This window comes from Malaya genurostris, chromosome 3, assembly GCF_030247185.1.
Source record: "Malaya genurostris strain Urasoe2022 chromosome 3, Malgen_1.1, whole genome shotgun sequence".
Classification (NCBI taxonomy): Eukaryota; Metazoa; Arthropoda; class Insecta; order Diptera; family Culicidae; genus Malaya; species Malaya genurostris.
Genome location: NC_080572.1, coordinates 29,347,875 through 29,459,586, shown reverse-complemented (window position 1 = coordinate 29,459,586; position 111,712 = coordinate 29,347,875). Strand labels below are relative to the sequence as shown.

The 111,712-nt window shown below is 37.8% G+C and overlaps 2 protein-coding genes across 9 annotated transcripts; both read left to right on the top strand.

Moving 5' to 3' along the window:
* The first annotated feature begins 620 nt into the window (after window positions 1-620).
* Window positions 621-52,526, top strand: LOC131435504 (sphingomyelin phosphodiesterase). Of its 8 annotated transcripts, none has more exons than XM_058603478.1 (8): window positions 621-661; window positions 742-1,182; window positions 48,930-49,086; window positions 49,140-50,669; window positions 50,738-50,847; window positions 50,905-51,089; window positions 51,154-51,336; window positions 51,610-52,526. In XM_058603478.1, the coding sequence occupies exons 3-8, from the start codon at window positions 49,023-49,025 to the stop codon at window positions 51,740-51,742; spliced, it is 2,205 nt and encodes a 734-aa protein (XP_058459461.1). In that variant the 5' UTR covers window positions 621-661; window positions 742-1,182; window positions 48,930-49,022; the 3' UTR covers window positions 51,743-52,526. The 8 variants fall into 8 exon arrangements, 7 of the variants coding, with proteins under 7 accessions (XP_058459461.1, XP_058459465.1, XP_058459460.1 ...); XR_009230506.1 differs by having other exon boundaries at window positions 626-1,182; window positions 51,610-51,903; window positions 51,967-52,526; XM_058603482.1 differs by adding an exon at window positions 51,464-51,508 and having other exon boundaries at window positions 626-1,182; window positions 51,560-51,745.
* Window positions 52,527-85,800: 33,274 nt separating this feature from the next.
* Window positions 85,801-99,058, top strand: LOC131435607 (lamin Dm0-like). The gene is made up of 6 exons (XM_058603670.1): window positions 85,801-86,698; window positions 96,399-96,846; window positions 96,909-97,364; window positions 97,441-97,662; window positions 97,722-97,826; window positions 97,896-99,058. The coding sequence occupies exons 1-6, from the start codon at window positions 86,301-86,303 to the stop codon at window positions 97,932-97,934; spliced, it is 1,668 nt and encodes a 555-aa protein (XP_058459653.1). The 5' UTR covers window positions 85,801-86,300; the 3' UTR covers window positions 97,935-99,058.
* The last annotated feature ends 12,654 nt before the right edge of the window (window positions 99,059-111,712 follow it).

Genomic DNA, 111,712 nt, shown 5'->3' with positions numbered 1-111,712 from the left:
TTGATAAAGATTATGAAACTGTTTTGCTTTTTGCTTTCCGTTGATTGGTTTCTAAGAAATAATGACACTCACCAACAAATCGAACGAGTATAAGCAGCTGTTTTCAGAGCCACCACATTGAAAAAATAAGAAGAAGAAAAAGTTTATGAACATTCACATTTGTACTTTTATCTGTAAAAAGTACATTTTAATTAATAATTAAGTGCAATTTAAAATAAATTTTGTAAAACAAGGCCATATTAAAACTCGTGTGTGTCTGGCGAAGACGTAAAATTTCACCATACTTTTATGTAAAAACAATTACCGAAATTGTAAAAGTGATGTCCAAATAAATTTAAATGCATTTAATCGTGTTTTGCGTAAGTAAATGCATCCTAACAATAAAAATAATGACTTGGTTCCCGAAATACATTTTTGACTTTATGTTTTCTGGATCGTTTCTTAGGCTTACGTCTAGAAAGGGTGCAGCAAACAGATTTCTGCTCGTGGGCAACAAAACTTGAACATACCCAGCAATGATTGGATGGAGCACTCTCCGCTCTTCACATTCAACTCTCATAGCTCCAGCCACGATGATCTCCATCTATTCTAGTGGTCTTGTTCGCAACGATCAGTTGAGTGTTGACCGCGGGACTCGGCGGACGACGACTCTCTTTGCGAGGTTTTCATTTGTGTTTTCTGAATTATCATCTGCGTGTTTGGCGTGTTCTATTTTTTATTTTGATTATTAATTATTTTTAGCGTTTCCGTGTTCGGTGATCGATCACAACGTGAAGCAAATCTTTTCAGTTAGTCCACAATGATCAGTAGTGATGTTACAATTGAGTGTCCATCCAAATATACAACCGTCGATAAGTAACAAAGCTTAGTAGTTAATTGAAGAAAGTAATGCAGTGAATTTGCATATCTAAGGCCGTGCATAGCTGAACAAAGTCAATGCTCTTTCTTTCGTTGTGTTGCTGGTTGCTGCTGATAATCGAATACTGCGACTCGAGGAATATTGAACATCAGCATCATTGCTCTGAATGTGATCAAGTGACCTAGGGAGATAATTTCAACGCAAAGTTCGGTTTCCGACTTCTCGTTAAGTCATGCGGAGTATTTAACCTACGACCAGTCTGGGCGAGAATTGCAACATTGCTAAACGTTTCAAGCCACTGGAGTCAACAACCATCAGGAGACGTAAGTGTTAACTATGTTGAATGTCATCGCATTCGTGAAGTAATCAGTGTGGTTATCTCTTTTGAATGCTGTTATGGTTGCAAGAAGTGCTAATGATATTTAAACTGTTTTCCTATTACTTCGAGTTCACTGTAGCAAATATGTTGGACCGTTGCGTTGCAAGTCTTCGGGGGAAGGTTGCAACAACAACAAAAGAAAGGATTGGCAATCTTCCCATAGCGAAATATATCGATTAGTTAAATGTGTGAATAGTCGAAGTTGTGCTAATAGAAGGAAGAAACGAAAATAGCAACTCCATCTAATTGCTTAGAAAAGGAAAAATAAAAAAACCAATGCCCAGCTACAATAACAACGGTTACAACCTGTGAAGGTACGGTTTGTAAGAAAGAAAGAGAAGAAGCATAAAAGTGAATAATGAAAACCGTTTCCACTGCCTCCTATATGTACGAAAAATTGTATTTTAAGTAAGTGAAGTGCGCAAAACGAAATCTTAAGTAGAGAGTTGAATAACTAAACGAGCTTATTGAAGATGAGAGTTTGGTGAAAGACAACTCAGTCGCTGCCAGGCACCAACCAATCTGAAGAAAAAGGAATTCCTCAACCATTTCTTCAACAAGTGGAGGGTAGATGAATCGTGTGCGAGTGTCGGTTGGATCACTTCGTGGTTTTGGTTGAGGATGGGAAATTATTCAAAAATACTCGTTTTAACAAAAAATTATCATAAACGGCACACTTTTTGCCAAGAAATAAATGAGAAACAGAAAAAGTGTTAAACTGTGCCGATTGACTCGTATGGGATGAAAATTTATCTATGTTGTTGAATGCTAACGTTATCTAATTAGGATTTGTTGGCATTGGTGTGTCGACTTAAACTTCAATAGAGCTAAGATTATCGTAGCATTATATCTTTGGTTTTAATCTATTTTTGTGTAAACTCGCATGATGGATTTGATTATCAGCGCTTCTGGAAAATTTAAAAAAAAAATTAAAAAACCGTTACTCGTTCTGGAGCTTGACAGCATTTCTTCGTTCAAAGATATCTGATTCCAAGAAATTTCAAAAATCTCATACAATTGCAGTGTGAAATCGGATGGATGCAATAATATAGTGTATTAAAATATTATATATATATATATATATATATATATATATATATATATATATATATATATATATATATATATATATATATATATATATATATATATATATATATATATATATATATATATGTGTGTGTGTGTGTTTGTGTGTGTTTGTGTTTGTGTATGTTAGAGATCCCCACAAGTATTCATGAACAGATTAGGGAAGTGTAATTTTGATCGCATACTTTTTTTACAGAATGGACTCTCATTAGTAAAGTCAGCTCTGATAGTTAGGCTATCTAAATGTATTCAATTCAACGTTGAACAGAACGAGAGAATGAAATTGTTCAAGTATTAATATTTGCGAAAATAAATCACTAGATGCTGAGCCTTCTCCTTACCGATAAGATACTCAACCAAATAAGGTACATGTCGGATTACGTTCCAGAATGTAAATTGATAAAGTTGCACGAAACAATGTACTTCATACTTCATCATTTCGTATCGCAAATCCTGATCTAACCACTTCAAACACCCGTCTCCATTACTTCTTCTGATTGTTCGCCAATTTTTTACCCTTGTTTTATTAGTTATTCGCCTGTTAATTCATACAATTGAAGACATTCAGAAGATTACTTCCAGGAACTTGTTGTGTGGTTTTTAATATATAGAAAAAGGTATAGAACTCGCTCAAACTTTGCAAAAATCTTCACAGGCTCGGAGAGCCGAGTTTCATATACAGATCGGTTCAGCTCGACGAACTGCAAATGCAAATGAAAGGTATTTTTGTCAGCTAGAACGCTATTGGTTTCGTTCTTTGATCCTTTGTTTACTTTTTAAATTATACAAAGTTTAATGTCAAAATTTACAGGAGAGAAGTTGGCATCACTAGGAGTACGATGCGGCATCTAAATGCTGCTCTCAAAAAAGTCTAATTTCAATATGTTGTTTGATACGTATAGTAAAAAAGATGGTCGAAACAGTTATTTTCAGTTTCTCTGGAATGTGTGAAAATTTACAAGCTGAAAATCTAACATCGGTCTGCAGCAAACCCATCCACGAGTGTTTATTATATTTTCAGTAGTCGTGCTTCATCTCGCGTTGTTGACAGCAATGTGAATAGGAGAAAAAGGATACTGGTGAGATCGTTCCTTAGAGATATTTTATATTTTTCTTACTTCTAATTCCTTATTATATTTCTCCTGAGTATCGAAAATCAGGTTTTGTTTAGATCATATTGTTTACCAAAACATATCCGGATCTCTTTCCCTCCCTATTAACACATCTCCTATTCCGTGATGCTCGTGGAGATACAGTGGTACCCGCGGTCTCTAAAAACAACGAGTATCGGACTAACATTCCTTCCTTTTCCTCAGTAGCACAGCCTTTGGTCGTAGCAGGCGTCTATTGATCATTTAATGGAAAGTTATGAGTGAGTGAGAATGTACAGTGAAAATGATTTGCTTCTTCCAAGCTTTATTTTCTTGGTTTATCGTACATTTCCACTCATTCGGTCAATCACGAAGTACAACTACGGGTGATCTACTTCAGCTCAGCTAGACAAAGTTTTATGTTAAAATTTACAGTTGTTGACAATATCTGTCTCAATTTTAAAAAACAAAACTAATTCCAAAATTTAGATACCCTTCAAACAAGCTATAGTTTGTTGAAATCCATCTGTTTTTAGCAGAGATATTGACTTTTTTGTTAAAGTGACTCTTCCTCTGTATCCTAGTAAAAGGTGTTCAATAATAATATAGTCACAACGATTTGAGTTTAATAAAACATATTCCTCTTATTTTTTTAAATATCATATTATTTGAACAAAACGATTAACTGCTATAAATTATAAATTAAGCTGAAATTTTTTAACAATTTGATGCTGATTTCATAACCTATTTCGAGTTTGTTTTTATCAGCACACCATTTATATTAAAAGTGGACGCAGTAGGAGTCAGAACTAAGACTCAAAAGGGTCAATTATTAAATTGAAACTTCAATTGTCTTTATGAAATGATAAAGAAGTTTCATGTTAGAAAGGTTACGACAAGCAAGAATGTCTCGAACAAATGGAGTTTTGATCAATTTATTATAATACGATTTTTGGAAGCGAATTGCAACACGAACACGAGAAAGTTGTATTTGAGCCAATTAGTTCTAAAAGACTGTGTACAGCATCCTTTTTCATGACATTTTGTATAGTGATATGAATCTCTGCTACCTTTCTTGTATATAAAGGTTATGCAATCACTGAGAAAATCAACTTTTGAATCGATCGACATATACGTGTGTATGTCACAAAAATGTGTAGTAGCAAGGAGAGAGTCGCTTAACACAAACTATATTCTGCTTCTATAAAAACACGTGATATACTGTGAGTCTAAGTGTGCCACTCTGTGACCCATGAAACAGCTACTTGTCAAAACCGAGTCTATTGTGTGCCCCAACTGTGCAACTGTCTGAAAACAAAAGTGTATTGATAAATGTACCAACGCATTGGGCCGTATGAATAAAACGTAGCATGCTTGAATTTCGGTAGTAAATGCTACGTGTGGATCACGTTCCTGTCAAAACATGCTACAAACTGTAGTATTTACTACTAGTTTTCGATAGGTAGCTCTAGAGGTTGCTACTCGTGTGTTTGCTGATAAAGTGAAGTACAGAAATTTAAAAAATGGCATTTTTACAGATGTAAGGACTTTTCTTGCTTTGTGCATGCTTATGCCAGCTTTTCCGGCTCTGTATCGATACGGTATGCAGCAAATGCTTAAATTCGGAAGTAGCATTAACTACATGTTCGAACTTGTTTTTTATTCATAGCAAACCGCGTTATACTCTGTGGATATTGTTTTTGAGAAGAAACTACAAACAACAGACTTTACTACATTTTATTCATACGACCCATTGTGTTAATGTGTGATTGGCACATTGTTCTAAGCGTCTTCCCGTAGTGTAGTAGCTTTTCTCGGAGTTGGCTGGACGAATTTTCACAAACATATATTGAAATGAAAGATCTCTTGGTCCTATAGCCTGCAATTGAATTTCACCTGCTTCGAACTTCTAAATTTTCTCAGAGATCGCTTAACCGATTAGATTCAAATGAAAGTCCCATATCCTGCTATTCAACGTGCCACTTGAGCCAACTAGTTCTGATACAATTGAACTCACTTCGACTTCTCATGAATTCCTTATTTGATTTTTACACGTTTATATTACAATAATTAATTTTATGGCTTCATATAATTTTTCGTTTCGATCCTACTTGCAATACCGAAAATACATGATAATTAGTGATTGAAATTTCAAACTGTCATTTGAAACGACGGTCATTAAAAAAATTTCATGAAACCTAAAAACACCGGAGAATATTCATGCAAAAAAACATGCGGATTGATAAAAAAAGGTAGCTTCTCACTTCTAGGTTAATTGTTATTTAACTAGGATTTCAAAATCTTTATCTCCTAAATTCTTTGAGGTCTCCGGAATGTTTAGAAGTTACCCAGTATAGTTCTCTATTTATTTATAGAGTCCGTGTTCTGATTTAATGAGTGTCATATAACATTCGACTCAGATCGTCGAGATCGCAAAATGTATGTATGTACATGCGTGTGTATGAAACAAATAATGTCACCTAATTTTTTTTAAATGATAACCAAATTTGAAAAACATAGATTCAAATGGAAGATTTCTATGATCATGTTTTTTCATTATTCGGAACAACTTCCGGCTCTGGAGTTGCATGATTAGGCGTTATAAAAAGGAAGTAATCTTACTCTTCAGGAGGGTTGAATGACTTTTTACACTTAAATTCAATTTTATTCGTATCCGCCTTTCGGTTTTGAAATTACAGAGTTAAAATTTATAAGTAACGATGTAAATTTTAGCTGATTCTTCTAGTTTACAAGCAGGAAATAACTTACTTTGATTACACCGGTCATCGGTTTCCGGTTTTGTAGGTTCCAACAGCGTTTAGAAAAAATCGGGTTAGAACTCACATCGATTTCGCAGAGCTATCTCTGAGCTGGTTTTCACAAACTTAAATTCAATCAGACAGATAATCACTGAAAATATTTAAACTTCTTTGTAGGCGACTGCAGATTACTCTTAGATATCTACCTGTGGCTAACAGACTTGTGTCGTCACAGAATAGTGATTTCTGACAACCAATGGGTAGATTTGGAAGATCAGAAGTGAAAATATTGTACAAAATTTGAGCTACGCTCGAACCCTGCGAAACACCGGCTCGTTCGGGTAGCAATTCAGATTTACAATTCTGATAGCTAACCTGAAGAGTACGATCAATTAAATAATTTTGAATCATTTGATCAAATAAATAGGAAACTTGAAATCATACATTCTTGCTATTAAACCTTTGTGCCAAACACTGTCGAATGCTTTTTCTATGTCTAGAAGAGCAACTCCAGTGGATAACCCAGAAGATTATTTGATTCTATCATGTTCTTAAGTTGATGAGTAGTTGAATGTTCATGACGAAATCCAAACTGCTCTGATAAAAAAATTAAATTCTCATTTATATGAGACATCATTCTCAACAAGATATTTTTTTTCAAAAAGTTTACTGATAGAAAAAAGTAAGCTAATTGGTCGATAACTTGATGTTTCTGCTGGATTTTTATCAGGTTTGATGATAGGAATTACTTTAGCGTTTTTCCATCTTTTTGGGAAGTAAGCTAATGAAAAACACTTGTTGAAAATTTTAACCAGGAGTCTCAAGGCAACATCGGGAAGATTTTTAATAAGAATATTTAAAATTTCATCATTACCAGGAGCCTTCATGTTTTTATGTTTCCCAATAACTGATTAAATTTCATCAAAATTCGTCTCAATAATGTCACCTTGTGATAACACTTGGGTTGAAATATGATCATATTTCAGTGAGACTTCATTTTCAATAGGACTCACAACGTTCAAATTAATGTCGTTTTCGCTTGATACCAAACCTAACCCAGTTTCCACCCTAACTGCTGCCAAACCGTTTGTTTGAAGCTAGTTTCGAACCTAGTTTTAACGTTGTTGAACTGAAAATCGAGTCAGTTTCGAACCTGGTTGTTATATCAGGTTTGCTCAAACCGCCGTTGCTAAGCGCGTAAACAACACAGTTTCGTGAAAAGCGTTTGTTTGATGAAACTACCCTGGGTCAGTTTCAGTTTTCTCAAGCAAAAACGACATAAAATTGTGGACACTCTAGCAAACTCTAGAACTGCTGAGCAAGTTTTTGAGCTTTTTCGCCATTTGTAAGAAGTGTTTGATTTCCTTCCTTGAGAGCAGGAATTGGTTTCTAAGGTTTCTTAAGAACCTTAGAAAATTTCCACAAAGGTTTAGAATATGGTTTAATTTGTTCAACTTCTTTAGCGAAATTTTCATCTATGTTTAATTTCTTTTTGTAAATCCTTAACTATGTTTTTCATAGCAGGATCACGAGAACGTTGATATTGTCGTCGACGAGCATTCTTCGACCAAATGAGCAGTTGAAGATTGATGATAGGAGAACTTAATTTAGTTTGAGCTTTGGGAACTGAAATATTTCTAGCCTCGATAATGTAATGATTCAAATTATCAATTGCTGTGTTGATGTCCGCAGAATTTTCTAAAATAGTTTCATGATCCACATGATTTTCAATGTGAGATCTGTAATCCAACCAATTTTTTTTTTTTCATAAATACGTTTATTTCTTAAGGCAGTTTACATAAGTTTTTCTTCGCCGTAGCATCACTTTTACATAACATTCTTATCCTAATTTAATTCTAACATAGTCACAACGTTTTGAATTTATTAAAACATATTCTCTTATAGCTTAAATATCATCTTAGGTAACTCGTCATTAATTATGAAATCTACTCGGAAATATTATTTGAACCAAACGATTAACTTCTATAAATTATAAAATAAGCTGTTATTTTCAGACATTTTGTTGATAATTTCATAAACTGTTCCGAGTTTGTTTGTATCATTACATAATTTTTATTCTAATTTAGCTATTGGTTGAACTCATGGACGCAGCTGGGATCAGAACTAAGTCTTAAAAGGGGCCTTTATTAAATTGAAACTCCAATTTTCTTTATGAAATGATAAATAAGTTTCATGTATGAAAGGTCACGACAAGCAAGAATGTCTCGAACTGGGATATTGGATAGTTTACCTTGGGTACGCAAAGAATTTATTAGTTGAGATCTGACATCACGATACTCCACGCATGTCCAAACGACATGATCAATATCCCGATAACCTTCTCCGCAAGCACAATGATTAGTCTCGGAGAGCCCAATTCGAAGGAGATGTGCATCTAACGTGTAGTGATTGGACATGAGTCTGGACATCACACGAATGAAATCCCTACTCACATCCAGTCCCCTGAACCATGCCTTTGTCGATATTTTCGGAATAATTGAGTGCATCCACCGACCCAGATCATCTCTATCCCAAGATGCTTGCCAGCTGGCAAGTGTTCTTTGGCGAGACGAACTATAGAATTCGTTGAAAGCAATCGGTCGCTCATAAATTTCACCCTCAATAGCACCATGTTTGGCTAAATTATCGGCTCTTTCATTGCCTGGAATGGAGCAATGAGCCGGGACCCAGACTATAGTGATTAGATAATTATTATTCAATATGTCGTTCAGACACTGTTTTATTTTACCCAAGAAAAACGGTTCATTTTTGCCAGCAGCGATTGAGCGAATGGCTTCAATTGCACTCAGACTATCTGTGAAGAGGAAATAATGGTTTGGAGATAATGTGACGATTACACTCAAACTATAATGAACTGCTGCTAGCTCTGCTATATAAACAGATGCAGGTTCTTGAAGCCTAAATGAGGCCGAAACATTATTGTTGAACATACCAAACCCTGTCGCTTCTTCAATTCGCGATCCGTCCGTGTAAAACATTTTCTCAGAGTCAATATGCCTGAACTTACTTGAAAATATTTTTGGGATTTCCGTCGAGCGTAGATGATCCGGGATTCCACGCACTTCACGCTGCATGGATGTATCGAAAAATAAAGTTGAGTCAGGGGCACATAGGATGCTGACACGGATAGGAATATATCTTGAAGGGTTGATTTCCTGTGACATATGGTTAAAATATACTGTCATAAATTTTGTTTGAGATCGAAGCTCGACTAGTCGTTCGAAATTATTAATTACCATGGGATTCAGCACCTCACATCTTATTAGCAGGCGTGATGAAAGCTCCCAAAATCGATCTTTTAATGGAAGAACTCCCGCCAGAACTTCAAGACTCATTGTATGTGTCGAGTGCATGCAGCCTAAGGCAATTCGCAAACAACGGTACTGAATTCGCTCAAGTTTGATAAAATGAGAGTTTGCAGCGGAACGAAAACAAACGCATCCATATTCCATCACTGAAAGTATCGTTGTTTGATACAATTTTATTAGATCTTGCGGATGAGAACCCCACCAAGATCCTGTTATTGTTCGAAGAAAATTTACTCTTTGTTGGCATTTCGTTATCAGATACCTAATGTGTCCTCCCCACGTGCATTTGGAATCGAACCACACCCCGAGGTATTTAAAAGTTAAAACCTGTTGGATCATTCTTCCCATCATATGGAGCTGAAGCTGCGCGGGATCATGCTTTCTTGAGAAGACGACTAACTCTGTTTTCTCCGCAGAGAATTCGATACCAAGATGAACAGCCCAAACGGACAAGTTATCTAAGGTATCTTGCAATGGTTTATGCAGATCAATAGCTTTGGGCCCAGTAACTGAAACCACGCCATCATCTGCCAATTGCCTTAGTGTACATGGGGTTACTAGACAGCTGTCAATGTCATTCACGTAAAAATTATAGAGGAGCGGACTGAGGCATGAGCCTTGCGGGAGACCCATGTAGCTAATTCTGAATGTTGCCAAATCGCCATGTGAAAAATACATGCACTTCTCTGACAAAAGGTTGTGCAAATAATTATTTATAACCGCTGGAAGTCCATGTTGGTGGAGCTTGTCTGAAAGAACATCAATGGAAACTGAATCAAATGCTCCTTTAATGTCTAAAAATACATATGCCATTTGTTGCTTTTGAGCGAAGGCAATTTGGATGTCAGACGAAATTAATGCAAGGCAATCATTCGTCCCTTTATTTCTACGGAAGCCAAACTGAGTATCTGACAACAAACCGTTCGTCTCGACCCAAGTGTCGAGACGTCGTAGAATAATTTTTTCGAACAATTTTCTGATGCAGGACAACATCGCAATGGGTCTATATGAGTTGTGATTGGAAGCTGGTTTCCCCGGCTTTTGAATGGCGATAACTTTCACTTGTCTCCAGTCAGGCGGAACAATATTTTGCTCAAGAAACTTGTTGAACAATTCCAACAAACGTCTTTTTGCGAGGTCGGGCAGATTCTTCACCAAGTTGAATTTAATTCTGTCCAACCCAGGGGCGTTATTGTTACAAGACAAGAGTGCTATAGAAAATTCTATCATTGAAAATGGGTTATTAATAAAACCATTATTTGGAGGAGATTCCCGTATAATGCTTTGCGTAGGAACAGAATCTGGGCAAACTTTCCGAGCAAAGTCAAATATCCATCGGTTGGAGTATTCATCACTCTCATTGCCCACGTTACGATTCCTCATTCGTCTGGCCGTATTCCAAAGAGTGCTCATTGAGGTTTCTCTTGACAAACCTTCGACAAAATGTCTCCAATAGCTACATTTCTTGGCCCGAAGTATGCTCTTGTACTTGGTTTCTAAAGTCAAGAAATTTTCAAAATTCTGAGGAGTTCCTCCTCCTCGTTTTAAAAACGTCTTGAAAGCATTTTGTTTCGCGTGCTTAGCATCTGAACACTCTTTGTCCCACCAAGGGTTTGGAGGCCTTCTGTTAGACGATGGACCAAGAAATCGTTTGGTTTGGGCTTGTTCTGCGGCCTCCAGAATCGAACAAACGAGGAAGTCATATTCTTCAAGTGGGGGGAGCTCTTCCATTGAAGTTAAGACACTTGAAATATTACTTTGGTATTTAATCCAGTCAATATTTTTTGTCAAATCATATGGAATATTAACTGAATTAGCAATGCCTTTGTTACTACTAATTGAGATGATGATTGGTAAATGATCGCTACCATGTAAATCAGGAAATACTTTCCAGGTGCAATCTAGTCGAATTGAAGTCGAACAAAGAGATAAATCTAATGCACTTGGACGTGCCGGAGGTCTTGGGATCCGTGTCATGCTACCCATATTTAGTACCGTCATGCTAAAATTGTCGCAAATATTATATATTAGAGATGATCTGCTATCATTGTAAACGGAACCCCACATCATTCCGTGCGAATTGAAATCTCCTAAAATCAAACGTGGAGCAGGAAGGGCTTCGACAATTTCATTAAGCTGTCGTTGTCCAACTTGAGCTCTTGGAGGAATATATACCGAAGCAATGCAAATGTCCTTTCCTTTCATGTTTATTTGACAAGCAACAACTTCTATACTAGAAGTCGAAGGAATGTTTAATCTATAAAAGGAATAGCATTTCTTAATTCCCAAAAGCACTCCACCATACGGAGAGTCTCTATCGAGACGTATAATGTTAAAATCATTAAAATTTAAAGCTATGTTTGAAGTAAGCCATGTTTCGCATAAAGCAAATACATCACATTTTTGACTATGCAATAAAATTTTAAATGAATCAAGTTTTGGCATGATGCTTCGACAATTCCACTGCAGGACAGTGATTGTATCATTTGCGGCGGGTGATAAATTATCCATCAAAAGATACAAAACCTGAGACAATTGGCCATTGAGCTGATAACTGCTTCAAAAAATTTCTAGCTATTGGAAGGAATGCCATTATGAGGGTCTTTAAATCCAACCAATTAGTTCTATGATAGTTGAATATAGAACTAATTGGATTAATTAAAGCTTCGTTGGAAAGTCTGAATGTTACAGGAAGATGTCAAAGTCAACATGTGTAATCGGTTCTCTACAAATGTGACTTTGATCCGTTAGAACCAGATCAATTGTAGACGGGTTTTTCACGGAAGAGAAACAAGTCGGATTACTGAATTGATTGAGGGTTTTCAGTGACATAGAACAGATCATTTGGCTTATTAACGCATCCATTTAACGAGAAATGCGTCTGACATGATGATTTTTCGACAAAAGTTGGTCTCAGCGTAAAGCTGAACAATTTTAGCGCGTTCTTTTGGTGTGTACTGTTCGATGGAAAAATTATCTTGGAATGACGCTTTCAACGCGTCATTAGTCATTAGTCGATCCGACAATCCTGTCAAAAGTTATTAGAATACCCGATGCTTCCACTTTAAATGGCCCACCCTATATTTGTACAAATACACACACTCGCATATGCGCATATGCCAGAAGATTTATCTCCGACCGATTCCGACTTTATGAAATGTATAGCTTGGCTATACTTCCGAATAATACTAAGAAAATTTGATTGCATTGTTTTTTCATGATTTGTGTAGTCATGATGTGCGTCATTTAAATTGATAAAAATTATGATTTCCATGCCGTGCGATTAAATTGGGAAGTCGAATAATTTTTATATTTGAGTTATATTCTAACGAATCCATTATGTGGTTGAAAAACGTGATTATTCCAGCTAGCAGTGAGATGATACCTTTTTTTATCAATCCGCATGTGTTTTTTGCATGGATATTCTTAGGTGTTTTAGTTCTCATGACATTATTTTAATTATCGTCATTTTAAACGGCAAATTGAGATTTTAATCACTCATTACTCTGTAATGCCGAAACTGCAAATCGTATCGAATTTCAATCTTAACGTGTGACAATCGATTGAACATTCCATGAGATGTCGAAGTAAGCTCAACTTTAGAGTTTCATCATTATGTATGGTACTTCTAGAGCCGGTACTCAGGAACTAGCATAACCCAAAATGATTCGAATGACCATAAATTATAACGCCAAACAATTTACATCTTCTATATCGGTATGAATTTTGAAAACTCATCATCTGTAATTCCAGAATAGGATAAAATTCACCAATTTTGTATGGGACCTTAAGTCCTTTAACTTGAATTTTTGTTTTTGAAGTTTGATTTGACCTGATTGAGCTTTAAGAAACGATTCGATACTGGAACCGGAATTCTAAAATCGGTGTAGCCGAAATCAGTTAAATTCACCTGAGGAGTGTGCAGAAATTTTTGAGAAATTGTAGTGCGAAAGTACCCCATTCGGAATCCAAAAACGAATACCGCTTAAACTGAGATAAATTTATTTGGTAATCGACTATCCAAATCTGCAAATCCGATAAACCTGATTAATTTATGTGAAATGGACATTTTTATACTAATCACCCTGTATCTCCTAAACCAGAAGTCGGATCTGACTAAAAAGTAAGATGTTTTATAGGATTAGGACCTCTCATTTGAACCATAGATGATTCTTAGATTTCATTTGAATCTTAGATCGGTTCAGTCATCTACGAGAAAAATGAATCGCACTATTTTAATTTCGTTTCACATATCATCATCCTGTGGTTCCGCAATCAGAAGTCGGATCCAAACGTAATTCAGGAACTTTGTTTGGGAGTATACTACTTTTCATATCAATCTGAGTCTGTAGAAAACGGTTTAGCCATCTCCGAGAAAATTGAGTGAAATTATTTGTCACACACGCATTTGCTTATCTCGACGAACTGAGTCGTATGGCATATAGAAGTTATGTTCTTCGAGCATTTATTGCTATAAGTAGTTTAAATCAATATAGTTATGGAATTACTTTCAACTCTAAAATGCTGATATCATTTGGTTTACATATGCCATATTCGAACGATTATGTTGCCAAAAACGAACTGTGCTAAAATCGGTCCGAGGTCAATTGTCATGAAAAAGGGTACACAGTCTTTTTGGTATTTAGAAACAATTGTATGTAACAGTATAAAAAATCGTGTTTCGCGTTGCTCCCAAGCATTGCTTTGTCATACAGCACTCAAAACTCCTGCTGCTGGAATAGGGAAAAAAGTCGCTTATACAAAAATGTCGATATCACCGTTGAAAATGGACGGATTTTAACAATCTATGGCTTGTTGGATAGCTATTACCGTGTGGAATCAAAGTATAGAAACATATTCTGTATTCAAGGTCGTGTGTGACAGATACTGACATAAAACTTTGTATAACTCAAAAAGTAAACATTTGTGTGTCAAGATATTATCTTGACACACAAATAAAATTTCACATTCGAATCACTTGAAAAATCACTTAAAAGCACGCTTGTAAAAACCTTACCTACCCAAAATTGAATACAACGGGAATTACGACATTTTGGGTAAATATGCTTATCGAAAAATTTGAGTAGATATTACTCCCTTTTGTTGACATTTGTAAATGAGTATAAAGTACCAAAGACATTGAAAATCTATTCCTGCTTCACAGTGTATTTATATGTTTAAATGTAAACAAGCATTATATATATATATATATATATATATATATATATATATATATATATATATATATATATATATATATATATATATATATATATATATATATATATATATATATATATATAAAGGCAAAAACGTATTTGTTTCACGCTCATTCTGTTTATAAATAATATTCAATGAGCCTATAAAAGAAAAAATTGAATATTACAATATTTTGGCTGCTGCCAGATGTAATGCATTAAATAACACTTCTGCAAAAACATTGTAATTGAACACTACTTTTTTCATTGGCTAATTGAAAAAGCCTGTGATGCCTAATTATGCAAGCTTCACGTTGCTTAATAAAAAATCTTATCGAACAAAAATTCATCTTGGCGCCAGAAGGTTAAATATGTCGATGCTGTAATGCCATTTTTTATTTACTTTCTTAACCGCCAGCTAACTAACAGGTATCGTCTACAAGATGACTGTATCATAACTAGTCCTCAATACAAAACCAGCCATTAACGAGTAAACTGTCTGGCGTGTCATGACACTTCGACAATCTGTCCCGAGATCTGTTGTTAGTGCCATGTTTCATCAAATGTACGGAAATAGCTAAAGTCCACAAGATGGCTTTCATTGACGCAATACAACAACTAAAACTCAATCGGGAAAGCGGGTTTTCGACGTCTCGGCATGCATTAAGAAAAAGATCTACGCTTAACAATTCCAATAAATGGACGAATCTCGCATATCGAACTGTGTATTACGATATGCAGAAATGTGTGTGCGCACTTGGGCCACTTTTGCCAATTTAACTTGAATATAACGAAAGAGAAATGGCCTGGACCCGATCAAATTGAATGGTTTGGACCAAGCCGGTGGAGGCGGTTCGTTGTTATACTAAATTTACTTTCACTTTACGCGCGTGCTTTGTACAAAAGGGAATGAACAGACCAACGGCGGCATCATCACGAATCGACGTTGTGAATACCGCACCCCGCAATATTTGAAACACGGCTGCTCGGAAGCGCGAATGCATGCTATTACCTGTGTATGCGCGTGGTTTTATCGGGCCTAAGATTTTTTATTTGAACATATTCCGTGCACTTCTACACCCTACAACAACTACTACTACTGTGAAGCTTTGTCGCTACTAAGGCTGTAAAACTTTGTCTCCGCGAGTTGCATGCGGCTCAGTAATTTGTATTGGTTTGTTCCGTTGGTAGGATGCACATTTCCACATAAGTTGCATCGATGCGTATACAACTGTGTTCAAAGCTACCCAGCGGGTGTAAGGGCCTCGGGTATCTTTTGTTATCATACGTTTTATCGCAATGTGTGATGTAATTTCAAACATGTTCGGTGAATAAATGCCTTTCTTTCGTGTTTTCTTTTCTACAGATTGTCTACTCACAGCAATACAGCTCTAGTTAAGGAAGTAGGATGAATCACGTAGTTGGCCCGATTGTATTGCGAATGTTTCAACACGGCCTTGAGTCGTTGAATGAAACCGGGGAGTAAAGTTGAGGCACAAAATTGAAAGCCTCTTATTGGCGCAGACTATGTTTAAATGAATTAATAGAAATTGGTCGATTTTATTTACTACTCATAAGTATTCTAATGTCAAAAATTCAAGATATACTAAAGTGTCGAATTACCAATTTTCAGTCTCTTGGTTGGCTTATTTACTCATATCTTTAAAATCACACTAGAAAGTTGACCTAGGTCAGCAGGCGTAGACAAATCGCTTACTTTCTCTCCGTCTATACAATCCATTTGTACATCTCAACACTCAACAGAGCTCAAATTAGGTCATCAATTACTGTGTATCCATGCATTTGCTACACTGACCTTGTCTTGATAAACTGAATATTTTCCACATTTTCGATTTCCTTGTTTGTGATGATTAGGTGTGGGTGGATTGAAGCTTCGACACTGATAAAAGCAACAAATATGTGATACATTTTTTATGGTAACCCATAGAATTGATTTTACTTCCGCTCGTCTGTGAGGTTAAGGAACTATGGGTTGTGGAACCGTCGCTGGCGTCGCGAGAACTCACACATAACGCCAAAGATAGACGAATGTAGTGATTTCACCCGAGAGCCAAACACATGTCGATTAAAGAACCCACAACTGCATACCGGAATCGATAAGCTGTAAATAGGAGAAAAAGTCATATAAATCATGAAAACGCGCCGACAGAGAAGATGAACTTTTATGAACCCGTAGTAGTTCTTCCGCCATATACTCGTGGACAATGAACTTTTATTCCCGGATAGCCTGTTTTGATCGCTATTTCGAGCTCGGAATTTTGAACACATTGATTCAAATAGCAGTGCTCCCGAACTGGCAACATTACGATGAATAAACATTTCCGCAAATTTCAACTAGGAAACGCTCAGTGTTTTACCTTTCTTTATAGAAAGGTAATAGAATTGCTGAAAATCCCTTCTTAATCCACCTAGTGGTGTGATAATGTCTTTCTCTTCTTTCATAACAGTCTCATGAAAATATGTTTCATACTTTTATTATATAATTTTGGATACTAATTTTGACACCAATTGATTCAGATTGATTCGAGTAGTTCACAAAAGCATGCTTCAGTGTTTATGTCACACAGTCAGCATCATTTTTCCAAACTAGTGCTTGATATTTGCGTTGCCTATTTGTATGAGAACAGTGATGCTAATCTAAAAAAAATTTTTTGAGAGGACACTAAATTTCGATATTTTATGCAGTTTTAAGAGTTTCGGCATCAAAAAAAAAATTCGATTTTGGAAATTTCATGTACTCCCCCCTATGGGGCTTTTTCAAGAGCGAAAATTGTCAAACTACCACCGGGCAGCACCCCTTACGCATGTCCGATTTAGGTCAAATTTTGCATGAAGGCTTTTTTCGAGGTACTTAAACTTTTGAGCACTAGAACTTAACGAAAATAGAGGTGATCCCAAAATTTTGGCACCCATATATATATATAAGAGCGGTAAAAATCAATGTGTTTTGTCGGTTACGTCACTTATACCATCATATATCTGGAACCAAAAGTCACAACCATTTGATCTTTGAACTAGATCAATGGCCCGAGAGTAGTTTTCAAACGAGCCCAAGTTTGTTAAAATCGGTTCAGTCATCTCTGAGAAAATTGAGCGCGTTCAAATACAACGCTTTTTGTCGGTTACGTCACTTATACAATCATATCTCCGGAACCAAAAGTCACAGCCATTTGATCTTCGAACTTGATCAATGGCCCGATAGTACCTTTCAAACGAACCCAAGTTTGTTAAAATCGGTTCAGCCATCTCTGAGAAAATTGAAACACAGAAAATTGACACACACACATATACACACAGACATTTTCCGATCTCGTCGAACTGAGTCGAATGGTATATAACACTATGGGTCTCCGAGGCTCCGTTCTGAAGTCGGTTTTTCCAACAATTCTAATACCTTTCTATAGAGAAAGGCAAAACGACTTTCGAACGGAGCATCGGAGACCCACAGTGTTATATACCATTCGATTCAGTTCCACGAGATTTGGAAGTATCTGTGTGTTTTTTTTTTTTTTTTTTTTTTTACAAGGTGAAATGCATTTACGCACGGAGTGTGGGACTCTCCACAGGACTACCCAACTGTTGATTGGAACTATCCACTAAAACACCTTGGATCTCCAACCCTACCTCCCCGGCACCACCGCTAGGTATTACTTCGGGGTGGAAGGCTATTGGTGCTCACAGCACCCTCCCCAGATTTATGCAGAATGGGGATCAGCATCCTGCTCTCAAGGGATCGACCAGTTGGATGACGAGGTCGGTCCAGTGATGCCGGCTGGAGGGTAACTTCCGGTTCACTGGCGCCTCGACGACCCAAAACTGATGCTACGTCGCGGAACTACTCGACTAGTCTCCGCCAAAAGATCTAGTCTACACCGACGGAGGGTTCCCCGACGAGGGAAGTCCTCCCGAACCGACGCTTACGGTACGCGTCTACGACCCGACCGAAAGGATGCCTAAGTCGATCCAATGATTCCGGTTGGAGCGTGACTTCCGGTTCACTGGCGCTATCGGTACCACGCGATGATCTACTCATCTAGTCCCCGACAAAGGATCTAGACTACTCCGACGGAGAGTTCCCCGGCGAAGGAGAATCTCCCGACACCGAGTCTCTTACACCACACGGGACACCCGATGGAGTGCCGAGGTCGGTCCCGCGATTCCGGTTGGAGCATGGCTTCCGGTTCGCTGGCGCCTCGACGACTCGAATCGGCGTTGTGGCGGCTACTCGACTAGCCCCCGCCGAAGGATCTAGCCTACACCGACGGAGAGTTCCCCGACGAAGGAGGCCCTCCCGAAACCGACGCTTTCGATTCCCGTCAACGCCCGACCGAGAGGATGCCTGGGTCGGTCCAGTGATTCCGGTTGGAGGAAAGCTTCCGGTTCACTGGCGCCCTGACGATCCTAGCGGTATTACACCACGATTTACTCGTCTAGTCCCCGACGAAGGATCTAGACTACTCCGACGGAGATTTCCCCGGCGAAGGAGAATCTCCCGACACCGAGTCTCTTACACCACACGGGACACCCGATGGAGTGCCGAGGTCGGTCCCGCGATTCCGGTTGGAGCATGGCTTCCGGTTCGCTGGCGCCTCGACGACTCGAATCGGTGTTGTGGCGGCTACTCGACTAGCCCCCGCCGAAGGATCTAGCCTACACCGACGGAGAGTTCCCCGACGAAGGAGGCCCTCCCGAAACCGACGCCTTCGATACCCGTCAACGCCCGACCGAGAGGATGCCTGGGTCGATCCAGTGATTCCGGTTGGAGGAAAGCTTCCGGTTCACTGGCGCCCCGACGATCCTAACAGTTTTACGTACTACTCGTCTAGTCCCCGACGATGGATCTAGACTACTCCGACGAAGAGCTTCCCGACGAAGAAGGTTCTCCCGGACCGACGTTTATTCGCTGATCCCTCTTGAGCCTGCTACGGTACGCGGCTGACCTGTTGTTGATCCGCACTCCATTTCCGCTGCAATATTCCCGCAATTTGGGATGCTGCGGTCGACACTGCGTTCCAGTTCTCTACGCAGTGGCACATTCTCTGGATCAGGTTTTCTGGTGTGGTGTCCCTGCCGCATGCCTCCAGTAGCTCACTCCTTTGAGCCGCGAAACGGGAACATGCGAACAAGACGTGTTCAGCCGTCTCGATCTCGTCTGGGCAGCCAGGACATACAGGGGATGTCGCGTGGCCGAACCTGTGGAGGTACCATCTGAAGCACCCGTGGCCTGTGAGGAATTGCGTCAGGCCGAATTTCACTTCTCCGTGAGGTCTATCTAACCAGCTCGAGACGCTAGGTATGAGCCGATGTGTCCACCTGCCCTTGGTTGAGCTGTCCCACTCTTGTTGCCATCTGCGTAGAGAAGCGGCTTTGGAGGCCCTACGGGCGTTCCTGTCTCCTCGCATGCTGTAGCGCTCCGCGTCTTCCTTCACTATCAGACCGATAGGCATCATGCTTGCAACCACGCAGGCCGCATCCCTCGATACAGTGCGGTATGCACTGATTACACGAAGACACATCAGTCTATGCGTACTCTCCAGCATCTGTGCGTTGCGTTCCACATTTAGTGCCGACGCCCATACCGGGCTGCCGTACCTGAGGATCGAAACTGCCACTCCTGCCAGTAACCTTCGTTTACTGGAGCGCACAGGCGAGCTGTTGGCCATCAAACGGGAGAGCGCCGCGATCGCTGTTTATGCGCGCTTGCAGGCGTATTCAACGTGCTTGCTGAAACTGAGTTTGTCGTCAAGCATCACACCCAATTGCTTCAGTGATCTCTTGGAGGGGATCACGCAATCTCCGGCATGTACCAGTGCCTCCTGTTCTGATTTGCGGTTGTTTACCACCATCACCTCTGTTTTGTGGTGCGCGAGTTGCAGTTTCCTGCTACGCAGCCAGTCCTCCACCAAGCAAATTGAGTGTGATGCACTCAGTTCGACCTCTTCGATGGATTCGCCGTAGACTGTCAGCGTGACGTCGTCCGCGAACCCGACTATCTTGACATCCGGAGGGAGCCTCAACCTCAGTACTCCATCGTACATTATATTCCACAGGATCGGGCCCAAGATAGATCCCTGTGGTACTCCAGCCGTGATTGGAGTGCTACGTGTGCCTTCGTCGGTCTCGTAGAGCAATACTCGGTTCTGGAAGTAGCTTTCCAGAATCTTGTACAGCCCTTCCGATACTCCTAGTCGAAGTAGGGAATCAGCAATGTCTGCCCAGCAAGCACTATTGAACGCGTTCTTGACGTCTAGCGTTACTACCGCACAGTAGCGGATCCCTCGTCGTTTGCGCTGTATAGCTACCTCCGCCGTGGTTACCACCGATGTTATGGCGTCCACCGTCGACCTGCCTCTGCGGAACCCGTACTGTTGACTGGACAGTCCTCCTACCTCCTCTATGAAGGGGGCTAGCCTGTTGAGGATGATTTTCTCAAGGAGCTTACCCACAGTGTCTATCAGACAGATTGGTCTATACGCCGAAGGATCCCCTGGGGGTTTCCCAGGTTTCGGTAGTAGTACCAATCTTTGTCTTTTCCAAATGTCTGGGAACATACGCTCGTCCAGACATCTCTGTATGACCTCCCTGAACATGTCCGGTTTTGTCATTATAGCCGCCTTTAGAGCCACGTTCGGGATACCGTCTGACCCCGGGGCTTTCTTTGTATCGAGTGATCTCGCCGCAGTGAGCAACTCCTCGTTCGTCACCTTTACGACTTCATTCGCTGGTAGCGGAGCTGGCTGCCAGGGGGACGTGTCGTGGTGGGGAAAGAGAACCGTTATGATTTCCTTCAACCTCGCCGGACTACGTTCAGGGGGTGCTAGCGCCCCTCTCGTTTTGGCCATCACCATCCTGTAGGCATCGCCCCATGGGTTGGAGTTGGCTCCCTCGCATAGCTTGTCGAAACAGGCTCTTTTGCTTGCGCTGATGGCCTTGTTTAGTGCTAGCTTCGCCGCTTTGAACGCCGTGTTCCTCTCCATCCTCATCTCCGCTGATCGAGCTCTTTGCATCCTTCTTCTAGCCCTGAGGCAGGATGCGCGAAGGCGTGCAATTTGCTCGTTCCACCAGTAGACCGGTGGTCTATTGGTCCTCGGTTGAGCTTTTCTAGGCATGGTCGCGTCACACGCCCGTGACAGGATAGCGACCAACTCGTCCCCTCTCAGGTTTGCGTTGTTCTCCTCTAATTCGAGGGCAGCGCAAAACGTTTCGCGGTCGAAGTTAGCCACCTTCCACGCTAGAGTTTTGGGAGTATTACTCCTCCTTGTGTTTCTCGCCAATTGGCCGATCGTGTAGCGAATGGCTAGATGGTCGCTATGGGTGTAGCCATCATCAACTCTCCAATTAAGATCTCCAGCTAGGCCGGGACTACAGAAAGTCAGGTCGATAAACGACTCGACTCCGTTCCGCTGGAAGGTACTTTTCAGTCCATCATTCGCTAACATGACGTCCAACTTGGCGAGGGCCTCCAGTAACGTCTGTCCTCTCCTATTGGTGAAGCGGCTGCCCCAAGCCGTTGCCCAGGCATTGAAGTCTCCGGCTATCACCACCGGCTTCCGACTCACCAGGTCTGCGGTCAACATGTCGACCATCCGAGTGAACTGGTATATTGACCATCTCGGTGGAGCGTAGCAGCTACAATAGTAAACTCCGTTTACCTTAGCTATGGCTACTCCCTCCGCTTGTGTTTTCACCACCTCTTGCACTGGGTATCGACCAGTCGTCAAGATCGCCACCGTCTTGGCTTCGTCAGACACCCAGTTCCCGTTATCTACCGGTGTGTGATATGGATCCGAAAGAATCGCGACATCAATGCCCCATTCCGTCACTGACTGGTGCAGCAATTGCTGGCCAGCTGCACAGTGATTTAGGTTCAGCTGTACTACTTGCATGCTGTTTTACTCCCTCCACTTGTTGAGCAAGTAGGTCCGCCCATGACGTGGTTTGTGGCCTTCTTCTTGCTCGCGCATAGCATGCAACGTGGCGTTCTTTCGCATGCATACGCCTTGTGCCCCTCGCCGCCGCAACGCTTGCAGAGGTTGCTCCGGTCTGGGCCTTTGCAATTCCACGACTTGTGGCCAGGTTCGAAACACCTGAAGCACATGTCGACCACCGGCGGTTGGTAAGCGGTCACTGGGCATACCGACCATCCGACCTTTAGCCTGCCCACTTTGAGGACCTTATTGGCATCCGTGGCCGATAGCTTAAATGTAGCTATCTGGGTGCCCTGTGGTCCTTTCCTCATGCGGATGGATTCCCGTGAGACATCCACACCTCCTTGCTCCTTGATGGCCATGGCAAGTTCTTCTGCGGTGGCGATTTCGTCCAACCGTTTGCACTGGAGTGCAACCTCGTTACGCAGGGCTCTAACTTCGGCCGTATCGCCCAGGACTTGTTGGGCAAGCGCAACAAGCTCCGTTCCGCCCTGAGCTCCCTTTTTAAGCTCGAGCAGCATCTCTCCCGTCTTCGTACGACGGATGCTGCGAACCTCTTTGCCAAGCTCGGCTAGCTTTGCCTCGCTCCGCATGGCCTTGAGCACATCGGCGTACTTTTCTTTGTCGGCCTTAACCAACAAAGCCTCTCCTTTGTCCCTAGCCTTCCTCGCGGGAATGGGCCCGGCCTCTTTTGGGACCTTTTTCTTCTTCGCGACCTTCACCCATGGATTCTCGCCAGGTTCGCTTACATGGCTCGGATCCGGGGTTCGAGTGCCGAGGTTTGGGTTGAGCCCCTCGCCACGTTTCTTTGCCCCATCATTTCCGCCATGGTCTTTGCTCCTTTTGGCCTTGGGAGTCAGGCGTTTACTGCCTGGAGAATCCCTGGCGCGTTTCCGGCGCTGTTTATTCCGCTCAATCGTGAGCCGGAGCGCATAGTCGACCGCCTCCTGTTTTTTGTCGGTATCGAAGGTGAAGGGCTCTGTTTGAGAACACTTCTCCGACTTTCCGCCACCCTCTAGCCGCACTATCAACGCCTCTTGGTCCCTTTTAGCTATGTTCACGGCCTTACGTAGCTTCAGCAAGTTCGCCTTCAGCTCCTTGCTGATGTTGGATTTCTCCTGCGCGAATTCAATAATCGCGTCGAGTTGTTCTATGACCGCTGTCATACTCGGCTTGATTATTTCCTTCCCTTGCTCCTGGGACTCAGGCTGGTTCACTGGTTTGACGTGGACATTGCTGTCACTCGTCTCCTCAGCTACTGCCTCGCTCTCCTCTCTCGCACCCGTTCTGGATGGAGACCTCCTCAAACCCCCTCTTGCGAAAGGGTTTACCTCCTTACTCGACGCCGATGTTGTTGATGAAAAGCTCATTTTATATGGGTCCCCCTTATGGCTACCGTCAAACCCAGCCGAAAGTAGTCGCTATCATGATCCCATGGTTACCTATGCGGTGCAGTGAGGCCATGCGAGGGTTGGCTTTACGCTCAGAGCCGGATCAGCGCAAATCAGGAAAAGGGCATCTGAACCTACTTCCACCCAGTCATCCCAACCAGGTGGCTGAAGGTGAGACGGCGTGCCATAAGGCCTGCCACGGTTTTATGGGACGGAAGGCAGCTGCGGCATTAGCCTACTCGCCATTTCAAGCCGGTTCCACCCTGCTTTACTGAAGGAGTAGAATACCGCAGCTGTCAGCCCTAGTTTCTCTATATATTCCGATCTACCGTATCGTATCCATGGATGGTGTGGTAGCCAGTATGCCATAGTTAGGACCTCACTGGCGTTAGTCCTAACGTGCCGAGTCGGCACTCCCGTTGGGCTTGTGCACTTTGAGCGGCACACGATCGCTTTGGTAGGACTTGCTTGCGAATACATGCAGCTTTTTGTAGAGGATTAGCAGAGCCCACTGCCAAACCCCACCGCATCCTAGGCAAGCCCTACAACTCGCAGTTGCCGGGGGAGGGGTCGTCAAGCCCTTAGACATAGTCCCTGCTGCCCCAAGTGTCTGTGTGTGTATGCGTGGAAGTGTGTATGTGTGTGCGAAGATGGCTGAACCGATTTCATCAAACTCGTTTGAAAGCTACGATTGAGCCATTGATCAAGTTCGATAATCAAATGCTGTCACTGCTGATTCCAGATATATAATGGTATATAAGCCTGTTCGCACTATACCGGGACGACCGGGACGGGACCATCCGGGACTATCCGGGAGGTTTCATTGAACAGGTTTGAAAATCAAATGCCTGTCACTTATGGTTCCGATAATACACGTGAAAACTCATTACTGCTCGAATTTCTTTTATATTGATAAAGCGATATCAATAATTTTAGGCTCGTTTCAGACTAAAATTGGGCTGTCAATCGATTTCGAAGATCATATGGCTGATATTTCAAGTTTCGGAGATACAATCGTATAAGTGACGGTACCTGGTGAACGACCAAAATGGTTAAAGCCGGGGTTAAACAAATGATATAAAAAACCAAAAGTTTCAGATTCATCGAAATGGAAGTTGAAAAAATTTGCGCCGTCACTAACACATTCAGTTACGACGGCAATTCGCAATTCGAAAATGAAAGTACACTGATAAAAATCGACACGTTTTACTAAACTGTTACTTGATTTTTCCGCATTTGCTTTGACACTTCAATTGCAAGTGTAAACTACTTCAAATCCTATTCAAGTGAAATCACATTGAAAACTATAAATAAAAGTAAGAGTGTGGAATGTCAGACACATAACCGGATGTCGTGAATACGAATAAAACTGACACTTTTTCTTTATACCTCCGAATATCAATCATTTGATCGATTGTATGAACTGTTTAAGCTTTCCCTTTTTTCACTACTAGAATTTAAAATGATATACCTAAACTAAATTAAAGATGAGTTACATTAAACATTCTGACACACAATTAAACATTGCAAAATAACAAATACAGTTCTTTAGGATAAAATAATGGTGATCCTGAAAAGAACCTTTTATGAAGGCGTTCGTGATAGAGAGTGACGAGTTGAGTTCGAATTCTGATGGATACAGTTTGCTTCCGATGGATACCGCTGACTTCCGTCTTCTATTTCCAGGCTGACCTGTTGTCCGTGGGAGCGATACTGATATGGTTGGTGTAGGTAATCGCATAATTCTTTGGTTTTAAATAGCAATATATCGTATTTTTAAGTCGATTATTTCTATTCGGGTTTGAATATTTCAATGGAAGAAACTATCAAAATTCTGTACAGGATAATTTTTTGGCATTCAGAAGGGCCAAATTGTGTAATTTTATACGATATTAAGCACTGTTGCGAAAATTGCACAAAGCTTATAAAATTATCCTAAATTTGCACTACACTGATGGTTTCAATTTCCGATTTGCAAAAAATCAATCTTTACAGTTCTTTATATAACATTTCACTATGGTCCGAAACGGGAAATTAGCGTGACAAAAATATTTTCACTATTAAATATTAGTTTGTTGTAGTTGATGTCTTCACAAAAGTTGTTTGTAATCAAATGGCGCTCCTTTTGATGAAAAAAGTTACTAGGGTTGTCCTTATTTAGATTGAAATCTGAAATCTATCTTTCTTAATTGAACTCAAAAATGATTTTGTTGTACAATAAAGTTGTAGGAAATTTTATTGCAAGCAACTTCGCACCTCTCTAGCTCTTCATTAGTAGTAGTAGTAGTTTTTGTGTGTCTCATTCCTCGAAAGAACAATGTATGGAACATTTGTAGAACTAATTTGATACTATTATTTTGCTGAGAAAAGTATGTTGATACGTTAAGGCGTTTAAGAGTTATGCAATGTTTTTGAGTTTTTTTAAGGTATTTTTAAAACTAATTTAAATAAGTTAAAAAAATAACACCCTTCCAATTTTCTCTTGAATTTTTACTTATATTATGACCTTCCAGGAACCGCATAGGATACATTTTTATCGATCTGGCATCTAATGAATATTGATATTTGAAGCATGACTAGTTTTTGATGAAAAAACAATCATAACTTTTTACTGGTAGCTCATATGAAAAAGCTTGGTTCAGCAAAATTGTGCGCAATGATTAGTTTAACAACTCTTCTAAACACAACTTTTCGGTGGAACGTTTCATAAAAAAGTTAGAACAAAAAAAGTGATTTTTCAGGAGCCACCCTACTTTTACTCGGGAAAATTGATGTAACTCGATCAAATGAAGAGCTAGAGAGGTGCTTTTTTCAGCAAAGTTGCTTGCAATAAAATTTCCTACAACTTTATTGTACAACAAAATCATTTTTGAGTTCAATTAAGAAAGATAGATTTCAGATTTCAATCTAAATAAGAACAACCCTAGTAACTTTTTTCATCAAAAGGAGCGCCATTTGATTACAAACAACTTTTGTGAAGACATCAACTACAAAAAACTAATATTTAATAGTGAAAACATTTTTGTCACGCTAATTTCCCGTTTCGGACCACTGTGCATTTGAAGCTTATAGAAGGGCTAATTTTGCATTATGTTCCCCATTGTTGTCCATTTTTCGTTGTATTTTGCTCTAATGCAAACAACCAGCAGCAGGATGACGCAATCGATTTTAATGAAGGGGAACTAGCTCTGCGACCTGAGCGTTTGAGGTTTTGTACCACACAAAAGGTCTGCTTTCATTGCCGACGACTGCTCCTCCTGACGACTGAAGTTCAGATGGGAGCACGACCTAATCGTTTCGCGCCTTATAGCTGGTTTGTTCTTACTGAAGTTGGTGGGAGAACCTCACCTCAAAATCCAGTTCCGTCTGAAGCACTAGAAGAAATGAACGATTTTCCATCTAAGATTAGCTTTTAGCGACAATAGACTTTCATTACACCTAAAAAACATTATTTTACGGCTGCTCGGCCATCCATGGAAGTTGTCCATCAATGTCAACTTTCCTTTCTGAGCAGCCTAGATAGGCGTGTAGTGTCGGTAGCGGTTTCCCAACTGGCTAAGAATAATGCTACGGTCCACCTGTACCGGTGGTATAAGTCCACCAAACAGGTAAGCCGTGTGGCATCCGGCGGAATTATTTTCTACCAAGAATTGATCCACTGGTTTCCTGTTCCATGTCGTAAAAGACCACAAATTAGAAACTCCTAAGTCAAGGTGTATTTCCGTGCCGAAGACTGAATGGCTGTAGGAGGTTAAACAATGCAGTCGTGAACGGAATATCTTGGAACCTAGTCGCTGATGGTTTGTTAAGGAAACTTAATATCCGTGGATTTCCGACTTATGGTTTTGCCGACGATTATCATATATTGATGACCGGTATAAGCATTATCACTCTCTTTGATTTAATGCAGCAAGCCCTGCGATCTGTTCAACAATGGTGTTATCAGGTTAGCTTATCTGTAAATCCGGCAAAACATCAATGGTGCTTTTCACTTATCGTAGGATAATCACAGGAGCTCGTCCGTTACAGTTCTTCGGTTCACCAGTCACTGTGATTGATCAAGTTAAATACGTCGGGGTTATTCTTGATTCAAAACTGAATTGGTCTGCTCACATTGACTGCAGGATTAAAAAAGCTTGCGAGGCTTTCGGCCAATGCAGACGAGCTTTTGGAAAGTCATGGAGTCTCAAACCCAGATACATTCATTGGATCTACACAACTATCGTTAGGCCAATTTTAGCATACGGATGTCTTGTATGGTGGCAGCAAGGAGAAGTTGCGACAGTTCGGTCAAAGCTAAATCATCTCCAAAGGATGGTCCTAATGGCGATGACAGGAGCATTCACGACAACTCCTACTGCTGCTCTAGAGGCGCTACTGTGCATTAAACCACTACATGTGATCCTAAACCAAGAAACATTATCTTGTGCATACCGTCTTAATTTTACAAGGCTTTGGAACAGTGACCCATTAGATTATGCTACCAGTCACACTCGCTTGTGGTCTCAAATGGTTACCTGGGATGAGTATTTACTCGCTCCTAGTGACCTAACTCTCACATGCAGTTTTCCTTTCAAAACAATCAATGTGAGCTATCCTCTTCGTGAGGAATGGTTGTCTGGTTATTTGGAACGACAACTTGATGAACACATAGTTTGTTATACGGACGGTTCTCTGTTGAATGGTCGTACTGGTGCTGGTGTCTACTTTCGTGAAATGAGGCTAGAGCAGTCTCATTCACTTAGTTAATACTGTACTGTGTTCGAAGCAGAAATCCACGCGATTCTGTGTGGAATACAATCGGCAATGATGAGTTGGCTAGAGCTGGTGCAACGAATGATTTCGTTGGTCCGGAACCAGCTTTACCACTTTTAACTAGTAGGATTAAGCACAAGATTCGTTCTTGGGCTGCATCCAAACATGCCAACAAAGGGAACAATGTTTCTCGTTTCTCACCCAATGTGATAAGGAGCTATAGTCAGAAGGATTCATTGTTCTTCTTGTAGTGAATAAATCCTTCCTGTATTCACCTTAAATAGGGTTTAGCAGATTGTTTGGCATCCTTTATGGGGTACCGAATTTACTTCTGATCGTACATACTGCGAATCGTTCTGCATTCTTCCGGGAGTGCAGAATGGTGTCGCTTTTGTAAAATCTCTAATTCCTCTCGGGGGTTGGAGGTTTTATTAACTGTGCATCGTTCATCAGAAAGAACGCACATAGTAACAAACCTAAATAGGTTTTACAGCAGACTGTTCGGAACCTCGTAGAGGTTCAGAATTTACTTCTGCTTCCACTAAATGTGATCCCCAGCAGATTGTTCAGCATCCCTTAGGGGTGCAGAATTTACTTCTGCTTTTTTATGTTTTTGTGTCGTCAATTTTCCCCATACTAGTCCAAACCTTACCATTTCCCTTCAATCCTTTCCTCTTATGTATCGGGAAAATGATGCTAAAAACAAATTGATGGCAAGGCACAAATCTCCAAATATCAAGGGGAACGTGCCATTTGAGCCAATTTGTTCTGATTCCTGATTCCTGATGATTCGCGCCTTATAGCTGGTTTGTTCTTACTGAAGTTGGTGGGAGAACCTCACCTCGACATCCAGTTCCGTCTGAAACACTAGAAGAAATGAACGATTTTCCATCAAAGATTAGCTTTTAGCAACAATAGACTTTCATTCCATCTAAAAAAACATTATAAATATATGACACTTTATATTCAAATGGCTTGACATTTAGAGTCGAATTAAGGGCTGGGGTCCACTAGGAGATTGATAGTACCTATTAGCTCTCCCCGGACTGTACCAGCCTAGATGCCGTGTGGAATTCGGCGGAAAAAATGAACCAAGAATAGATCCACTGGGTTCCTGCTTCCATGTCGTAAAAGGCGACAATTGCAGGAGTTTCTTTTTCCTTTCAGTTATCAGCTTTTTTCAATGTTTTACTTCTGATTACTCTATTTTACTAAATCATCTTTTTATTCAACCTATCAATTTCCGTCTAGCTTCGTAGAAAAGTTTTATTAGGAATGATTCTTCCATGTTATTGATTGTCTTTCAGGATTATAAAATGAATGATAAAAATCAACAATTGCGCAAATCCGTTTATATTACAAAGTTAATAACAGAGATGACATGTATCGGTATATTGAATACACAGTAAAAAACACTTGATATTAATATTTCAAACAGTAAATTAATATTTTTCTCGGTAGCCGGCTGCCCAGATCAACTTATATAACCAATTAATAATTTTAATAAATAATTAAAATAATAAAGTGGAAATAATAAAGAATCAAGACGCGTGTGAAATCTGTTGACCTTTGTTTGGTGATTAAAAATGATTTTATAATAACTGTTTAGAATATTTCAATGCAATGAATCAACTTTTTTGTCTAAATCCTATTCGCTCGTTTATTTTGTATCACGTAGTTTCATTTATAAAAACGTGCTTAATCCACCTAGCAGTGAGATGATACCTTTTTTTATCAATCCGAATATGTTTTTTTTTGCATGACTAAAAAAACGCGAAAGGTAGATGCATAAACGAGTGACTGCATACTCGACAGCCGGCTGTCCGGAGTTTTGTCAATTTCGGAGATTGACTGTTTCGTGCATTATATTGCCAGCACAAAGTAACACATAAAACGATAATACTTTAAAACATTCTTGGTAGCCGGCTACCTAGAGCAATAAACACATGATAACATTATTAAAACATTTACTAACAAAGTATCCTCTCCTGTGATGCATGTGGGAATGTAGAGGATTCCTCGGTTCTTAGTAGCAACATGCATCGAACTAACAATCCTTTCCCTCCAAAGTAGATCTGCATTCGGACGTGGCCGGCGTCGGTATTGATCAGCATGCATGGTTCAATACAGTTTGCACAGTGTGAAACAATGTGTTATTCCCAAACATGTTACTTCAAAAAATCATTTTGCAATCTCAATTGGTCCAGATCAATAACGGAGTAGCAACACACGGGCGGTCTCTAATGCTAATGCTAATGCTAAATGGCTTGACATTTAGAGTCGAATTGTCAGACAAGTACACATAATCTGAATAGAATACTTAAATTTTTACGGATTTTACATTCAATTCTCATTTAGAATATTTTTCATGTTAAATGCATGAAAACTTGTTATTGAAATGGCATAATTCTAAGAGCAAATTCAGCAGCTGCAAGATTCATATGAGTGGTCTATAATGTAAATGAAACTGAAACAAACGTATCCCCAGCAATCCGTTTTAGTTTTATTTATTCGACCAGTTCTACTGTCAAATTTAAAACTGGTATACACTGCCGTTCTATTTTTTCTATATTTGAAACACAGATAAAACGCTGCTGGGGCTGCCAGTTTATTTTGTTATAATTTCTAGATTTAAATTTTAAAACTGATATAAATTATGCATCTAGAACTAGAACACTCCTGAATATGCCCTAATAAATAGATTAAAATAATTTGCTAAACATAATTTATTTTACTAAAGTTTCATCAGACTTATTTTTATATTCTCTTTGTAAAATCTGATAAAAATAATCAATATTCTTCAGCGATCCACAATTCCATTACCTCAAAACACAAACATTTTATGATTTTCAAAATAAGAATAAAACAAACTCTAGTGATTTATTCACAAGGCTGCTTCACCAAGTGGCAGTTTTTCTTTTTTATTTTCTCTTCCGATTGCTGCGGTAGTATTATGATTCTCTCAACAATTTTACAATACTCTGTCGATAGCTTAAGTTTTCATACAGAGTTTGGATAGTAAAATATACAAAGAGAAGCTGTCACTTGCTAAAACGTTTTTCATAAAAATTCATTAGCAATTAAATGATTGTACTTACTGTATAAACGAATTCTAGGACAGGTAATGGAAAATTAGATTATATCAATTATTAATGTTTCTTTCTGTAATTTTGTTCAAGGCATTATAAATTTGACACCTAATATTGCCACAATTGTCTGCACAAATAAATACTATTAATGTTATGGCATTCACCAATGACATAAAGCTACACATTGTAGTTGCATGCTCAAATCATTCGATATCAACATTTCCACACTTAAGAATTAAATATGATGACACTTGCATATGTCATATGACGACATATAGCTAAGTTTTTAAATCTCAAATGAAGCGTACTTGATTTTTGGTGCTTCTAGATATATGACATGTATTTAGAGAAACACATTTCAAAAAAGTGTTAAATTTTAGTAGTGTATTGATGTCGAACACATCTTTAAACAAGTATGGGTGTCGTTTCGAAATAAACAGTGCGAAACACGGTTGCATATATACAGAATAATATGTATTTTATTTCTCCTGCAAAATACAGGTTTAAATTATGTGAAATGAAAGAATTTCTTAACTCCGCTAAAAATCTACATTTGTTTAAAAAGTGTTTTTCTAAATATATTTCATGTTTCTATGCGGATTAAGAAATCAATTTATTTTCTTATTTTGATATTTTCGTAAAAATACGCCGATGATAGTTGTGTGGATTTCAATATAGATAATATTAAATTTCATGAAATCTGCTCCTTCACAAGCAGCTACGCTTGGAGGTACATGTATTGATCTCGTATTTGCTAGAAATATCAATGAAGAAAGCCGTAGATATATTTCATACTTTGCATTTGGAAATAGCGGCATCCATCGGAATTCAAGTTTAATGCCTTCATAAAAGTTTGTTTTCAGAACCCACTTTATTTTATTATAAAGAACTATAAAAATTACTTCGTACTTTTTAATTGTGTCAGAATGTTTGATGTAACTTATCTGTATTTCAATGTAAGTGTATAGTTTCAAATTTTAGTGGTGAAGAAGCAGAATGCTTGTACAATTCACACAAACGATCAACTAACTGATATTTGGAAGTGTGAAGGAAGCGTGTCAATTTTATTCGTATTCACGACATCCAGTTATGTCTCTGACATTACCCACCCGCCTTTTTTATTCTAGATTCGCGTAAATGATTTTTGCGTTGATTTTATTAAAAGGCACATGCCCTTCCTTCAAGCTGTTGTAACCCGAAACAGTCAATTGTTTAACAATAGTATCCAGGTAGAATAAGGCAATCAAAAAAAGAAAGGCGCAGTAGATTCAGAAATCTATGCGTTAAGTGAAATTAATAGCTATGTATCTACTTTTCATATTTACTTTTTGATATCTTCTTATTTAATGTTTTAAATTTTTTAATTAATTTAATGTTTCAGTCGTCTTTTGCTTTTCTCTGTAGAAAGGTATTAGAATTGCTGGAAAAACCGACTTTCGAACGGAGCCTCGGAGACCCATAGTGTTATATACCATGCGACTCTGTTCGACGAGATCGGAAAATGTATGTGCGTGTGTGTGTGTGTATGTGTGAGTGCACTTTTAAAAGATATTTTACCGCTCAATTTTCTCAGAGATGATTGAACCGATTTTAACAAATTTGAAAGTTATTTTCGGCCATTGATCAAGTTCAAAGTTCAAGTGGCTGTGATTTCTGGTTCCGGAGATATGATGGTAGAAGTGACGTTACCGACAGAACGCGTTGTTTTTTACCGCACAAGTTTCTCGGAGATGGCTGGATCGATTCCAACAAGTTTAGGCTCGTTTGAAAGCTACTATTAGGCCATTGATCGAGTTCGAAGATCAAATGACTGAGACTTCTGGTTCCGGAGATATGATGGTATAAGTGACGTAACTGACAAAACAAGTTTTTTTTTACCGCTCTAATATGAAAGGGTGCGAATTTTTTGGGATCTTCTAATTTCGTAAGGCGGTAGTGCTCAAAAGTTTGAGCACCTCGAAAAAAGTCCTCATACAAAATTTGCCCGACGGTTAAGATTTGAAAATTTTTGAAAAATCACCATAGAAATTTTTTTATGCCAAATGTCTTAGAATTGAATGAAACGTCGAGATTTAGTGTCATCCCAAAAAAAATTGTTTTTTTTAAATCGACTTTCTGGGACTTTCCCCAGAATGTTGTTTTTTAACAAAAATTTCGAGATGAAATTAAATCTCGACGTTTCATGCAATTCTAAGACTTTTTTCAGATCTATGAAAATTCCGCTAAGTGGGCTAAGAAGAGTTTTTTAGATTAACATAACTTTTCTCATACAAATACACAACGCAAATGTCAAAATGGAAAAATGATGCCGACTATGTGACATAAACACCGAAACATGCTTTTGTGAACTACTCAAATCAATCTGAATCAATTTTTGTCAAAAATTAACCCAATTAGTGTCCGAAAAGATTTAATAAAAAGATATATTTTCTTGAGATTGTTAAGAAGAAAGAGATAGGCATTATCACACCATTAGGTGGATTATTAAAGGTTTTTTTGAATGTTTGATTTTATTTTCTAATCTTGAATTATGATACAAATTATCAAAACACCTCTCTTCTCTAACCCTAACTTTTGTGCTCATTTTTTTATACAATAATAGCAAAATCCTTTCCACGATCAATAGCTGGCTCGCCAAACAAAAAAATCGTTTTGGGCTCTTTGATCAAGCTAACAACATTTTTTTTGACATTTCGGCAATAATAATCTCAGCATTTTTCTCACCACTATTTTTAGGAAGAAATTGAAGTTTTGAGAATGAGTTGCCTATGAATTGTTTCAGCTGTAACTTTTTGCCTTTCTCAAATAGAAAGGTTATACAATCACTGTGAAACCCGACTTTTGAACCGAGGCCTGGAGGTCCGAGTGTCATATACCATTCGACTCAGTTCACCGAGTACGCAAAATGTGTGTGTGTATGTGTGTATGTAACGTTTTTTCGCACTAACTTTTCTCGGAGATGGCCGAACCGATTTTCACAAACTTAGATTCAAATGAAAGGTCTTATGGTCCCATACAAAATTCCTGAATATTATTTGGTTCCGCTTTCAAGTTACGGAGTTATGGGGTAAAATGTGGAAAAAATGAAAATATGTGTTCTAACTTTTCTTATAGATGGCGCGACCGATTTTCACAAACTTAGGTTCAAATGATAGGTCCTGTGGTCCCATACGTAATTCCAGAATTTCGTCCGGATCCGACTTCCGAATCCGAAAATGTAGGGTAAAGTGTGTTAAAAATTTTATACCATCACTGAAAAGGGCGAAAAACCGTAAAAAGTTTACTAAATCGACCTCAAATCTTCTCCAATTGATAGTTTATATCAGTAGGTGGTGAATCAAACCGATTTCGGGTATTCTTTTAAGAATCGAAGAAAATTATATTGAAGAATACCTTTATTCTTGAAAAGACAATAATCGCATCTGCGTCAAATTTTGGTTTTAACAAAAGGTTATAAATTAAAATAACAGCAGTATTAGAGTTGCGCCTTTTTGAAAAATGTTTTTAAGTAAGTTTATGAACTCACTCAATTTTGTTTTAGTATTTGTTTTGAAAAAAACACTAAATTGATGTCGTACAACTTTTAGTTGGGCATTAGTTTGTACAATTAACAGTTTTCGAGTTACGATTTGAAGAAAATACATTCGCCTCTTTTTAAAAACCGATCTTCTTGAGCCGAATTGGTCCCTCAAATCGTCATAATCAACGGTTTGCCATACTGAAAACATGAGTTTTATCTAAATTCGAGCAAGTTGATACTGATTTCGCTACCTCCATGTAGTTAGTTTCCAAGTTTGCTTAACTAAATTTTTTTATTAGATGTATTATCGTGTATTCTGTCGCTGAAAAAAATTAAACTAGTGCTCTCATCTCAAATGAGAATGCGATGTTCCTACTATTGTTCGGGAAAGTCTGGATGTAGTAGGTGACAATTGGCGAAATAAGATGGTATTGCATACTTAAGAATGTACCATGACACAAAATTTTAGCACGTTTAAGGGTTTATATTTTCACAGAATTCCATTATATTTAAGTTTCTGCAATCCATATCAAACAGCTATGAAATGAATCAACTGGACTCGTTCAGTTGAAATAATGTCAATCGCCCGTAAATACACTCGACGATCCATGTAATCGCATGGTAAATGTACATCTTGCAAATTGTTTAATTATTATTTGCAAATGAGTTCTTATGGCAATTGCCGTTCCAACACCAGCACGAACCTCTCATTAGCGACAATCAGTCAAACAGCATAACTCTCGCATTATATTTAGCCAAATGCAATTTGAACCGTGCAATGTTATGTTGTGTTGCCGGAACCAAGCATAAAATCGCGTGACTAGTTTGATATATCATCACGCCACGTTCACCCAACAGTATTTATTGTATTCACAACTGTCTCGTTAGTGAGAGTTATATTAGTCGAGCTGTGCTATGGAATTTAATTAACCTAAAAAAGTTATGCTTGCGTTTTTGTTAAACATTGTCCACAACGCATCGTCTCCATTCTGAACTTATGCCGATCTTTATGAATATTTTCATGGAACAAAATTACTCACTAAAACGTTTTATAAGTTACTCACAAAAGTAACTTACAAAGATTATTTTTTTACGGGTACCCATTATGTGAAGAAAAAAAATAGTACTATCTCCCTTCTGAAAATGTGGCCGGTGCATTCATATATTATATTATATTATATTATATTATATTATATTACATTATATTATATAATATTCTATTATATTATATTATATTATATTATATTATATTATATTATATTATATTATATTATATTATATTATATTATATTATATTATATTATATTATATTATATTATATTATATTATATTATATTATATTATATTATATTATATTATATTATATTATATTATATTATATTATATTATATTATATAATATTATATTATACAGCGTCCGCCATGTATTTTTGTTTTTAAACATGCAATAAAACACAAACGGTTCATTCGATTTCCTTATTTTTTCATTTTAAAGTACAATCCTTCCGGTTAGTTGTGGAATTTAATTTCATTCAAATGGCTGCCTCGGCTGGCCTTGCAGTTCGTCATACGTTCGGCCCAGTTTTTTAGTACATTTTCGATTGTATGCAGCTTTATTTCAGCTATGGCTGCACGAATGTTGTCCTTCAAGGCTTGAATTGTCTCTGGCTTGTCCACATAACACTTATCTTTGAGACATCCCCCCAAAGATAATAGTCTAACGGCGTCAAATAACAGCTCCGAGGCGGCTAAACGACATCCGAATTTCGACTAATAATTCGATCTTCGAAAACTGTGCGCAGAAGATCGATCGTAGCGTTGGCTGTGTGGCACGGAGCGCAGTCTTATTGGAACCAAATGGTGTCCAAGTCTTCCTCTTCAAGTAACGGGTAGAACCAATCGCTAATCATGGCGCGGTAGCGTTCGCCATTGACCGTGGCGGCGGCTCCTGCCTCATTTTCGAAGAAAAATGACCCAATGATGCCGCCAGACCAAAATCCGCACCAAACCGTCACTCTCTGAGGATGCATCGGCTTCTCCGTGATAACGTGCGGGTTTTCGTCCCCCAGATGCGACAATTTTGCTTATTAACATATTCGCCGATATGAAAATGTGCCTCATTCGAGAAGATGATTTTTTCGCACACAATTCGCAACATTTTTTCAAAGTAAAACTGCACTATTTCCACTCGTTCCTCAAGCGTATACACAACCATTCTCGTTCAGCGAAAGGATAAAACTGAGTTTCTGTCAAACCCGAAGTGATATTTAAGTTATCACTGTTGAAATAACCGCTAGTTAAAAAAAATGTCAGATGGCAGAGCTTGTATTATACAGGATGTCCCACGAAAAATTTCGATTTTAAAAATGCAATTATAGAAAAACAGTTTGATAGATTTCAATGAGTATACATTTATTAGAAAGGTTGATTCATTAAAGTTATTAATGAAAAAATGTTGGTTTCAACAGGTTGGCGCTACGTATCTTACAGCCAGAAACAATCGATGTTCTGCGAACAATCTTCGAAAATCCAATAATCAGCAGAAATGGTGATGTGAATTGGCCTCCGAGAAGCTGCAATTTGACGCCGCTGGATTATTTTCTTTGGGGAGCGGTTAAAAATAAGATTTTCTTTGGGGAGTGGTTGAAAAAATAATTGAAGACCTCAAGTATAAAATTCAAGTTGCTATTGATGACATAAGGCCAGAAACAATTGAAAATGTACTCAAAAATTGACTACTGCCAAGCCAACCGTGGGAAAAGTGGAAAGTCATTTGAACGAATTTATTTTTCATAAAAATTTCATGAACCCTTTTTGTTAACTTTTCAGTAACAGTTATAGTAAGAAGGTGAATGGATGAGTCATATCGGGGCTACTGTAAGTCTACCCGCATCCACTGGCAAGTCGTTGAGCTGATGGTGGCTTCACTTCACATCACATTATATATAATGAATGTCGAGTCTATCATTGAACAAACATGAATTTCATGTAGCTGTTCCATAAAATGCATATACCAAGCAATAAACCGCTCTCAACATATATAAACAAAAATAGAACAGTGGTTGATAGTGGATTACCCCGAATTTAGTGATATTTTGCAATCAGTAACCAGATCCCGTCCGACCGGTCGGGGTTTCTACTGATGAACGAACGATAATAGTAATAATAATGCAATCAGCCAACTGAAACTCGACGTGGTCCAGCTGACGCTGGTGGTCACGGAATTATGATAGCGGTGTATGATGTGCTTGAAGCTGTTGTGCACCTCCACATGCACAACAGCTTGAAAAGAGCGCATAGTGGGCCCGAAATGCTGAACCGAGCAATGAGAAGTAAAAGTATGAATAATTGATGTTGCAAGTAGTTTTTACTTTTTAGTATTGCGTCTACCTTGAAAAACTATTTCAAAAGGGGAAATACGTAGAGAAGCGCCTGTACCTGAGCCAATAAATTGCATGACAATTGCGATGACAGTTGAGAAATTTGTGTTAGTGTCTCGAGCGTTAGATAACTTGACACTCGTTCTGATCATACTTTTCAATGTTTTGTAGAATATGCATTATTTTTTTCATAAATACGTTTATTTCATTTCTTCGCCGTGGCATCCACTTTACATAGTACTTTAGGCCTAATACATCTCGAATACAGTCAAAACGGTAGCATCTAATAAACATAACAGGTTAACATAAAATAAAATTTAAATTGAAACTCCAATGGTCTTAACAAAATGATAAAGAAGTCTCATGTATAGAAGGTCACGACAAGCAAGAATGTCTCGAATTGGAACATCGAATAGTCTACCTTACACCCTCAAGAGCACCAAATTTGGCTAAATTGTGCCTGGGATGCAGCAAGGAGCCGAGACCCAGATTAAAAGGATTTGATTATTATTATTCAATAAGTCGTTCAGATACTGTCTCATTCTGCTCATGAAAAAAATAATACGTATTATGTTATTGCAACATTTTGAAAAGTTAGCCGTGGGTAAACGTAGACGAATAATTTATGTCATATAACAATGATGTCACAAAAACCAACGAACTCGGCACATCAATCGTTTTTTGATATTGTCATTTTAGCAATCAATTTACTTCCAAGGTCGGTTCGTATGACCAAAAAGTTAATTTATATATATATATATATATATATATATATATATATATATATATATATATATATATATATATATATATATATATATATATATATATATATATATATTTTTTTTTTTTTTTTGACACCGCACAAGTTTGAAATTTTGAACACGGCTCATCCAGTAATCTGCTGGAACGGCATTAAATTCAGAAATTTCCTTTCATTTGAGTTTATGACCACTATTTACGGTACTTCCGGAAGCCGGGTCGTCAAATGGTGAGATAACTAAGTCCTCCCAGGCAGTGTTGGTGATTGCCGAAAATTGGACAGAAGCTGCTATATTGCTATCTAACATATATTGTATACAGCATTTTCAATCCGGTAGAAGATGCTACAAGAACTCGAGTCTCTCAATGCATGAACCGTGAGAGAATTTTGCTACATTTCTTCGCTCCACTTCATACTCTGAGTATTTCACGCCCTTAAAAAAAATTCAGTCTGATAATGATCGCCGCTGTGTGGAATTTACCAAGAGAGAATCGCAAGTTGACAATTATCGCAAAAAATCGAATCGATGATTCAACTTGATGATTCTCATACTAGGTTGCAATATTTCAAAACTTTCGTGTGGATCATTCACAGACATTTTCATAGACACAACTTATACAAAGGTTATATGCACATAGTTAGAATAAGCGGCAATGGTAAAATGATTCTATCGCAATTATCAACTGTTTGTATAGAATCGGATCGCGAAACGAGAATAAGCGACCGTTTGTTGCTTCAGAGAGGATCCCCACAGCAGCGTGCTAACCTTTGATTCTCAGAAATGTCATCGAGAGAAATTCGTTCTCTCACTGGTGTCGATTCTATGTTAAATGAGCCATGCCGGGTTTTTGTTGTTGCTATGATATCCGTCTCTCTTTGATGGCACTGATTCAATCGTGTGAATCGTGTGAAGAGCAAACGTCATTCAATGGATACAATCATATCTCAGCAATCGACGTCTTACTATCAAAATTGATGATTGTTTTTCCGAAGAATTTGTTGCAACGTCTGGAATTCCACAGGGGAGTCATCTTGGACCTTTGATTTTCTTACTGTACTTCAATGATGTAAATCTTTGTCTGGATGGACCACGAGTCTCTTTCGCTGATGACCTCAAGATCTATAACACCATCCGCAGCTCAGAAGATGCGGCATTCCTTCAACGGCAATTGGAAATCTTTGCGAATTGGTGCAAAACCAATCATATGATAGTGAATCCCGAAAAGTGCTCAATCATTACGTTCACAAGGAAAAAGTTACCGTTTAAATTCGAATATTATCTTGAAGGATTCATGATTAGTAGATCGACATGCGTCAAAGATCTTGGTGTCTTTCTCGATGAGCAGTTATCATTCAAACAGCACATTAACTACATTGTTGCGAAAGCTTCACGCTGTTTAGGATTCATATTTAGAATGGCTAAGCACTTCAATGATATTTATTGCCTGAAGACTCTATACTGTACACTCGTTCGTTCTACTTTGGAATATTGCTCAGTAGTCTGGAACCCTCTTTACCTCAATGGAGCTCATAGAATAGAATCTATACAACGTAGATTCGTACGTTTTGTTCTTCGACGATTACCTTGGAATAATCCACACCAACTGCCGAGCTATGAAAGTCGCGGATTGCTGATTGGTCTTGACACACTACAAGTACGACGAGAGCTGTCGCGTGCTTTGATGATAGCTGATATTTTGAGTGATAGGATTGACTGCCCCGCTTTGCTCCGTGAGGTTAATATTAATGTTCGTCCCCGTGCTCTCCGTAACAACGGCTTTCTTCGACTACCTCTACGTCGCACCAACTATGGAACAAACGGTGCCGTTATAGGCTTGCAAAGATCGTTCAATCGTGTATCATCTGGATTTGACTTCAACCTTTCACGGAAAACAATTCAAGCAAATTTTTTACTTAGTATTAGAAACTATCATTAGGACTACAATGTGTCTGTTGATTTTTACAATAATAAAAAAAAAAAAGAGTTGCCAGTGAGCGTTCTTTGACACGGTAAAAGCCATCCTTGCTCACAGGTTCCTATCTCATGGCTATCCGTGTGTCTATGATGACATTTGGTCAATAGAACGGCGTTGACTAGATGCTATCGCCTTCTGCGTTAGTAGCAAAATGAGAGGGTGCGAAATGGCCTATAAAATAAAGCCCATCCTGAAGTGCAATATTTATCATAGTATATTGAATTAATGGATGCAGTAGGAGTCAGAACTAAGTCTTAAAAGGATCAATTATTATATTGAAACTTCAAATGTCTTTATGAAATGATAAAGAAGTTTCATGTAAAAAAGGTCACGACAAGCAAGAATGTCTCGAACTGGGACATTAGATGGTCTACCTTGGGTACGCAAAGAATGTTCAAACGGCATGATTAATATCACGATAACCTTCGCCACAAGCACAATGATTAGTCTCGGAAAGTAAAGTTCGAAGAAGGTGTGCATCTAACGTGTAATGATTGGACATGAGTCTGGACATCACACGAATGAAGTCCCTACTCACATCTAGCCCCCTGAACCATGCCTTTGTCGATATTTTAGGAATAAAAACGCCAAAACGTGTACTCTTCCTCCGGAGGAAGTTCTTGTGTTGTTTCCAGTTTCTCAGACATCGAATTTGCGTAATATTTCCAATCAATATTTCGTGTGAGGTCATATGAAACATTGATTGTCTCCGATGGTCTTAATCCGCTGGCGATTGAAATTACGATAGGTAGATGATCGCCACCGTGGTGATCGGGGATTACCTTCCACTTGAAATCCAACCGTACCGATGTCGAGCAAAGGGATAAATCCAGCGCAGCGAATTCAAGCCTTTTTTGCCTTTCATTGTTACCTGACATGCAACTACTTCAATGCCTGGTATCGAGAGGAGTTTAATTTTATATAAGAAATAGCACTTTTTGATTCCCAAAAATACTCTTCCATAGGGGGTTTCTCGATCCAAACGAATAATATTACAATTGTGGAAGTTGAGAGATATTTCAGAAGTTAAACAAGTTTCGCACAATGCAAATGCATCGCAATTAATGATATATAATAGATGTTTGAAGGAATCAATTTTTGGGATGATACTTCTGCAATTCCATTGTAATACAGAGAGCAAATCCGTGACTTCATTGGATAAATTAGCCATCAAAGGATACGATCGCTGAAAAAAGGGGCCATTTCAAAAACGTCAACTGTTTCAAAAACGTCTCAGCTACGGGTACAAAGGTCATCAAAAGACCTTTCAAGGAATCAGAGATATTGAAAGTTTTAAAAATCCAGTCCACTATATCAGAATGCCTATGCCTCACAGAGCGTCTATAATGACATTTGGTCAATAGAACGGTGTCGACTGGGTGCTATCGCCATATGCGTTAGTAGCAGAATGAGAGGGTGCCAAATGGATTGTAGTTTGAAGCCCATCCTAAAGTGTTTTATCATAGTATATTGCAACATGTTGTTTGTTGCATTATTTGTTATATATTGATTATTATTATTATTATTATTATTATTATTATTATTATTATTATTATTATTATTATTATTATTATTATTATTATTATTATTATTATTATTAAAAAAGAAATATTATATTTCCTGCAGTACTGCGACGAAAAAAGAGCATAAGTGACACTGCGAAATCAACTGTTATAGATTGTATCATAGCATATTATTTTATATATTATCTTATTATATTATATTTTGTTATGTTATATTTTGTTGTATGGTATTATACTGCATTGCATTATATCATATTATATTGTATTTTATAATACTATAATATTTTATATTATATTATATTATATTATATTATATTATATTATATTGTATTATGCTTAAGTATATCGACAACGGAGAGGGGCAGGGAGTGCATCAGGGTATCTTACAAGTGAATGACTGGATGATGGAGTGGATTGTCAACCTGAGTCACGCGGGGGAAGCTTTTTCACTTCACTTCAACGTTCGATCACATATATATATATATATATATATATATATATATATATATATATATATATATATATATATATATATATATATATATATATATATATATATATATATATATATATATATATATATATATATATATATATATATATATATATATATATATATATATATATATATATATATATATATATATATATATATATATATATATATATATATATATATATATATATATATATATATATATATATATATATATATATATATATATATATATATATATATATATATATATATATATATATATATATATATATATATATATATATATATATATATATATATATATATATATATATATATATATATATATATATATATATATATATACACTGAAGTCTTTTTTATGCGAATTTGAATTTTGATGACTATTTGATGACCTTAGTTGATATGTGGTAGCAGCAGTGACCATTGTGATCCCGAACACAATATATTGAAGAAAAAATCAAGCCTCCATTTTCTTTGAAGTGCTTCGAGCGCGAGCAATTTTTGTTGGATTTGGTTCTTCTTGGAACACCCATACAATCGACTGCTGTTTAGTTTCGGGCTCATATGAGTAAATCCACGTTTTGTTACCTGTGTAGATGTTATACACCAAATTTAAAGTACCACGGTTGAATTTTTCCATCATTTCTTTGTTCTTTTTTGAGCGTTTATCAAATTATATGAGATCCTATTTCTTTTCACGTCTAAATGTTCATGCTACATAACATTTCACGGCATATGACGATCCTCCATCATCAGACTTTTCATACATTGATGTTTTCTGGCAATACAACTGATTTTGGACGACCTTCTTTAAACTCATCGTCAAACGGACTACGACCACGAATGAATTCCATTCCATTCAATTCCATTTTTTTGCAGGGGTAAAATTTTCAACTCACTTAAAACAAAACAAATAGCGCTCAAATGACAGAATGTTCTTCTGGGTAAAAATGTTTAACTTAATTATGGAAACGTCAAATCCACCGGACAGTGGCTTACCGAGGAAATTTGGCGCCCGGGACAAAAAAAGAGCCGCCCCCATCGTTGGTTAAGTGAGCAGAAAAACTGAACTCTATCTCCGAAAGCAAAAAAAAGTTCTCAAGGATTGGTTTGCCGCCCCCTAAAAACGTTGCGCTAAGCCACCCCCCCCCCCCCCCTCCCCTTGATACGCCACTGCCAACGGGCTACACTTAGTATTGCCAATGCTAAATACATAAATAACATTAAAAAAAACACATTAACACGTAGATCATATCCCCTGAATTATAACCTCTGGCAGCAGCACCTGTTCCAACAACTTCATTCGCATTGGATAAGAAAAGAACGATGCCACTTTCACGTGTCTTCCAGCCGCTTCTTACCGGATACATGTTTACTTTAAGTGCCCTCTTTTTCTCATCTACTTTTTTCTGTCGATTACTGAGGGTCTGTATTTTTCTTGAATGTCCCACTTTTATGTATCTCTACTCAGTGAATATGTGGAACTGGTTTTCGCGCAGACATCCCGATCGGATTCATTGACCTATTTGTCTGTCTGTTTTGTTAATCAGGGGCCAATAATTAGCCTTGGACTGATACTGTAAAGTTCAACAGGTATATTTTCGTGTCTCTAGTTTCATTCTAAAATAAATCATTTATACGATTTCCTACCACGCACATAACCTCGAGCGTCATTGGGTGTAAATCCGGCAACAGACGATGTGCAAAACGATTGTGGTGCCTCAAACGAGTTTCGTACCGAAAAAATTGAGGCCATCGAGTAAACATTATGCAAGCACTACTGCTTCTTGAATTGGACAAGTAAAAGCGTGATTGACTTAGCGCAACAAAGTGGTGCTATCTAAAGGTGATATTATGTGTATGTGACTTTTCATACCTTTAGATATGCGGTTTAGTAATAAATAACGAGTGATCTTGTTTTGCTGAACTGTATGTGAATCATGTATGGGTTCATAAAGCCCTTCTCACTGATAGTGACATTTTGCTACTCATTGAAACTGCAGGGAAAATAAACAACGTATTCTTCTCTTAGTTTTATCATGTTCAACCTTTAGTGCTCCCTTATCTACAAAACACTCCGTTGGTAGTGCGTTCTTCTTCTTCACTTCTGGGTAGCGTCACCTCCCTTGAGATGACACCGATTGATGGGACAGCAACTTAGGCTAAATTGCCAATCAATATTCGTTTATAGTCCAACGGATTTTTTTTCACTGGACTACAAGTGAAAACCTCGCTGCGTGACACGTGGCGTCACCAAAGTACGGATGAAAATTCTTTCTTTCTCACGAAATACTCAAATTTTCACCGCACTAACACGATACAACGTGTTCACACTGTTAAGGGTTTCATCGGAAGTCGTTGGTAGTGCCCACTACACGAGAGAGTCCAGACGGGCCATTCTGAAAGCTGAAAACTGCAACACAATTGAAGAATCCAACCAACTCTTTTGCGATCGCTGCGCTGCTCGAGTGGCGAGCTTTGAACTAAGCGAAGGTGATAATTTTCAGATTTTGTTCAAAGATTCGAAACAAAAACTGCCGGGTTTTCATTTTTTCCCTTATGAATCGAATACTAACATACAAAACCGTGTGAAAATTTGGTAAATAATCGATCAGTAATGTTTCAGTAACTTTCCGTAGTATGTTTGATTGAGATTTATGGAGAAACAAATTCGAAGAAGTGAGGTTGGGTATTGTTTCCATATCTGGGAAATTCTTTATTTTTATGGTTGGATTTTGATATTAATTGATAAATTATTATCAAAAGTTATTTTTCTCGTCCATTTACTCATGTTTTATTTTCTAAATCAAATCTGCATGTGAATTGATAATTTCAAGTTTCATCCAAGGTTTTCAAGTGTATATGACAAATTTAAATCATATGTTTGATGAAAACACGTGAATAATCGTTTTTTTTTTACCCATATTTGTTAACTTTTGCCATCTTCATTCGTTCAAACTCAAGTCAATTGAAAACTTCGTCCAAATTTTTTCTAAATGCCATGGGTCCAATGTCAAATATGATTGGATTCTTCAATAGATACACTCTGAAAATATAAAAAATATAAAGCTTAAGTCATTTATATCTGAACACACTGTTATATTTTACTGCGGCCAGATAATAAAAACTACCTATATCATATATAAATTGTAAGAATCCAACCAACTCTTCTGCGATCGCTGCGCTGCTCGAGTGGCGAGCTAAGCGACGGTGATAATTTTTCGTGAAGATTCGAAAAAAGCCGGGTTTTTTTCTTATGAATCGAATACTAGCATACAAAAACCTGTTTTAATCCACCTATTGGTGTAATGATGCCTTTCTCATATCAATCATACTATCATATATAATACTGTGGTATCTTTAAAATAATTTTCTTTGATTCTCAAAAGAATAACCAAAATCGGTTTGTTTCATCGTCTACTGATAAAAACTATCAATTGGAAAAGATTCGAGGTCGATTTAGAAATGTTTAAGGTTTTTACCCATGTTCAGCGATGGTATACAATTTTTAACCCACTTTACCCTATATTTCCGGATCCGGAAGTCGGATCCGTATGAAATTCAGGAATTACACATTGGGACCACAGGACCTTGCTATTGAACCTAAGTTTGTGAAAATCGGTCGCGCCATCTATGAGAAAAAGTTAGAACACATACTTTCTTCTTTTTGCACATTTTACCCCATAACTCCTGAACCGGAAGTCGGATCCAAATAATTCAGGTATTTTTTATGGGACCTCAAGACCCTTTCATTTGAATCTAAGTTTGTGAAAAATTGGTTTAGCCATCTCTGAGAAAAGTTAGTGCACTTATTTTCACAATTTTTTGCACATTTTATCCCATAATTCCGGAACCGGAAGTCGGATCAAAATAATATTCAGGAATTTTGTATGGGACCACAAGACCTTTCATTTGAATCTAAGTTTGTGAAAATCGGTTCAGCCATCTTCGAGAAAAGTTAGTGCAAAAAAAACGTTACATACACATTTACGCACATACACACTCACATACACACACAGACATCTTGCGTACTCGACGAACTGAGTCGAATGGTATATGACACTCGGCCCTCCGGGCCTCGGTTCAAAAGTCGGTTTTCACAGTGATTGCATAACCTTTCTATATGAGAAAGGCAAAACGTGTGAAAATTTGGTAAAAAATCGATCATCAATGATTCAGTAACTTTCCGTGGTGTGTTTGGTTAATATTTATGGATAAATCGTAAGATGAAATATCAAATTCGAAGAAGTGAGGTTAGGTACTGTTTTCATATCTGGGACATTCTTTGTTTTATGGTTGGATTTAGCGATTAATTGATAAATTATGATCAAAAGTTGCAATACTACTCTATTTACTCATGTTTTATCATCTAAATCAAATCTGTATGTGATTTGAAGATTTCAAATTCTATCAGAGATTTTCAAGTGTATAAGATAATTTTAAATAATATGTTTGATGACAAAACGTGAATAATTATTTTTTCGCCCATATTTGTAAGGTTTTGCCATCTGCATTCGTTAAAACTCAAGAAAATTAAAAATTCGTCCAAAACTTTCATAATCACATGGATGTCAGATATTTCGAGTTACTCGAATATTCAATAATAGAGTAGAATTAGTCAAAATAATTTTAATCAATTATCAGGATTATTAATCGATTACTCAAGTAATTAATCGATTATTATTGCATTTTCCGAATTTTTCGATTAGTTTAACAATCAAATATTAGTTTCAAACTATTCGATTCAATATTATTCGATTTTCTGGGTTATTATTCGACTACTCGATTAATTAATCAACATTCCGACATCCCTATACACAATCGATCATGAATTGACAAATATTGTGGTGAACGAGTGCAGCTCACAGCGAAAAACGTGTTATTTAAATCTTAGAACTCGTGGAATCGATCAGACAAGTTTATATTAAGGTCAAACTTACAAACCAGGGCCGACACAATGCACGTTTCTTTTCTCTTGTGAAAAATTTTAATTATGGGGTTATTACACATAACATCAACCGAATAGAAACTTTCTCATAGTAATTATCTGCATATGACAACAAACATCTTCGTACGTTGATGAAAGCAAGGTTCAATTCCGTTTAATTTAGCTTGTAATTTTCGGAGTTGTTCCGTCATATGTCATAATTTCTAAGACCCGTTTTTGTAACAATGAACTGAGCTAAGCCAGATAGGGATGTCTTCCTTCCTGATAAACGGTCATCATCACCGTCTTCTCGCCTTGTTTGACAGGCTACACGAGATCAAGTTTTGTCAGACTCGCTTTCAACCACGTGTTTCCCGACAAAAACTTTTCTCGCAACTCTGTTACTCTCGAAGCATGCAGTAATTATACATTCCTGTTTTCTTTGTTTCAGACAGAATTTTGCTTTTGGCACTACTTCACGGGTCCGTCAATCTACAAGGATAACTTGTGTTTCACTCCTCATGGTATCAGTCAACCGCACAGAATGAGTCGATATCACTTTCCGATCGTCCTGATGTTTTTATTAGAGCTGCTACAGCTTGCTCAGAGTAAGTAATCCTACTCGAATCTATACCATATCTAATCGTAATGATTGTTCCAGCTCACCCGTTCATCTTTAGCTCATCAAACCCAAACCAACAACGATCCCAGATCGAATGGCAGCAACCTGAAGATACATGGGATATACAGTCAGTACCTCGGAGTGTATTTCCGCTTCTCCAAAACCAACACAACGAACACCGTTTACCACCAACTAGCTACCAAGTTATCGACTCGGACAATCATGATGAAAAGCTTCTCAAGCGGCTGATGGAAATCAGAGAGAATGCTACCGCTCGAACGCTTTTCTATCATAACAAAGAAGAATCTCACCTACCACCACTACTTACAAAAACTATAAAATATTTTAAGCTACAGCAAGTTGCATTTGAACTGGAAACAAGTGTCATGTCTCAGGTTTCTTGCACAGCGTGCAAAGCCGGTGCTGGTTTGCTTCAACACTACATAAAATCTGGCAAGAGTAAAGAAGAAATCATCAAAACTATCTACCAGTACTGTGTAAATCTAAAAATTCAATCTCCTCGAGTTTGCGAAGGTGTTAGTCACCTCTTTGGAGGAGAAGTCATATACGTTCTGAAACGAGTTACCATCGGTCCGGATGAAATCTGTAGCTTCATCATTGGTGACGCTTGTGGAGATATCTATAACCCATACCATGAATGGGAAGTGGACTTCCCACCTGTAGCCAAACCTGAGGTCCGTGAGTTGGCCCTCCCGAAAGAAGCCTCACCCGTGTTTAAGGTACTCCATCTTTCCGATACGCACTACGATCCCTACTATGCAGAAGGATCCAACGCTGACTGCAATGAACCACTGTGCTGTCGACTAACTAATGGACGACCTACAACTCCCAATGGTGCTGCTGGTAAATGGGGAGACTATCGAAAATGTGATACTCCACAGCGAACCGTAGATCACATGCTGAACCACATTGCTGAGACCCACTCAGATATTGATTTCATTATCTGGACTGGAGACCTTCCCCCTCACGACGTTTGGAATCAAACGAAGGAAGAAAATCTAAAAGTTCTAAAAGAAACTGTGAAGCAGATGTCGGAGAAGTTTCCCGGTATACCAATCTTTCCGGCGCTTGGAAACCATGAGAGCGCCCCTGTCAATAGCTTTCCTCCGCCATATGTACAACAGGTCGATAGTTCTATCGCCTGGTTATACGATGAGTTAGACATACAATGGCGACGTTGGTTACCAGCCAGCGTATCGCATACTGTTCGACGTGGAGCATTCTATTCAGTTCTAGTCAGACCAGGCTATCGCATTATTTCCCTCAATATGAACTACTGCAATAATAAAAATTGGTGGCTACTACTGAACTCTACCGATCCTGCCACGGAGCTGCAATGGTTTATTTATGAACTGCAGAGTGCAGAGTTTGCAAACGAGAAAGTACACGTGATAGGGCATATTCCGCCGGGACATTCTGATTGTTTAAAAGTTTGGAGTAGGAATTACTATAAAATTGTTTCTCGATACGAGAGTACCATTGTTTCACAGTTCTATGGTCATACACATTTTGACGAGTTTGAAGTTTTCTATGACCCACATGATTTGAGTGAGTGTGCTATAATCACAGTTAAATTTGGTGTGCTGTAATCACTGTTAAATGATATTCATTTTTAGGTAGAGCTACCAGTATCGCATACATTGGTCCTTCTGTTACACCATACAATGATTTAAATCCGGGATACCGGATTTATTATATCGATGGCGACCATGAAGATACCACGAGAGTCTGTACAAATTCTCAATGGATAGTATCATCGTAATATAATTTGATTATTTTTTAGCTGGTAGTTGATCACGAATCATGGATAATGAATCTGAAAGAAGCCAACTTGTATGATTATCCGATCTGGTATAAATTGTATTCTACCCGGGCAGCTTATGCAATGCGAGGACTTCGGCCTACTGATTGGGATACCTTAATTCGAAATATGACTGATAGCAAGGAACTGTTTGACTTGTACTATAAGTGAGTTAAGCTTTCCCAATTTTTGTTTGAACCTAACCTGAGAAATACACTGTTTTGCTTTCAGACACTACTGGAAAAATTCTCCTGTTCGTCCAGAGTGCGATTACGAATGTCGAAAACGGATATTATGCGATGCCAAAAGCGGCCGAAGCCACGACAGGAAATACTTCTGCGAAGACGTCGAGGCCAAAATCGACGAGAATAACAAAGGCTGGAAGGAGTGGATATTCAGTTCCATCACTTCTTCGTACGTAAACTACAAAAAAATATTCTAACTTAAGCACGCATCTGGTTATTACTAACGCAAAGCATTTTTTCCGTATAACCTATCAAACGAAAAATCAATGAACCCAATACAACTCACGACACCGCAGCTTACAACTGGTGACAGTTGGAGTTTTCGTCTAACCGCATTCCATGTATATAGTACGATATAAATCAATGCTTTTTCATAACGAATGAATTTTTAGTATAAGGTCACAACAAAACAAAATTTACGGTGATGGTTTGATATTTCCAGCACAGGGGAAAATCCTCTTGAAGGTGGTGACGGTCATACAGCAGAAGCTGATTCTGAACAGCTACAGAACATAGTAGCGATCGCTCAGTTGAATAATCGCAACGAACCAAGCGTGCAGCTGGTTAAAGGCTAAAGAGCTTCTCAGCTTTTTTAAATTTCATGACGATTGTGCTACCTTTTTATTGTAAATAATGATACTATCCTATGTGAATAAAGTTAAATGTGAATCAAGCCGAAATTCTGTCAGTCACAAGCTTACATCATTTCAAGATTTTGGAACAAAAAAGGGGCGTGGTGAATATTTGAAAACTAATCACCTAACAATTGGACTGTGTAATGATTCCATCGATTCCACAGGCTATCATATGCACTATCCGGCTTGACACGGATTTTTTGGCGCAAACGATGACACGACGCAACGACCTGTTGAACAGCACCTGATCAGATCCGAACAGATCACATCACCAACAGAAGGCCAGCATTACCTCCTAATTGATATTAGAATCTTGTCTTCATCAACAATGCATCACAGAAACTGTAGTGCCTGAGATAACTGATCTATTCCGAAATATAAAATTTTCAAGTGACAAACAAAACACAAATATGCCATTGATTAGAAGTGTTCATTCATACTCAATAACAAATCCGTGAGATGTTATTAGAACACCTTACATGAATTGTGATAGACGAGAGTAAAAAACTACTTGATTAGCATGAAGAGAGAAAGCTGAAATAGTTGTGAATGATATAAACCGTAGAACGAAACCGTAACACAATGTTTTATCAGTTACAGAAAAGTCAACTAGAAGCAATGAACGAATAAAAAATGTATATAAATCCGTTGAATTTTACCAAAATAAATAAATTATTGCTACACTGTAATATGTACTTTCACACGACGTAATGTGTGTAGAAAGGATTCTGTGTTTGTTTACTAGGTGAAAATTCCAAATTCTGATCAATCTAGATTTAAAAAATTACTTTATTTTGATTGTTATGTCGTAATGAGCTCAGTTCAGCATTTTGTCAACCAAACGAAAAACGGTTTAGACGTGACAGGTAAATGAAAGAAACTGCCAAAAAATCAGAACATTCAACAATCTGTCTCACAGCTCTGTCAAATAAACTACTCAACGATGTAATAACAGTTCGGCTGAAAAGTTCGTATCGTTTAATAGAAACACACATTTTTTTGCCAAAATTCGTTTTTATTATTCAACATAATTGCCATCAGAGGCGATACAGCGATTATAGCGATCTTCCAACTTTTCGATACCATTTTTGTAGTACGATTTGTCCTTTGCCTCAAAATAGGCCTCAGTTTCAGCGATTATCTCTTCATTGCTTCTAAATTTTTTACCAGCGAGCATTCTCTTGAGGTCTGAAAACAGGAAAAAGTCGCTGGGGGCCAAATCTGAAGAATACGGTGGATGAGGGAGCAATTCGAAGCCCAATTCGTTCAATTTCAGCATGGTTTTCATCGACTTGTGACACGGTGCATTGTCTTTATGAAACAAAACTTTTTTCTTCTTCAATTGAGGCCGTTTTTTTTTTAATTTCGTCCTTCAAACGCTCTAATAACGCTATATAATAGTCACTGTTGATGGTTTTTCCCTTTTCAAAGTAGTCGATGAAAATTATACCATGCGAATCCCAAAATACAGACGCCATAACCTTACCGGCCGATTGTTGAGTCTTTCCACGCTTTGGGCTCGGTTCATCGCGTGCAGTCCACTCAGCTGACTGTCGATTGGACTCCGGAGTGAAGTGATGGAGCCATGTTTCGTCCATTGTTATATATCGACGAAAAAATCGGTTTTATTTCGATATAACAGCTCCAAACACTGCTCAGAATCATCATTTCGTTGTTGTTTTTGATCGATTGTGAGCTCACGCGGCACCCATTTTGCACAAAGCTTCAACTTCACTTTACGGTCATTGAAAATCAGTTTGTGGATTTTTTTCACGTTTTCATCGGTAACTGCCTCTTTTGGACGTCCACTGCGTTCATCGTCTTCGGTGCTCATATGACCAGTACGAAATTTTGCAAACCACTTACGAATTGTGGCTTCGCCCGGTGCAGAGTCTGGATAACACTCATCAAGCCATTTTTTGGTATCGGTCGCACTTTTTTTCATCAAAAAGTAGTGTTTCATCAACACACGAAATTCCTTTTTTTCGATGACACATGCAACACTCATTTGTCGAAACTGTTGGAGACAGGCGCGGCAACTATTGGGGGGCAAAGCACCTTTTGTCCAAACACCCCCCCCCCCCCATTATTTTGGTAATTGAAAAAATATTACAAAATTTGCTAGAGATATCTTATGATATAACACTTTTTTTGTTATCCCCATAGTTCGTCTCTATAATCATTCATATTTCTTAACTAAGTTACTAAAATTTTTAAACTAATTTACAACAATGTGAAATGTGCTATACTCTACCACTTTCGAATATTGATTATTACTGGAATAGTGGGGAAAAGGTTTGTGATTTTTTACTTGGTTGCTTTTTGTTTGCTCTAACCACTCCGTTTTCTTTATTAAAGTGCTTTATATATTGCAAAGCTCAATAATTGTAGTAATAATTTATTTCATGAAAATTGCCACCCCGGGTTGGAGATATACTGGTTAATGCATATCGGTTCAAGTTGAACTACTGGTGCACAAATCGAAAAGTTTGACCTAACCTGAGAAATTAGAAACGTCTTTGGTATATTTGAACCTAACTAACTACTGAAGAGTTTTAGGTTTTATTGCTTCACAAAATATCTATTATCTTTTTGTTATATTCATCAAGGCTTCAACAAATCCAAATATTCATCGTGAACAAGTAAATATATTTTCTAAATTGAAATAATATTTGACCATCCATGTGCCATTGCCCTAACTTGTAATATTTGTATTGTTTATACAAATAAGAATATTTTTATTGTAACTCGAAATAATGAATGAAATCAAAATTATAGAATGCTAGTACTCAAGGAAGAGTCAGGATTTGAAGATATACAACAGTAAGGTGAGACGTGACAAGGTTTAATTTGAGCAAGCAGAAGTCGTTTAGTAACTTAACATTCACCGTCTGGTAGAGGAGTCAAGCTTAAGCGTCTCATCACCGTACTCAACAATTTTTAACTGATTTTCGATATCATCATACATACTGCTTGGAATTGCATTGATATTGATATTATATAAATATAGAAAGATATCAATTAATAACGAACCATGTCCAATTTTCTTTGTTCCCCTAACCATTGTCATGGTTTCCGCTAACAGATACGACAGATTCGTATACACAAGTTCACGACAGATTCGTATACACAAAATCACTCACACAAATCAAGATTCAGTATCGAATCGACTTGCACTCTGTGCGGTTCGATATTACCGTATTATTATTAAAAGTCCAGGAACTAACAAGGAACATCACAATTCATGTGCAATTTTTTTTATTATTAAACTTAATCACCTTTAAATGCAATGCAATCGTTCTAGTTTGTTCTAACTTTTAGATACCTTACTTATTGGATGAATTGTCCATGGTCTCAAAATAGGATTCAGTTGCAACGATGACTCTCTCATTCGAGCCAATGATTTTTCTCGGGAGTATCTTTTTCATATCAGAAAAGGACAAGTAGTTGCTGCAGATTCGGTTATTGAGAATATAGTGGGTGAGGAAACAGATCGGTGCCCAATTCGTTCAATTTGGCCATTGTTTTCATTGACTTGTGACACGGTGAATTGTCTTGGTTAAAGATATTTTTTTCTTTTTCATATGAGGCTGTTTGTTCGATTTTGCTCTTCAAATGCATCAGTAATTCATTATTATAATTACTTTTGATGGTACTTTCCTTTTTAAAATAGTCGATGTTAGTTATACTAGAGCATCGAAGAACTGACGCCATGATTGTCCCAGCTACCTGTTTCGTTTTCGGATGACTTTTTCCGGCTGAATGCGGATATGACCCCGCCGAAAAATGTTGGATCCATGTTTCGTTCATTGTTTCATGCCAACGCAAGAAATCTTTTCTATTGCTACTAAACAGTGCCGAATAGCTCTCTGGATCGTTGATGCGTTGTTGCTTTTGTTCTATTGTGAGCGAACATGGCACCATTTGGAAAAGACCTTTTTGATGCCCAGATTTTCGCGTAAGATCGAAAAAGCATATTCTGTTGATGTGCTAACCATTTTGCGTTCATTGCGATTATCAAAACTTGCCTAATTTTTTTCCGGATGACAGAAATCTGTGTTTTCAATGGATCCGAGTGTGAGTAACACTTCTCAACTCATTGCTGAGTTCTGGACTTTCCGTTATTTCCATGTTTTCGTAAATTGAAAAATAACGTAACTAACGTAAAATTAACTTATACACCCAAACCTCCATTTACGTAATAATCGGGACTACGTAAATCGAATTATGACGTAAAAAAAGTTTACGTTATTTGGAATTTTCGACGTAAAAAAAGTTTACGTTATTTGGAATTTTCGACGTAAAAAAAGTTTACGTTATTTGGAATTTTCGACGTAAAAAAAGTTTACGTTATTTGGAATTTTCAACGTAAAAAAAGTTTTCCTTATGTATATGTATTATTAGATATGTATAATATATTGGATAGTTATGGAACAAAAATTACGAGTATTTACAGGAAAAGGATGTTCTAAGCAGCATAAATTTCCAAGATGGCGACTTCCGGTTTATTGATGTTCCTTGAAAACTCTTACAATATGGAGATTTTCGGAACGGATTTGATGAATAGGTGTCGGAAAATGCTGTTTAAGGTGGTTCTGAATTCCAATATGGCGACTTCCGGTTTATTGGTATTCCTTGAAAATCCTTACAATATGGGTATTTTCGGAACGGGTTCGATGAATAGGTGTCGGAAAATGATGTTTGAGGTGGTTCTGAATTCCAAGATGGCGACTTCCGGTTCATTGATATTCCTTGAAAACCCTTACAATATGGGTATTTTCGGTACGGGTTTGATGAATAGGTGTCGGAAAATGATGTTTGAGGTGGTTTTGAATTCCAAGATGACGACTTCCGGTTCATTGATGTTCCTTGAAAACTTTTACAATATGGGGATTTTCGGAACGGATTTGATGAATAGGTGTCGGAAAATGCTGTTTAAGATGGTTCTGAATTCCAAGATGGCGACTTCCGGTTTATTGGTATTCCTTGAAAATCCTTACAATATGGGTATTTTCGGAACGGGTTTGATGAGTATATGTCGTAAAACGATGTTTGAGGTGGTTCTGAATTCCAAGATGGCGACTTCCGGTTCATTGATAGTCCTTGAAAACCCTTACAATATGGGTATTTTCGGAACGGGTATTATGAGTAGATGTCAGAAAATGATGTTTAAAGTCATTTCAAAATCCATGATGGTGTTTCTCGAAACCCGTAGAAAATCGAATGTTTTCGGAACAAGTTTCAATAACAGTTCTTATTAAACGTTGTTTGAGTAATTATGACGTACTGTCGAGTCTTTTATAATATTGTTACTTTTGGAATGGATTTTACGAGTCAATATTAGGAACAAAGTTGTTTAAACTAAACTTCAGGAATTTTATTCCAAATTCAATATAATATTGTTTTCGTTTTCGTTGACTGATTTCAATACCTGAACTGTTATTTTTTTTTTTGCACATTTAACTCATAACTCCGGAACCAGTAGTCAGATCCAAACAAAATTCAGGAATTTGTATCAGACCTGAAGAGTTTTTTTTTAACTGATCCAAGTGTGTTAAAATCGGTTTATTCAACTCCGGAAAAAGTTCCGGAGATAAGGTGTACTTATTTTCACATTTTGTATGAGACCTCAAGACCTTTCATTTGAATCTTAGAGTGTGAAAATCGGTGCAGCCATCTCCTATAAAATTCAGTGTAATAAAACGTTACATGCACATGCGCACATACACACAGACATTTTGCGTACTCGACGAACTCAGTCGAATGGCATATGACACTCGGCCCTCCGGGCCTCGGTTAGAAAGTCGGTTTGCATAACCTTTTTATACGAGAAAGGCAAAACACATTTAACAAAACTGTTCTCAATTCTAAAGTTTTTTATTTTTTAGCTGCATATTTTACTCAACCGGAAGGTTTTTTCAAATGTTTCAATATTCTTTACGGATTTAATAGTACACAAAAAGTGTACTTTTCAATATTTTTTTCTAAATTTTGACTCGAATTCCTGTTATAAAGGCGGTGAGGCATAAAACAATCTCACAAGTACATTTCCTACACTTAAACAATAAAGCTCCGGTTTAGACTGACCGATTTAAGAAAACGTACATCATATGGTTTAGCACTGTCAACCATATTCAACATCTATTTCGATTTTGATCACTGTTGAGTCGTGTACATTCCATTATTTTTGCATTTCTCTATAGAAAGAATATAGATTTGAATGAAAATAAAAATTTGTTTAAAGCTCGGTGACACTTATCGTTATATATCATTCAACTCAGCTCGATGAATGATGAACTAAGACATTTTAGTTCTATTTTTAAATAACCACAGTTTTCCATCCAAAAGCGTTCGGTATATGTTTGAAACGTTGACGACCATATTAGAGAGTAAACACAATAATCAAATTGATTTTGGCAAAAACTCATTGAGGATGATTTTCGGATCCACCTTCCTGTACAAATTTTGGCTATATGAAAGGTTTACTATCACCTCTTTTCGGGTGTAACACCTATTACCAGTCACCATGTATTACATATATAGATAGTGGAAGGTATCAATGGAGGACTATGACTTAAGCAATGAAAACCTTAGTTATTCAATAAATTGAGAATTAAATTAAGGGGTTTCAAGAATTAAATTAAATAACATTTGCAAAATATAGCCAATATAATTTTACATTACATTGGACAGATTACAATAAATTTTTTATTCATCAAGTGTGAAAGTACTGGAGTACAGAGTGAAACACTTGGACTCACAGTATATCACGTGATTTTTAGAGGCACAATATAGTTTGTTTTAAGCGACTCTTCCCATTTCGAAAATATTAATACAATATAGGATACGATCCGAAATCCACTAATATTCAAACATTATTTTCTACGTAATATGCACTAAACCAACTCCAAAAATACCCATATTGTAAGGGGTTTCAAGAAATATCAATAAACCGGAAGTCGCCATCTAAGGGGTTTTAAGAAATATCAATGAACCGGAAGTCGCCATATTGGTATCCAGAACCACCTCAAACATCGTTTTCCGACATCTACTCATCAAACCCGTTCCGAAAATACCCATAGTGTAAGGGTTTTCATGGAATATCAATGAACCGGAAGTCGCCATCTTGGAATTCAGAACCACCTCAAACATCGTTTTCCGACATCTACTGATCAAACCCGTTCCGAAAATACCCATATTGAAAGGGTTTTTGAGGAATATCAATAAACCGGAAGTCGCCATCTTGGTATCCAAAACCACCTCAAACATCGTTTTCCGACATCTACTCATCAAACCCGTTTCGAAAATACCTATATTGTACTGATTTCCATGGAATATAAATGAGCCGGAAACGATTTTCATTGTATGTAAAAACCTCTTTTTACGAAGTATTTTCAACGTAAAAAAAGATTACGTTATTTAGGATTTATGTCGTAAAAAGAGTTACGTAAAAAGAGGTAACGTAAAAAAAGTTTACGTAAACGGAGGTTTGGGTGTATATCGGTAGGCTTAGTATTTGTGTTGCTACTGAAGGTTGCTACTTCCGTAAAATAAGGTTTGTTTGACATCACAAATATCATCTTTGGGTCAGTCCCGGGACTCTTTGAACAATGTGTTATGTGATTTGTTTCGGGCGCCGCTCGATACGCACGAAACATATTTTGATCGAAAATCAGCTGTTTGTTCGTATTCAAGGAAATTCTCGATAGTTTTGATCATGGGTTGGCGGTTCAATGCATAGGGCGCTGGTCTTACAAGCCAGTTGTCGTATGCTCGAGTCCCGACCTGGAAGGATTCTCATGGCGTTTTGCATTGAAAAACACAGGTGGCCAGAGTTGCCAGTTCATTTTTCATAAATCTGTCTCTGATTCAAAAATTTATCTGGATTTGTCTGGATACTATATACAAGAAAATTTTGACCGGCTTTTCAGCGAGCAAAAAAAAAACGATTAGCTGCTTAAAAACTATTTATTTTTTGTTTATATATATGTTTATGTATATCAATTTTATTCAAAACAGGCTATTGGTTGAACACATGGAAGAGGAAGGAAGCGTCCTTAAAAAGAAATAGAAATTAACCTGAAATTAATGGTCTTAATGAAATGATAAGGAAGTATCATGTATGGAAGGTCACGACAAGCAAGATTGTCGCGAACTGGGGCATTGAATAGTAGGTTGTATGGGAAAATATGAAAAGGTTTATTTTCTCGTTCCCCCAAACTTTTCGTGGCGTCTTTCTTGGCGAAAGGCGCAATGTGTCACTATCAACTAGCAACTTTGCACAATGAAGATCGGAAAAAGTGTCTGAGAGCCGATCTGTCAGAACTTAAATTCTCTTGATATTACCACTCACCACCCTCTCAACATATTGCACGAAATATTCGTTCAATATTCTGGAACGGTTTGTTGTTGTTTTTCTCTTGCAAAAATAGTGTGAAAATTAAGTGTTACCTTTACATAGAAAGAAAATTTGTTGTTATGCTACGTGAAGTAGAAGTATTGTGCAGGTATGTATTGTTAGTTTAAACAAATAAGTGGAAAAAACTTCAGAAATTCTGCAGTAAAACTAGTCCAACGGTGCTTCTCATGTTAAAACCCACTTAGAAAAAAACGTTCAACGGTGGTCCTTCATTGGTCCAATACGTTGGATCATTGGTCCAATGAAAGTCCAATCGATCGTTCAACGGGAGGCCAACACGGGACCTTCGTTTGCCGATTTTGAAACAGACCGTTGAACCGAATGCCATTTTTTTCGTTCAACAAACGCGGCAGATAGAGGTCCATTGTTGAGCCATTTTTAACATGAGGAGTTGGAGCCCCGTTGGACTAGTTTTACTGAAGAATTTCTGAAGTTTTTTCCACTTATTTGTTTAAACTAACACTACATACCTGCACAATACTTCTACTTCTCGTAGAATAACAACAAATTTTCTTTCTATGTAAAGGTAACACTTAGTTTTCACACTATTTTTGTAAGAGAAAAAACAACAACAAACCGTTCCAGCAAATTTAACGAATGTTTCGTGCAATATGTCGTTCAACAAGCGCTCAAAAATCAACAAAATTGAACGGCCTGCTGAGAGGGAAATGGCTCAACAATGGACCTCTGTCTGCCGGGTTTATTGAACGAAAAAATGGCATTCGGTTCAACGGTCTGTTTCAAAATCGGCAAACGAAGGTCTCGTGTTGGTCTCCCGTTGAACGATTGATTGGACTTTCATTGGAACGCGAATATGCTTTTTCGATCTTACGCGAATGGGCATCAAAAAGGTCTTTTCCAAATGGTGCCATGTTCGCTCACAATAGAACAAAAGCAACAACGCATCAACGATCCAGAGAGCTGTTCGGCACTGTTTAGTAGCAATAGAAAAGATTTCTTGCGTTGGCATGAAACAATGAACGAAACATGGATCCAACATTTTTCGGCGGGGTCATATCCGCATTCAGCCGGAGAAAGTCATCCGAAAATGAAACAGGTAGCTGGGACAATCATGGCGTCAGTTCTTCGATGCTCTAGTATAACTAACATCGACTATTTTAAAAAGGAAAGTACCATCAAAAGTAATTATAATAATGAATTACTGATGCATTTGAAGAGCAAAATCGAACAAACAGCCTCATATGAAAAAGAAAAAAATATCTTTAACCAAGACAATTCACCGTGTCACAAGTCAATGAAAACAATGGCCAAATTGAACGAATTGGGCACCGATCTGTTTCCTCACCCACTATATTCTCAATAACCGAATCTGCAGCAACTACTTGTCCTTTTCTGATATGAAAAAGATACTCCCGAGAAAAATCATTGGCTCGAATGAGAGAGTCATCGTTGCAACTGAATCCTATTTTGAGACCATGGACAATTCATCCAATAAGTAAGGTATCTAAAAGTTAGAAAAAACTAGAACGATTGCATTGCATTTAAAGCATTGAAGACTTTTCTGAACCTAAGTTTTATCACTAACACTATCTTTTCGTAGGATCTTTCTGCTATGCAAGTTTGGTGGTTGTCGTTTGCAGGAAAGTATGAAAAAACTAAAAATTTCATTTGGCAGCCTTTCGATGTAAGGTTTTGCTTAGACTAAATAGATGTTTTATCAGCCATTTCTTTGACATACTGATTATCTCAAAACAGTAACTTTGTGGATATTTCAAGAAGCATAATGCATCATTGTTGTGAGATAAAATGTCTTTTGTTGTGTGTCATGCCACTGATTTGTTGTGAGACATATTTTACGGCTGGTGGGGCATTATGTCTGAGGCGAGCGAAAAAAAACTAAGAATGTGGCCGCTTTGGAAAATGTGTTTATATCAATCAATTCTCATCTTTTCTATTGGAGTCATTGAAAATTATGTTTCTCATCCGTATTGCAATGAAATACATACATTCTCGAGGAAAGTATATCAATACACTTGGAAATATCTCAATATTTTGTTAAGGGGGGCATATTATAACACTTTACCCTACTCAAATTTCCACGAAAAGGAGGATCATCGTCCCCTTTTGCGTCATCACTGCCTTTAACCTCACTCATTGAAGATTCACCCACCCCACTACTCGAATGCACTATAACCTACAGAATCTGGGATCTAACATGAGGTCTTTTAGTGATTACTTACCCTAGAGAAATGAAAAAACTGTGGAACATTTAAACTTCACTAATCGACTCAACGTAGTCGAGGCTAAATTTTACCACTTGCTGTAACAACGATTAGATCGGAAGTGGCCGGATTATTGTCACATTGAGTAACGAGAAGCTGTCAGACCGTTATGAAGTAAAAGAAACGTGGAAACTTCGTTGGATTGTACGAACAGATCGATTCCGTTAGTTTACTTGTGAGTTTTTAATCAACTGAATGGCACATACCCACATTATCAGATCCGAATCGATTCCGAATCAATTCCGAATCGGCGAGAAATTTTCATTCGGAATTCCATGTGGAAATCATGTGGAATTCCGAATCAATTCCAACTCCAGTGCAACAACCGATTCCGAATGAATTTCGCCTACAACCGGATGATTCGGAAATCTGTCGGAATTGAGTGAGAAGATGCGGACTGAATTGTCAATGTGTCTTCTTCTTTCGCAATTTTGCACGTTTTCGTGCTGATTTTCAGTTTATTTTTAAATGAAAACATTACATAACTGAATATACACATTTAAATCTTCATGTTTTTCGGATATACAGAACTAGTAAATAACCAGTTCTTTTTAGAATTCCAACATAAACTGTTGAAATTCGCTGGAAATTAATAATATGCATCATCCATTCCTCTAGCTGGAGTGTAGTGAAATGGCTTAAGTTGCCTAAATTTTAAACTAACACATTCATAAAATGAGCGAATATTCAATGACATTTATATATCATGTCAAGTGTCAGATTTCAAATAAAAGTTAAAATTTACCGCGAAATGGTTCACCACCTTAGCCAAAAACGACACAACAAAAACGTACTCAATTCACACTAGAAAAACCTGTTTTAATCCACCTAGTGGTGTAATGATGCCTTTCTCATATCAATCATACTATCATACCTATATAATACTGTGGTATTCTTCAAAATTATTTTTCTTCGATTCTTAAAAGAATAACCGAAATCGGTTTGTTTGACCGTCTACTGATAAAAACCATCAAATTGGAAAAGATTTGAGGTCGATTTAGAAATTTTTTTAAGGTTTTTCCCCATTTTCAGTGATGGTGTACAATTTTTAACACACTTTACCCTATATTTCCGAATCCGGAAGTCGGATCCGCATGAAATTCAGGAATAACGCATCGGACCACAGGACCTTTCATTTGAACCTAAGTTTGTGAAAATCGGTCGCGCCATCTATGAGAAAAGTTAAAACACATATTTTCTTTTTTTTGCACATTTTACCCCATAACTCTCGAACCGGAAGTCGGATCCAAATAATATTCAGGAATTTTGTATGGAACCTCAAGACCTTTCACTTGAATCTAAATTTGTGAAAATCGATTCAGCCATCTCTGAGAAAAGTTAGTGCACTTATTTTCACAATTTTTTGCACATTTTACCCCATAATTCCGGAACCGGAAGTCGGATCCAAATAATATTCAGGAATTTTGTATGGGACCACAAGACCTTTCATTTGAATCTAAGTTTGTGAAAATCGGTTCAGCCATCTCCGAGAAAAGTTAGTGCAAAAAAACGTTACATACACACATACGCACATACACACACACATACACACACACATACACACACACAGACATTTTGCGTACTCGACGAACTGAGTCGAATGGTATATGACACTCGGCCCTCCGGGCCTCAGTTCAAAAGTCGGTTTTCACAGTGATTGCATAACCTTTCTATATGAGAAAGGCAAAAACAGAGTAACATTTTGTCAAACTGTTACAACTGTTTTTGTCGTGAATACGACTTGCTTTACTATGGGGTGCCTTTTTAAAATTAGCCATAAGGAAGAATGGGCATAACTTAATCGGGAATATCTCGACTTGTATTAATGGCAGCAACATAATTTTTTCACTATTTCATCAAAAATATGATCAGGAATTTAGGATAAAATTTTGAACAGTGTGAGATAACCACAAACAACTCAAAAATTAGGTTTTCTCAAAATTTGAAAACAACACGGAAAACTCTTTACTTTCGTTTGAGTTTTTCGCGCATAGACGACAATTTTGAAGTAGTCAAGCACATATCTTCAACTGACTGCGTATAAAAGTAGAACCGTGGTCGATAATCGATCATTTCTTCTTGTGCGTTGGATGAAAGCGGACGTCGTGGGAATGATATAATCAACCAGCAACTTCGGAGAGTGCACCTTCTGCGTGGTTAAAAACCTCATACGCTCAGGTCATGCTTTCATTTGGACTTCAGTCGTCAGGTGGAGCATTTGGCAATTAAAGCCGACCTTTTGCGTGGTATAAGCCTCAAACGCTTAGTTCGTGCTATCATTTGGACTTCAATCGTCGCGAGCAGCAGTCGTCAATGCTTTCATTTCGACTTCGGTCGTCATGTGGAGCAGTCGCTAGTAATAAGAGCAGACCTTTAGCGTTGTACAAAACCTCAAACGCTCAATTCGCAGAGCCAGTTTCCCTTCGAAGAAGATCGATTACATCATCCTGTTGGTGGTCGTTTGCATTAGAGCAAAATACAAAGGAAAATGGACAATAATGTGGAACATTATGCTAAATCAACCCTTCTAATGGCTCTAAATAATACCTAAAGAACTATAAAGATTGCTTCTTTGTAAAACGAAAATAAAAATTATCAGTGTAGTGCAAATCTAAGATAATTTGATCAGTTTTTTGCAATTTTCACAGTTTTAAATTCGCAACAGTGTTCAAAATCGTTTATATCCAATCAGTGCTTAATATTCTAGAAAATTATACAATTTGGCTCTTCTGGGATGCCAGAAATTAATCCCATACAGCATTTTGGTAATATCTTATACTAAAATATTGAAATCCGAAATGAAATAATCGACATCAAAATTCTCAAAGGTGCCATTTAGAACCATAATTTTATACCCAAAGAGTTATGCGAAATTTTACTTCACTATACTGTATACGGCCAATTTTTCAACCAGTTGTAGTTTGTAGTAAACTTTCTGCAGATTTGCTATATAACATGCATCGCACCGACTCAGAAGCCATTTATTTTGAATTTGGCTGTCGTTGTCATCGTGTTGATTATGGTGCGATCGAGGAATCTCCAAGCGAAATACAAAGCATGTTACCGCACGCGGAAAAAGCAGGAGACTCCAACAGAACACATATCAGTTTCGCATTCACGGACAACAGGTAGGGTAACAGAGGTATTTTGGCCACTTCATATATTTTGGCCCACCTAACAAACTATATGGATTCAATCGATCTTAGGTAACCCATGTTGCATCAGTTTGAAGCTAATCACATTAAATTACCTATTGCGGAAGGATTTTTCAAAGATATTAAAACATTTGGTGGATATTTTTACAAAGTAGGCCAAAATAAAATCGATCCTAAAGCGGGCCAAAATACCTCTGTTACCCTAATCCTGGAAATAGAAGACGAAAGTCAGCGGTGTCCATCGGGAGTCAATGGTATCCATCGAAATTTGAACTCAACTCGTCACTCTCCATCACGAACGCCTTCATAAAAGGGTCTTTTCAGAACTACCATTATTTTATCATAAGGAACTATACTGGTTATTTCGTAATATTTGTGTGTCTGAATGTTTAATGTAACTTATCTGTACTGTAGTTTAGGCAAATACAAATAATAATACCCCTAAGTCCCATACAAACGAACCGCCAATGTTTGGTTCTTAGCCTGAACAAGTAAGCCTAGCAAATTACTCCCTTTCATTGCGATAGTTTGAAAATGTGGAAGGAGATCGTTTCTGGCAACGCTTTATGCTAGTTACTACGGTGCAAAACAAACTAGTTTGTTTATGTTTATCGTTGCTGTATTGAACTGCAACAGTCTAAATATCACCGGCACTAGCACAAAAGATGAAAAATGAACACAAACACCCACGATCTACAAATATCAATACAGCTAGTATAATATTCATGGTGGCCTAACCATTCTAGATTATTGTTTAACTTACATTTCGCCTGTGATCTTGATTATCAGATATAAACTGTTTGTTTATTTATTTTTCACTATAATAAACAGTAACTATGGTGAACTTGTTCTTACCCTTCAGTGTTGCTAGTTTTATAGAAAACTCGTTAAAGTACATTGTCACTCTGACAGTGTATCATGACAGTGAACCGCACGATGCAAAATGTGTCCTTTAAAATTTGTCGAAGTATTCCATATTATAATTTGTATTTGGTTTAGGTGTATCGTTTCAAATTCTAGTAGTGTAAAAGGGCAAAACTTGCACAATTCACACTATCGATCAACTGATTTATATTCGGAAGTATAAAGTAAGAGCGCCAGTTTTATTCGTACCCACTTAAAAAAAAACGTTCAACGGTGGTCCTTCATTGGTGTTGGATCATTGGTCCAATGAAAGTCCAATCAATCGTTCAACGAGAGGTCAACACGGGACCTTCGTTTGCCGATTTTGAAACAGACCGTTGAACCGAAGGCCATTTTTTTCGTTCAACAAACCCGGCAGACATAGGTCCATTGTTGAGACATTTTTAACATGAGGAGTTGGAGCCCCGTTGGAATAGTTTTACTGCAGAATTTTCAAAGTTTTTTCCACTTATTTGTTTAAACTAACAATACATACCTGCACAATACTTCTACTTCACGTAGAATAACAACAAATTTTCTTTCTATGTAAAGGTAACACTTAATTTTCACACTATTTTTGCAAGACAAAAACCAACAACAAACCGTTCCAGCAAATTGAACGAATATTTCGTGCAATATGTCGTTCAACAAGCGCTCAAAAACCAGCAAAATTGAACGGCCTGCTGAGAGGGTATTCACGACATCCAGTTATGTCTCCGACATTACACACCTGTACTTTTAATGTGGAACACATTTTTGTTTTCTATATAGCGGTGCAAACTAGAAACTCAAGAAAAATACACGTAGAAATGTGGTCAAATGTGAACAATTACAGCTCAGTAAATTTTGTATCAGTTATTAATATTATGTCACATTTGATTGGAAATATTTCTTCGTATTGATTTGAATGTTCATAGCCATGTATTTTTAATTTTATATCATTGAAATGTTGATTAATAGCTAGCAGTGTCCTATTTTGGCTGCAAAAAATCTCCGACATACCGGATTTTCTTGCCATAGACGACGGTTTTGAAGGAGTAAGCGATGTATCAAAGAGAGAGCATCGCTCTGATTGGTCAATCGATGCAAAAGCGAAGCTGTTGGAAGCACGCGAATCTATAAATAGAAGCGAAATTAAAGCTAACGTTCCAGTCCTATTCCTACCATGCTAGAGGTAGGTTGTTGCTAGACAGCAAGACAAAAACGTGCCATAAAACGATTTGAAGCTTTACGGGCTGATGCCAATTGTTAGCGTAAAACCGTGTCGCTCGCTGTGCGTATTACATTTCTCTCCATGCTCTCTCGTAAATGTGTAAAATGACTCTCGATGTGGCCGGGTGGCCAAGAAAGTTTTGATATTTTCGGTTACAAGTTTGACTATATCACATAAAATCCAATAAAGCTACCGCTTGTTTGGCTGCCTTGATGAGCCGATTTTATTTCTCTCTCATGTTTCGTTACGTTCCAGGATACAAGAGCAGTAAAAATGGTGCCGCCATAGAAACGTACTTACCATTACAAAAATAACATTCACTTAATTTTTATCGCGACAACATATATGTTTTATGCACTAATCGCATCTAAACTAAATTATCTAGACATTGTCAGGATAGATTTTTGATCCATGCTTTTGAAGGCGAGATATTCAATGAATAACTTGAAAGTTGCCGTTTTCAGTTATGCAACTCTTCCTTCAGAAAAAAGACTTTCCCGACCGCTAAAGTCAAACATTCATTGTGATATTTTCACAGAATAATCTAAACTAAATTTATAAGAGATTGTCTGTTGGGTTTTTTGATATTCGTCACCATTTCTAAGAAAATCAGATTCGAAGCGTGAAAATATTAAAGGGCTATTTTCACGCTTCACGCCCTAAAACACACTGGCCTCAGCCCTTAATTGGTATGCTCTGATCTTGTGTCATGCAAGCTCGGAATTCCATGTTAAGTCGTTTCCCCATGAGAAATTGACAACTACCCCTGGATAAATTTTGAATGCTGAAGATTAATTTCTAATTCTCGATTGAAAATGAGAAATAGTTTGTCGCTTCAACCGAAATCGCAGATTGGTAGAGAAACTTAACGCTAAAAAATCTGCTTGCATTAAAAACTTGAACACAAGCTTGGCGAAGAGAGCTTTATCGAAATCGCAAGTATGTACAGATATAATTGCATGCATTTGGGATAATGGTGTAATTTCGTCGGTTATAAAACAAATGCAAATCAAGACAAATGATGTTCGGTGTTGGTTCGGATTGATTGAACTTTTTGATTGTAGATCATTAGAAATTTTGGTTGCCTTGTTCCACATCGACGGCTCGAACAACTCCATGGGGCTGATCTTTGTAGTTTTTTATTTTCTACTTATATAGGATTAAAAACAGGTGGACAAATTCTATTTGCTTCTATAATATACTGAAAGCAGTAAATTTACCACATGGATTGAATACAGAAACTTGTAACAAATATAGCAACTGGCTACAGATTTCCTTTCCAAGAATACCCATAATAGCACCCTCGCATGTTCAAAATCTCGACAATTTGGTAATGGATTTTGTCAGTATGAAGAACAAATTTTCCCATGTGTAATGTACTCAAAGGAGTTACTAACTGGTAGTTACAGAAACAGACTTCATCCTCTACCTAGAATACTACAACCACTTCCCTCTCAGCAGGCGGTTCTATTTTGTAGGTCGTTGAGCGCTTTTTTTCATAAATACGTTTATTTCATAGGCAATATACATAAGTTTTCATTCGCCGTGGCATCCACAATATATAGTAGTTTAAACCTAATACATTTCGAATATCATATTAGTATGTTGGTACTCATTAGTTAATCTAAACACTGTTTTTATCAAGCGAGTTGCTATTTTAAATTACATTAAATAAAATACATTTATTTTGTACATGATCTTATAACTATTTCAGGATTGTTTGTATCAGTTCACCACTTATATTCAATATCCTATAGTTGGCTATTGGTTGAACTCATGGAAGAGAAAACAGTCTAACATGAAATAAAATTTAAATTGGAACTCCAATGGATTTAATGAAATGATAAAGAAGTTTCATGTATGGAAGGTCACGACAAGCAAGAATGTCGCGAACTGGGACATTGGATAGTCTACCTTGGGTACGCAAGGAATTTATTAGTTGAGGTCTGACATCACGAAACTCCACGCATGTCCAAACAACATGGACAATATCGCGGTAACCTTCGCCGCAAGCACAATGATTAGTCTCGGAAAGTCCAATTCAAAGGAGATGTGCATCTAACGTGTAGTGATTGGACATGAGTCTGGACATCACACGAATGAAATCTCTACTCACATCCAGTCCCCTGAACCAAGCCTTTGTCGATATTTCAGGAATAATTGAGTGCATCCACCGACCCAGATCATCTCTATCCCAAGAAGCTTGCCAGCTGGCAAGTGTTCTTTGGCGAGACGAGCTATAGAATTCGTTGAAAGCAATCGGTCGCTCATAAATTTCACCCTCAATAGCACCACGTTTGGCTAAAATATCGGCTCTTTCATTGCCTGGAATGGAGCAATGAGCCGGAACCCAAACTATTGTGATTTGATAATTATTATTCAATATGACGTTCAGGCACTGTTTTATTTTGCCCAAGAAAAAAGGTTCATTTTTGCAAGCAGCGTTTGAGCGAATAGCTTCAAGCTCAGTAAATTTTGTATCAGTTATTAATATTATGTCACATTTGATTGGAAATATTTCTTCGTATTGATTTGAATGTTCATAGCCATGTATTTTTAATTTTATATCATTGAAATGTTGATTAATAGCTAGCAGTGTCCTATTTTGGCTGCAAAAAAATCTCCGACATACCGGATTTTCTTGCCATAGACGACGGTTTTGAAGGAGTAAGCGATGTATCAAAGAGAGAGCATCGCTCTGATTGGTCAATCGATGCAAAAGCGAAGCTGTTGGAAGCACGCGAATCTATAAATAGAAGCGAAATTAAAGCTAACGTTCCAGTCCTATTCCTACCATGCTAGAGGTAGGTTGTTGCTAGACAGCAAGACAAAAACGTGCCATAAAACGATTTGAAGCTTTACGGGCTGATGCCAATTGTTAGCGTAAAACCGTGTCGCTCGCTGTGCGTATTACATTTCTCTCCATGCTCTCTCGTAAATGTGTAAAATGACTCTCGATGTGGCCGGGTGGCCAAGAAAGTTTTGATATTTTCGGTTACAAGTTTGACTATATCACATAAAATCCAATAAAGCTACCGCTTGTTTGGCTGCCTTGATGAGCCGATTTTATTTCTCTCTCATGTTTCGTTACGTTCCAGGATACAAGAGCAGTAAAAATGGTGCCGCCATAGAAACGTACTTACCATTACAAAAATAACATTCACTTAATTTTTATCGCGACAACATATATGTTTTATGCACTAATCGCATCTAAACTAAATTATCTAGACATTGTCAGGATAGATTTTTGATCCATGCTTTTGAAGGCGAGATATTCAATGAATAACTTGAAAGTTGCCGTTTTCAGTTATGCAACTCTTCCTTCAGAAAAAAGACTTTCCCGACCGCTAAAGTCAAACATTCATTGTGATATTTTCACAGAATAATCTAAACTAAATTTATAAGAGATTGTCTGTTGGGTTTTTTGATATTCGTCACCATTTCTAAGAAAATCAGATTCGAAGCGTGAAAATATTAAAGGGCTATTTTCACGCTTCACGCCCTAAAACACACTGGCCTCAGCCCTTAATTGGTATGCTCTGATCTTGTGTCATGCAAGCTCGGAATTCCATGTTAAGTCGTTTCCCCATGAGAAATTGACAACTACCCCTGGATAAATTTTGAATGCTGAAGATTAATTTCTAATTCTCGATTGAAAATGAGAAATAGTTTGTCGCTTCAACCGAAATCGCAGATTGGTAGAGAAACTTAACGCTAAAAAATCTGCTTGCATTAAAAACTTGAACACAAGCTTGGCGAAGAGAGCTTTATCGAAATCGCAAGTATGTACAGATATAATTGCATGCATTTGGGATAATGGTGTAATTTCGTCGGTTATAAAACAAATGCAAATCAAGACAAATGATGTTCGGTGTTGGTTCGGATTGATTGAACTTTTTGATTGTAGATCATTAGAAATTTTGGTTGCCTTGTTCCACATCGACGGCTCGAACAACTCCATGGGGCTGATCTTTGTAGTTTTTTATTTTCTACTTATATAGGATTAAAAACAGGTGGACAAATTCTATTTGCTTCTATAATATACTGAAAGCAGTAAATTTACCACATGGATTGAATACAGAAACTTGTAACAAATATAGCAACTGGCTACAGATTTCCTTTCCAAGAATACCCATAATAGCACCCTCGCATGTTCAAAATCTCGACAATTTGGTAATGGATTTTGTCAGTATGAAGAACAAATTTTCCCATGTGTAATGTACTCAAAGGAGTTACTAACTGGTAGTTACAGAAACAGACTTCATCCTCTACCTAGAATACTACAACCACTTCCCTCTCAGCAGGCGGTTCTATTTTGTAGGTCGTTGAGCGCTTTTTTTTCATAAATACGTTTATTTCATAGGCAATATACATAAGTTTTCATTCGCCGTGGCATCCACAATATATAGTAGTTTAAACCTAATACATTTCGAATATCATATTGGTATGTTGGTACTCATTAGTTAATCTAAACACTGTTTTTATCAAGCGAGTTGCTATTTTAAATTACATTAAATAAAATACATTTATTTTGTACATGATCTTATAACTATTTCAGGATTGTTTGTATCAGTTCACCACTTATATTCAATATCCTATAGTTGGCTATTGGTTGAACTCATGGAAGAGAAAACAGTCTAACATGAAATAAAATTTAAATTGGAACTCCAATGGATTTAATGAAATGATAAAGAAGTTTCATGTATGGAAGGTCACGACAAGCAAGAATGTCGCGAACTGGGACATTGGATAGTCTACCTTGGGTACGCAAGGAATTTATTAGTTGAGGTCTGACATCACGAAACTCCACGCATGTCCAAACAACATGGACAATATCGCGGTAACCTTCGCCGCAAGCACAATGATTAGTCTCGGAAAGTCCAATTCAAAGGAGATGTGCATCTAATGTGTAGTGATTGGACATGAGTCTGGACATCACACGAATGAAATCTCTACTCACATCCAGTCCCCTGAACCAAGCCTTTGTCGATATTTCAGGAATAATTGAGTGCATCCACCGACCCAGATCATCTCTATCCCAAGAAGCTTGCCAGCTGGCAAGTGTTCTTTGGCGAGACGAGCTATAGAATTCGTTGAAAGCAATCGGTCGCTCATAAATTTCACCCTCAATAGCACCACGTTTGGCTAAAATATCGGCTCTTTCATTGCCTGGAATGGAGCAATGAGCCGGAACCCAAACTATTGTGATTTGATAATTATTATTCAATATGACGTTCAGGCACTGTTTTATTTTGCCCAAGAAAAAAGGTTCATTTTTGCAAGCAGCGTTTGAGCGAATAGCTTCAATTGCACTCAGACTATCTGTGAAAAGAAAATAATGGTTTGGAGATAACGTGACGATTACACTCAAACTATAATGAACTGCTGCTAACTCTGCTATATAAACAGATGCAGGTTCTTGAAGCCAAAATGAGACCGAAACATTATTGTTGAATATACCAAACCCAGTAGCCTCTTCAATTCGTGATCCGTCCGTGTAAAATATTTTCTCAGAGTCAATATGCCTGAACTTACTTGTAAATATTTTTGGGATTTCCATCGAGCGTAGGTGTTCCGGGATTCCACGCACTTCGCGCTGCATGGATGTGTCGAAAAATAAAGTTGAGTCAGGGACATTTAGGAGGCTGACACGGATAGGAATATATCTTGAAGGGTTGATTTCCTGTGACATATGGTTAAATTATACTGTCATGAATCTTGTTTGAGATTGAAGCTCAACTAGCCTTTCGAAGTTATTAATAACCAGAGGATTCAGTACCTCACATCTTATTAGCAGTCGCGATGAAAGCTCCCAAAAACGATCTTTCAATGGAAGAACTCCCGCCAGAACTTCAAGACTCATTGTATGTGTCGAATGCATGCACCCTAAAGCAATTCGCAAACAACGATACTGAATTCGCTCCAGTTTGATAATATGAGAGTTTGCAGCGGAACGAAAGCAAACGCATCCATATTCCATCACTGAAAGTATCGTTGTCTGATACAATTTTATTAGATCTTCCGGATGAGCACCCCACCAAGATCCTGTTATTGTTCGAAGAAAATTTACTCTTTGTTGGCATTTTGTTATCAGAAACCTAATGTGTCCTCCCCACGTGCATTTGGAATCAAACCACACCCCAAGGTATTTGAAAGTCAAAACCTGTTGGATCATTCTTCCCATCATATGAAGCTGAAGCTGCGCGGGATCATGCTTTCTTGAAAAGACGACCAGCTCTGTTTTCTCCGCAGAGAATTCGATACCCAGATGAACAGCCCAAACGGACAAGTTATCTAAGTTATCTTGCAATGGTTTTTGCAGATCAATAGCTTTGGGTCCAGTAACTGAAACTACGCCATCATCTGCCAATTGTCTTAGAGTACATGGGGTTACTAGACAGCTGTCAATGTCATTCACGTAAAAATTATAAAGGAGCGGACTGAGGCATGAGCCTTGCGGTAGACCCATGTAGCTAATTCTGAATGTTGCCAAATCGCCATGTGAAAAATGCATGCGTTTCTCTGACAAAAGGTTGTGCAAATAATTATTTATAACCGGTGGAAGTCCATGTTGGTGAAGCTTGTCTGAAAGAACATCAATGGAAACTGAATCAAATGCTCCTTTAATGTCTAAAAATACAGATGCCATTTGTTGCTTTTGAGCGAAGGCAATTTGGATGTCAGACGAAAGTAATGCAAGGCAATCATTCGTCCCTTTATTTCTACGGAAGCCAAACTGAGTATCTGACAACAAACCGTTCGTCTCGACCCAAGTGTCGAGACGTCGTAGAATATTTTTTTCGAACAATTGTCTGATGCAGGACTACATCGCAATGGGTCTATATGAGTTGTGATTGGAAGCTGGTTTCCCCGGCTTTTGAATGGCGATAACTTTCACTTGTCTCCAGTCAGGTGGAACAATATTTTGCTCAAGAAACTTGTTAAACAATTCCAACAAACGTCTTTTTGCGAGGTCGGGCAGATTCTTCACCAAGTTGAATTTAATTCTGTCCAACCCAGGAGCGTTATTGTTACAAGACATGAGTGCTATGGAAAAATCCATCATTGAAAAGGGGCTATCAATGGACCCATTATTTGGAAAAGATTCTCTTATAATGCTATGCGTAGGAACAGAATCTGGACAAACTTTCCTCGCAAAATCAAATATCCATCGGTTCGAGTATTCCTCACTCTCATTTCCTACGTTACGATTCCTCATTCGTCTGGCCGTATTCCAAAGAGTGCTCATTGAGGTTTCTATTGACAAACCTTCGACAAAATGTCTCCAATAGCTACATTTCTTGGCCCGAAGTATGCTCTTGTACTTGGTTTCTAAAGTCAAGAAATTTTCATAATTCTGAGGAGTTCCTCCTCGTTTTTAAAACGTCCTGAAAGCATTTTGTTTCGCGTGCTTAGCATCTGAGCACTCTTTGTCCCACCAAGGGTTTGGAGGCCTTCTGTTAGACGATGGACCAAGAAATCGTTTGGTTTGGGCTTGTTCTGCGGCCTCCAGAATCGAACAAACGAGGAAGTCATATTCTTCAAGTGGGGGGAGCTCTTCCATTGAAGTTAAGACACTTGAAATATTACTTTGGTATTTAATCCAGTCAATATTTTTTGTCAAATCATATGGAATATTAACTGAATTAGCAATGCCTTTGTCACTGCTAATTGAGATGATGATTGGTAAATGATCGCTACCATGTAAATCAGGAAATACTCTCCAGGTGCAATCTAGTCGAATTGAAGTCGAACAAAGAGATAAATCTAATGCACTTGGACGTGCAGGAGGTCTTGGGATCCGTGTCATGCTACCCATATTTAGTACCGTCATGCTCAAATTGTCGCAAATATTATATATCAGAGATGATCTGCTATCATTGTAAACGGAACCCCACATCATTCCGTGCGAATTGAAATCTCCTAAAATCAAACGTGGAGCAGGAAGGGCTTCGACAATTTCATTAAGCTGTCGTTGTCCAACTTGAGCTCTTGGAGGAATATATACCGAAGCAATGCAAATGTCCTTTCCTTTAATGTTTATTTGACAAGCAACAACTTCTATACTAGAAGTCGAAGGAATGTTTAATCTATAAAAGGAATAACATTTCTTAATTCCTAAAAGCATTCCACCATACGGGGAGTCTCTATCGAGACGTATAATGTTAAAGTCATTAAAATTTAAGGCTATGTTTGATGTAAGCCATGTTTCGCACAAAGCAAATACATCACATTTTTGACTATGCAACAAAACTTTAAATGAATCAAGTTTTGGCATGATGCTTCGACAATTCCACTGCAGGACAGTGATTGAATCATTTGCGGCGGATGATAAATTATCCATCAAATGATACAAAACCTGAAAGAGCTGGCCATTGAGCTGATAACTGTTTCAAAAAAGTTCTAGCTATTGGGAGGAATGCTGTTATGATGGTCTTTAGAGGTTCAGAAATATTGAATGCAGCGAAAATCCATTCTACAATTTCCGAAAATTTCAGTAATCCTGTTGGTGAATGTGAAATGGAGCCCACTGGATTATTATCTTTTCTTGAGCTAGTTCCTGGATTGGTTTGTGAATTTGACAAACCAGGAGGCACAGTTTTTGGTTTTAAATTTGGCTTTTTAGCTTTAACACGGGGATCTTTTTTTGAAGGTGTAATTTTAGGTGTCTTTTTTGGTATTTTATGGTTTGGTAATCTCCTCTTAACAGACCCTTGAGGAGTGACAAACGAGGTATCTTCACTATTTCCGTCAGAGTCAGATTCCTCTGGCTCCGCAAGATTTGAAAAACCGTTTTCGTTTTCCAAAGGGGAGACATGTATGACCGTTTTGAGCATTTCTGCATATGTGCGCTTAGACCGTGCTTTTAAAGAAAGCTTCAATTTTGTCTTTACGCAGCTTAAATGCAGCGCACAATGAAAGATCATCATGAGGACTTTCTCCACAATAAACACATTTTTCAACATCTTTATCGCAAAGATTATCCTTATGAGGCCCTTGACATTTTATACATTTGGACTTATTACTACAGTAAGTAGCTGTATGTCCGAATTTTTTACAGTTCGTGCAATTCATAACATGCGGTACAAAAAGCCGAACAGGAAGACGAATTTTATCGATATAGACATGGCTAGGTAATGCAGATCCGGCAAATGTTACGCGAAACGAATCTGAGGGACGATAAGACTTTTTTCCATCGACAATAGATGCTGAATACAATTGTTTGCACTCGAGTATCTTAACTCCCTCAAGCATGGAGTTTTTAAAACGGCCAACTCCATTTTTGAGTAAATCATCTGCTGTCAGACTTGCTTCAGTCACAACACGTCAACGTCAACGTTAATTGCTACCTCTTCGATGGAATGTAAACTCGATATTCAATTGCAAATAATTTACAGGTTACAATATCGTTTGCCTGTTTCAAGTCGTTAACAACAACTCGAATTTTATCTCTATTAAGCTTACAGATTTCTTTAACTTCAGAGAAATGTGATGTCAAATCCTTTGTAATTTGCATCAAGTTTAAAATCTTTTCTTTTTTTCGAAGATAGACTATCCATGGCCCAGTGGTACCCTGTGGATAATGTTTAGCCCTCGGAGTATTTAAACTCTTACTAGTATCCGGAATCGGATTCGGATGATCTTCCATGAGATCATCCATTACATTAAATTTTTTTGTAAATTAATAATACCAAAATAAAAACTTATGTTTAGTAAAATTTCAGATATAAGAAATAAAAAATAAATTAAATTAAATCTACCTTGTAGCTGATGTCTCTGTTCCTTTATCGTGAAGAACGACGTGAAGCTCTTCCAACGATTTCCAATTGGCAGTCTTCTGCTGTTTCCAATTGGCAGTCTTCTGTCGTTTACTGCTATCTCAGTTGCTCTGCCGTCGTTGTGGACACCACTGCACTTGCTGTGCTGCCTGTACCTGGCCCCAGGTACAGTGCTTTTGCTCTTGGTGGCGATCAAATGCGATGCTTGCAGTGTAGCACCTCGCGATATATGCCGTCTCTTTTGATCCTACGCAGCGTACAAATTCTGGTACCTGGTAGATCAGCACTGGGTTGCTTTAGCACCTCTGTGCCTTTGCACCCCTTCGTCTTCGCACCTTTATGCGATGGCACCTCTGTGACTCGTCACTTCTATGCTCTCGCACCTCTGTGCGTATGAACAGGATGGCCTTCGTTACTAGCTTTCCAGTCGGGAAACGCCCCGAATATTGCGTTTGCTATGGGCAGTTTAACTACCTGAAGCTTAGAATTGTCTCGGTAGCAGCCGTTAACTCACGAGCCAGTACAATCGAAACACAACCTCTTCGCTTGAATGGTTTCTACTGAATGATGTCGTTGAGCGCTTGTTGAACAACATATTGCACGAAATATTCGTTCAGTTTGCTGGGACGGTTTGTTGTTGTTTTTCTCTTGCAAAAATAGTGTGAAAATTAGGTGTATAGAATATAGAACGAAGATTTGTTGTTATTCTACGTAAAGTAGAAGTATTGTACAGGTATGTAGTGTTAGTTTAAAAAAAATAAGTGGAAAAAACTTCGGATATTGTCCAGAAAAACTAGTCCAACGGGGCTCCAAATTCTCATATTAAGAATGGCTTAACAATGGACCTCTGTCTACCGGGTTTGTTGAACGAAAAAAACAAAACATTCGGTTCAACGGTCTGTTTCAAAATCGGCAAACGAAGGTCCCGTGTTGGCCTCCCGTTGAACGATTGATTGGATGTTCATTGGACCAATGATTCAACGTATTGGACCAACGAAGGACCACCGTTGAACGTTTTTTTCTAAGAGGGTTAAGAGAAACAAGAAGTATCTGCGATATTCAGGAATTATCGCTTCACGCCTAATTCGATAATTTTCGTCATAGACAACCGAGCCACATTCCACATTCCACATTCCACCTCACCCCTGTAACCAGAGATGGCATTTCACCAGAGAGATACACGCTAGAGTCAGATTTTTGCCACACCGAGGATGAAAAAAACGAAGCACCGCGCAAAGCGGAAAGCGCACTTCTTCTCAGTGTCGAATAGACAGCATTTGAGTGTGTGCTTGTGGTTAAAGCAGCTGGCGCGAGTGAAACACATTCTCTTCGCATGAATCGCTCACACGCGCTCTCGTCTAAATACACCCAAGTGATCACTGGCGCGCGATGTTGAGCGAACACTTCTGTGAACTTCAATTAATAGAGAGTAGATCTGGCCTTGCTATGAAAAATTTGCAAGGGAAACCGAAAATTTTACGATAAATTGTTTTATTTTGCTGATTTTGCGTGTCCACGCTTCTTCTACGCAAACCATACAGCAGAGTGCTCATCGGCGTGTACACCTCTGTGAAAGTATCTGCATCCACCTCAGAGAATTTATTAGCTAATGCTCTAGCACTTTGGTGCGATTCAGTGGAGGATGTAAAAGGAAATAAACAAACGCACTCATGATGCGTGCACACTTTATGCAACAGTGGTGTATAAATGTGAAAGAGAAGAGCTCTCGTTGAAGTTGTCAGTGCGAGGGGAGAAATTTTGCTTGCAGTTCGTCACACAGAGGAGATAGACATCTCTGCCTGTAACTAGAACATCCAACAACCGATTCGCAAGAACTCCCTCTCAGCAGGCCGTTCTATTTTGTTGGTCTTTGAGCGCTTGTTGAACGACATATTGCACGAAATGTTCGTTCAGTTTGCTGGAACGGTTTGTTGTTGTTTTTTCTCTTGCAAAAATAGTGTGAAAATTAAGTGTTACCTTTACATAGAAAGAAAATTTGTTGTTATTCTACGTGAAGTTGAAGTATTGCGCAGGTATGTAGTGTTAGTTTAAAAAAATAAGTGACGAATCTTCAGAAATTCATCAATAAAACTAGTCCAACGGGGCTCCAACTCCTCATATTAAAAATGGCTCAACAATGGACCTCTGTCTGCCGGGTTTGTTGTACGAAAAAAAATGGCATTCGGTTCAATGGTCTGTTTCAAAGTCGGCAAACGAAGGTCCCGTGAAATACTTCTTGAATCTCCTCTGAGACGAGAGTATTATCTGTACTGGTCTAGAAGTTCCGATTCTCGTAAAATTCGATCATGATATATTGAATGTGATGCCGTTGTTGAACTGAAGATTGATTTCGTTACAAGCTGACAGGGCCCTCTTAGAAAAAAAAACGTTCAACGGTGGTCCGTCATTGGCACAATACATTGGATCATTGGTCTAATGAAAGTCCAATCAATCGTTCAACGGGAGACCAACACGAGACCTTCGTTTGCCGATTTTGAAACAGACCGTTAAACCGAATGCCTTTTTTTTTCGTTCAATAAACCCGGCAGACAGAGGTCCATTGTTAAGCCATTTTTAACATAAGGAGTTGGAGTCCCATTGGACTAGTTTTACTGCAGAATTTTTCCCACTTATTTTTTTAAACTAACACTACATACTTGCACAACAAAAAATTTTCATTCTTTGATATCCTGAATTATGTGATATCCACATTTAGTATGATTGGGTTAGCGTGTAGCAGTGGGTGACAGTGCGGAATAACGGTGGCTTGTGTTGAGTCAAAGGCCGCGAACGAGTGTCGAGTATATAAGTGGATATCTGCGGAAATGAGAATATCACATTGGCGATCCTGCCATGATAAACTGAACTGGAGAATCTTAAATTTATTTTCATCGTAAGTATGATTAAGACGATTCTCAAACGACGAGAAAGCCAAAAAAACATAGAACGATGGTAAGCTTTTTTTCGAGTGTTGCCAGAAGTGCGCAATGAGTGAGCCAAGTTCAGCTCATAGCAAATAAAATTAAAAATAATCAGCAAAAAAACGGTAAGAGATGCGTTGGATTAAGCAAATAACCAACATGGAGTACATTGCACCGAGTAAAGCTCATGGTCAATGTTGAATAGTAAACAAAAAAAACAGATTGTTGCGTCGGGTTAAGCCCATGGCCAACATAAAGTTCATTGAACCGAGTTTAGCTCATGGTCATTATTGAAAGAAAAACTACAAAGATCAGCCCCATGGGGTTGTTCGAACCGTCGATGTGGAACAAGGCAACCAAAATTTCTAATGATCTACAATCAAAATCAATCAATCAATCCGAACCAACACCGAACATCATTTGTCTTGATTTGCATTTGTTTTATAACCGACGAAATTACACCATTATCCCAAATGCATACAATTATATATTTGTATATTATATTATATACAATTATATTATATATACTATAAATATACATACTTGCGATTTCGATAAAGCTCTCTTCGCCAAGCTTGTGTTCAAGTTTTTTATGCAAGCACCTTTTTTAGCTTTAATTTGCGATTTCAGTTGAAGCAATAAACTATTTCTCATTATCAATCGAGATCATCTAATATAAATTAGAAATTATTCTTCAGCATTCAAAATTTATCCAGGAGTATTTGTCAATTTCTCATGGGGAAACGACATAACATGGAATTCCGAGCTTGCATGACACAAGATCAGAGCATACCAATTAAGGGCTGAGGCCAGTGTGTTTTAGGACGTTTTAAAGGGCTATTTTCACGCTTCAAATCTGATTTTCTTAAAAATGGTGACGAATATCGAAAAACCCAACAGACAATCTCTTATAAATTTAGTTTAGATTATTCTGTGAAAATTTCACAATGATTGTTTGACTTTAGCGGTCGGGAAAGTCTTTTTTCTGAAGGAAGAGTTGCATAGCTGAAAACGGCAACTTTCAAGTTGTTCATTGAATATCTCGCCTTCAAAAGCATGGATCAAAAATCTATCCTGACAATGTCTAGATAATTCAGTTTAGATGCGATTAGTGCATAAAAACATATATGTTGTCGCGATAAAAATTAAGTGAATGTTATTTTTGTAATGGTAAGTACGTTTCTATGGCGGCACCATTTTTTCTGCTCTTGTATCCTGGAACGTAACGAAACATGAGAGAGAAATAAAATCGGCTCATCAAGGCAGCCAAACAAGCGGTAGCTTTATTGGATTTTATGTGATATAGTCAAACTTGTAACCGAAAATATCAAAACTTTCTTGGCCACCCGGCCACATCGAGATTCATTTTACACATTTACGAGAGAGCATGGAGAGAAATGTAATACGCACAGCGAGCGACACGGTTTTACGCTAACAATTGGCATCAGCCCGTAAAGCTTCAAATCGTTTTATGGCACGTTTTTGTCTTGCTGTCTAGCAACAACCTACCTCTAGCATGGTAGGAATAGGACTGGAACGTTAGCTTTAATTTCGCTTCTATTTATAGATTCGCGTGCTTCCAACAGCTTCGCTTTTGCATCGATTGACCAATCAAAGCGATGCTCTCTCTTTGATACATCGCTTACTCCTTCAAAACCGTCGTCTATGGCAGGGAAATCCGGTATGTCGGAGATTTTTTGCAGCCAAAATAGGACACTGCTAGCTATTAATCAACATTTCAATGATATAAAAATAAAAATACATGGCTATGAGCATTCAAATCAATACGTAGAAATATTTCCAATCAAATGGTGACATAATATTAATAATTGACTGAGCTGTAATTGTTCAAAACCTGACCACATTTCTACGTGTATTTTTCATGAGTTTCTAGTTTGCACCGTTATATAGAAAACAAAAATGTGTAAAACATCAAAAAAACGAATAATTGTCGCGTTGGGTTAAGCCCATGACCAACATGCAGTTCATTGCACCGAGTTAAACTCATGGTCAATATTGGAAAATTCAAATCACAAAGAATTGAGTTCAACTCAGAGTTCAGAAATGTGCGAAACAGGACAAAAGCAAAAAAAAATGTCAACACTGCTTTGTAAAACATATGGTTTATTCAAACGTGAACGAGATAGAGTAGCAGCTGATGTCCTTTGGATAACTTTCGGTACCAAAAACACACATGTTTATTCCGTATACAAAGAAAGTAGTATAAACTGCTTCCGTATACGTTACATACACGTAAAATTTATAAATTGATTAGAATATGGCAACAGAGGCATTTTGTTCGAGAGTGATTTGATTTTCAAAGCATGGCCGTGCTGGTGTTCAGTTATGTGAGTGTCTAGCGTTATGGAGAGCTTGAGGATTCAAGTAACGTGTGCGAACGAAGGAGTTTTACCCACCGCTATTCGCACTTGTTCTTATGTTTGGTGCAATTTATCGAGAGGAGCGCAGGACGGTTGCTGTTCTCATTCGGTGCTTCTAGAGCATGTACATTAGGGTGGGACAAAAATTTGATATCAGCTCCACCAAACATTTCGTGTTCCGTTTGGGTCCCATTAACATCAAGCAAAATTTTATCTAGATCGGAGAAACTATATTTTCGCGCCCGAGGTTTCAAGTTTGTGTGGGATTTAGTATGGAGGTATTCTCTTTTAACAAAAAAATCGGCTGGAGATCAATCTATGAACTCTAAAAATCAGTGCATGTGATATTTTCGTAGGAAATTTAACGAAGAAGAAAACTTTAGAAGACCGCAAATCAATCCAACATTTGTAGAAAAAGTTATTAATAGAAAACCGGCACAAGGTCCGAACAATGGTTCATTCCTTAATATATCTAGTACCACTGCTGCTAGTGGGCGTAATATGACTGTGCTTTCTTTTATTATGCTATAAGAGTTGATCCGAGTTGTTTGATGTCTTCACGATTGTTACTCAGCAGAGTAGAAAGATTATTCTTAAGTGACAAACCATGCTCCAAACCTTACTGTAAAAACTCAAAAAGTCATGTAAATTGTGTTTTTGTTCGCATCTATATCTTATAAACTATAAGAGATAGAGAGTTTATATCGATAGTCCCACGACAAAACGGCCTAACTGTATATAAGAGCCTCTCTTTGTTTACTTTCTCTTTTGATTATTACGGAGCCATTATTGCAAATTCTCTAATGTTTCCAATATAAATCAAAAACTTGTAGTTTTACCTTGAATGTTTTGCAAAGAGTAAAGCGTCAAATATGAAATCAGTACGGTAGATCGTGAAGGAAAAAGTAAACAAAGAGAAACTGCCATTTGCAGTTAGGCCCTTTTGTCGTGGGACGGTCGATATATTCGGCAAAGTTATTGGATTTGAGTTTGCTCGAGAGCATGGTTATTTTTGACAGATCGATAGTTATTTTCCAACACTGAAAAAAATCTCGCAATGAAAATTCTAATACTAATTCTTTAGTTGAAATTATTTCCAGTGGAAAATAAACCCAAATAACTTTCCGTCCGTCAAATTTTGAAATGGGCCACAGTTTTAGTCAAATTTAACTACTACTTAAAATTAATCGCGAAATGGTTCACAGCCTAAGTGATGTAGAAGCAAAAAAAATAATAACACCCCTGGGTCCCATACAAATGAATCGCTAATGCTTACTTCATCAAAAGATCAATTTAGCCTAGCCAGTTCCTCAGCTAGGTAGTGACAAGTTGATATGTTGAAAAAATAAATCAACTGACAACTCAACTCAACTCGATGTTTTCACAAAAGTTTCTCAGCAGAATATAAGGATTATTTTTAAGTGACAAGCCATGTTCCAAAACTCACTGTAAAGACACAAAAAAGTATAACTTTTTAATTTAAAGAAATAGGTTCTTGGAATCTTCTGCAATATTTAGATAAACTCAAATCCAATAACTTTGCCGAATATATCGACCGTCCCACGACAAAAGGGCCTAACTGCAAATGGCAGTTTCTCTTTGTTTACTTTTTCCTTAACGATCTATACGATCGTAAAATCGATACGACGTTATTCAAAAAAAGGGCGAATACCGCTAATTCACGTAGAATAACAACAAATTTTCTTTCTATGTAAAGGTAACACTTAATTTTCAGACTATTTTTGCAAGAGAAAAAACAACAACAAACCGTTCCATCAAATTAAACAAATATTTCGTTCAACAAGCGCTCAAAGACCAACAAAAACGGAACGGCCCCCTCTCAGCAGGCGAAAGGTTAGAGTGCCAACAGACCCCCTCTCAGCAGGCCGTTCTATTTTGTTGGTCTTTGAGCGCTTGTTGAACGACATATTACACGAAATATTCGTTCAATTTACTGGAACGGTTTGTTGTTTTTCCTCTTGCAAAAATAGTGTGAAAATTAAGTGTTACCTTTACATAGAAAGTGTGATATTCTCCTTTCCGCAGATATCCACTTATATACTCGACACTCGTTCGCGGTCTTTGACTCAACGCAACGCAAGCTACCGTTATTCCGCACTGTCACCCACTGCTACACGCTAACCCAATCATACTCAATGTGGATATCACATAATTCAGGATACAACATCCTCCCCATCAACAACAGTATTGATAAATATCAGTTATTAACAATTGTAATTACCGAGATATATTTGTAGTCTACCTACAGAGACCTAACCGTGGTTTTGATTGAGGCTAACCGCGGTTATCTGTCTTATAAGCTGTCAATGCCAGTCTTCAAAATCTGCCTCCACTTATACTTCAATCCTTCAACTTTTTTCTGCTTTACCAGAAAAAAAAAATCAAAAGTTTCTGCGGAAAACTCGACATTTCAGAACCCAAATTATATTTATTCTTGCGTACGCTCTCTGTAATAAGTTGCAAACTCTTCACATGAAAAAATATATGCGATCTGTCACACAAAATATGTGTAGCATTTTGGATTACAGAATCTGTGGTTGTCCATAATATATATTTGAAAACGGCACCGCGTACAAACAGCTTATGTACATTAGGGTGACTTAAAATTACAGCAAATTTTCTTTCTGTATGAAGGTAACACATAATTTTTACACTATTTTTGAAAGAGAAAAAAACAACAACAAACCGATCCAGCAAACTGAACATATATTTCGTGCAGTATGTCGTTTAACAAACACTCAACGACCAACACAATATAATCGCTTGCTGATTGGGGTAGTATAGCAGCCGTCAAAAAAAACACCGTTCCATTCTTTCCTGCAGTTCAACGGGTATAGTAGTGTGCGTAGTCGATTGCTTTTCGCCGGCCGCTTTTCTCATGTCATTATACCAACACTAACGGTAGGTAGTTAACTCTCTCGTGCTTTGGATTTTGATATAGAAAATCTCTCTGCACTCGCCAAATATAAGCGTGCATTCGTGAAAGTCAGACGTGTTTTTGAATTTTTCTACTGTTCTGACATACCAGAGAGCGCGACAACACTTTTGTATTATTATTCATTCATTGCCAGTGTGTGCATGCAGTAACGTACATCACACAATTGAAACGCAAGTGGACAGAAGAAGAGAGTGAATTATTCAAGTAGTTTCACAACTAGGCGTGGGTTTGTTCAGATCTGTTCAATTTAACAGCGGACGTGGTGCGTTCGAAAATTGGTTAATTTAAGTGCTAAACCAGTAGTATTTTACTGAATTTTATCTCTGTGATTGAGCTCTGAATAATTGTGGTGTTTTAAGTTGTTTGTGATTCGTAACATTGACGAAATAGTCAATTTTTGAGTTCCCACCAGGAAGCGCAGAGGCAACCGAAGTAGTAAATATCATCGGTAAAAAGAAGAAGGAATATTTTTGTGGTCTCTTAGGTGGCGTGTTTGTTAGTGTTTGTGTGGCAAAGTAGTACAAAATGTCTCAAAAATCCAAAAGATCCGGTGTTTCAACCCCTATTCCGGTAACCGCCAGTACACCAGTACAAGGAGGAACGCATAGTGGGCGACCGGCCAGTCCACTGAGTCCAACGCGATTCAGTCGGCTACAAGAGAAAGCCGATTTGCAGAACCTAAATGACCGCTTGGCTTGCTATATCGATCGGGTGCGCTATTTGGAGCAGGAGAATTCACGTCTCACGCTCGAAGTTCGCACCTCACAAGAAACCGTCACCCGGGAAGTTTCCAACATCAAGCAAATGTACGAACACGAACTGACCGATGCACGGAAGCTACTGGATGAGACGGCCCGTGAGAAAGCTAAGCTCGAGATTGACGCAAAGAGGATATGGGAGGAAAATGACGATCTTAAAAAAAGGTAAGCAGAATTAGATTTTATAATTACAGACAAAATGATTGGGTTTCACATTGATCTGTTGAGTCAATTAATTAATAATAAATTTATGTCTGTATACAGTGGCGTCCAGTAGTAACGGGATCAGTTTGAACAATTTTTCATGGAAAGAAAAATACTGATTTGGGAAGGATGACGTCATGTGGCATAAACAGACAGCTGTGGTTTTCGAAACCGATTAACAACACACAAATACGTTAAACATTTGTAAACTCAAATTCATCCTAAAATCTCAAACTGCTTGAACAAACGGTGATGTCATTCTCCGCCTTCGTCGGTGACGTTTACCTTGAAATGAAGTTGAACACGTCATGATCAATTGACCGCGTCGAAGAAATAAGTATGTGTGCGGTTTTAAATAACACCCTGTCGAAGAAGTAAATTTTTCTAAAGTTTTAGAATGAGCCATTCGAAATGATCCGAAACCGTGACGAGCAAATGTACTGAAGTTGAATGGATATTAAGGACATTCTGATCTATTTCAGTTTATTATTAGTTCATGGTCTGTGTATGTTAGCTGGGTCGAAATTCTTATAATTTATTTTAACCAGATGATATTGAGATGATGATCTCACTAGGCTCGACCTTCCCATATTGATAAACACTATCTAACTTTAAGATGATAAATACAAACTACCAAGTGCGAACACCTCTATAAACGGATTCGTAAACTAAAGTAAAACTAATGAAATTGTGCGTAAATAATGTCTCGATTTTTGAAGAAACAGCTCGACTTCGGTTATGTCTCTCGCAAGCTTACAAGCATGTTGTTGACAATTTAGTTTCAGATACGTTCATTTTTTTGGATAACAAAATTGGTCATTGCATTTTTTTTTCTAGAAGTCACTTGACGTATAATGATCATGATTATCATGATAATGATAATAATCATGATTTGCATATATTCATTTTACCAATAACTTCCGTCTAACCAATTTGACTACTTATCGATTTTTCGCCAGGGCTGTTCTAGCCGATGTTGCCTTGAAGTTATTTCAATCTAAATGTAAATACCGTAACCATGTCCACACGACGAACAAAACCTACGAAACCAGATTTTATCGAACATCCCACACCCGTCATGATTATAATGCATTTCTCTGCCGGATTACCAGCGTGAAAGGTTTTGTGAATAGAAAGCATGAGGGAACAGTTAAAAAAAACATTGAACGGGAGAGATATTCAAATATGGAATAGTTCGATAGTCCCACGACAAAAGGGCCTAACTGCAAATGAGAGCCTCTCTTTGTTTACTTTCTTTTTTGATTATTACGGAACCATTACTGCAATTTATCCAAAGTTTCCAATAGAAATCGAAAGTTTGTGGTTTTATCTTGAAAGTTTTGCGAAGAGTAAATCAGAGACGGTAAATCGTGAAAGAAAAAGTAAACAAAGATAAACTGTCATTTGCAGTTAGGCCCTTTTGTCGTGGAACTGTCGAATTACTATTCGATTGGGTTTTCCACTTATGTGGCTACAATCACACGATATTGGGAAAAGCGCTTCACGTATATTGGCTGATAACATAAATTGCAATCTTTCGTTTTATTTATTTATTAGCACTCCGAATACCAAGGGGGTAAAAAGTTACGCGCACTACCAAGGGTACCATGAAAAGTGGGAACGCTAATTTTGACTGAATACATATTAGCCATTTTTGGACCAATTTCAAAACTTTTTTTACTATTAGAAAGATAAATTCATTCGAAATAAAATCCATTTGAAACGAATATTCTATTCAAAGTTATTATAAAAAGTTCAAACTAAAGTCTGTTGAAAAAAGTGGGAACGCTCACTTTGGTTGGCCATATCTCAGCTGTTAGAAGTCCGATTTTGAAAATTTGTTTATCATTAGACAGATACGTCTATCACAACATAAATGGAACAAAAAAATTTTCAACTACACATTGTTAATGAAAGTTATGATCAAAAAAGTAACCAAAAGTCCAAGCATATTTTATCGAAAATTTCGTATTCTCGACATATTTTTAATTTCAAAGCATATGACATATGCATTTTAATATACCAATAGATTTCATATATATGTTATATGTTTTAGAAGAAATCAATTTCAACTTTACTGTCTTAATTTCAACTTAATGCTAATTGTAAAATATGGATTTTCTTGTTTTTTTTTTCACAAGAAAACGAAATTATTTCACTCTACATATTTTACCAGTTTCGGAGTTCAATCGAGTTCAATTTTAACATTTTCCAATACACAAAATTCAAAAACTTTCACGAAAATGTAGATTTTTTGAGATTTTGATGTAAATATAAGATTTTAATCCTCAAGTTTTACACGTTGTTAAGTTCATTGAGTTCCACGTAAGTGCCTAAAACTTCTTCAATTTCAAAAACTTCTGTGAAAATATCGATATTTTTGAGATTTTTGGTAAATATAAGTTTTTTGAAATTTTAACTGAAAGTAAATTTAGTAGGCTGGTACACAAACATTCTTAATTGCGTGCTTAGTTAAGTCACAGAAAACTCTAAGATTCAAAAACTTAAGTGTAATAGAAAATTTTTCTGTTCCATTTATGTTGCGATAGACGTATCTGTCTAATGATAAACGATTTTTCAAAATCGGACTTCTAACAGCTGAGATATGGCTAGCTAAAGTAAGCGTTCCCACGTTTTTTCAACAGACTTTAGTTGGAAACTCTTATAATAACTTTGAATATGATGTTTGGTTTTCCATCGTTTCAAATGGATTTTATTTCAAATGAATTTATTTTTCTAATGGTAGAAAAAGTTTTTAAATCGGTCCTGTCAAAATTAGCGCTCCCACTTCTTTACACACTTGGTATTCGGAATGTTAACTCGATTCAAAACGTGGGCACTCTAAGTCAACCTAGTATTGTTTTTTGCACTATGTAAATAATATCATTACCATTTTATAATCGAGTATAATTAAATATTTTTTCCTTGTATAAAAGACGTACTCATGAAGTTCCGATGACGGTTGAAAGACTGTTGGTTCACTATTCGCATTTTGCATACTTAGTTGGATCACCGATGAATGTTCGTTTTGAGTAATCAGGTTGTAATTGTTTATTTAGAAGTGCAGTTTTTTGTTGTTGCTGATTCTTACTTCATGTCTTTTTTTGTATCGTTTTTTAAATTGCATTGTTTGAGACTGATACACCAGTACTTTACATATTAGAAAGACAACATTGATATTTTTTCACATTTTACAATAATTAGTATTGCAATTTCTGAAATTATAAATAGGATAGACTTCATTCGGTACACTGACTCAAAAATGGAATAAATTCATTTGGGACTGATTTGCGAGTGTGGTTCTTCATCTATTATTAAGAATACTTCCATTCTAATTAAATCGAAGAAATATTTCCAAGCACTGTAGAGCATCGCACAACATGCGGACAGAGGGTGCATTCCGGAAACCATGTATCGTCTGTAATTAGCATAACTCAGTAGAAGACTAACTGTCCACAATATCAGGGCTCCTTGATACGAAAACATCCGAGATCCCTAAGGTATTATCCTAGTTCATTAGCCGTATTCACATTGTCAGGTATCTAAAAGATACTTATCAGACTGTTTTGAATCATTAGAAAATCCGTACGTGAAAACAGGGCATATGAATGTCACAATTTTTGAACAAGTTACTCAATTGAGTTTCCATTTCGGGGTACATGGCAAAACGTTCCAGAATCTAATAATTCTTTAAATCTCATTCATATTGACGAGGATTCGATTCGAACGGCAATCGCTTGCATGAAGTCGTCTACCTCCTCTGGCCCTGACGGCTTACCGGCAGTTATATTGAAAAATTGCTCGACTGGTGTAATTGCTCCCCTTTGTCGACTATTTCGGATGTCACTCTCTAAAGAAGTTTTTCCCAACTTATGGAAATCTTCTTTTATGTTCCCAGTGTATAAGAAAGGTGACAAAAAAGACGTGAACAATTACCGTGGCATCACATCGCTTAGTGTAGTTCCTAAACTGTTGGAAAAGGTTATTCTGGCACCGATTTTCAACCACTGCAAGCAATATATTGTTGACACTCAACATGGTTTTATGCTTAAGCGCTCCACAACCACCAACCTATTGTCATTCATGTGCTACGTGACTGATGGTATGTCAAAAGGTTTACAAACAGACGCTATTTACACCGATCTCTCTGCTGCTTTTGATATAATAAACCACAAAATAACAATTACTAAATTGGAAAGACTTGGATTCGGCTCTAACATCCTTCGGTGGCTGCAGTCATATCTTATAGATCGTCGTTTAGCAGTGAAAATCGGTGATCACGTTTCCAATGAGTTTATCGCTTCGTCCGGAATTCCGCAGGGTAGCCATCTCGGGCCTTTAATATTTTTACTGTATTTCAACGACGTCAACTTTACTCTAGAGGGCCCTCGTCTATCGTTTGCCGATGACGTTAAGATCTACTATTACATTCGAAGCCCAGAAGATGCAGGCTTTCTTCAACGACAGTTGTTGAGCTTCGCCGAGTGGTGTAAAGTAAACCGTATGAAATTGAATCCTGACAAATGCTCGACCATCACGTTCTCGAAGAAGAAAGACCCATTTCATTTTGATTACTTTCTGGAAGGATCCCCGATAGTCAGAACGACGTGTGTTAAAGACTTTGTTGTCTTTCTCGATGAGCAACTGACATTCAAGCAACACATCAGCTATATCGTTTCTAAAGCTTCTCGCAACCTAGGATTTGTAATGAGGATGGCTAAACATTTTACAGACGTGCACTGTTTAAAATCTCTGTTTTGCTCGCTTGTTCGTTCATCCTTGGAGTACTGTTCTGTCGTTTGGAACCCTCACTACATAAACGGAGCTCTTAGAATCGAATCGATACAACGCAGATTCATTCGCTTCGCTCTACGGCGCTTACCGTGGAACAATCCTCACCAACTACCAAGTTACGAAAGTCGCGGGTTATTAATCGGTCTTGATACACTACAAGTTCGTCGAGATGTTGCACGTGCTTTATTGATAGCAGATGTTCTGACCGATAGAATTGACCTGCTTTGCTCCGTGAAATTAATATCAACGTCCGACCCCGGGCTCTTCGCAACAGTGCATTTCTTCGACTTCCTTTATGACGAACTAACTACGGTGCTAACAATGCTATTATTGGCTTGCAGAGATCATTCAACCGCGTTTCATCAGGATTTGACTTCAATCTATCACGCAGTAGGATACTTGGAAATTTTTTATATATTACTAGAAATTATCATTAGGACCATATGGTGTCTGTTGATTATACCAAAATAAATAAATAAATAAATCAGATGAGTGAACATAAAACAACGCATTGAAAAATTTAAAGTCTGAGCATGTGCGGAGCAGGAAAATGTCTACTGTAGCCCGAATCATCCTCCAACCGACATAAATCTTTTTAATTATTGAAAAGATAAGGGATCACGAACTCGGTGGTTCACTCCTACGAGGAGAAATTGTGGAAATCGATGAAAACGATAATTGCGATAATGAATGTCGAAATTGATCATTCGTGGGATATCAGGACAGTCAATATGTGACTGTATTTAATCAGCGATACCAACAGCCTTGTAAAACTTTCTATGAACTGACAGTGATCCTTGTTATTTGGAAAGTTGCATGGATCTCTCCATGCTAGATTGCGATGTGCGAATATTATGAGGGTGTTGAACAGTAATAATAAGGGGTCCAACACATAAGCAAGCCCATATTCGAACGTTGATTGTACTAGTGCATAGTAAAGGATCTTCATGTATCTATGTATCTAACAGCTATAGTCCTGGGGTGTCCTTTGCTGTATTAAGCATACGTCTCCACATAACTCGGTCGATGGCTGCTCGACACCAGCCACTCAAGGCACGGATGCTTCGTCGATCGTCCTCCACTTGATCGATCCACCTTGCTCGGAGCGCTCCTCTTTTTCTTGTCCCAGTCGGATTAGACATGCCCAGCCCCTCGTAGACGTTCGATTTTAGCTGTCCGTACGATAAATGGTTCTCCTACGGCTGATGCAATTCGTGATTCATACCGGTGAATCTTCAAGCAGTGTTTATTAACGAAATTCTTAGTAATCCGAAATATGAAGCCCAAGAGCTTGGGATCCTTCAAAAAGACGTAGTTGATGTGATTTTTGGGATCAAGTTTGTGATCAATAATTGAAGCTGACTGTTTGACATAAACACTGAAGCATGCGTTTGTGAACTACTTGAATCTGAATCAATTGGTGTCGAAACTAGTATCTGAAATTATATAATAAAAGTATGGAATATATTTTCATGAGACTTATGAAAGAAGAGAAAGGCATTATCACACTACTAGGTGGATTAAGAAAGGTTTTTTTGCTCTAAATTTCATCGGAGATGGCTTTTCGCAAACTTAGATTCAAATGGAAGGTCTTGTGGTCCCATACAAAATTCTTGAATATTATTTGGATCTGACTTCCGGTTCCTATATTATGGGGTAAAATGTGCAAAAAATTGCGAAAATAAGTACACCAAGGTCTTTTTTATGCGACTTTCATATGCGAATTTTCAGAGTTATGCGGTTTCCTTTCTGCGGGTTTTTTATGCGAATTTTGCGGTACGTAAACTCGCATAAAAAGAAGACTTCAGTGCACATCAACTTTTTTCGGAGATGGCTGAAACTTAGATTCAAATGAAAGGTGGTGTGGTCCCATACGTAATTCCCGAATTTTATCCGGATCCGGAAATATATGGTAAAGTGTGTTAAAAATTGTATACCATTATTGAAAAGGGCGAAAAACCGTAAAAAGTTTTCTTAATTGACCACAAATTTTCTCCAATCGATAGTTTTTATCAATAGACAGTCAAGCAAACCGATTTCGGTTATTCTTTTAATAATCGAAGAAAATTATTTTGAAGAATGCCACAGTATTATATATGATAGTAAGTATTTAGAATCCCCCCCTGTTCCTCCTCGTTGACTTTTCCAATGCCCAATTCCAATGGAGATATTTTAGAATATTTTAAAACTTTCTGTTGAATCTAATTTCCATGGATTGGGAATTTGTCTTAAGATTTTTATGTCTAGTGAGTCATGATCTTCGAAAAAGGCATGCTCTGCTACTTTAAACTTGAAGTGATGTGTTAGTCCCTTTTCCAATTCCTTGGATGCTTTCGCTATTTCTAAGATATGTTACTTGTTTCTTTAAGTGCCGTATTTGTATTGGATCTCGTTGTCACCCTTTTTCTAGGGGAAGAGGAGCTTCCATTTCCCTCCTGCGAGGATTGTGGGGCACTTTGTTCGCGTCGTCAACCATTGACGAACGGTGATATTGTTGTTGATTTCCGTCTTCTTTTCGTTTCCCTTGTTATTCGCAGTCTTGAACTCGTTTCTAGTTGCTGTAGATGCGCCTTGTTGTACATTGTACATACCGGGGAAAAATTCCGCCATACTTCCCTTTCGATGGAAAGAACTTCACCGTACTGCGACATGTTTTCCCGAACGAACTGATCGCTGGTCTGATGTACACAGGGATTTTATATTTAACATTGTCATGATCAATATTGTGCACCTCGTTGTTAACCGAAGGGAATGCAATTGCATCTCTTTCACGTTTAAACATAATGTACACACAGTTAGACACCTTGTTGAATTGAATCTCACTTACATTATTAGCGTCTAGATGCATTCGTTATTTTAGGCTGTGAACCATTTCGCGGTTAATTTTAACTTTTGGTTAAAATCTGACACTCGAGCGGTTAATTTGATGTTGTCGAAAATAATCCTGCTCGAGAGCATATTTTGTAGCATCTTTTGTAGAACCTAGTAAAGTTTTCAATTGGTAGTTCATACTGCTGAATACTAAATCTTGTGTTTTGCAAATAGCATTAACTTTACGTCTGCTTAGCGGTTCAAATTGAACTGTTTAAGTTTGCATTAAGCAGTTCAATTTGAACCGCTCTGCACTGACGAGACTAAGACGAAACGTGAAGAAACGTTATTTAAATTTTGTACACCTATAACATAATATGGCACATGTCACTGGGTCTGCAAAGACAAAAAAGAGGTTAATATTTTTTATTCCATAAATTATAAATTTTGTACCGAAATATTCATTTTTTCGCAAATCTAATGAATCGAATACAAAACACGAATACAAGGGATTTTGACATGTTAAAATTAGAATCAGAATTTTGTTCGTAAAAATTAAACTCTTTTTAAAACGAGAGAATCAACGAAACTAAAAGTTACAGTCACATTCGACCCATCAAGAATGAGTAAATCAAACAACGAATGTGAGGGTGATAAATAAAACAAACAACACCGATACAGCTTCAAGTGTAATGTCACGGACTTTCGAGACCGATATGTATGATTTTATTATATATAAACGCGGGGAGTCGCAAGGCGCGCGCATTTCAATTTCGTTATATTCATCGGGTGAAGCTTTGAAATTAAGTTGAGTAAACAAAACATGTCCGCTTAACTAAGGGCCGTTCGTGCGGGTGAGCGGTGAATGACATCACCACATCAAGTTTTAAAAACGAATCGCGTGGTGTTCTCAGTCGGAGGGGTCACTGATTCACAACGCAACGCACAACCTATGTCGAAAGTAATCTAACAGCACGTGCACTTCGTTCGTGTGTTGCACGGCTTTAGTCTGTATTGGTTATAACCAATGCAATTGAATTTATGCGGGAAAAAAACATTGTAAAATATTAGAACGGTGCTACGTTATTCTGAAAAGTTAACAGGGTAAGGCGGTATCGATCTTCAAAGGAACCGACAACTGTGGAATCGAAAAAACGACTTTTCCGAAAAATCTCTTCATTTGTCCATACACAGTTCACCTCTTCAACGGCGATCCAAAGCTTGCTACCCAAATTACTGATTTTAAAATTATTTTTAGTTTGCCCTTTTCCACTACAGCCAATATAACCACATCTGGGGGTCTACGCCACGGTCGTCCAATGGCTTGCATCGAAGGCACATCTTTCATAACGGTTTTCCCTTTTGTGCTCTTCCCCATTAATGAACCATCTATACTTCACTTCTTTCTACTCTGCTGGCTGTTGCGCGTCACTGTATGTATAGTAAAAAATTTCAAAGTTCACACTCGTTTGGGGGTTATACATCTTTATTCTTAACATCTTTTCACACACTCTTGATAAGTGAATGATACAACTACAGTAACAAGAAATATGCCGGCCGGCAACTAACTATCGGAATAGTGTCTGCCTCGTAAAACGCTCTCAGTATGGGACTAACTAAGTCACATAAAACATTAGCTTATGAGAAACTGTTACTATCAGGCACAGCGATTTATGTGTAATTCAACACACATGTTATTGATAAACTTTACACTCACATTTACACTTGTGAATAATTTTAATAGAATAAACACCGGTGCATAAAATTTAAAACTTCAACGGTTGCTCGATGAGATCATCAATCCGAGATCCGAATTGACAATAAAGTTTATTTAACGCAAAACCGTTAAACCATCGAAAACAACACTGTTCCAAGCCGAATAAAAAAATATCGATGATGTAAGGCACTTTTAAAAAGTTGAACGAATGGCAACCAGAGGTGAGACTTCAAAAAACTCGTTGCTGGTATGCAAATTTTGCTTGTCGTCAGACAAATCATATTCAGGATACAGATGATGATGATTTCAACTATTCCTAACCCTTTCCCTTTCTTCCAGGCTAGATCGTAAAACAAAAGAAGCAGCTGATTACGAACGCAATGCACGGGCCCAGGAAGCCCGAGCAAATGAACTGGGCGGAAAGTATAACACGGTCTTGTCGGAGCGTAAGAAGGCCCAAGATGAGTTGAAAGAGCTCGAGAAGGAAATCGGTCGTTTGAAGAAACAACTCGAAACACTGCGCAAGAATCTAGAGGAGGAAACACTGGCCCGTGTAGATCTGGAGAACACCGTACAAAGCCTACGGGAGGAGCTAACCTTCAAGGATCAGGTGCATCAGCAGGAGCTAACCGAAACCAAGTCTCGTCGGCAGGTGGAGATAAGCGAAATCGATGGCATTCTGTCCGAGCAGTACGAGGCTAAGTTGCAACAGACACTTCAGGAATTACGCGATCAATACGATAGTCAGTTGCGTGGCAATCGCGATGAAATATCCGAACTATATGAGGTTTTATATTGCAGAAAGTTTTTTCGTTTAAAATTTTAACAAATTATTTCTACTTCCCCCAGTCCCGTATGCGTGACCTGGAGACGCAGTTGAACATTGAACGTCAACGTCACGCCGAAGAGAAGAGCAAGTTGATGGACGAAATTGAACGTTTGCGGAAAGAAATTTCTCTGCAACTTCAGGAATATCAGGATCTGATGGATATCAAAATTTCCCTTGATATGGAAATTGCAGCGTACGATAAATTGCTCTCCTCGGAGGAGGTTCGGTTGAACATCACACCTGGCAGTCAGAGTGCTGTCTTCCAGACGTCACAGAGTTCAAGCTCTAGCCGTTCCGGAGCGCTTCGTCGTACGCCACAGCGTGCCGGCGCAAAGCGCAAGAGAACAGTTCTAGAGGAATCCGACGAACGCAGTGTATCGGACTACTCGGTTACTTCCTCGGCCAAAGGAGACATCGAGATCTCCGAAGTAGATCCCGAGGGAAAGTTCGTCAAATTGCACAACAAGTCTGCTAAGGTTAGATGATAGAATTCTGATAATTCGTTTCAGGCTAAATTCAATATTTTTTTTGTTTATTTTTTTTTTGTAATAGGAAGTACAAATTGGTGGTTGGACGCTTGTTCGTAAGGTTGGAACCAACGAAACCGTATTTAAATTCCACCGAACATTGAAAGTTGATGGTGGATCCTTTGTAACGGTGTGGTCTTCGGATTTGGGCCAAACGCATGAACCACCGAGCACAATCGTAATGAAGGGACAGAAATGGTTTGCTGGAGATAATATGACGACCCAACTGCTGAACTCTGACGGAGAGGTAAGAGTTATGAAAGTGTATCCAAACACAAGATTTGAATGTCATCTTCTGCATTCTAGGAAGTTGCTGCTTCTGAACGTGTCAAGCGTATTATTTCCACTGCCGCCTCACGCCACCGTGAATATCTCGGTTCGTACAGCGGAGAAGAGCTGTATCATCAGCAGGTAAATAGACAAATCATGGATTCAAAAAAAAAATCAAAATATGAAAAGCATGTTTTCTTTACATTCCAGGGGGAACCTAAAGGAGAAGAAAAATGTCGCATTATGTGAAAGTGAAACAACGAGAGTGCAAATCGTTGCAGTTCTGTTTGTTACAACTTAAGTTTGTATCATCGTCAAACAATAACCCTAATTTAACGGAAAGCAGTACGTTGTACTCAGTCCACAATCACGAGCATATGCAGGATTAACATAGAAAAGAGAAGAAAACTTACTACCTATAAAAGCTACAATTAAATACTAATGAAAATAACATCAATTGCAACATTACTACTGTATTGCTGAAAAATCATATAGCATAGACTAGGGAAGCGTACTACCGAATATAATGCTTTCCGAATAAACGAGCGAGTAAAAAAAGCAGATCACTATGCAGATGTATAACACCTCTTATAGGAAACTACAATAATTTGTATTTAATTTGAGTATCGAATAGACATACTAGAGAAGAACAGTAATCGAATGCCATACCTGTTGTAGTAACAATCAGATGCAGTCAGTAATCTGAAGTTCTAATTGTATTGTTCGTCCTTTTTGTCATTTTAAGGAAACTGACCTTCCGCACTAACAGTGCAACAATAACAATTTCGTTACTTGAATTAGTTGATGAAAGGTTAAACCTACATTGCATTACAATCAGTTTAGCTCACTATCCCTCATTTGGGATAGATGTCCGTCTAGCTTACGTCAGTTACGTTTTAGGTTCACTCGATGAGCATCGACGAAAATCCAAATATGAATAAATAACAACTAAGGAAACAGTTTCCTGACCACGTGTCTTCTATCCATTTACCAACGTTAATGTTCGAAAAACGTGCTCGTTACAATTTGTGTCCGTTTTATGTTTGATAATATAAATACAATAATTGCATTTTCAACTATTTGTGTAACGATTGAGTAAGAAGAGGTTATATTTTTTAAAACATAAGTACGCAAAGTTAAGTCGAGATTTTTCTCGATCAAACCATTTAGGTAGCTTCTCCAGAGTTACATTTTTATTCGCTTATATATGTTCTAAATCAAGTACGTTTGTAGCAATGTTAGAAAAATACATTGCATCATCCAGGTAAAGCTAATATTTTATTTTTCATTCGGTTAAATAAACTGCCCATTATTCTGTACCATTATTAAATCAGAGCATTTTTGGAAAATTTTAAAATAAACACATAGAATCAAACGATGGTTACTTGATTTTGATGTTCATCTCAATGAACAAAGAAAAAGAAATATCCTTTGGTTTAGTTTAAATATTTTCTTTTTCTACTTTTTCTTTCAATAACACACCCCATGTAACGCAATTTCTTTATTTATTTAGGTATAATCAACAGGCACAATATGGTCCTAATGATAATTTCTAGTAATATACAAAAAAAAATCAAGTATCCTACTGCGTGATAGATTGAAGTCAAATCCTAATGATACGCGATTGAATGATTTCTGCTAACCAATAGCAGCATTGTTAGCACCGTAGTTAGTTCGTCGTAAGGGAAGTTCAAGAAATGAACTGTTGCGATGAGCAATGGGTTGGACGTTGCTATTAATTGCGAGGAGCAAAGCAGGTTAGGTCAATCATTCTTATCATTCAAAACGGGGGCGGATTATGGATTCAAACCCAAACATAGCGGCCGTTATTAGTGAAGTGATTTTTACCTTATTGTCGGTATCACTTCACGGTGAAAACCAAGTGAAGTGAATGTAGGTCTTTATCACGAAAGTCGCTACAGAGATAAAAGTAATTACTTAGATGAACTTGTTGTTATTACGAACATCAAATCACCAAAATTTTGCTTTTTCCACTACAGTGATTACTTCAGTGAGCGTGATACCGGTAATAGGTAAAATCAAGTAAAGTGATATGTGAGTGAAGTGGAAGTGAGAACTGTAATAAGGGCCAGCTTCTTCAAATTGGGTATTTGTTTTCGCATATAGTGTTGTTGTACTTCATTATAATTGAAGTAATCTTCGTATTCCAAAAAATGGGTCTTTATTCATCCTATTCAAAGTACAAAGTGAAAATTCTATAGACTGAAGTCCGCATAACTCTGAAAATTCGCATAAAAAAGTCTCATAAAAAAAGACCTTAGTTTATCCTGTTTCTACCTTGCTGCTAGAGTTAAGTAAATTAAACAATGTATCCAAACAATCTATTGCTATGGTATGTCCAAGGGTTGTCTCAACAAACAGCAAATGTCACTTGATATGTTACCAGAAAAGGTTCAAGTCTTGATGGCATCTGGATCATACGTTTCGGTCGGCTTGTTTTTGGTTCCTGATTAGTATTCGACTGAACAATCGGCTGTTTCGTTCAGATTTGAACCAGAAGCTCCTAAATCAGGCTGAACTGAATCATCGGGATTTGATTCGTCTCTGGATTCAGGATTTTCTTTAGGTTCTTGAGGCAGTGGAATCGGGGTAACTTGCAATCCAAACACATCTACGGAAATGTTGAGTGGAGATTTTTTTGAGATTCGTCTTCTTGCTCACTATAGCGATGCTTAATTTGATTTGCATGTGATCTGATGAGTTTCCTTCTCCCATGCTAGTCATTCAGAAGAACGTTCAAGTTTACTTCGCCGATAGCTTCAATGATAATCCCAGGAGCCCATTTCCATTTTGAGTTACTTTGGTAGACTTTCGCATAAACTTTGTTACCTGTTTGTAAGGTCCGAAGTAATACATGCCATGTCTGCGGTACTTCGGTCTATTGTACGTGTACTAACAATAGATTGTTTGGATACATTGTTTAATTTACTTATCGTCTTACTTTGAATCTTCTAGTCATAAAGGGTAGTAAATAGCACACTATCATTTTATATAAGTTTTTTATTTAATGATAACAACATTATGTTCGTCATAGATGATTCAGGTCGAGACGGCCGAAGGCCTCGAGTGCACCGGCGACCCGCCGTCGGAAGCGCCGGCCATTGCGGGGGGCAGCCTCCCCGCAGAAATCACCTCTGTCTAGTGGCGGGCGTTTGCCCGGATTACCCAAAGCTAGGGGCTATCCCTCAGTTAAGTCCGAACGAGCGGCAGCGAGGTCGGACAGCTGCTCATTAAAAACGATGAGGCGTAGCCGCATTAGACCTTTCAAAATCGCAGTAAATTAGAACAAATTCTATTAAGCAGCATGTTGATCTGTTATGCCATATGATCAGTATGCCAAATAACCATTATGCCAAACGGCATTATAATAATAACAATATTCTAGCGACTAATGCCTTCTGGTAAATGGTTTTTTTGGACTCGTAACGAGCGTAATTGTCGAACATTTCGATAGTCCCACGACAAAACGGCCTAACTGAAAATGAGAGCCTCTCTTTGTTTACTTTCTCTTTTGATTATTACGGAGCCATTACTGCAATTTCTCAAAAGTTTCCAATATAAATCGAAAGCTTATGGTTTTGCCTTGAAAGTTTTGCGAAGAGTAACGCGACAAATATAAAATCAGTGCGGTAAATCGTGAAAGAAAAAGTAAACAAAGAGAAACTGTCATTTGCAGTTCCCTTTTGTCGTGGGACTGTCGATTTGTCCGGCTTTAATTTTATACGGTGAACGTTACTTAACTCGTCGAAGCTTATCAACTATCGTTGTAGAAATCCTGCATCTTCTGGGCTTCGAATGTAATAGTAGATCTTAACGTCATCAGCAAACGATATACTACCCTCTAGAGTAAAGGTGACGTCGTTGAAGTACAGTAAAATATTAAACGCCCGAGATAGCTACCCTGCGGGATTCCGGACGAGGCAATAAATTCATTGGAAACGTGTTCTCCGATTTTCACTGCTAAACGACGATCCATAAGATATGATTGCAACCATCGAAGAATGTTAAAACCGAATTCAAGTCTTTCCAATTTAGCAATTGTTATATCGTTGTTAATTATATAAAAGGCAGATGAAAAATTAGTTTATATAGCGTCTGTTTGTAATCCTTTTGACATACCATCAGTCACTTAAGACATGAATGACAATAGGTTGGTGGAGGGCTTGGGCATAAAGCCATGTTGAGTATCGACAATATATTGCTTTCCGTGGTTAAACATCAGTGTCAGAATAACCTTTTCGAACAGTTTAGGAACTACACTAAGCGAAGTAATACCACGGTAATTGCTCATTTTTTTCACCTTTCATATACACTGGGAACATAAAAAAAGATTTCCATAAGTTGGAAAAAACTTCTTTAGAAAGTGATATTCGAAATAGTCAACGAAGGGGACCAATTACAAAAGTCGAGCATTTTTTTAAAATAACCGTCGGTATGCCGGCAGGGCCAGAGGACATAGAAGCCTTCTTGCAAGCGATTGCCGTCCGAATAGAATTCTCATCAATATCAATGAGATTTCATCATTTTCTCTTACAGTTTTTAAGGCATATTTATATATTTTTCAATAATTTCTTCAGTTTAGCTCGAAAGCTGGTCATTAAATAACTACTACTACGTCTGAAAAATACCCGAAAAATCTATTCTACTAAATCCATTTCATTTCCTCCGAAGTAATTCTTTTCCGACAAAATACACTCATGCCTACGTTTTTTTTCAGTCTTTAAAGCTTGTCAAATAGTGTGGCCTCCCGCATACGCATGGCTGCCAGATGGCTGACTAAACGCTGCCAGCTGGAAAAATATGGCTGGCAGACATTCTGGTGACCGACTGCCTCACCGCTGCCAGATATACAACTCAAACGATACAACCGCATCCACCAGGATTTTTTCACATTGAAATCTTTGACATTTTCAGCGAAGGTGAGAAGATGCAAACGCTCGGCTAACTTAGATAGAGGCGACTTTGTTTTGTCAAATTGGATTTGACAACCGTCACTGAATCAATTTTGGTAGCCGTCTGGTGGCCCTGTCTGCCCAGGTAGCCAAAACGCTATGCGGGCTTCAGCATCTTCTTCGAATCGGCCTTCTAAGATTGAAGAATAGCAAGAAATCATACGGAGTCAAATTAGACGAATACGGTGGTTGTGAAACGATATTTGTTGAATTTTTGTTGAAAAACTTATTGATTTTAAGTGTTGATATATATACTTAGTTAGTGTGAGATATATATACTCAGAAAAATATTATGGTAACAGTTACTATATGGGAGGGTCAATTTGATCATAAGAGTATAGTGGTTTTCAGCTGACTATCAAATCGGATGATTACAACATTAATCCAGTTCATTTTTACTATTAGGTTTTTTATCGTGACGACACAAATGAACAAGTATTCATCTTTGACAGTTCAGCGGTACTGTTTACAAACAAGTTTAAACAAAAATCGAAGAGCACATCTAAAACAATCATCTTTACACTTTGCAACTAGTCACTTTTATTTAATAATTATCAAAAACGAACCGTATTCAATCGTGAACAAATGTTTTAAAACTTTATTTAGGTGATACGGACCGTAAATGGTCTGATCCAATTTGTCAATAAACAAACACAAGAAATTTCTGTTTACAAACAGTACTGCTGAACTGTCAAAATGTGTTCATCCGATAGAGGTTAGCAGTGACGGTAAAAAACCTAATTAGATTTTTTATCGTGACGTCACAAATGAACAAGAATTCATCCTTAACAGTTCAGCGGTACTGTTTACAAACAAATTAAAACAAAATCGAGGAACACATCTCAAACAATCATCTTTACCACTTCACAACTAGCTAGTTTTATTTAATAAATCTCTGAAACGAATCGTTAACAATCGTTTTGAAACTATATTTAGGCGATATGGACCGTGAATGTTCTCATCCGTTTGTCAACAGACAAACAAACAAAAAAGTCTGTTTACAAACAGTACCGCTGGATTGTCAAAAAGTGTTCATCCGATTGAGGTTAGCAGTGACGGCGTCGTCAGCGCGGTACTCTTTAATATCCTTAGCCATGGTTTTACAAGCTAAACTCGACTATTTAAATTAATTTTATTGCATAATCAGATGAAGTATGAGCATGGTTATTAAAAATCTCTTTCAAACCGTAAAATTTTCTAATTTTCGTCATAAATCGTTGAGGAAGGGAATAAAATAAGGAAGAGCGAAATGACAATGGGTTTTTCCAGGGAACTGTTTTGTACACCAATAGCTCGCTAAAATGCGATAATTTGTATAATACCAATTTTTATGTATCTTTACTTCTTGTCGATTAAGGAAACTCGCGTACCAAAACGATTAACCACATTAAATCGCACTACATACATTTGAATATTCTGGCATCAATGTTTCTGACTTCTTCTATAAAGGGTAATAGAATTGCTGAAAAAACGACTTTTGATCGAGCTCGATCAGACGACCAACTCGACGAGATCGGAAAATGTTTCTCTCTGTGTGTATGTATGTTTGCGTGTGTAGAAGGTTGAACCAATTGCAACAAACTTAGATTCGTTTGAAAGCTACTATTGAGTTATTGGTGAAGTTTGAAGATCAAGTGGCAATCCTTACCAGTTCCAGAGATATGATGATATAAGTGACGTTAACGACGAGTCAGTTTTTATCTACCAGTGATTGTTTTATTTTAGACTCGTTCGTTATCATTTGTTTCAGATAGAAATAATGAAGGAACATTTTTACACCTCCCAACAGGTTTTGGGAACAACTAACGCATATTAGAGTGCTACGTTTAGTAACGAATCTTTAGACACTCGTTTTTAAAAGTGTATTTTCATACTTATTTAAGGCCTGAGCACAGTGGATCGCGTATAAATTGTGATTCGACCATGTGGTTCCCTCAATTCCCTTTTTCGTCTGTGTTTTTAAGAAAGTTATGATGGAAAAACTACATTTTGGGAGCCTCATATCAATTATGCTTCTTATATCGACACCGATGCATTTTAAAGGGCCCATGTGTTCGGCATATTTTCTTGTAGTAACATGTTCTATAATTCTTCAAAAGGCTTGAATTCACTACCACGCAATGTATGCAAATTAAAACTTGTAACTCACTTTTAAATGGATTAATGACAACTTTGGTTTTATTCAAAGAAGAAGACAGTTCCAAACAAAAGTTTTTCTGAATTCAATGAAGCAACAAAATCAACCTCTGAAACTCAAACAGAAAACGTATTTTGATGTGGTTGGGACCACTGAGCACTCTGTTAAAAGTGAATGGATTTTTACAATCTATGGCTTGAAACTATGCAATCCAATTATTGCAATTACAAAAAACTGAAAATTTTAACATATAATTATGTATAACTTAAAAAGTAAACATCAAATCGTAAAACCAATCAGTTGCGTACTGGCTGACGAGAAGACCTTTCATTTGCGACTAGTCTCGCCATCTCTGAGATCTTGACCTCTTTGTGAACAACACATAACTAATCACACACACACGGTCATTTGCTCAGTTCATCAGGCTGAATCGGTTTGCCTTCCGGCATCGGTTAATTTTCCTATAATTCGAGCGAATCCTATACCTAATTTTTTTATATTTACAAAAATATTGTGAAAAGTCATAAAAAAAATCTGGTTTTTGAAGATAATGCGAACAGAAGTGTTCAAAATTCCAGTTGCGTTTATGTAAATGAAGAAAATAGAGACCATTGTAAACTTTGTAAGCTATCACACTTTGTTGGACATTTCATACGCTCGATGCAGCGCACTGCGCTGGGGACGCTATGCGCCACATGATGGCGCTTCCGGAGCTGCGCAGATAGCCTATTCACCAGTTGGTCAGAGTCAATAACACTTTCTCAAGAAATAAAGTTGTTTCGAAAACATCTGGCATGATTTTGTAAGACGTTGAAAAAGCGTTTGACAATGTCTGGCATGATGACCTAATTCACAAAATGCATCATTTCAACTTCCCAACCTATCTAGTCAAAACCTGTTTTAATTCACCTAGTGGTGTAATGATGTCTTTCTCATGTACATATAATATATAATATATAATATATAATATAATATATATTCTATTCAAAATTTTTCTTTTCGATTTTTGAAAGAAACCAAGAAATTGTTTGGGTATTAACTAGTATAACATACAGAATAAAACAGTGCATTGATTGCGTAGGTCATCCCTAAGGAAACGAAGTGGGTTCTCTATTATATGCACTTCCGGCACCGGAACCCAAGAACCAGTATCGAAGTTAGTTCGTAGGACCACCAACTAACATGACGTACAAATTCTACTAGTTTTTATTAAAATTTTGAAGATTTTATACAATTTTGCCATCGCACTCTAAATGACGATTTAAATGTTTGTTGTATTCAAAAATATGCAGTAATTTTTGGTAGGACCATAAGACCTTTCAATTGACCCTAAGATTGGGAATAACGGTTAAGAGTCCAGAAAACGTTTACGTTTTTTGTGTCGCCGGTTTAAGTGACGGTGCACAATATTGAACACACTTTACCCTATAACTCCGAAACCGGAAGTCGGATCAGGATGAAATTCTGAAATTCCGTATGGGACCAAGAGACCTTTCATTTGAATCTTAGTTTGTGGAAATCGGTCAAACCATCGCTGAGAAAAGTGAGTGAGATCCATTTTCGTATATATGACCACTATTTCCGGAACCGGATACCGGGAACCAGGATAGCCGGAATCGGTATGTTTAGTTGCCCACTGATAATGACTATCGATTTGTGTAGTTTTGAGACCAGTTTAAAAATTTTTTCACGTTTTTTGTTTCGCCGGTTTAAGTGACGGTGTACAATATTGAACACACTTTTCCCCATAACTCCGAAACCGGAAGTCGGATCCGGATGAAATTCAGGAATTCCGTATGGGACCGAAAGACCTTTCATTTGAATCTAAGGTTGTGAAAATCGGTTAAACCATCGCTGAGAAAAGTGAGTGAGATCCATTTTCGTATATATGACCACTATTTCCGGAACTTCCGGAACCGGATACCGGGAACCAGGATAGACGGAATCGATTTGTTTAGTTGCCTACTGATAATGACTATAGATTTGTGTAGTTTTGAGACCAGTTTAGAAATTTTTTTACGTTTTTTGTTTCGCCGGTTTAAGTGACGGTGTACAATATTGAACACACTTTACCCTATAATTCCGGAACCGAAAGTCGGAGGCGGATAAAATTTAGGAATTCCGTATGAGACCGAAAGACCTTTCATTTGAATCTAAGTTTGTGAAAATCGGTCAAACCATCGCTGAGAAAAGTGAGTGAGATGCATTTTGGTATATATAACCACTATTTCCGGTACTTCCGGAACCGGATACCGAGAACCAGGATAGCCGGAATCGGTTTGTATAGTTGCCTACTGATAATGAATATCGATCTGTGTAGGTTTGAGACTAGTTTAGAAAAATTTTTACGTTTTTTGTGTCGCCGGTTTAAGTGACGGTGCACAATATTGAACACACTTTTCCCTATAACTCCGGAAGTCGGATCCGGATGAAATTCAGGAATTCCGTATGGGACCACGAGACCTTTCATTTGAATCTAAGTTTGTCAAAATCGGTTCAGCCATCTCCGAGAAAACCTAGTGAGATTATTTGACACATATACACATACATACATACATACATACACACACACACACACACACACACACACACACACACACACACACACACACACACACACACACACACACACACACACACACACACACACATACACATACAGACATTGTTCAGCTCGAATGGTAACAGATCGGCTGAAAAGTCCGTATCGTTTTCTATGAGAGGGCGCCACTAGAATTAAATCCATACCATTTTCAGTTAGTACCAACCTTCAGAAGATACGTGTATAAATTTGACAGCTGTCTGATTATTAGTTTGTGAGATATTGCATTTTGAGTGAAGCTACTTTTGTTATTGTGAAAAAGTGGAAAAAAAGGAATTTCGTGTGTTGATGAAACTTTACTTTTTGATGAAAAAAAGTACCGCCGATACCAAAAAATGGCTTGATGAGTGTTATCCAGACTCTGCACCGGGCGAAGCAACAATTCGTAAGTGGTTTGCAAAATTTCGTACTGGTCATATGAGCACCGAAGACGATGAACGCAGTGGACGTCCAAAAGAGGCTGTTACCGATGAAAACGTGGAAAAAATCCACAAAATGATTTTTAATGACCGTAAAGTGAATTTGATCGAGATAGCTGACACCCTAAAGATATCAAAGGAACGTGTTGGACATATTATTCACGAATATTTGGATATGAGAAAGCTTTGTGCAAAATGGGTGCCGCGTGAGTTCACAATCGATCAAAAACAACAACGAATTGATGATTCTGAGCAGTGTTTGGAGCTGTTATATCGAAAAAAACCGATTATTTTCGTCGATATATAACAATGGACGAAACATGGCTCCATCATTTCACTCCGGAGTCCAATCGACAGTCAGCTGAGTGGACTGCACGCGATGAACCGAACCCAAAGCGTGGAAAGACTCAACAATCGGCCGGTAAGGTTATGGCGTCTGTATTTTGGGATTCGCATGGTATAATTTTCATCGACTACCTTGAAAAGGGTAAAACCATCAACAGTGACTATTATATAGCGTTATTAGAGCGTGTGAAGGACGAAATTTAAAAAAAACGGCCTCATTTGAAGAAGAAAAAAGTTTTGTCACGTGTAAAAACCATGCTGAAATTGGGCTTCGAAATGCTCCCTCATCCACCGTATTCTCCAGATTTGGCCCCCAGTGACTTTTTCCTGTTCTCAGACCTCAAGAAAATGCTCGCTGGTAAAAAAATTAGAAGCAATGAAGAGGTAATCGCTGAAACTGAGGCCTATTTTGAGGCAAAGGACAAATCGTACTACAAAAATGGTATCGAAAAGTTGGAAGATCGCTATAATCGCTGTGTCGCCTCTGATGGCAATTATGTTGAATAATAAAAATGAATTTTGGTAAAAAATGTGTGTTTCTATTAAACTTTTCAGCCGAACTGTTATATGACACATTTTCACTAGTCGGTTTTTCAAGTGACTGCATAACCTTTCTATATGAGAAAGGCAAATAGTAAAAAACTATCTGTTGAACAGAAGTTTCGAAGTCTTTGTTAACAACTTATCATCAGATGAATTTCATGTTCCTGCTGGTGTTCCTTGGCCCAATATTATTCAATATTTTCACGTCACATATTCCGGCACATCCGGGTGATGGTGTACTCTCACTGTTTGCCGATGATACCTCCGTCATCTACAAAGACCGCGTAATTCGTTCATTAGTAAACAAAATGCAGGGAGGAATGGATGTACTGGTTGATTATTCCAGCAGTTGGAAAATATGTATCAATTGAACTAAAACTCAAGCTGTCATATTTCCCCACTCTAAATCTCCTCGACTTTTCTTACCTGAGAATAACAAAATCAAAATAAATGGCTCTGAAATAGATTGGTTGAATGAGGCAGTTTATCTAGGACTGACCATGGATAGCAAATTTCTCTTTAGGTCACATTTTGACAAAATAGTGTTAAAATGCAACATTTTATAGAGATCTCTCTACCCATTGATTAACAGAAAATCTAAATTATCACCTCAAAACAAACTAGCTGTTTATAGGCAAATAGTTTATCCAGTCATTGAGTATGCAGTTCCAGTTTGGAAAAAAATGCGCAAAATGTCATAAAAATAAGCTCCAAGTCATTCAAAACAAATTTTTAAAAATGATTCTGAATATACCTCCATGGACTAGAACTTCCTATGTACATACAATTGCTTAACAAGAAACAATCGAGCTGAAATTTGAAAACATACACAATAAATTCAAAACTAAATGTTCAATTTCTGAACATGCCAATATTAGAGCGCTTTACAGCTAGAGTTGGGTTAGGTTAGTTTAGGTTAAGTAGATAAAAGTATACAATTTCAAGGATATAAATCCAAACATGAAATAAAAGTCACTAACAATTTAGCACTGAAACAATAAGAAATAAAAAATTAAAACACAGACTAATTGGTTATGTGCACCTAGCATAAATTAGGGGGTGAAAACTTGTTTCGTTCGGGACGTCAGTTTTGATATGACACTTAGTTGTAATACCAAAGAAGTGTTTTGCAAATAGCATTAACTTTACGTTTGCCTAGCGGTTTATGTTGAACCGTCAGGTCGGAGGTAGCAGTTCAACATAAACTGCTACGCACTGATGAGTCTAAGACGAAACGTGAAATCAAGTGATAGACTAAGCAGATAATACCATCGATGTAAAGTTATAAACTGTATCACTAAAATATTCTAGCCACTGTATATAAATGTTGACAAAAAATGGATAATAAATAAAATATTTAATGTAAAAAAAAATCTTGCTCTCATTTGAACTTCGGTCGTTAGGTGGAGCAGTCGGCAATGCTTTCATTTGGACTTTGGCCGTCAGGTGGAGTAGTCGTTAGTAATGAGAGCAGACCTTTTGCGTGGTATAAAGCCTCAAACGCTAAGGATGTTTTTTTCATTTGGACTTCAATCGTCAGGTGGAGCAGTCGGCAATGCTTTCGTTTGAACTTCAGTCGTCAGGTGGAGCAGTCGGCAATGCTTCAATTTGGACATCGGTCGTCAGATGGCGCAGTCGTGAATAATGAGAGCTGACCTTTTGCGTGGTATAAAACCTCAAACGCTCAGCTCGTGCGCTCATTTGGACTTCAGTCGTCAATAACGAGAGCAGACCTTTTGCGTGGTATCTAACCTCAAACGCTCAGGTCGTGCTCTCATTTGGACTTCAGTCGTCAGGTGGAGCAGTCGTCAGGTGGAGTAGTCGTGTGGTGGAGCAGTCATCGATAGGGAGAGCAGACTTTTTGCGTGGTATCAATCCACAAACGCTTAGGACGTTCTTTCATTTGAACTTCAATCGTCAGGTGGAGCAGTCGGCAATGCTTTCATTTGAACTTCAGTTGTCAGGTGAAGCAGTTGCAATTTGGACTTCGGTCGTCAGGTGGAGCAGTCGTCAATGATGAGAGCAGACCTTTTGCGTGGTATCAAACCTCAAACGCTCAGGTCGTGCTCTCATTTGGACTTCAGTCGTTCAGTGGAGCAGTTGGCAATGAAAGCAGACCTTTTGCGTGGTATAAAGCCTTTAACGCTCAGGTCGTGCTTTCATTTGAACTTCGATCGTCGAGAGCAGCAGTCGCCAGTAATGAGAGCAGACCTTTAGCGTTGTACAAAACCTCAAACGCTCAGGTCGCAGAGCCAGTTTCCCTTCGAAGAAGATCGATTGCATCATCCTGTTGGTGGTCGTTTGAAATGGAGCAAAATACAACGGAAAATGGACAACAATGCGGAACATTATACAAAATCACCCCTTCTAATGGCTCTAAATGTTACCTAAAGAACTATATAGATAGCTTTTTTGTAAATCGAAAATTAAAATTAGTAGTGTAGTGCAAATCTAAGATAATTTGATCAGTTTTTTTTTGCAATTTCCACAGTTCTTATTTCGAAATAGTAATTAAAATCGTTTATATTCAATCAGTGTTTAATATCTTAAAGAATTATTCAATTTAGCCCTTCTAGGATGCCAGAAATTAATCCCGTGCAGCATTTTGATAGTTTCTTTTACTGAAACATTGAAATCCGAAATGAAATAATCGACATTAAAATTTTCTACGGTGCCATTTAGAACCATAACTTTATACCCAAAGAATTGTGCGAAATTTTACTTCACTATACTGTATACGGCCCATTTTTTCAACCAGTTGTAGTTTGTAGTAAACTTTCTGCAGTTTTGCTATATAAAATGCATAGCACCGACTCAGAAGCTTAAGCACTCAAATTTACCCTGGAGTAAATGCAGGCGAAAACGACATAACATGAAATTTCATCCAAACTCGCACGACTCAAGATCAGAGTATACCAATTAAAGCTTCAAATCGTCTTGCTGTTTAGCAACAATCTTCCTCTGGTATGCTACAAGTAGGACTGAAACGTTAGCTATAATTTCGTGTA

Excerpts from the sequence above, each read along its gene's own strand:
- LOC131435504 (XM_058603478.1), top strand. The coding sequence starts at position 49,023 with ATGAGTCGATATCACTTTCCGATCGTCCTGATGTTTTTATTAGAGCTG. Across the intron at positions 50,670-50,737 it reads CTATGACCCACATGATTTGA|GTAGAGCTACCAGTATCGCA; the intron begins GTGAGTGTGCTA and ends ATTCATTTTTAG. Across the intron at positions 51,337-51,609 it reads TTCAGTTCCATCACTTCTTC|CACAGGGGAAAATCCTCTTG; the intron begins GTACGTAAACTA and ends TGATATTTCCAG.
- LOC131435607 (XM_058603670.1), top strand. The coding sequence starts at position 86,301 with ATGTCTCAAAAATCCAAAAGATCCGGTGTTTCAACCCCTATTCCGGTA. Across the intron at positions 86,699-96,398 it reads AATGACGATCTTAAAAAAAG|GCTAGATCGTAAAACAAAAG; the intron begins GTAAGCAGAATT and ends CCTTTCTTCCAG. Across the intron at positions 97,365-97,440 it reads TGCACAACAAGTCTGCTAAG|GAAGTACAAATTGGTGGTTG; the intron begins GTTAGATGATAG and ends TTTTTGTAATAG.